Source organism: Balaenoptera acutorostrata, chromosome 2, assembly GCF_949987535.1.
Source record: "Balaenoptera acutorostrata chromosome 2, mBalAcu1.1, whole genome shotgun sequence".
NCBI lineage: Eukaryota > Metazoa > Chordata > Mammalia > Artiodactyla > Balaenopteridae > Balaenoptera > Balaenoptera acutorostrata.
In genome coordinates, this window is record NC_080065.1 from 78,275,281 (window position 1) to 78,419,459 (window position 144,179).

Sequence of the window (144,179 nt, forward strand, 5' to 3'; positions counted from 1 at the left end):
GATAAGAGCAATAAAGGTAAAGAAAATAGTTTGCTGAGTTTTTGAAGGTACTGAAAAGAAGTTTGGAAGCAACAATAGGAAACAAGAGGCATGCTAACTCGAAGGCCAGTTTTTCTGCTCTTGAACTCTCAAGTTGTTCTAGAAAGAACTCTATAACAAAATAACTGGTTCCATCATAAGCTCAGCAGAAATCAGCCACTCACTGTGAACTAATCAATGCTTTAATTTGTCTCTAAATTGACTGCCTTTGCATAAGGTTGTTTCATTCAAGAACATAGCCCCAGCTCACACTTATTGCTTTCTGCAAATAGTATCACCTTCTACTTAAGTGAGATCAAGACTAATGACAATGAGCTTCCTTAATGCCTTTCCTGTTTCACTTCAAAACCCTCAGCTTCTCCTTCCAACTTCTCTTCTCTCCCTCCCATCACAGAAGAAATAATTTCAGGGCTTATTCAATTGCGACCTCATTCCATTCTTTCCACATCCTCTGAGAGCTTGTCCCAGTAATCACATGCCTTTTCTCTTCTCTCACACATCTTTCTCTCTCTCACTCTCTCCCCTGGATCCTTCCCTTCAGACTGTAAGACTACAAACATACCAACATTTGTGCTCCCATCACACCCCTTTCTTGCCCGTGTGCTCTCTTTTACTGCTAGTTTTCTCAAAGATCATTCTCAGAAGAAGAACCTCCATCTCTTCACTTTTTCTTTTCCCATTTGCACAATTGATCTAGTGAATTGCTCTCTCAGAGGTGTAATGATAACCTGCCAGATCTAAGATTTTTTTCTTCCATCCTCATCTTTAACTGCTCTGTAGCATCTTCATCACAGCTCTGCCAGTGCCTTCCACAAAGCTGTTCTCTCCAACTGCTCCTTCTAGGACCTCTTTTCAGACCGTTATTTCTTGTTCTGCTTCCTACACAAAAGTTTCCAAAGTTTCTATCCTTCATCCTCCCTGACCTAACCTCTCTCTTTTTTTCGCTGAAAGACTACCTGTAGCAGCCTGGCTTTCACTATCATTTCTGAGTGAAATGATATATATTCAATATATATATTCAATATATATGTTGACCATAACCTACATCACAAACTTTGTCTCACTTCAAAACTCCTCTCTGATCAACTCCACCTCAGACTGAACCCAACACCCTTCTCAGATCTTCCAGTTTCACAACTCTGGGCCTCTCTGATTATAAGATCTCCTCTTTTCCTCAAATTCAAATAGATGCTAAATCATATGGATTCAACATCATTAATATCTCAGTCGCTTCTTCTCTGTTTCTGTCAGCACTCTCGTCATCATCTTTCACTGGTGGCAAACAACACCTTTCAAACAATACCTTTAAAAGTTGGAACGTAAATCTAAAAGTTTGGAATCTAATGAATAAATATGGCAAACAAATCTACAAAGCTGGGGTTTCCTCACTGCGGCGTCCACTTTGAACCCCTTTTCAGTCTCTCACTGTAGCCTGCCATAAACATCACACTTTCAGAAATATTTCGAAAGAGAGAACATTCTTGAGATTCCTGGGACCTTTTATTCTTCACCCTTTTGTCCACATTCAGAGACTCTTAGATTTTAGGTTATGAGTTGGCTTCCCAGAATCTCCCAGCCAGGCTGGCTCTCTCTTGACATCATCCCTTGCTGCTTCTCTAGTCCCTCATTAAAATTCATCCATTTTTTGCATCATGGTCTTATGAAAGGAGTTTGAGATTTGGAGTCAGAATAGAAAAATATCAAATCCCACCTCTGCAACCTACTGACTCTGAGACTTTGGAGAAATATTATGTGATATTTATTTGTTGGATGTCTGGCAATGTTTGATGGTATCCGTTCAAGAGTAACAATATGGTTTTATAGGCAATACCAGAGAGAAGATGCATTTCTGGTGAAGAGAGTGACAGGTAAGAAGATTCTTCCTATCGCCCTTTAAAATAATTCCTACTTTGCTTCATTCTATATCATTCTCATGACAATGAGGATAACTATTGTTAAGTTCTAATTTGTTTATTAAAATGCTTTAAAAAGTCATTTTTTTAGCCTGATGAAATCAGAAGTGGAAGAGGCTTTGAAAGAAAGGCCATGCTGGTGAGGTTGCCTGAAAGCTGGAGGGGGTGGGTATTGTGTGAGAGGTGGCAGTGTTGTCGGACAGATGGCAGGGGACAAACTGAGAGGCACAAAGGATGGGCTGGCAGCCTCAGGTACCCCTTTTGCTTAGCCAAGATTCAGAGAGATTTAGGGGTGTGAAGAGGAGGGAAAACCCAGGTGGACAGTCTTTCTTTACTAGCACTAATTAATTAATCTTTGCTGAAAAAAACCCCACTTCTACATAAAAGAACCCTGCAGTTCCTACAGTGTTGTTTGTTCATAGATTTTGGATTAAGTTTGGCCATTACAGACTGCAATGGGCATCCTAGGTGCCACTTTTTCATCTCAAGATTTTTGTTTAGGGTGTGAGCATATGATTCAAAATCTAGGAATTTATTGCCATCAACAAAATTCTCAGTCTAATGTTGATGTTATTGAAGTCAGGGTAGCTTACATTTCTGTGACTCTATCTTCACCACTCAATATTTTTTCCATCCGCAGGGTCATGTTCTAAATGTGATCTAAAATAGAGTCTTTGGTACAGTGGTCAGGATCATAGTCTGTGAAGCCAGAGGGCCTAGTTTCTAATACTCACTCTACCACATACCAGCTACATAACCTTGGACACTTCGTTTAACTTCTCTCTGCTTCAGTTTTCTCATATGTAAAATGGGAATAATAATATCAACCTCAGAGTAGTATCAAGAGGAATAAACAAATTAATACATGTAGATCCTTAAATCATGCCTGGCAAGTGCTTTTAAGTTAGCTACTAGCCTGGCACGTAGTAAATGCTATATAAGTGTTAGCTGTTGCTGCTGCTAGAAGCTGTTAGACTGAATTCCACATGCTCTATTATTACTTTAAAAACAGTACACTGATCTATCATCTCAGAATTTATTCAAGTGTGCCAGATAAATGTCTGAATACACTTACTCATCAAACCAAACATGAATTTACTCTGTAAGTTCAAGAGACGCACAGTGAAAACAACAATTTTATTTTTTTAACAGAACATTGTTTAAGTTTTAGTCACTCAATATAGAATTAAAATAGCTTATAAAAGCACTTGGCGGACGCTGGTGTTGAGTAGTTTCAGAAGTAATGTGAGAACAAAATAAAATGATCATTCAATGGATTATTGATTCATTCAATAAACAATTACCATATGCCTTGCCCTTACAGAGGTTTGAAGAAGACACAATGAAAAATAAGACCAATTTCCTACCTTTTTGGAGTTATAATCCAGTAAAGAAAACTCAGATAAGTAAATAATTTTAAGTAATCGTACTGAGCACAATGATAGTCAAGTGTGAAATGATATGGGAACGTATAGAAGGAAGTGATTTGTATAAGGGCTGAGGCGAAGGGGTTGGGGCATGTGATGATGGTTTGGGGATGGTTATTGGAAGGCAAGTATTCATCCCACCCTTAACTGGGATCTCTGTGTGTAGGCAGAAAAGAAATTCATGGTATCAATATTCTTTTGCCCTCATACTTAAACTTTTTTTCAGCTAAGCCTGTAAAAAAATATAACAAGCATGTTGACTTGACCCTAAAACACAAAGCATTCAAAGTCTTCAAGTTTAGTAGAAAAACAATAATTACACAGAGCAATGTCAGTGAATTATGTTAATGTAAAATTGCAGCTAATATTATATTTTGAATCCTAGGAGAAAAAAACATCCCAAAATTTTACCTGCAAACAAACCATAGGTAGAACTTATGGAGAATCACAGGAGAAAGTTTCTCCTTGACTCTTATGTTCTCCCTGGACTAATGTGATCTGTCAGGGCTCCCACTTGGTAATTAGTCCCATGGAAATACACAGGTTGACATTCAGCAAGATAGGAAGATAGATCATTCTTGAGAATTGTTCCCACCATAACAGTCACTCAGCCCCCTTCATACAGTCATTCACAACCTCCTTGGTCAAGTGTGGAGTCAGAAAGCAGAGAGAGCATCCCAGCCTCATTCAACATTATCCAGTCATAATAGTCAACTTTCTCTTCTTTAAATGACAATCTGTAAGAAAATAAGTTCAAAAACTGTAATACAACTTGAGAAATATTAAATGGGCTTTTAGAATGTACAAATACTTTTTAAAAGTTTCTTAAACTTGACTACATGCAATACACACAAATTAAGATGTTTGATAAATAGCAAATTTCATAGTATAACTTAAAGACATGAACTACCAATCGACATAGATACAGATACTTTTTAAAAGGCTAAGCTGTTTGGTCATCGTCAGGTTCTCTAACTCTGATACTTCTACACTGAGTGTGAGCTCAGGAAGTTAGGGGAAGAGAGTTCGAGGGGCTCAATCACAGGAAATTTTGAGTAGCATCTGCGGTAATTGGCTCACTCTGATGCTAACATTGGCACTGTAGCTCAAATTACAGACATGATAATTAAAACGGTTAGTCACCTGCTATAGCCAGTTAGGAAACATTATGGCTGGGATCTCTCTTTGCCTTATAACAACAAAAATGTAAAATACAATGGAAGAAATTTGACAAGAAGTGGACAAGACCTAAATAAGGAAAACTATAAAGTGATATATGCTTTTAAAATAAAGATTTGAGAAACTGGAGAACCTTATCAAGCTCTGAACACATTAGCTAAGGCATCACTCTTCTCTAATCATGCTCTGAACACATTACCTAAGGCATCACTCTTCTCTACTCCACTACCCCTATTGCTATCTAAAAGATCAGAGACAAAGAAATATCTTTGACTGAAACAAACAAATATCTTGTTTCCTTGTCTGCTTATTTATTTTCTGTCTTGGAGTGCTAAAATAAGCTTGTGAAAGTAAGTTCTTTGTTTTTCATCTTTAATCATGTCTGGCACACTCATTTTAAGAATTTTTAACATATAAAGAGTTATTATAACCCAATACATAAGATAAATTTTTGCTGTAGAAAAATAGTAAAGGACATTAAGATATAAATAATAAATACAAATTGATAATAAATTTTAAAAGTTAAACTTCAGTAAATAGTCAAAAACATAAATTGAAAATACGTGGGATAGCATTTTGACCTCCAGTTTTTATAAATTTCGTAATAAGTGTCAAAGGAATTTTAATTGTGTATGCCCTTTGACCCAGTAATTCTACTTCTTAAGAAGGAATAGGAGATTCACAAAAAAGAGTATATGTATATATGGATCCTCAGTACAGAGTTCTAATAGAAAAATGGACAGAAGCATCTAAATATCTACCAATGAACTAATGAGTAAATAAGGTATGCTACAGCCATGTGAAGTAATGATATGAAGAAGCCACTAAAAATGGTTTTCTCAAAGATTATGAAAAGATTTGGAGAAATACATGGACAATTGACAACAGAAAAACCCCAAAACAATGCAATACTGCCTACACAGTATTATCTTAATTTGGAAGTATGTATTTGTGTAAATATATATTTAAAAATATTAGGGCACAAACACACCCAAATTAGCAATGACTCTCCCTGGGTGTTGCAAACTGTTTCCCTTAACCTGCTTTTCTTTATACTTATAAGGTTTCCAGTGAAAATTACATTACTTTTATAATTTTCAAAGTCAGTTACAGTTATTTTTAATTGCCAACTGATTTATTCAAAAATTAACCCAGAACTTAGCTGTTAAGTCTACTGAGGACATATTACAAAAGGGAATATTGTCTGATATGTGTAGTCTAATTGTTTCATTGGAGAAAATTCACCCTCATACGTATTTCTACTTAGTTTTAGGTTAAGCCGTGTAATTTTATATTGTTTTCTTTCTTGTTTTTCTTTCTTTTCTGGGCACATTTGGTAGTTGACTTAATTTTTTCATAGATTAAAATGCAAGCATTTTATTCGTGTGCTTGAATACCATTGGCCCAATTCTCACTTTAGAAAGAAACAGTAAACTATGATCCATGAGTATGGATGGAAACTGAATGCTCAGTTAGTCACATTAGAGCTGTTACATTTCATTAGCATAGAACCCAGATATCATAATTGTTTTAGACCTTTCTGGATATCAAAATATATTTACTCTCAGGTTCTTGATAATAACAAAAGGTAATCCTTGAGCATTTAGAACACAAGAAAGGCTCAGAAGAATTTATTCTCAATGTCATATATCTTTTACTATTATTAATAGTAGATGAACATGGATATTGTTTTAAATATGGATTCAATTAAGCCACACTTACATCAATGGCAAAGTTTACATATCCTTTCCATTTTAACACCTCATAGGCACTTTTACCCACCAAATTATAGACTTCCTTCCAAATCTCATGGTCAATGTCTATTCTCATTTCTGAATTTGGTATAAAAAGCAAAGTTCTTGCCATATTCACTTCACTCTACGTAGCCAAACTTGAGTCACCATGGTCCTCTCAAATCCATCTATGACAGCTGCTGGGATGAATGCCAAGATTTTCAGACATAAAATAGCCCAATCTAGTAGAATCCAGATTATACTCACTTCTAATCACATGGGGCTTGGGTTGTTCACTGAGTTTCAGATAACATATGTAAGATCACCCACTGGGTTAGAAACAATGGTGATGCAATCTGGAATGTGCTACAAAATCTTAAATATTATGCATTGAACCCAGTAACTTTTCTCTGGACCAGAATGAGGTAACTCTCTCTCCTTGATAGAGTCTTGGGATTACCACCACAACCTTACACTTGGCTTTGACAGTCGTCTTTTCTATCACAATTTTAGGTGTCTGAATAAATAAGCTCCTACTCTGCAGATCCATATATTTTTCCTTTAGTTTATCAAAACAATAGCAAGGACAGATTCATTACCAAAATTTTCCCCAGAATGCTGATGGCCCAAGTCTACATATGCTGAAAGAAGTCATCCTAAATGGAAAGTGTCCTAACTGAGTCTTCTAGGAAGCAGAGGATGGGGCAAGGGTTAAGGTGTTAACACTTTTTAGGAGGTGTTAGTCCTGGTGGTGAAGGTGAGAGAAAAGGTGAAGCAAAGCAAAGCAATGTGAAACCAGTGTGCTATGATGTATTACCACACTGGTTTCTGCTTAACAAGGAGCCACAAAGACACATGGTTGGTTGCTTTTTCCTCGTGTTACCTGGCACTCAGAACTGCAAGTTTTGCGAAAAGGAAGCAAGCCTTGAGGAGTCCGTGGGGAAGAGAAAGAAAACAGAAGGAATTGATGTACCTGACTCCTTCCCTTTCCCACTGGTCAAGATTCACCTCACAGAGAGCCAGCTCCTCAAACTTCCAGGATTTTCATGTAAGTCAGAAAGTGGAGGGGAAAATAGCACAGGCAGCATGTTGATCAAGAAAGAAAATGAAAGAACATGTGCGAATCTGAAAAGCGATCTGAGATTTGTGTCTCCACAAAGACAGGGACACTGTCATCTATGTAGTTTTCTCATGTGCACAAACTGTAAGATTTCATGTTTAAGTATTTGCATTCCAAAACTCTGAATTATTCTTCATGTTAAGCATATTAGAAGGACAGGACTTTAATATTTGTGGGAAATGGAATATGAATCAACTATCAATACGTAAAATTCTCATAAAGAAAAACTATAGATTATATCAGTAAAAGTATTTTCTTTTTTCAATAAAATAGATACAAAAGTGTTCAAAAATACTTTTTAAGAAACTACAGCAAATCCATCATTTTGTCTATTAAATCCTTCATCTAAAATTGTATTGTTCGTATCAAAGTATAGTTTTAAAATAAGATTTGGAATGTGTGGAATAAAATACATTGAATTTGAAATTTGATCTTCTCTGTCTGTTATACCACCATTATTAATACCATGAGTCATCATCAGGAAAAATGAGGACTTGAGCAACAGGCTAAAGCTTGCAGAACTGATTTGGCATGTGCTGCGGAGATAGTACAGCAACTTGCTTCTGGATGTGAAGCATTTTGATGCATATCAAATTGAGACTTCTGCTTAAATTCCAAGACAACAGGAAGGGTAACGTTTAACATCCCGATGCATGCGTAGTATTTATTTATAGATACATGATACCCCTGTACCTCTACATTTACATATGAATGTATTCAGAGTTTGGTTTATCTATGTATCATAATATAGAGATACATTTGGAGAAAGAGAGGAAGAGCCCAGGACAGAGAAAAGTTATCTAAACTCAAACAATATTTAAAGCCTAGGATATGACTTGGGGGAGCATTAAACCATCAATAAGTGCTAACTTAATTTTAACTTTTACATATATTCATTGTAAGGTTTTGAAAGTTTATCCTAATGTCTCTACCTGTAACTATTGTCTTTTTGGACCTAACTGAATATGTCAAAGTCCCCATGAATCTGTTCCTCTGTCCTCAGTTCTGATGACATGCAAAATCACCCTCTAAGGATATTTCTTGAGATGTTGGTTAAAGCTTTGAAACTGGTATGAGATAGCTTGAGGAAGCATCATCTACTAAAATTCCCTCAAGCTCTCCGTAAATCCAGTTCAAATATTTAATGTTTACGAATCCATGTATCAAGAGAAATATCTCCATGAGGGTCTAGTGCCTATAAGAAAATTTCAGTGCAGGGACGTTCTGAAGGTTTGTATCTGACCTTTCTTCAGTTTTAATCACTGAAGTCCTCGACAGTTTAATAATTTGAAGATGCTGGGTCGCCATCTAACTTAATAAGGCCTGCCACAGAGACTTGGTCACCTCTGATTGCTCCCATAAGTCTTAGCACATCTGGTACACTGTCCCTGGGTGAGAAATGTTTTCCATAACACCCCTCTTGTTCACTACCCTGCATATAAATTGTTTTTATTAACCTGAGAATGATACAACACTGTATATGTGTGTGAGCTTTTGCCATTTTCAGCTTTATCCTAAAGAGAGTTGATTGTTTTCTCCAAAATGGAATTAAACACTGTTTATCACCAATGTCTTCTTTTCTATTTTTCTACCATTTTTTAATATGGGTCAAACTAGCCTTCAATTTGACATGAGGTTAAAGAACTAAACATTGTAACAAGACTCTTCGAGACAATTTACAATATGCCAGAGTTGTGGGAAGAGAAGAGCCAGATAAAAACAATAGATCACTTTGAAAGATTTTCCCATTGGACAACATATCTAGATGTAAATATTTTAGGAGTATTCAATTGTATATGGAAATATGTATAGTTGGATGATTGGCACATTTCTCTGCCCAGAACGATAAACAAAGTGATAGACAATCTATTCTGTTTTATATCAGTATATTTTACAAATCTAATGAAAGTCATATTTCTGCTTTCTTTGCAATTTCCCATATGGATAATAATAGCATGGAAGTTGATCCAGATGGATAAAACTACAGTTTTATAGTATGGCATTACATCTGTATCCTCCACCTTAACCTTAGTCAAGGAGGAATGTATCTCAGGGCCATTATAGTGAAGTAAAGAAAATTGAGCGTCTTGATAAAGAAAGTGGACCCAAGACAACATGACTGCATTTTTATTAAGAAAAGTCTGCAGGTGGAAGTAGTTTGTGCTGGAATCCATCTTATCTTGATAAAAGCCAAAATATTTGCATACTGAAGTCATCTGCCAACCCATCATTGACACTTATCTTTTGAACAAAAACAGGGTTTAAATTCTCCTCTGATTTAATCCTATCTAACCTGAACTCATACACAAACACCATGTTGTTCACAAAAATATAAAAAAGGAAGAGGAAGTAGCTAGATAATGTGAGAGGAGTAACTATTACTCTTTTGTATTCTTCCTCTCTTCAATAACATACTATAGTTCCCTCCATCTCCCAAGAGCTTGGAGGTTTTGTTGCTGTATTTACATTTTACTACTCAGCCACCTTTCCAGAATTTCCTTTAACTTCACATCATACAATTCATCTGCAAAGGAAGTTTCATGTGACTCCAATTTAAGATACTTAGATTAAAATCTTAGTTTTATCTACTAACACGAATCTAGCTACCAGATACATCTACATGCAGATATCACCGAAATCTGCTGTTCACTTTCCCTCTCCTTCCTGTCCAATGGAAGGTCTCACTGACATCCCTATCTAGACAATATTAAAATGTGACTTCTTATAGTTCTTCCCTATATCCTGTAAGATCATCTTCATCATAGTTTTGTTAGCTGATCATTTAGCTATACGATCATTTGCATGTCCAATCATTTTGTTTTATGTTTTATACAGCACTGCCCACACCTCCACACCTTGTGAAGCTATCTTTTTGTCAGGCTTTGAGGATTCCTCCCTTGGATAGTCATAGAATCTTAGGGTTCTAATTTGTGATCATAATTGTATAATGTTCAAGCCTGAAAGAGGCTCAAAGACCTATTCCGTCGCTCACATTGCAGCTAAGGGAAAATGCCGTAGGTGGCAAAGACAGGATTAAAACCAATCACTATATTTCAAGTTCACAGCTCATACTGCAACAGCTTGTGCTTACAACCCATAAGAACTGCTGCAAATTAGTCCTCTTCAAATTAGCAGTCTTAAAATTGTCAGTACTCTGCACTCTTGTATTAGTCAGGGTTCTCCAGAGAAACAGAATCAATAGGGTATACATAGATACATGTAAGAGGGTATTTATTATAGAAATTGGCTTACATGTTTAAGGAGGCTGAGAAGCCCCGCAATCTGCTGTCTGCGAGCTGGACAACTAGGAAAGCTGGTGGTGTAATACGGTCCAAGTTGGAAGCCCTGAGAACCAGGGGAGCTGATAATGTAACTCCTGGTGTAAAGGGGGTTCGTTCACTCTTCTAAGTTCCAGGGTCAAGAGGTCTGAGAACCAGGAGCTCCAATGTTCAAGGGCAGGAGAAAACAGACATTCCAGGTGAATTAAAGACAGAGAATTTGCCCTTCCTCTACCTTTTTGTTCTATTTGGTCCCTTAACCAATTGGATGACACCCACCCACATTGGGGAGGGGATCTTCCTTACTCAGGCTACTGATTCAAATGCTCATCTCTTCTGGAAACACTCTCACAGGCACACTCAGAAATAGTATTTTACTGGCTACCTGGGTATCCCTTAGCCTAGTCAATTTGACACATAAAATTACCCAGCCCAACTGCACACGTCTTCCAGAGGATCCCAGCCCAGGTAGATGTTTATACGGTGCTTTAAAACTTGTCAGTTCCCTGCCTCATCTTTTACTCCATTATCCCTCCTTATTCTCTCAGACATACTTGCTCACTCTTACTATATCTCTTAAGTCTGCTTTTGCCTAAAACCCATCTTTATAAGCATTCTCTTGTAATCTACTACAGCCATTTTAATTCTATCTCCTTCCATTTAAAAGGTTTCTAAGATTCACCTCCCTTAACTTCTCAGAATAGTCAGCTTTCTTCATCAGTGTTGATGGTTTCATGCTTCTGATGATAAATCCACAAATATTTTTAGTACATCCTATGAGTCAGTCACTGTGGAAATACTGAGGATATTTATCAGGCACCTCATATGCACCACTTCAGGTCCTCTCTGCCTCACCTCTGTCTTGCCCCAGTGCCCATTGGATTACTGGCTCTGAGAGGGCTCTGGCCAACTTTATAAGCCTGAGCACTTTATTTCATGCTTGTGCCATCGCTTCTCCCTCAACTAACTATGGCCCCTTGGAGGGGAAAGGGGGGGGTCCCTACAACCACATAATGAAGAAAGGAACTTGAGCCTTTTCACATATGTTGGTGGTAGCCAAAAATGGACTACCATTCCATTGTATTCCCACTTAGAACTTGTCTAAAGGACAGTGTTAGGGAAAATCTTACCAGCAGGCAGAGATAAGAGCAGTACACTGTATCATTCACTTAATATGGAGGGAGAAGTGATCTGAAGGATGGTTATACATGAACTCATGGACAGTGGGAAATGCCTTGGCTACTCAGTCATGGGCAGTAGAATGAAGCTGGAGGATTGTAGATAAGGAAGTCTTGAGTAGAGATCTACAGATGGACTTTTGGGGTAAGTGTAAAGCACATAACTCTTTGTGTCTCCAGTTAATCCTCACAAGAAAAAATGTTCCCCACAGAGTAAACCCTCAATAACAACATGGATAGGATGACTTGTCTCATAGATATCAACCAGCTTGTTTCCTCTGCTACCCCAGGGCCTAAATGAGCTTGTGCAATGGGACTATGGAAAGAGTGGGCATGGTGGAAGGAATGGAAACTATGTATGGGCTCCTTCTCCCAAAGCCCAGTCTAGTTACTGCCACTTCTTAATGTCTACCAGCAGCAAGACAGAGCCTGTGGGGAGCACCATTCTTTGAAGCAACCAGCAACTTGAGGGCTGATGAATTACATTGGAACTCATCTCCTTAAGGATAAACAATGTCTCCTTACCAGAATCTAAGAGACGAATTAGCCAAGAGAAGATGAGAGAGATATTCCAGATGGTAGTACCAATATGAGAGGATGCCTAAAGGTAAGAGAGACGGTGGTCTGTTCTAGGAACTGAAAATATTTTGGGTAAAAGTTCAGAGAGGTGGTAAAACATGCGGCTGAAGAGAGAAACAAGGCCAGATGAAGAAGCCTTAAACACTTCTTCAAACCACAAAGGAATATTTGAGTCTATTATCACACCGGTAACCTGAAAGAGGTAAATCCTAGTTTGCAATGTGCCTTTAACAAAAGCCACATAAAATTTTAAAATAGCAAATGAGATTCCTGCATTTGAAGGCAGATCTGTTTCCAGCCCTCAAGGTATAAACCTCTTCTTTTGCTTGTCTTCTGTATGCCTCTCTCCATAAAAGCATTAGAGATTTGAGGAATGTACTAAATACTTGAGACTTTCATTATGAGTGTCTTCATAGAATTTCACTGTTGGAAGTTTTTAAATGGGCATCTAGTTCAAGTTTCTTCTTGGATCTCCTATTTTTTAATCTCAAAAGTGCATTTTGTTTCTTATGAGAAATATAAAAATAAAATAAGGGAAAAAATATCAAATTGAAGCTTTCATATAAATTGAGAGTCTGTGAAGACTGAGTTACAAGAATCTATAATTCAGAGATTGGAAACCCAAATGTCTTCTGTTGCGAGACAGGTAGAGGAAATGAGTAAAATGAAATTAGTGTACAACGGTAGAGAGGGATACAGAAATTTTTGCTAACCAGATTGAGTGTGCCTCTTTTAAAGACATTCAAATTCTTTCTTTTAAATTGAATTCCATGTCTATAGATAGGTTCACCTTGTGGTTGCTAATACATGGTACCCACTTGTATACAGTTGGTGGTTCCCAAAATTAAATGATCACCAAAATCACTGGGCAATCTACTAAAACATTCAAATTTCTGGGTTCAATCTTAAGATTCTTGTTTTTCTGTGATTTGTTTTAGTTTGTTTTGGTTTTATAGTTTTTCTCTTTGGTCAGCAAAATCACTGATTTAGGTGCATTTATTCAGCAAATAGTTTACCTAATGTTTAAAATTTGTCAGCAACTGTTGTAGGTAATAGGAATATAGTAGTAAATAAGCCTGTTTTCCTAATCTCATGAAGCTTACATTCTAAGTAACGTAATAGAAATGGACGTCTCTATTCTCAGTGACACCTTAATGAACTAAATTATGTTTACTTTATTAGCCAAGGATTAATTAAGGTTTAAATTAGTCATTTAAAGAAAAAACTACTTATTCATCCATGAGTAAAACAAAACCATATAATCACACTATTCTTGCACCCTTTTATTACTTCTATTATTTAGAAATAGTAATTCTACTTGATAGTCTATTTATAAAGTCAGTTCTATAACTCCAGTTTTATAAAATTATTCAGATAGAATAGCTTACATAAGGTTTACTCAATTAACATTAAATTATTCATTGACTTTTTAGTATTATTCAAAACAGGATATAAAAAAAAAAATTAAAAATATCTAAGAGACTAGAGTCGTCTATTTTCTGTATTCTATGAACTTGACTTTAATATATATCTTCTTCCTACAGCGCCTCGGCACTGTCTTCTATTTTGTCTCAATTTTTAAGGGCTGCTCATAGGAGGTAGGTTTATAATCTAGGGTACAAAATAAGATTAGTTGTTTAAGACAAGTATTTCATGGCCTCCTACCAGAATAGAATCTTCCCCAAGAATCTTGCATTTTCTTCTTTTGAGTCACATCAAATAGTTTCTCCACTTCCACCCACCCTGGTCTCGTCCACTGGGTGGTCAGCATACAGTCCTTAACAACAGCTGGGGGAAAACAACCACCCTGAATAACTTCCATTTTAATATAAAAATTACAACTCCCAAGAGTCTTAAAGCATTGTGGTCCTGACTTGCTGACCTCGGCCAACTGTTGTGGCCACTCACAAATGAACTCACCAGTAAGAAAATTAGAAAAACTCTGGAATGTGTTTTTTTGGCCAGAATAAACTCAATCTAGAGAGAGGAAAAGAGACTCTCCATTTTATTTTTCAGGGTAATGTCTATCACAGGGAAGGCCTAATGAACTCTCAGACACACCAAGTTTTTTTTTTTTTTTTTTTTTTTGGCTACACATTCATTTCAGGTGGACCCTCCTTTACCCAGGGTTCTTTGTGGGCAAGCAGCTGCACTGTGAAATTACTTTGGTAGTTAAACAAAAATAAAATATTTTTCCTTTTGAAGTGGTTAAAACAAGATTCTTTAGCTATCACAGAAGGAACCATGTAGCATGAGCTAGAAATATTATCTTATTAGACTAGTTCTCTTTTCTCATCTATTTCGTTCATTTGGACATTTTATTCAGTACTTACTAGGTGAAAGATACTAAGTAAAGTGCTTCATTTGTTTGTCTGACGTAGGAAAACAAAATCCTTTGCTAGCTGAGTAATTTACAGCGATTGCATTATCATCAAGCTTCTTGTAGACGACTGAATTTTTATTTAGGGCAGAGAACTTGTTGGATACATTCAAATGCATAATATACTTAAAAACAGGGTACTGTATAATCACATATGGGAGGAAAACAGGTCTAGTGTTGCCAGAGTTAATAGCTCATACATTTCATGGAATAAGTTTGCTTTTGGATATAGCTAAAGCATAATAATTCCTAATGATTTTTCTTTCAAATCTTTCTTGTAAGCATACATCTGCTCCTTTTGAGATTTAATTGTAGATGCTGCCTATGTTGGCCAAAGGGAAAATATCTGTGTTCCCTTCACAACCCCTCTCAGTTTGCATTTAATCAAAGGCCTGACTTCATTTGATCTCAGTTCCACATCGCTATTTTTCACACTTCACCTTAGAGGCAATGGGCTTACCAAATAGAAGCATTGCGTTTGGAGTGATGGTGAGGGGCAAATTTCATTGCAAAGTTGAGCAAAGTGTTGGACTGGTGTGCTCATCGTCCTTACTGAATTCTTTGCCAAGGAAATCCAATCCATGATAAATAGACAAATGTCTGAAATCATTGTGGCTCAGTCTCTGATGAGGCAGCTGCCTCCATGCTGTGTTTGTTGTTACGGGATATTGTAAATACTAATATTTTATAAGCTCTGGAGCAGTTGAGAAATGAATCTCATAAACATAATTCAGTATTTCCAAGTTTTCAGAAACACACAGCCTGAAAGAATCTCACTCTTGGTCAGCCTGTGGGTTTGGACGTCAGCTCCGTGAGCTGTGATGGGCAGAGGAAATTTGGGGTATGCAAAGTCTCAACTGCTGCCTTTCAGAAAGATGGGAAGTTTGAGTGTAATGACCATATATAATTTCTAGTGGTTTAAAATGATAGATTAGAAAAGAATACCTGCATTATAAAATGTATAAAAAGTGTGGTAGCATAAATTAATAAAACCAGTTTGAAAAGACAGGTTTAAAAAACCCACAGTGTTGCTTACTAAAAAGGCACCATAATTATTTATTTTCTTTTCCAGCAGAAACAAAGGATGTTATATCATATCGCATGCAAAGCACCAACTGAGGGTATTCTGTTAAAACACTAAACTAATTAAGTCACACTCTTTTCGAATTCTCACTCTCCTCTGGCACATTTTTAGATCCAACCTATATCTGTGGCCCCCTTTTCCCTTATGTGCTTATTTCTGTACTCACAGAACCAAGCCTCCTTGCTCTTTCTCGATTCTTTTCTTCTCTCTCATAACTAACTGTGTCTTCTTTGAAGGTGGTGACTCTTCTGCCCACTAACCACTTACGTTTGCTTTGCAGAGAAGTACCTCTCCATGTAGTATATGTATCATTCTAGAAGTGCAACAAAAAATAAAGATGCCGACTCCTTATATATACTGGAGATAGACAGCTTAGCGGATATGCAGGCAAATGGAAAAGGACTGAAATAACACCTACATCTTAAACCACTACAACCAATAAAAACATATTGATTAATACATGGCTAAAACAGACACTGTGTAAGAGTAATAAAGTAGATGAAAATATTTTGTAAATTATATAGCACTATACACACATTACTGTGATTGTTTTCCCTTTAAGACACTGCACTGAGAGTGAATTAAATAAGATGCCAATTGCCTATCAAAAACGTAGCCTTAATTAGAGTTGGGAACCCCCCTCTTTGTATTAAAGGGCAATAATGATGGAAAGACCTGCTACATGTGGGATCTTTTCTTTATCCTAAGTCGGTGATGCTATTTGGGTAACAACTGATGAAAGGACTAGGGTGCCAACCAATTTGCAGTTAAGTGGCTAATTAAGACCCAAAGCAAAGCTGCCAGGAGGTTGGGTCTTCTAGCTTTAAAGTGACACATAAAACCAATTAGAATGGAGCTGGCTTTGCTAGGACATATTTAAATTTGGACACAAGTTTGGGCCAGTTATTACTTTATGTTAATATATTCTCTCGTAAGACAGCATCAGAGAGAAAAGGGAATCATTTAGGACATAAGAAATAAATTACTTGGATTCACTGAACTTCAGATGCGAAGAAAAAGCAAAACTATAAAACCCATTTCTATGTTTGCAGTCCTAACAGGGGTAGTAGAGTAATTAGATTTCCTAGTCTCAGAGGAAAAGAGAAGAGTGCATGAAGCATACTGTTATCCAAGAGGAGAAAAATCTCTTAATTCTTGCGTGTGTTGTCACCTGTCTGTCATATTGTCTGAGTGTGACACCTAGCCCAGAATTGCAAGATTTTTAGAATTGTTATATTTCAACTTGGGACAATCCAGTGTTCCATTTAAATATAGCTGCTCTAATAGCAGAGGGGGAAAGACAGATTCTTTCCGGGTGTAGAGAGAAGGTTTGAAGTTGAGGAAAAGTAAAGAGGATTGGAGACGATGGAAATTATAACACAAATTATCCACGTGTAGGGGAATACTGGTTGGGGGAGAGTAGACAACTTTTCAAATCATAGCGCCAGAGGCATCTGAGAGTTGTGGGAAAGCACAGTCCATTTATACCTTGCTCTTGTGATTTATGATGTCACCATTAAACCCCTTGATGGCATTATATCCTTGTAATTTGCAGTTGCCTAGCATTTTTTCTATATACAACTCAATAACTCATTGTGTAGCTATTTCACACACACATAAACACACACATTAGTGTGAATGTGTGTGTGCTGAATCTGTCATCAGTGGAAACCATGATTTTTGATGTAATAATAAGTTGGGTTAATAAAAGGCAAGAAATCACGGGCTGGATGTGTAGTCACTGTAATACCAGCTTTGTCATGAGGCATCGCAAGGAGACAGCACTGCATGTTACTATAAACAGATATCATTTAGATGGTGTATATATTCTTTTTAGGAATTAAAGAAGCAAAACTGTTTGCAGGGTCGTTATTAAAGGAAATATGTGAGATTGCACAAAGATAAAGAAGGAAATAAATTCAATTCACCTCAACATTGTAGTAATAGGATTAGAAAATAACAGGATTAGAAATATTAAACCTTCAGGGCTAAATTCTGCTGCCCCCAGAGATGTGTGGTTGGATCTCCTCCCTGCCCAGGGAATTTCTGTTTCCTTCCAGAGAGCCTGGTCCCGGCCAGTAATTGTGACACCGTAAATCTGGGGAAGAGAAGGTTTTGGAACCTTTGCTTTAAGACTATAATACAACTAGTCATTAGCATGTCTGCGGGGGTGAGAGGTTCAACATCTCTTAAGTTAGCTTTTAAACTGACTTCTGTAATTATTCTCCAATGGAAACATGAATGCCAGCGACTTTCTGGAGAGTTATTTTTATTTCTATTTGACTATTTTAGCTGCAATGCTGGATATACACTGCTGGATCTCTGAGAATGTTGTTCTAAAATGCTATATTTATAAAATGACCAAAGAGCACATGCTGCCTGGATTAAATTTATCCCAAGATGAGAGGTTTTATCTCTAATCATCTGCTTATTGACTAATCTGGGTGCTTCTTGTGCAGGTTTGATAGTTGAAATGTAACAGGCTAAAGTAATCCAGATCCTAAAGGGGTATCCCTTTGTCTCTGCCTTTGCCTTCCTGAAACCTGGAGATAATGAACCCTGCTGCTTTAAATTCATCATGCCATACAGTAACATCCTCATTGAATGAGACTGCTAGTTTGATACGAGAAAAAGTGGGGCACTCTCTTTAAAGGCGTGTAATATATAAGATCACAAAATTATTTCGCTCCTCAGGAAAATATTTTTAAAATACATAGGATGGCTTTTCCACAATGTGTTTAAAGCCCACATGAAATATAATTCTGGAGTACTTGTTTCTATGGAATTGTATTCTCAGCTATTCTGTGGTCCATGTCACATTATAATGTTATTATTTTCACGAGTCTCATATATTAGACTGTGAACTCCTTGACAAAAGGGACCTGTACTTGCCATGCTTATATCCTCACCAGAATTTCACACAATTCCAGGCACATTATAAGCATTCACTAAATATACCTTAAGAAAGATTGACTATTCTGTGTTTAAGACACTTAATGGTGAGCAATATACCCCCTGTTACCTGCAGTAACTTCTTCCAGGGGCTGCCTTTCTTTACTTGCCTTTCTTTGCTTTAGGGTTTAGTTATAAAAGTCTAAATTGGGATTAGATCCTATGTCTTACAGATCTGACTTCCATGAAGTGAGGAAATCAGTAAGAAGGATATTCATAACAAGTTCAATATCCCAGCCTCTCTCTTTGGAAGCTTTTAATGCCAGCAAAGAAAAATTAATGAATGAGAAACTCTTAAGAAAGAGAGTTTTGGAGTGAGCATAGAATCATTTGCCTTTCTGCTGTGCTATACTAGGGCCTATCAAAAATTTTAAGCAGCTTTACTGCTGGCTACATTTTCTCCCATGGGTTATTTCCTTTTCTATTAAGTAATTCCTTAATGCCCAGGGAGTTAAACATTCTGTTGAAAAGAGAGTTCTTAGCATCTTCTATGATTCAAAGCCTTACTGCAAAGTTTTTCTTGATCTTGTAATTTTAAAGTGCTACCGGTATAGTTAAATGTCTCTCTCATGATATATTTATTTTAGTGATATTTTTAAGGTTATGCACGTTTGAAGACAGATGTTATGTAATAAGAATCTTACTCTGAAGCATTTTCTACCTCATTTTGCTGTTATCTAAAACCTTTTAGAAGCCAGCTACACATTTGGCCTTTTCTAATTCTCATCCCAATACAAAAATCAGAGTAGTAGCTAAAGAAAAAGGGAAAATCAAAGATACTTTGAGTTCTATTTTGTTTTGTTTTCCCGTGGGGCTGACGAAAGCATCGCCTTTGCAATTTCCAGCCAACATTTTAGAGATGCATGAGAATGTCCACCAAAAAATGAAATTCTTTTAAACACATTTTGTGAATGTATTTAGCATTTCTTCACTAATGAAAAGCATGCATTGCAATTATTGTCAAAGGTGGAAAAATGTATTTTCTTGATTTTTAAATGGAGATGATTCAATTATAAATAGTCTTCTCTTGAAATTAGTACATCAGCAGAGAGAACTTATTTATTTGCCAATTTTCCCCTCTCCTGCTTCTGATAAAAATCATAGACTATGGTCTTTGAACTTTTGTTGTTTCCAATGGTCCAATGTCTTATTGGCCTTGGTCAGGGTAGGAGCAGCTTTGGAAATGATATGTTGCTCTTCAGTATCGTAGTGATGTATTATCTGAGAGCTGACATGGTTTTAGCAGTTTGGCATTTTAAAGGGACTTGCCAGAATGGATACAGCATACTGAGGTGTGAGAGTGTGTGTGTGTGTGTGTGTGTGTGTGTGTGTGTGCATGCACACATGTGAGTGTAATCCTCAAGTGAAGAGGCATCTATTCTGGTATTAGCTGTGTACTTGGGCCCATCTACAGTTTGATTGTACATCGGTTATGATGTGTCTCTTTCTAACGGGAAGGATACCGATCTTGATGAATAGCTAAAAGGTAAGATCGTTCTTAAAGGTGTGAGTGATTAATAATGGCTATGCATAGATTTTTTTCTAAGAGTGTAAATAAAATATGTCATTCACTTGAAGGGCAGGAGTTTGGCAGAGTGATTCACAGCGCATTTAAAAGCATAAAAAGTCAAACCCAGGGTCTCTTCTAAGCATGTCAAAGAGGAAGCTGGTTTAACCATTTGAAATATCTGAGTGAATGTTGAAATATTTGAGTGGAGAAATCATATGCCTTATGGAATACTGAAGATGGAGCTAATATTATTAATTGCCACCAATTAAACACAATCAAAATTTTCTCCTTTAGTAGCTAACAAGTAATAGTATGACAGAGATAAGTGGATAAAAAAGATGGTATTTGTTTACTATGGCATTTGGACTATACATTTCCATCCAACTAAGATTTACTATATAACCTCTAGATTAGAGGTTCCTGTGGGAAGTTGCTGTATTAGCATAAATCGTGGCTTTGACATGGTCAGTATTCATACCAAAGTACATAGGACCCTATTAAATTGTTAACTAGCGCAACAAGACTGACAAAACTTGAAGACAGAAGAATGATTCTAGTGGTGGTATCAAAAGACAGTAACAAGCAACCTATATAGTTGGTCTTTGTTAATTTCTTGCCAATGGTCTAGAGCTCATGACATGTTCACAATGCATATGACAACAAACTTCTTGGTGATACACTACCTGTCATGCTCTCCTATGGTCTAGCATCACAGGGATTGTGCATGTCACAGAAAGAAACAGTCTCAACCCTGGGGTCAGGGTGGGATTCACCATTTCTTCCACAAGTCCTAGGTAAATGGAGGAGCATGAGTTATGTCTTTCTAGTGAAGGTGGAAAAGCAAGTGACTGTCATCATAAACTATGTAAAAAGAAATGTTGGTGACTGTCTAGGATCAAATGCCTATATCCACTGGAGACAAAACCAAGATTCATCATTTATACATATATATAAAATCTTAAGATAGATATATAGATATATATATATATATATATATATATATAAAACTTAAGATTATAATCTTAAGAATAAAGATTTACAAGTCACTGAATTTTTAAAAGACTTTATTGACTTAATGTCCTATAAAAGATGCCATGAATATCAATTTCCTTATTTCATGCCTCTCCGTGTGAGGACAGAGGGCGTACATCCTGGGTATGAGAGAAGGCACAGCGGCATTCTCTCCCTGCCGTTATCATGGCCCTTTTCCCTGTGTTCTGTGGCTGCCCATGTTCCCTGCAAGTCAGGGCTCATGTAAACAAGCCAAGAAGGAGGCCTACTGATGGATGGAGATCTGACAAATACACTGACACCATCTGAAGCACCACTTTTGAACATGAAGGGCAAAAACGTAGGAAAGACCAAAGGATCATGTCACAGGTGAGACTTCACTCTACCAAGGTGTTCATAGGATTTTCAGAAACTAAACTCCCTTTGAGAAACTCTAAGATAATGATACACTTTTACTGACTTGAATACAGCATCGTATGCAGCCCTCCCCACTCCTCTATACTGTCTCTCTTCAAATACACATTTTGAGAATCTTCTGCCTCTGGGTGTGTGGGTGCCGATATGTGTGGACATTATAGGTGTGTAGATCTTCTGAATATCTTGGGCTTCCTTGGGTAGTAGGATTTAAAATTGGTTCAGTTCTACTAAATAATACATGCCAGGATCTGGGAATCTTTGAATAAACATGGAACATGTTTCTCATAACACATATTCAAACACAGAAATCAAAGGTGTGTCTCCAGAATAGAAATATTTAAATGATTGTCTGCATCTGGTAAACATTCTAGTGAAACACTATCATGTGTTGTACTAAGTTCTAACTCCAAGTTATATGTTTCAGGGTAAGTAAAAACGAAAGCATCAAGTGGCTCAGAGAAATCAGGACTGAGAGGGTGATGCTTGGGGGGTGGATAACTGTAGATGTACTAAAAGGTACAGTAATATATCACTCTCCTCCAAAGTTCCTTTTTAGGATGTATTTATTTGGGGATTTCATAAAGATACATTTATACTTTTGTTCACCAAATTTTAATGAGAACACCCTCATCTGAAAAACAAATACTATTTTAATATAATGTGAGTCATACGTAAATAATCACATTGTGGTTTATGGGTAAAAGAAATATACTAACCTACCATCAAGCAGACAATTAAACAACTATGTTTGTTTAATTGAACCTTTGAACCTTTCCCAACAAGTGTGGATTTTTTTCTCTTGACTTTGCCTCTAGAAGGTGAGGGCGAACACATCATTTCCACTGTCTCTCCTGTCTGCTACATGGCCATGGGAGTGAAGGAATCTATCTTACTGTTTTCCTCCTCCTCTCCTGTTGCCTATCAGGGTCCTTCCCAAGCTTCCCTTTTCCCTGTCCTTTAAAGAAATCTTCAGGGAGCAAGTGGATGTCGCTAACCACACAGTGAGTCCAGAGAAGGCCATGACTTTATTCTCACACTGGTTGTTGTCATGGCCAAATGGCAAAATGACACAGAGAATAAGAGTGAGATGACAACCAGATCACATATATATATCTGAAACATAAGAGAGATGAAATAACTGAAGTGGTAAGACACAAGGCCATACTTACTTTGGATTTCCCCAAAGGGTACAGTCTCTAAAATCTATCCCTGATTTCACCCCTTCTGTGATGACACAGAGATTCTGTCATGTATTTTTATTTTCCCTTTTTATCTTTTTCTGACCATCATCACCTCTGTCCTCTCCAACTCCTCAACTCCTCAGGATCTGGAAAGACCCCAGGTTTGCTTGGGCAAAAAACTTTCTATGCAGAGGTCCCTGACTGTGGAGTCACTAGTGATTTCAAGATTTAAAACATGATTATTATTTTCTTGTTTTATTTCCTTGTACTCCTCCATTCTTCCTTAGACATCATAGAACCATTTGCAGATTATCTCTCATTTAAGAGCCACCTAGCTCCATAACTTAGCAAATCAATGAGTTGCTCACCAAATGACCAGCAAAGAGACAATCTGGTAGAACAGTAATATAAGGAATTAGTGTCTTTCCACTAGAATCTGCCCAGTTCTAGTCATCAGTACATTACATTGTACAAGGGGGGAAGCTATTCTTTATTGGAGTTGCAATTAGCTCTTCTATCCAGAATGTAGTCACACTTTAATTTTAATTGTTTGTTTTAAATGTGTTCTCCTTGATTCCTTTGACTAAAAATATACACCATCAAACCAAACAAGTGTTTTAGTGAGAAAGGTATTTAAAGAACAATGCAGGTGAGGTATTCCCAGATTGATTGGATGCAGTTTTAATGACACAATCATCCACAAGTGTGTGCTAACCCCAACCACATTCCAATGACTTATGTATCAACATCACAGAGTATAGGAAGATTCTCCCCCATTTAAAATATTTTGCAGTGACTATTTGAAATCACTAAGAAGAAGGAAAAGGAGGAGGCGGAGAGAAAAAAGAGGGAGGAGAAGAAGAGAACTACTCCAATGAAAAATAATAAAATCACAGGAATACATTCTAATGATGTTAAACTCTGCATCAGTTATATTTAGTCCCTTCTACCTCCAACTCACAAGCCTCCTTTGGTGTTACCATGTTTAATAGACTTTTCAGTAAGTTCCAAAGAATCCATTAGGTATTAAAATTCCAGAAACATTATTTGCTGGAGACCAAGTGTACACAGATTATATGTTCAGCATCTGAATGTTACAGAAAACTTCTCCAAAATGGCCCATATGTTCTTGGAGAAAAAGCAGCAGTTCTGATAGTGAACCATGAAATATTCTGGAGGCAAATGGCAGAGTGCCAGTGTCTTAAGGGACGGCATTTTCCACTTTAAATAACAGACAAAATAATGCTTTAAAATGTTCTTGGTGATACATGAGTCAGTAAACCCTTCAAGGCGTTGTAAGAAAAACCTTTTCTTCCGAAGACTGATGTTGGAAAGAATCAGACAAAAATTAAGAATTGCTCTGCCAGGCAGCATAAAGAATCAATGGGGGTCTTTCTGAAATTCAGGAAATTCAATGAATCGATAGACTGTTAGGAACCAGGCCACACATGCTGAAAGTGATTCTTTATAAGGACTAGATACAGAGATAACACAAGGCTCTTCAGAAAACCCTGAGCACAAGCATGCATTAAAAGAAGCTAAATTGTGTACTAGCAGGAAATGAAAACAGGTTATTTTTTAACAGGCATCTGCAAATGGGGACATTTGGCAAGGGTAAACTAATGCTTAATTGAAAGATAAGCAATTTACAGGTAAACATCAAAATGTATTTTTTCATTTCTCATTTGATTTTTGTCATTTCTAGTTCACTTACCCTGTCTCTAAAAATGGCAAAATCTCTGTCATTAAATAATTTGGATTTAATTGACATTCCCCAAGGCAAGCAAGCTGGAAGTATAATAATTCCTTTGAAAGCAAACACTCTTTGATGACTACAAGCATCAAGTATGATCAGAGAATTCTTCTTGGTCATTTTACAAGGGTCTATCCATCTTTATGTGGCCTATGACACCAAAATTAAAATGTATAAAGTGGTTCCTTAAAAATTATAAATAGTCAGTGGGGCAGCTGGGTACCTAAAAAAGATTCTTTTCATTATTATGGAAGAAACACTAGACTAAACCACTTACTCTATCCATGGTTTTATTTTAAATAATTTAATTTACCATTAAGACATGAAATTTACCCAACTGGAATCATCACAATTTCTTATGTTTTCTTTCAAAAAATGAAAAGCTTTTTAAAAAGGGGAGTGAAAGAAAACAAGGAAACTTAAAAATTTCATAAGCAAATTGAAAAATTAATTATAATAAGAAACTGATCTTAAATTTAGAGTTATTACTACTAATTTTTCAGTTTATTGGCATTATCATAGTGTTCATTCATTGACAATTAAGCCAGGATCATAAAACATGCAGAAAACATATAGTTTTTGAATCCATTAGATAATAATACTGTAGACTATGATTTCTCCTTGTGGTGGGATTTTAACTGTGTCTAAATAATCTGGGGGAAAAGACTCTCATAAAGTACTTAGGACACATAAAATTTAAAATCTAACACTTGTGGTAAAATTAAGTATTAGTTAAGGTAATAATGTGACAATTACTCAAAAAAAGTTGCACTTTCTATAGTGGATGCTGGCACAGGACAAGATCAATGCATGTACTTCATTCATTTGAACAATTTTAAAATATGTCTAGAGAGCTGGAGAGGGGCCAGGCGGAGCGGCCATGGAGGGTCAGCGCTGGCTGCCGCTGGAGGCCAATCCCGAGGTCACCAACCAGTTGCTCAATTAGGTCTACATCCTAACTGGCAGTTTGTTGATGTATGTGGAATGGATCCTGAACTCCTTAGCATGGTACCAAGACCTGTGTGTGCAGTGTTGCTTCTCTTCCCTATTACAGAAAAGTATGAAGTATTCAGAACAGAAGAAGAGGAAAAAATAAAATCTCAGGGACAAAATATTACATCATCAGGATATTTCATGAGGCAAACAATCAGCAGTGCCTGTGGAACAATTGGACTAATCCATGCTATCGCCAACAATAAAGACAAAATGCACTTTGAATCTGGATCAACCTTGAAAAAATTCCTGGAGGAGTCTGCATCACTGAGCCCTGAAGAACGAGCCATATACCTGGAGAACTATGACTCCATTCGAGTTACTCATAAGACCAGTGACCATGAAGGTCAGACTGAGGCACAAAATATAGATGAAAAAGTAGATCTTCATTTTATTGCATTAGTTCATGTAGATGGGCATCTCTATGAATTAGATGGATGGAAACCATTTCCAATTAACCATGGGGAAACTAGTGATGCAACTTTATTAAGGGATGCCATAGAAGTTTTCAAGAAGTTTAGGGAACGTGACCCTGATGAACGGAGATTCAATGTCATTGCTCTTTCTGCAGCATAGCTTGTCCAGAATGGAAACACCAAATACTGTATTATTTGCAACAAAATTAAATTTCTTCTGTCATACACTAATTCAAAAATTTTGATCTTTTTCATTAACTTGACTGATTAAACTTCCTGTGAAATAAATAAATAAATAAATAAATAAATAAAATATGTAGCATGTAGCACCCAGTGGGTGATCAATTTAGAATGTCTGAATTATATCTCTATAAATAATTATATTTGAAATATATTACAAAATCCATGGGCCCATATGAGGCAGAAATGAAGACTTAGAACAATGGGTAGAGAAGAAGTAGTTACATATTTGTCTATTGTATAATCAGTGCATATGATGATTCTTCTTAGTATCCAAGCTCTCTCTCTTCCTGTTCAGGTTCAAGAACAATCTCTTGATGTTATTTATTGTCTAATGTGTCATTTCCTAAATAATGTCATACCTCACAATACATGAAAAAGACAGCAGTGTCATTATTATTCATAAAGCCATAGCTCTTCAGAATGCATTTGTATTGAAATAATATAGATTTTCTTGCTACTCCAGTTCCCTGCTACTGTTTATTTAGTTACATCATTACTCATGATGCTGCTCTACCCAATGGCTTCATTGTGCTATCAAAGGTAATAACTGCTTCACTGATGAGGACTATAAATAAATGCAAATCTTACCCAAAGTATGCAGGAAAGTGTGAGTTATTATTTTATTTTAATTTTATCAAACAGAATTTTATAGTTCAAACATAAAATAACATATCTTCTAAATATGTCTTCCCTTGAAATCTTTAGCTAAAGTCATTGCATTCCTAGAATTTAATACCTTTCAATGTTTACCACATATGGTCACCAGTGAGGAGGATTGCTGAGGGTCCCATGAGCTGAGCAAGAAGAACAGTCCTATTCACACAAGGAATGTCCATCCATTTCCAGGAAGGCTTAAAACTAACCCAGGAGAGTATGCCACCACATCAATCACAGGCAAGAGAAAACTTGATCAGAAGGGCTGATGGGCATCAAGGAGCAACGTCCTGGAAAGCCCTCCAAGGAGACAGGCACAGCCTTTGCCAGAGATCTGCCTGACATGTAGCACAAAGCCTGTGGAAGGAGTAGGGAAACTGTCCTAGGTTACAACTGGGGGCAGGAGTGGGGTGGGGATGGGCACAGAGTAAAGATCAGAGAAGCCATATGACCTGGACACAGAGAGCTGAGAACTGTCCCTGTGGCCCAAGGGTTAGAGGCGGACTATCAGTAGCCTAGGGCCCTAAACTCCACCTGTGTTCAAAGTGAGTGAGATTCACCTGAAATCAACATGTCAGCACTATTCTGGGAGCTCAATCTCATGTGATCCCGTGAAAGAAATGCTTTGGTCTGAACTCAGGTGCCTGACCTGGATGGTCCTCTTGGACCCTGTGGGTCCTGGCCCCCAGAAGGAATCCTTAAAAATTTAGTGGAAGGCGTTCCAAAGTGCAGAGCTCCATAAGATACAGTGCAGAGCTCCCTAAGATACAGTGCAGAGTTCCCTAAGATACAGGCCAGAAGCAGGGTCCCTGCTTGCTGGTATTGTGTTTTCCTCCAGTTTCTAAAAAGCCCTTAGATACAAACCCTGTCTCCCTATAGCAGCAACACATGTCCCTTTCCATATTACCAGTAACTGCATGTTCAAGTGTATTGCCAGAGAGTAGGCCACCCAATAATATCAGAATACCCTTGCAGGAAAGCATCTTGTCTTGCATTTTTGCTCTGCTCTCTAAAACCTGGCCCAGGGCTGGTCACATAAAAGTCAACAAATACTTCTCTGTTCATAATAGCTAGTTACCAAATACAGTTAACAGGTAAACAATAAAACTGCTAAACAAGAGAAGTCAAGAGTCATTAATACTGTAAAGGTAACTGTTACTGGAAAAAAATTCATAGTAAGTTGTTCTTCATCATTAAGATTTCAACCTAAAGAAAACAGTGCTGTACACCAATTCTTCGGCCAGAGTGAAAGGGCCGGGTGGATATTCCATTTCCTGAAATTATTCACCACATTAAGTCCTCAATATTGTTTCTCTTCCCTTTTTTCATTTTCATTATGAGAAAATACATGTCTTCTTTCTTTTTACTAAAATAAGTTTAGTACATCATCTTATGTCAAAGTTAATAATGACCTTTCTCTATGACTAACCTTCAACCCACAGTGATCTGTTACCTAGAATGAATGAAGTACCATTTTTTTATACATGGTCAATACCACATTATATGTATGTGTACATATATACGAATGTGCAAGAGCATTGTGTGTACATAGGTATACTGTATATTATTTAGATACATATATATACATGTCTCATCTCCACAGGAAAATTATATCCTTTATGCCAATGAGCATATTTCTCATAGAGCATGAAGCACCTTCCCCGACAGAGAAGGAAGCTGAGAATATTTCTTATATTTGATTAAAGTTTGATCCCACCGTTGGATGTCTACCCTTTGAAATTTTTTGAGAACCTTGATGCTCATTAAAATGTAAGTGAGATTTAAGAGTGATAGGCATCAGTAATTAAGAAATATCACATTTAAACAATTCTGTGGTAATAGAGGTAGCAGGTAAAAAAGTTAAATTAGTGTGGATTTCCCAGGGGATAGATGTACAAATCCAGGTGATATACCTGCTTCCCAACAGTTCTTTCCCAATACAAACCAAAATCATCACCAATCATCACCAGTATCTACCACTGCTACTACCAGTACAACCAAACACGCTAGGTTATTAAATTCTTGGGAACTGAAGCCATACATTATTCATAATTCTATCCTCAAGTAAATAGCACATAGTAGTACTCAATAAATATTTATTGAGGGGATAAATGAAAATCTACACTGATTTGCCTTCTTAAACTGATCCAGTCATATCTGGGTCAACATGTGAAAGCTAATAATATACTTTCCTTTCTTTCACAGATTTTACCAGAAGTTGCATAGCAATAATAATCACCTTGCCAAAGTTGTGAACATTATACAGGAAATATGTTCCACGGTTACTAGGCTACACAGCTCACTTTGCTCATTCTTCTCAAGGGAAACTAAGCAAGAAGATACAGGTGGCTTTTCTTTTCAATCATCACTGTGAGCAAAAAAAAAAAACAATACAGTCATGTCATCTTCATTTATGAAGCCAAAACAGGAACAGATGATCTTATTATTTAGAAGAAAAAAAAAAAGAGAGAGAGATGAACATGGCACACTGGAAAATGTGTGGGTGAGGAGAAAAAAAGTGAAGGTGCAAAATTTATAGTTTGTGGTAAAACATTAAGTGGCAATGAAAAGTTCTCAGCATTTTATCAGTAAGGGCTTAGAAAATGGCTACAAGATAGTCCAGATAATAAGAAATTGTCATATGCTTTTAAAATTTAGATTGTCTTTTGAAATCTGATCATGTATATCTTCCTCAAGATTAAGCCACATAAACTTGTGGAATATAGAATACTAGGGTTTACAAGCATGTTCTGATTATACTAAAATTAAGTTATTGAAATTAAAAGAGATTTTTAGTCCTATTTCCAGTTCAAAACAAGATAATCTTCCATAGCATCACCATCAGGTGGATTCTGGAAGATAATTATTTTGCACGCTCAGTTGAGGTTCTTGATTCTATCGCAGGAGGTTACTACAGGTTTTAGAGCAGAAGAGAGCCAAGATACATAAACTTTATTGTTATTGTTGCCCATTTGACAAGACAGTGTCCCAAATGAATGGACATTGTCCATTCATATGGAAAACAAAAGCCTGTTTATCAGCTGGTTAATTGTGCTCAAACATGAAATAAGATTCCCAGCAGTGAAGCTTCCTCACATTTGTATTTCTCACCTAAATTATAAACTATCTGTGAACAGAACCATTTTCAGCATCCAAGTGTTTATCATAATGAAGCACATCTGCCACAGATGACTGCTGACCTTTCAACTTCTGTCGGCACTTTGGCAGCTTGCATACTCATAGGAAAGAGGGATGGATGCGTGTTTCCTGGCACTGTCATCTTCCTTTATTTGTGTGGCTTAACTCTGAAATGAGGAAATAACTAAGTAAAGCCAGAACACTGAAAATATTCCTTACACAAGATGAGTCTGGTGAATGCATTTATTTCCCATCAAATTTTCTGGACTTGGGAAAGGCTGAGTTTTTTGTTTTTGTTAACTCATTTTACTATTTTTTTTTTCAAACTTAGCAGCTGGAAAGAATTATTCATTGTATATATAATTTTTTAAAAGTGGTTACTAACACTTAATTCAGCCTGTTTTATATCTGTTAGGTCACCCAGGAACCCCCATAGACTCTTACTTTACCGATGGGAAGAGATTTAAATATAGGGCTTCAACTTTCGTCTGTGGAGTTTTGGGACAAGCTAGATGATCAGTCAAGAGCAAATTGAAAAAAGGCAAAAGTAGATCCCCCCTGCACAAATAGCGTAGAGAATCTTAACTCTGATAATAAATCATTACTAAACATAATTATAATTTATGGAATACCTTTAATAGGTACTGCACTAAGATCAGTATTATATACAATCTCCATTGACATATCCAGATTGTACACAACCTCAGCACACACACAATGCAAGTCTCACAAGGTAGCCTTCTGGATGGGTGCTGCTTACATGGTTTTGACTCACGTGAGCAGCAGAGTAATGACTGCATTCATGAATATGTGTAGTCCTGTCATACAATTTCAATAAATACTAATATCATCTCTTTCTATCCCCCTTTTCCTTCCTATCAGCACATGTCTGGCCATATACTTGTCCAAGGCACTAGTGGGTCCTTTTTACAGATGAAATAGTGTAAAGGCTATTCCCTGTACTTCAGGAGCTAATCATCTAATTTAATTCAGTAAATGGATGGCTGCTTGCCATTCATGCTCTTCCTAGTGACCCCCCACCAAGTTCCTTTTTGGAAATCCCCTCTTTCTCCTGGTGTGTGAATTTCTAGCCTGGTCCTTCCCTTCTAGAAAGGTGAGGGGGGAGGCAAATTATTCTTTTTTCTAGACCATTAACAGAGTAGGAAGTTCTATCTATGGCCTAAATATGACAATTGGAGCTGTCACCATGATGTTATTCTGACCACTCTATTCCACCTGTTGGAAACTTACTGTGGCTATTACTTCCTAAAACCTGTCCTTCCTGAATCTTCTTTCTTCTTTTTTTTTTTTAACATCCTTATTGGAGTGTAATTGCTTTACAATGCTGTTTTAGTTTCTGCTGTATAACAAAGTGAATCAGCTATACATATACATATATCCCCATATCTCCTCCCTCTTGTGTCTCCCTCCCACCCTCTCTATCCCACACCTCTAGGTGGTCACAAACCACCAAGCTGATCTCCCTGTGTTATGCGGCTGCTTCCCACTAGCTATCTATTTTACATCTGGTAGTGTATATATGTCCATGCCACTCTCTCACTTTGACCCAGCTTACCCTTCCCCCTCCCTGTGTCCTCAAGTCCATTCTCTTCATCTGGGTCTTTATTGCTGTCCTTCCCCTAGGCTCTTCAGAACCATTTTTATTTTTTTTCTCAGATTCCATATATATGTGTTAGCATATGGTATTTGTTTTCCTCTTTCTGACTTACTTCACTCTGTATGACAGTCTCTAGGTCCATCCACCTCACTACAAATAACTCAATTTCGTTTGTTTTTATGGCTGAGTGATATTCCATTGTATATATGTGCCACATCTTTATCCATTCATCTGTCGATGGACAGTTAGGTTGCTTCCATGTCCTGGCTATTGTAAATAGTGCTGCAATGAACATTGTGGTACATGACACTTTTTGAATTATGGTTTTCTCAGGGTATATGCCCAGTAGTGGGATTGCTGGGTCTTATGGTAGTTCTATTTTTAGTTTTTTAAGGAACCTCCATACTGTTCTCCATAGTGGCTGTATCAATTTACATTCCCACTAACAGTACAAGAGGGTTTCCTTTTCTCCACACCCTCTCCAGCATTTATTGTTTGTAGAGTTTTGGATGATGGCCATTCTGAACAGTGTGAGGTGATACTTCATTGTAGTTTTGATTTGCATTTCTCTAATGATTAAGGATGTTGAGCATCCTTTCATGTGTTTGTTGGCAATCTGTATATCTTCTTTGGAGAAATGTCTATTTAGGTCTTCTGCCCATTTTGGATTGGGTTGTTTGTTTGTTTGTTTGTTTGATATTGACCTGCATGAGCTGCTTGTATATTTTGGAGATTAATCCTTTATCAGTTGCTTCATTTGCAAATATTTTCTCCCATTCTGAGGGTTGTCTTTTCATCTTGTTTATGGTCTCCTTTGCTGTGCAAAAGCTTTTAAGTTTCATCAGGTCCCATTTGTTTATTTTTCTTTTTATTTCCATTTCTCTAGGAGGTGGGTCAAAAAGGATCTTGCTGTGATTTATGTCATAGAGTGTTCTGCATCTGTTTTCCTCCAAGAGTTTTATAGTGTCTGGCCTTACATTTAGGTCTTTAAATCATGTTGAGTTTATTTTTGTGTATGGTGTTAGGAAGTGTTCTAATTTCATTCTTTTACATGTACCTGTCCAGTTTTCCCAGCACCAATTATTGAAGAGGCTGTCTTTTCTCCAGTGTATATTCTTGCCTCCCTTATCAAAGATTAAGTGACCATGTGTGCATGGGTTTATCTCTGGGCTTTCTATCCTGTTCCATTGATCTATATTTCTGTTTTTGTGCCAGTACCATACTGTCTTGATTACAGTAGCTTTGTAGTATAGTCTTAAGTCAGGGACCCTGATTCCTGCAGCTCCGTTTTTCTTTCTCAAGATTGCTTTGGCTATTCGCGGTGTTTTGTGTTTCCATGCAAATTGTGCAATTTTTTGTTCTAATTCTGCAAAAATGCCATTGGCAGTTTGACAGAGATTGCATTGAATCTGTAGATTGCTTTGGGTAGTACAGTCATTTTCATAATGTTGATTCTTCCAATCCAAGAACATGGTTTATCTCTCCATCTGTTGGTATCATCTTTGATTTCTTTCATCAGTGTCTTATAGTTTTCTGCATACAGGTCTTTTGTCTCCTTAGGCAGGTTTATTCCTAGGTATTTTATTATTTTTGTTGCAATGGTAAATGGGAGTGTTTCCTTAATTTCACTTTCAGATTTTTCATCACTAGTGTATAGGAATGCAAGAGATTTCTGTGCATTAATTTTGTATCCTGCTACTTTACCAAATTCATTGATTAGCTCTAGTAGTTTTCTGGTGGCATTTTTAGGATTCTCTATGTATATTATCACGTCATCTGCAAACAGTAACAGTTTTACTTCTTCTTTTCTGATTTGGATTCCTTTTATTTCTTTTTCTTCCCTGATTGCTGTGGCTAAAACTTCTAAAACTATGTTGAATAATAGTGGTGAGAGTGGACAAGCTTGTCTTGTTCCTGATCTTAGAGGAAATGGTTTCAGTTTTTCACCATTGAGAATGATGTTGGCTGTGGGTTTGTTACATATGGCCTTTATTATGTTGAGGCAGGTTCCCTCTATGTCTACTTTCTGGAGAGTTTTTTATCATAAATTGGTGTTGAATTTTGTTGAAAGCTTTTTCTGCATCTATTGAGATTATCATATGGTGTTTCTCCTTCAATTTGTTAATATGGTTTATCACATTGATTGATTTGCGTATATTGAAGAATCCTTGCATTCCTGGGATAAACCCCACTTGACCACAGTGCATGATCCTTTTAATGTGCTGTTGGATTCTGTTTGCTAGTATTTTGTTGAGAATTTTTGCATCTATGTTCGTTGGTGATATTGGCATGTAGTTTTCTTTTTTTGACATCTTTGTCTGGTTTTGGTCATCAGGGTGATCGTGGCCTCATAGAATCAGTTTGCGAGTGTTCCTCACTCTGCTATACTTCGGATGGATAGGTGTTAGCTTTTCTCTAAATACGTGATAGAATTCACCTGTGAATCCATCTGGTCCTGGGCTTTTGTCTGTTAGAAGACTTGTAATCACAGTTTCAATTTCAGTGCTTGGGATTTGTCTGTTTCTATTTTCTATTTCTTCCTGGTTCCGTCTTGGAAGGTTGTGCTTTTCTAAGAATTTGTCCATTTATTCCTGGTTGTCCATTTTATTGGCATATAATTGACTGTAGTAATCTCTCATGATCCTTTGTATTTCTGCAGTGTAAGTTGTTACTTCTCCTTTGTCATTTCTAATTCTCTTGACTTGAGTCTTCTCCTTTCTTTTCTTGATGAGTCTGGCTAATGGTTTATCAATTTTGTTTATCTTCTCAAAGAACCAGCTTTTAGTTTTATTGCTCTTTGCTATTGTTTCCTTCATTTCCTTTTCATTTATTTCTGATCTGATCTTTATGATTTCTTTCCTTCTGCTAACTTTGAGGGGTTTTTTGTTCTTCTTTCTCTAATTGCTTTAGGTGTAAGGTTAGGTTGTTTATTTGAGATGTTTCTTGTTTCTTGAGGTAGGATTGTATTGCTATAAACTTCCCTCTTAGAAACGCTTTTGCTCCATCCCATAGGTTTTGGGTTGCTGTGTTTTCACTGTCATTTGTTTCTAGGTATTTTTTTATTTCCTCTTTGATCTCTTGGTTATTTAGTAATGTATTGTTTACCCTCCATGTGTTTGTATTTTCTACAGATCTTTTCCTGTAATTGATATCTAGTCTCATAGCGTTGTGGTCAGAAAAGATACTTGATACGATTTCAATTTTCTTAAATTTACTGTGGCTTGATTTGTGACCCAAGATATGATCTATCCTGGAGAATGTTCCATGAGCACTTGAGAAGAAAGTGTATTCTGTTGTTTTTGGAGGGAATGTCCTCTAAATATCAATTAAGTCCATGTTGTTTAATGTATCATTTAAAGCTTGTGTTTCCTTATTTATTTTCATTTTGGATGATCTGTCCATTGGTGAAAGTGGGGTGTTAAAGTCCCCTACTATGATTGTGTTACTGTCGATTTCCCCTTTTATGGCTGTTAGCATTTGCCTTATGTATTGAGGTGCTGCTATGTTGGGTGCATAAATATTTACAATTGTTATATCTTCTTTTTGGATTGATCCCTTGATCATTACATAGTGTCCTTTGTCTCTTGTAATAGTCTTTGTTTTAAAGTCTATTTTGTCTGATATGAGAATTGCTACTCCAGCTTTCTTTTGATTTCCTTTTGCATGGAATATCTTTTTCCATCCCCTCACTTTCAGTCTGCATGTGTCCCTAGGTCTGAAGTGGGTCGCTTGTAGACAGCATATAGATGGGTCTTGTTTCTGTATCCATTCAGCCAGTCTATGTCTTTTGGTTGCAGAATTTAATCCATTTACATTTAATTATTGATATGTATGTTCCTATTACCATTTTCTGAATTGTTTTGGGTTTGTTTTTGTAGGTCTTTTCCTTCTCTTGTGTTTCCTGCCTAGAGAAGTTTCTTTAGCATTTGTTGTAAAGCTCATTTGGTAGTGCCGAATTCTCTTAACTTTTGCTTGTCTGTAAAGGTTTTAATTTCTCCATCAAATCTGAATGAGATCCTTGCTGGTTAGAGTAATCTTGGTTGTAGGTTTTTCCCTTTCATCACTTTAAATATGTCCTGCCACTCCCTTCTGGCTTGCAGAGTTTCTGCTGAAAGATCAGCTGTTAACCTTATCGGAGTTCCCTTGTATGTTATTTGTTGCTTTTCCCTTGCTGCTTTTAATATTTTTTCTTTGTATTTAATTTTTGATTGCTTGATTAATATGCGTCTTGGTGTGTTTCTCCTTGTATTTATCCTGTATGGGACTCTCTGTGCTTCCTGGACTTGATTGACTATTTCCTTTCCCATATTAGGGAAGTGTTCAACTATAATCTCTTCAAATATTTTCTCAGTCCCTTTCTTTTTCTCTTCTTCTTCTGGGACCCCTATAATTCGAATGTTGGTCTGTTTAATATTGTCCCAGAGGTCTCTGAGACTGTCCTCAATTCTTTTCATTCTTTTTTCTTTATTCTGCTCTGCAGTAGTTATTTCCACTATTTTATCTTCCAGGTCACTTATCTATTCTTCTGCCTCAGATATTCTGCTATTGATTCCTTCTAGAGTATTTTTAATTTCATTTATTTTGTTGTTCATCATTGTTTTGTTCTTTAGTTCTTCTAGGTCCTTGTTAAATGTTTCTTGTATTTTCTCCATTCTATTTGCAAGATTTTGGATCATTTTTACTATCATTACTCTGAATTCTTTTTCAGGCAGACTGCCTATTTCCTCTTCATTTGTTTGGTCTGATGGGTTTTTACCTTGCTCCTTCATCTGCGGCATATTTCTCTGTCTTCTCATTTTGTTATCTTGCTGTGTTTGGGGTCTCCTTTTTACAGTCCACAGGTTCATAGTTCTTGTTGTTTTTGGTGTCTGCCCCCAGTCAGTGAGGTTGGTTCAGTGGCTTGTGTAGGCTTCCTGGTGGAGGGGACTGGTGCCTGTGTTCTGGTGGGTGAGGCTGGACCGTCTTTCTTGTGGGCAGGGCCAGGTCTGGTGGTGTGTTTTGGGGTGCCTGTGAACTTAGTATGATTTTAGGCAGCCTCTCTGCTAATGGGTAGAGTTGTGTTCCCGTCTTACTAGTTGTTTGGCATGGAGTGTCCAGCACTGGAGATTCCTGGCCATTGGGTAGAACTGGGTATTATAGTTGATAAGGAGATCTCTGGGAGAGTTCTCATCAATTGATATTACATGGGGCCAGAAGGTCTCTGGTGGACCAATGTCCTGAACTCGGCTCTCCCACCTCAGAGGCTCAGGCCTGACCCCTGGCCAGAGCACCAAGACCCTGTCAGCTGCACGGCTCAGAATAAATGGGAGAAAAAAAGAAAGAAAATAAATAAAAATTTTAAAAAATCATAAATAAATAATTTTTTTCATTATTAACATAAAAAAATAATAATTGAAACAAAAATGAGAGGGAGCAACCAAACCAATAAACAAATCCACCAATGATAACAAGTGCTAAAAACTAAACTAAGATAAACATAAATATCAGAAACAAATCAGTCATAGACAGTGAACCCCTTGTCTACAGTTGCTGCTAAAGTCCACCACCTCAATTTTGGGATGATTCGTTGTCTATTCACGTATTCCACAGATGCAGGGTACATCAAGTTGATTGTGGAGATTTAATCCACTGCTCCTAAGGCTGCTGGGAGAGATTTCCCTTTCTCTTCTTTGTTTGCACAGCTCCTGGGGTTTAGCTTTGAATTTGGCCCTGCCTCGGCCTGTAGGTCACCCTCAGGCATCTGTTCCCCACCCAGAAAGGATGGAGTTAAAACAGCAGCTGATTAGAGGGCTCTGGCTCACTCAGGCTGTGGGGAGGGAGGGGTATGGTAGCTGTAATTGGAATGCGGGGCAAACTTGCAGCAGCAGAGGACGGCGTGACATTGCAACATCCTGAGGTGCGCCGTGTGTTATCCTGGGAAAGCTGTCCCTGGATCACAGGACTTTGGCAGTGGCAGGCTGCACAGGCTCCTGGGGGGGGTGGGGAGGTGTGGATAGTAACCTGTGCTTGCACACAGGATTCTTGGTGGCAGTGGCAGCAGCCTTAACATTTCATGCCTGTCTCTGGGGTCCGAGCTGATAGCCACGGCTCGTGCTCATCTTTGGAGTTTGTTTAGGCGGTGCTCTGCCTTCTGTGGGCAGACAGGGAAGGAATCCCCTCTTCTCATGCACCCCAAAACAATGGTCTCTTGCCTCTTCAGCAGGTCCAGACTTTTTCCTGGTCTCCCTCCCGGCTAGCTGTGGCGCACTAGCCCCCTTCAGGCTGTGTTCACGCAGCCAACCCCAGTCCTCTCCCTGGGATCCGACCGAAGCCCAAGCCTCAGCTCCCAGCCCCAGCCCGCCCCAGCGGGTGAGCAGACAAGCCTCTCAGGCTGGTGAGTACTGGTCGGCACCGATCCTCTGTGCAGGAATCTCTCCGCTTTGCCCTCCGCACCCCTGTTGCTGCGCTCTCCTCCGTGGCTCCGAAGCTTCCCCCTTCCGCCACCCGCAGTCTCCGCCCGCGAAGGGGCTTCCTAGTGTGTGGAAACCTTTCCTCCTTCACAGCTCCCTCCCAGAGGTGCAGGTACCGTCCCTATTCTTTTGTCTCTGTTTTTTCTTTTTTCTTTTGCCCTACCCAGGTACGTGGGGAGTTTCTTGCCTTTTGGGAAGTCTGAGGTCTTCTGCCAGCATTCAGTAGGTGTTCTGTAGGAGTTGTTCCACTTGTAGATGTATTTTTGATGTATTTGTGGGGAGGAAGTGATCTCCACATCTTACTCCTCTGCCATCTTGCCCTGAATTTTCTTGAATCATGGTCTCAAGCCTGGTCTGCCAGCTCCCTGTTAATTGCATAAGCCCCCACCTGGATATTCTTCCAGTGAGTTCCCTTTCACTTTTGTTAACCAGAGTTGGTGTCTGTTGCTTACAAGGAAGAACCATTACTAATATATAATGCATGTAATTATGAAAGATCATTTATAATGCAAGATAACACATGCGATATTGGGAGAACAGATAAAAATCTAAATATTTAAAGAAAGGGGAAATGGTAGTAGCCTCAGTTAATCAGGAGAGGATAATAGAGAGAGTGACACTTAGGGAAGAGCAGAGTTTCAGTAGGTACCGTAGGATTATTGACCAGCTTGTAGGCAGGAAGAAGGAGCAAAATGTACTCAGGGGACAATGTATAGTTAAATTCGTTGGAGTGAGGATTGTCTCTAAGTGTTCTTCCTGCCACAAACATTTGTTTAGCATCTTCTACTGTCAGGCACTGCTGGAACACAGAGAGTGTTCATGTCGGGTACCTGACCCTGGGGAGCACAAGGCCAGTCATCTCCAGTAGAGAGGGAAACTCTTACTTTGGGTTAGCAAAAATTTTTGACTACTGCCCCAAACCTATTCTATGAGAAAAATAGTATCTTCACCAAAGTAAATTTTTGATGTTACCAATGCATTATTTACAGGTAGGAAAAGGAAAGTAAATGCTAGATTTAAATAAATGCATTTAAAATGGTAATGAGCAGACGTTTGAAGCCTTCAAGGGTAGCGCTCCATGAAAATTGTGAGAATTTCTAGCTTCAATTGATACTCTCTTTAGCACTTGGAGTAAGTGTGAAAGCATTCATAAAAATATATATATATAACCTATATGTGAAGAAAAATTTAATTTCACAATTGTGATTGCTTTATATAATTCTCTGAAAAATCATTACTCATACATTTGCTTCTTTCTGACAGATGTTAGCTAGTTTTTGATCTTTTTTTTTTTTAAATCTTTAGGGCATAGGTAAAGCAAAGATGATTTCTACAGGCCATCTTATTGTGAACACAGTTGATATCTTCTTTCTATGTCTTGATATACTATTGGTATTTAAAATTCCATTAAGTGTAAAGAGAAACTGCTTACTTGGTAACCAATGAACCTTCCCACTGGAGGAACATGGGTGGCAAACAGCCGTATGTAACATAGTGGAAGCATCTGCATATGTTTAAGCATCTCATCAAGTATGAAGTACAGACTGCCCACACAGATACCTGTGCACAGTCCCAAGGGTTGCTGATCCAGAATAACTGCTCCATTTCACCTGAACTTAGAACAATTGTCAATAGTGATGATTTCTCATGTTTGGAATTAAGCAATGATGGACATCTGGATATAACATAGTTTATTTAATCAATCTTTTACAGTTCACATTTAGGTGGATTCCATTTTAATTACCTGGATTATCTGAGTATTTATCTTGGATAAATTCCAAGCAACTTATACTCAAACAGCACTGTGTAAGTCACTGCTACATAGGCTCTTGAACTTCAGTCCTGGTGCCAAGGGGGAGGAAGAACACGGGGTGGTGGGGGGAGGGCAGGGTGTCAATCCAGTTGTTACATGAATGTCTAATCTGAATTTCCATTCTCAGCCAGAAAAGGGATAAAATAGTTTAAGTTGCCAGGTTTTCATATCCCTCTTTCTCTGTTTCTCAGTATTTGTTATATTATTAAGATAAAACTTCTCCTTTATAAATTTTAAATTACATTAATAGAAAGGAATAAACTTTCCTAAACTATTATCACAGAATTTCACTTCCCAACATGAGGTTCTGCATTCAGCAACTATATATCCTTCTATCTTATCTATCTATGCAATGGGAAAGTCAGGATATGGACATTTTCCACCTATCTTCATCATCACATCTGTGTCTTTGCTCATTTCATTCTTTGTCCAGCAAGGCTCTTTCTTCTCTTGCAGACCTCTCCTCAATCTCTCTTCCTTCCGTTTAGAGTACAAGCCCCACCTCTGCCACATTGCCTCCCTGGCTACTGGCTCACAGTGGTCATTCGCTCCACTCCTCAGCCCTGGCCCTGCAAATGTGCAACTTAGAGGATCGCCATATTGGGTAAATTACAGTTACTAATGTATTTTGGCTGAGCAGATTCCAAAAGGAGAGCATTTATCACCTACTCTTTAAAAATTACTGTCAGCTGGGTATTTCATGCCTTCTCTGACCACCTCGTTCTTTGTCATTAGGGGAAAAAAATTAAGTCTTCATAGAAATAAATAGCTCAAAAAATAATCATCTTATTTATAAAATATATGAAACTTTGTTATTTCATGATGATGGTGACCACATAGATTTCTATACTTTTAAGACTTTGAGTTTTTTCTTGAATTCTCACTGGGAATTGTCAAGATATGATTGATCCAAAGGTCATTATTTTTTTAAATAATTGAAATTCTTCAACTGTATATTAGGAATCTTGTTAAATATAATGAAATGAAGAATTAAACATCTTCATTTTGAAAGGCTCTAGTATGAAGTAGTTGTTATTCCCAACATAATTCTTTCTACTTTCTCATCATACAGACACACAGGCACACTGACACATCATCCACAAATAAACCTTTGGTTTTAAAATAATAATTATTCTATTTTCATTAAGAAAAAATGTTCATGCAACTACTGAGTAGTCATCTTTAATTCTGGTTCATTTGAGCCCTCCTCCCCCCCGCCCCCCGCTAAAAAGAGAAATCAGTTCATCAAACATGCATACATTTAATTTCACTCGTTAAAAGTTGAAATTTGGTCCATTTCCTCTCAAATCTTTGTCTCATATCACTGTCCTATATAACTCCCATGCCCAGGTTTTCCTAATAACCAAAAGCAATATTAGACTAATCCTGAATTTTAAAACAATTTTATCTGTGACTTTTAAGTTTAATAGCTCTAAACTTGTCAATCTCAATCAGGACAAGAAGATTTTTTAAAAATATTCCTTTAATTTATTTATTTATGTATTTATTTATTTATTTGGCTGCACCGGTCTTAGTTGCAGCACACAGGATCTTTACTTGCGGCACGTGGGATCTAGTTCCCTGACCAGGGATCAAACCCGGGCCCCCTGCATTAGGAGCCAGGAGTCTTAGCCACTGGGCCACCAGGGAAGTCCCAGGACAAGAAGATTTTTAATCTTATTGTTTTCTTTAGGAGTTTTTTCATGAGGACCATCATAAAAATGTAGTAGAAATATTACTACAAATAAGGACTATATGAAAACATTTTCAAGTGTTGGATATAATCATTTCTATTTGGGCTTCTGAAATAAATACTCAAAAGTGGCAGCTTAAGTTACAGCCACTGTAAGTGAAAAACAAAAACAGAATCCAGCTATCTTGTTCACTTATCTGTGCAAAGACATATTTCATATGCAATTGAAGAAAATTCTCATCTGATCAGTTTGTTAAATATTCTACAAATAAACTTCTTGAAGACTGAGTTCAAGCCTGTATAAGGTGACTGTTTTCTCTCAAGGACTTTCAATTTCCACACTTTAAAAGCAAAGCAAATTACTGTCCATATTTAATAGTGAAACAAATACACAGCATTCAGTCATGCTCATCCTTTTAAGATTTTTCTCTTCCTCTATAGCAAGCAAAAGAAAAAAGTTGTAACCAGGAAAGTAACTTCCTCCTATTTTTCTCCTTTTATTTCATTCGAGCTCTTTCCTTCCTCGTAACAACTGCTGGGGTGGTAGGTGCAGTGGAGCTTTGCCTTCATGGTGCCCTGTGAGTACTTAGAGTGACACAGATCACTGTCTCTACACTCCTTCTGCCTGTCGCCTGGTTACGCTTGGCATCAGAAACTTGGCCACAGTGAACCGTCTTCATGCCCACGTCTTCTAGGCAGGACCTAGAAGCTTGGGGCTCTGGGTAGTTTTGTCTCTTCCCCAGCCCAGTGGAACTGAGGCTAGAATCCCTGTCCTTCCACTACAGATGGTCAGCAGACTGGAGTGCGCCAGTAATCTGAGAACAGGCCAGGCTTCTTTTAATTACCAATTACTCTGTCACTTCACGTTGGTTATCTCTCCGTACCTGGAGTTCATGCAACAGACAACTTAATACACATTATTTAAATGATCATCAAAACCTCTCTTGCTTCAGCACTTTCCACCTTTCTCTGGAAAGGACTGCACAGTTATCGGCATTTGTAACTGCAAGTGCCCGAAGTCAAGTTTCAGTTCCAGCAAATGGGGAGGGGGAGGTGACTTTAAAACAAACTGATCAGACGTTGGAACAAAAAAGACAGGAAGATTAAGGCAGTCTGTGAAGATGAAAGTGTACAGAGATCTTGGGGGAAAATAGCTGGAGAGGAGCCTTTTAAAAATCAAACAGAAAAACTCATCAGTTGACTCTTATTCCTTTTTTTTTTTTTTTTTAACATTTTAGCAACGTGTGCAAGGAGTTTTATTTATCAAGCCAGATCTCCCATTCTGTAAATATGTTTTGCAAAAGAAGTAAGAGGAAAGTAGGTTCATAACCCTTCAGTAGTTTCCCCAAAGTTATTTAGCATTTTTGTCACTAGAAAAACACTTAATAATTTGAGAACATTTTCCAGCAACAATACATTGAACTGAAAGGAAACCGGTGGGCCCGTGTGGAAATGCTTAGCTGCTTCTCCTATACTGAACTTGTCTGTGCATACATAGAGAACTTATGACATATTCCCTTGTTATGTATACACTTTTTTTGTTCAACAATGCCAAAAAGTGATTACTTGGAGACTGAGAATTATGCTGACAGTCACCTGTCATTCATTGTCCTTTATTCCGACAACCTCAGGCATTCAGGCATGGATTTATGGGTTTTCCCCCCTTTTGCTTTATTTTTAAAGGGGTTGGGGGATGGGGGAGAATATCAGAGGATTCAGTCTTGAATAGACTTTTGTTTTGCTCTTTCTTTTACCTCTTGACTGTGTCAAATGCAGTGTGTCTCTCATGCAGTTTCTCTCTTTAGAGAGCCTCGGCTGGGCCAGCTAGTTAGTATTCAGAGACAAGGCAAAGAGGATAAAATTCTTCTCTCTGCTTGCTGAGACTGCAAATAAGCAATTAGACTAAAAGCAACGTATCGGAGAAAGAAGGCCACTGCAGACATCATTGTTGACTGGAATCTGCCAATATAACTTTAAAATTGTAAAAACTTCATAGCAGAGAGAAATAGTCACTTAGAGACACATAAGTTGGTTAAGACACTAAGTCAGTATTCGTTACAGACATTTCTGCTTTGTAATGTCCTCTGAACTGTAAGATTTTGCATTTAATCTTGTTTACTTATTGTAACGAGAAACAAATGGGTGAAATTAGCAACGGTGATAGCAAATTCAACCTTTTATTGTATTGCACGTTATGAGAAGGTTTTCTAGATGGGTATGTTACTCCCATTTTCATTTGAGCTCACTTTAAAGGACTGTAATGGAAAGTTGAAGGTTACAAACTGTTTTATGTCTGACCAAGCAATAACGTATAGCTCTGCTGAATAGTTATATGAGAGGTTTACACAATATATGCCAGACATTTGCTGGGTATCAATGATGGTATGTGAAGTAATTCTTAAGACGCTTCTTCCTCCCTTTAACACAGAGATTTTATGCTGGATGCTAGCAGTTGATGCACTTCCTATGCAATTACTGTGCAATCACACGCAGTTACTCTGTTACTAAACTGGGATTACCTAATTCCATTTTGTGCTAGACCAATCTCCAGTGAGCCTTCAAGATTGTCCAATTGCTGGCAAGTAGCAAGTAGACTTTCTCTTGATTTGATATATTTAATCCATCCCTTTTCCTCCTTCCACCCCCCATCCTTCCAAACCACGTTTCCCAAAAGTTTAGAAATGCTAGCCTGATGAATTTATTTTTACATATTCTAAGGCAGGAAAAAGAAAGGAATCTGGATTATTGACATTCTTTACCGGAACTACAGTAGACTAGAGTTAGCAGAAAAAACTGCTAATCATCACAGTTTTCGTGTTGGAAGCAATTTGTCTATAATTAGTAAGTTGATAAATACCAACAAAATGGGTGCTAAAACGAACAACTCTTGTGCTGAGAGACATTTGACTCTACATTACACTTTGCATTTTTATATATGCAGCATTACATTTTGTTACAAAGAACGACAACTTTAGTGGCAGCTGAAGCACTCTAATCTGTCTTCTGAAGGAAAGCAGACATACATCTTAATATAACAACTTCTTTTATAAAACATATCTGTTTTTTCAAGGAGTAAGCAATGCAAGGATAAGAAAAGAAGTTGGTCTTTCATTTATTTTATATAAAATGGTAACAAAAGATGGAAGATTTATTTTGCCAGATAATGAAATGCCATAGCATGTAACATTAAATGGTACCAGTTTCTTAGGGTATGTTCTTCTTCATTGATAATATCAAATTCACATTTGTTTGTAGGTATGTTTTCTACATTTCATATGAAATGATTATTGTGTTAAATGTTTCAGTTCCATATAGAATCAAACTCATGGCCATTTTTGTTCAATTTAAACAATGAAATTAGTATGGTGTACTAAAACGTAAGACAAACGTTTAATTCAAATAAACAAGATATGGTATATTGTATCTTTGAAATCAAATATGGTTATACGTCTGAAATGTTTTAATAAAAGCTTTTAGCTTTGCAAGGGTCTAAATCACAATAGGTGCTTTATACATAATAAATAGAGATATGATAGCTTTATCAGTGGTATGCTGAAATTCTGACTTTCATAGTTATCAGAAAACATAATATCACAGTAAATTTAATCTATATGATCTGATAGAACAAAAGAGATTATCCTAAGAAAGAAATTGTAAGGGTATAAATAAATTTCTTTATGTGAATGTGGCTGGGAAAAAATACATCTTTCTAGTGCTTTTTAAAATGGTAACTGGTGTTTATAGACATAATTTTAGGAGCTCCCTTATCTACAGCCACTTTATAGGTAGCTTGATTAGCACATGGTTATCAGAGATCTTACAGTGCCTTCATACTAGAGACCGTGTGGTAAGTGGATTGATTGGTAATTATCAAATATCTTCTAAGATAGCCTTTAAAATATATTCTTGTATTTTAATACATTTGATTAGGTTTTCTTCTCCTTTCCCTTTCATCAGTATAACTTTGGTATTCCTAGATACTGAATGAGATGGTAAAAAATGACTACCAGCAAAATAAATGCATGTTTTTCTTCCCCTCTTCCGAATATTCTATAGTGGGTGGTAAAATATGTAAGCCATTTCAAAGTCATGTAAACCATCCCAAATATGTCAGGGAAAGAAGAAGAGACTGCAATTCATTAGTTGTCTGCAATGAATCAACATGAAAGAGAACATTTTCAAGGCCCAAGTAACTTTGTTTTCATTTACGGTTCATATCAATAATTTTATACCAGAAGCATCTTGCTTATTTGAGATATAGTATATCTTTGATCAGTAACAGATTATTATGAAATAAAAAGGCAAAGATTTTGAGAAAGTATAAGTTGCAGTTATTTCTGAAGTAAATATTCCATCCCATTTATCTTTTTTTTTTTTTTTTCTTCACATCAATCCTGGTTGAAACTTGGACTTCGATTCATTTGACATATGCTTTTAATGATGATTCATTTGTAAGATGGGATGAAAATTCATTTTGTATACGTAAATTTTTCATGGTGTACTATTTGATGAAAAACAAAGTAATATTGTGACATTTAAATTTAATCTTGTAACTCCTTTTGAAAAGCCTTTCTCTTACTTGTTTTCCAAAATCAAGAACAATACATTCAAAGAGTCTGAGATTAAAGGGTGAAGCTATGCAACTTGGATCTGGTCAAATTTGCTACCATTTCTTCACTAACATTATTTAATTTATTGTAAGCCTTTTTCTTTCAACATGTAACTCCCTTTAAGAGATAGCAATATTTTGCAAGTGGCATATAACCTATCTTCATGGAATATTTATTCCTTTCTAAAGCAAAATTACATATAGTGAGCTGTGAGTGTCTTTCTTTATGCTTGGTTTATTCCCAACCTTTTTTGCCATTCAAAAACAATGCTGACACATGCATGAAATGACAAATAGCATTAGTCTAATAAAGGAGTTAAACCTAACCCAAAGCACAGTCATATATTAAATTGTTTTTAAAAATACTGACCTAAGCACCTCTATGAGATGCTATTAGTAAAATATGAAGAAGAAGAAAAAAGACATTTGGAAGTGAGATGTGCTCTCCTTTGTAGCCTGTATAATTACTGATTCACCATCATGTTTGCTAGTGATGCCTTTGTCAGATATTATTTCTTGTCCCTTTGGCAAAGGAGAGGTTTTGAAGCCTTTTTTTCCTGCATCTGGTGACTGCCGTCAAGGCTCAGACCAAGCCTCCCAACATGTCCAAAAAGCTTTTGGTTAAAAAAAAAAAAAAAAAGCTTTTAAGCAGCCCCTCATATCCACTCACCAGGTCAACACATACGTTTTACCAAAAGAAAAATTCTGACATTTCAACATCAGCTTCAAACACCAGAACTGTAACTTAGTGACAATTTTTCATTAGGACCTGGTGTTGAATAACTCTTGCCCACTCCCCTACAGAATGAAATCTAATACAACTGTTATGTCATCTTCCCTAGTAAGTGATGATGATTTTCCAGAATTTGATGATTTACAAGGCTTTTCTAAAAATGGTTGGCATTTCCAAGTAGAGCTTCCCAACACAGTAAGTCCATCCAGAGAAAGATGGAGGAAAAAGTTTATTTTTCATCCATTTACTTCTTCCTGAGAAGTTAAGTGAAAAGGCCATGGTAAAGCTTTTCATATCAGCAACAAAAAAACGGGAAAAGAAATCATTGTAAAACATACAGTGATAGGACTATTTTCTATGTAGATCCAACTATGTGGAGAACTAGTCAATTAGGCCTCACAGTTACTTTTAATGAGGGTTGTTGAGGAATAAGTGGAAACATCTGTTAGCCATGAACCACCACAGTGGCTACACAAGGAAAAACAGTTCTCTCTTCTATTGACTGGGACTGGTCTTCACGGAACATTCTTATCAGTATGCTTAGAACAACCACACAAATCTCTAAGCCAAATTAATTATTCTTGGCATTCCCAAGGACAATCCCACAGTCATTGTTAACCAAAGGCAGGGAGCAGGGGGACCCTTTCTCTGTACATGTTTTATTATGGTTAGCAATGCCTAATTGTCCTACTGTATGTTGCCCTATTTTACCAGCTACAGTCTGAATTCATTCTCATCCTCTCCTTAAAAGTTTGAAACCCCCTAGTGACAGGAATATTAATGTGCCAACACTGTCATATCTATTTCAGCTCATACATATGCAATGTCTTTGTTTTCAAAGATTTATGTCAGACTTTGCTGAAGTGAGGTATTCTACCCTTTTAGATAATAGCATGCCAAAGTGATGCTATCAGCCACATTCAGCACTCACTCAAGCAAACGGGAGGAGCATCCATTGCTTCGTGGCTTAAACTCATAGAAACTGTTATTTATCCTTATTTGATGAGAAAATCTTTCAGGGTAAATGGTGTATTTTTTGAAGAAGATTATGGCCATCCTGTGGATTATCTTTTAATTAAGAATGGATGATTTGTGCCCACTCTGCTGTAGCAAACATCTTGCTGCTAATGAAGTTTAAAAAGACTTACTTTATTTAATTACAGCTAATCACCAGGGTAAAATGTGGAATTTTCTTTGATCCTACATGTATTGTGGTAATCCCTTTGGCAGATAGCATCTCCTCAAAATATTTTGAGGTTTTCAGTCGGTCACATCTTAGCAAAGGTAGAACTGTCTTACACTAAAAAATTTCTTTCATTCCTTCTGTAGTTGCCTATCCTGACATAAAAATTACGTGAAATTTTCTTATAAGTTTTAGGTGGTCCTTTAGACAAAGAGTGTTGAAGTCTTCAAATATCTGAATCTTTCACTTCATCCAATATTCAGAATAGGGTTCTTTGTTCCTGTTCGATGATTTGATTAAATCAACATTATTGGACAATGTCAAAGTACCAGGCACTGTGCTGGGTACTAGGAAAGCAAACATGAAGAGAACACAGGCCCACAATAAACCAACCTTTAGAGATGAATTGTGTTCACTTTCCATTACATTCAGTCCGTGTGGACATAAATAGGTAAATGTGCTTTAAACCCAGGGATTGCTTTGTCTTTGGTTTAAAACCAGGAATTGCTTTGTCTTTGATTTGGTTTGTTTCTAATGATCAGATTAGAATTTCTTTGCTTACTTGAGCCTTCTAGGATAAAGCAGGGCTCTCCTTTTGCTTTTGTTCCTCTCTTGTCTCTTCCCTTTGGAATCAAGTGCAGTATGTTATCCCCATTTTCTGGCTTTCTCCTTTCATGAATCTCAAAGAAAATTAATTTAAGAACTCATATATGTTAAGCCAGCCCTTATTCCAGGTGATATCTGCCTCTGATTTTTCATCTTTTTAAATACCAGATGTAATCATTTCTGCCAAATGTAATTACTAGAATGTAATTCTATGGTATGCTTCCTAATATTTACTCTTTTGAATGTAAATTACATTTTTTTTTCCTGAAATACAAGCCCATCCCCCAAATTAGCGTGGTTTATGTCTTTATTCTCTAAGAGGTCATCTTGGTTTTTTTTAATTACCTTTTTTTCCCTTTTCTATGATTTGTTCTATAACCTTCAGTCCATGTGATCCAGAAGATGTAGACTCGTTAGATCTAAAGACACTGAAGGGAAGGTCCTACAGGCTCCTTGAGGGAGAGAAGAGCCACTGGGGGTGGAGAGCAGAGGGGACAGGAGAGTAGAGATCTGCAGTGGGCAGAAGAGGGCACCAGCGTCTGAACAGAGCATAGACAGGCTGCTTTTATTCAAAAAACAAAACCTTCTTGGAAAATGACGACATCTAAACCAGTCAAAATGAATATAGGTTCATGAGTTTACAACTGGCTGATTTCAAGAACGTAAAAATCAAAACCCAGATGTTCCCCAAAATTGAATTCTCACCAAGGCAAATAATTTCTTTTGAAGCTATATAAATAATCTATTAAATCACTACTCTACCATTGTTCACTTAAAAAGAAGAAAAGAATCATCTGGGCAGAACTGTTTGCTTCACATCTCCAAATATTTTGTACTGTAACAAATTCGAGCTTCTGTGAATTCTTCTGGTTTGTCAGGACTTGAGCAGATTTAAAGTAGATTTGTTGTCAAATCAGTACACAGGTCCAGTACACAGGAACCTAGGGTTCCTATCACACAACAATGAGAACTCTCTTCCCATCACCTGCGTTTGAATGCTCAAACACATCCCACCCCTGCATACGCCACACTGTCCCACACCCAAGTAGTAATTGATCTGCCACTTCACCCAGAGCTCCCAGCATCCTAGTTGTAAGCAATTAGACTTACAAAGTGATTCAGGTTGCAGGAAGCTCTTCAAAAGTGCAATTCATGTCTTTAAAAAAAATTAAACATTATAAAGTAGGAGAAGCAAAACAGAATTGGCGGTTAGTTCCTGTAATACACTAAACATCTGCAGTTTTGTCTCTCCACTGGGATGTGGGGTTGTGCTGAAGTCACATCCTGATAACATCTGCACATTACTGATAGCTTTTGCTTTATTCTTTATGGTCCGCTGATGAGAGATTCTTCAACATCCCTTCAGTCATCAAGACCCCAGTTGGATTTCTTTGCTTGTAACAGCCTTAAAGGTGGTCTCATTTACATCTGAGAAAATGTCACAATATAGGAAGATATTTTCAGTTTGATGTTTCATCCCTTCCTTTTTTTATCCGGATGCTAGTTTTAGCTTTTCAAATGAATGTCGATCTCAAAATAGATTTTCCATGAAATATATTTTGTCTGATTTTTGAAACACCATGTCTACAGCAGAAGATTTTTTTTCCCAAAAAGTTTTCAACAAGGAATGGCACCTCTGCTTCTACTTGCACTGCAACAACAGCTAAGATGCCACATTGGGGGCTAGCTGGTTTGACATCCAGGAACACAGAATGTACAACTATTTTAAAGGTCAAGTATCGACAGGATCTGAGCTGCTTTTACTTTGCTAATGACCCCAGTTACATTGGAGCTGAGTAAATAGTCAATAAACAATGGCATTAACATATATAGAAAAAGTGTTTATTTTACATTTCCAAGACAATTGGCAAGTCTCTTTCCTGCTCCAGAAAGGCTTTGAGATCCTAGAAGTTTTAAAAGATGGGACCATTAAAAGTAATATAATGTATTTTTGTAAATAATCTTAGGATACTTGAAAGGATTATTTATATTGCTGAATACATCTTTATAAATGCAGCAAGCCAGTGATTAATGGCAATATATAAGATAACTTTAAAGAGCCCCATTACCCATAAATTTCAAAAGGATTATTTGATTCTGAGTTTTAATTTTCTTGACCAAAATTTTTCTTTGCCGACCAGGAATTCACAGAGTTGACTAAGTTGTTTAACTGACATCCTTTTTAAGAGCTGAGATCATTAAGCAGCTCTTTTTTTTTTTATTTCAAAATATTTGGAGTGTTTTTTAATAAATCACTGATTTCTAATGTAATTCTGTTGCGACTAGAGAATATATACTTTGTAAGATAACCTTTTGTTTTTTATTCATTGAGACTTATTTTTTGGTCTATCCTATTGTCTACCTTGGAGAACTTCCTGAATAAACTTGAAAAGAATGTGTATTCTGTAGTGTTGGGTGGAGTGTTCTATAAATACTACTTAGCTCAAGAGTGTTGATAGTACTGTTCAAATTCTTTGTATTCTTATTGATATTTCTGTCTATATGTTCTATCAATTATTGAGAGTGTAGTATTAAAAAATGTCCAATTATGATTGTGGATTTGACTACATCTTCTTTGCTTCACGGATTTTAAGCCTCTTTTTATTAGGTGAATACACATTTAAGATATGTCTTCCTGATGAATTGACCCTTTTAGCATTGTGAAATGCCCTCTTTATTTCTGGCAATACTCCTCCTCTTGAGGTCTACTTTGTCTGATATTAATATAACCACACAGCTAGGAAACACAGATTTTATTTGTAAGTGTCTGGCTACATTTGTGGGTCAAATATTTAGAAAGAGTGCATTCAGTTTACCTGTCATCTTGTATTCCCATAAAGATCAACCACAGGGGCTAGCTTACCCTTTCTCATGGGTAAGCTGCAGACTTCTGAAACTAGAGCAACGAGGCAAGGAGACATTAAACCATGTGAAAAATGAGTGAGGATATAATATGAAATAAACCAGGACATAATTTTATCACTTAGAAAACCCATATCTGTAATTTTTAAATTATTTTAGTATTTCCTGAAATTTTGAACTCAGTTATGAGCTGTTATGGGTTGAATAGTATCCTCCCAAAATTCATGTCCATCCAGAACCTCCGAATGTGACCTTATTTGGAAATATGTGTTTATATATATTCTTTGTTGTTAGAATTGATCAAAAATACAATACTTTCTGATTTTTCCTCACTCCCTTAGTTAACACTCTTCTTGCCTCTGAACTCACACAGAGAAATATATTTATGGATTCTTAAAAAATACTACTATGCTATGTGTACATATGCTTATAGTAATTCCACTTCAAGTTTGTCCAAAGAAATATATTACTTTATATATTAAGGGACCTTGATAAATGTAGGGGAGAAAGCATAAAGTTATAATCTTAGCAAAAATATTAATAAATGCAAGTCAATTCTAATTTTGTAGGGGAAAGTCATGATTGTAGCATTTGCCAATTGCTGTAGTGTAAATACTCCCATCGTGACTGATGTCACACTACTGCATCATAACGTCATAAACACAGTTGGGAAGAGATGTGGAGTAATACATAATTTTATCTTATTTGAACCATACAGATACGTGTGACCTCAAATGCATAGATAATAGTAAAATAAGTATGAAGTGAATAGTTTTGAATATTTATTACCTTTATTTGCATATAAATTATTTAATTCTAAGTTTACATAATTCCATTTTTAATTATGATTGTATATAAAAACTGACTTACAAAAATCCTGAAACCTTAGCAATTGGCTCTCACAAGCCAATACAATCTGGCTACAGGACAGCACTGCTTATTCACCTAGTTTGTACAGTGATTTTCTCCTTTTGGTTTCCTCCTATGAAGCCATCTCACATACAGTTTTCAGACTACATGAAGATGCTTGACTCCAAACACTCAGAATATTTCTCACTATTAATAGGATAAATTCTGAACTTTAGACAGTCTGCCATTCAGGAATTTCGATCTAGACCTTCTAAATATTTCTCACCACTCAACTTCATGTTATAATTTACCCTACCCACACTTAAATTATCAGTTTCCAGGACACTTTCTATATTCTTATGCTGTACTTTTTGCCTAGGATTTCTTTCTCCCCAAATCCAATACATACCACAAGATCAATTAAAAAATTAAATGCTGTGTGAATTTCTCCCTTTCTCTCTAGCTAGAAATCACTTATCTCTTTGCTTCCTCTCATATAACACTTTACCTGTGCCTCGTGCCTCATTACAGCACTTATTTTCTACCTTGTATGCAATATGATTTTATTGCATGTATATTACGTGTAAGGGAATATTTTTATTACTGGGAATATTGAAGGAAATACAGACTCTCTGTTCCAATGACACAGTTTAGAGAGGAAGATAGCAAATCCACAATTGTAGTAGACTATGTTAAGTGTTATAGTAAAAGAATGCACCTTATGCTAAGAAAGCCAAGCAGAGAAACGGGGGAAAATTATGAGGCTGAGAAAATATTTTCTGCTTCATGTCCTGGGGGAAGATAGTATATGTGATGCATAGATGTGGCAGAACTGAAGAGTACATGGAGGGAAGAGGCAAGAACTGAGGTGCAGAGGCTAGGCAGAAACGTTCTATGACAAGAAGCTTGAACTTCATTCTGTAGGAAATTTTAAAAGTATTCCCCAAAATAAAACAATTGAATAGTTATAGATTTGCACCATGTAATAAATATCAAATTATTGTAGCAAGAGTATTTAAATTACTCTCTATGTCTTCCAGGGCAAGACTGCTCAGCCTTTATTACCTGCTTATGTTTCATGTACACCCAAGTTACCATTTCCCATTTTTCTCATTGACTCCACTGACTGATGACTTCATGCATCTCACAGAGCACTGTATGGACCCTGGCACAACTAATTAGTTTAACAATACCATTAGGGGCATCAGAGTGTGATACCCCTCCCATGACCATACCGATACCACATGGAGTTAGCTGCCTTTGGACGAAATGGGAGTTTAGCTACATTGTGTCTGGAAAAAGCTAGGAAAAGATAAATGGATTATCACTACTGTCACTAGTAATAGAGTGTGAATTCTGTTCACTGTACACACCTCTCACACATTACTACATGAGCTCATGGCAGAAACTAGAATTAAAAAAGTGGAATTCTTTCTACTAAGCCCATCCAAGACTATTTTAATTCAACTATTAATAATACTTCATCAAAAATTAAACATTGGAAACAGATACAAAACTAGATAGGATGTTGGGCCAACAGGAATAAATTGGAACTGTTTCAGGGAAACTGGGATGTATCCTCACCCAACTACTAAGTCTTACTCCAGTGGCCAAATGAATTGATTTGAATTCCCAAATTACATATTGTTTTCAGACTATGTGTGGGCACACATTTTATTAATGTGTGATATTGCTGGCAGTTTTTAGATTTTAATTTTCTGTTCCAAATTCCAAGATGTCCTTTTTGTATCTTTATATTTTTACCTCTAACGAGAGCGACTTGCCAACATTCACCACAGTCTTTACTATAGATTCAAAAACGGTATTCATTTTTACACGCTAAAGAATCCTAGAGAAGGTACAGATTTTGGAGGGAAGATGATCTCAGTTTTGAGCATATCAAAAGTGAGGTGTCTAATAGACATGCATGGGAAATTAAGTAAGAAACTGGATAGGTGCATCTGGAGCTCAGGAGAGAGCTCTATGCTGAAAATAGATTTGGAAATCATCAACTTATAAGAGGTTATCTGAAAACAGGGGTGTAAGTAGCGTGTTTGTAGGAAGAGTAAATAGAGTCAGAGGGCTCAAGTGCAGTACCCTGAGAAACAATGTATATGTATATATATATATCTAAAGGCCCTGGGACTGCAGGATCCATTTTTGCTTGGTGTAAACACTTCTTGAGTTATGTGCCAAGGCTGCAATAAACATCACCCTCAGAACTGCTCTCTCTAGGTGTGCCCCCAGCAGCCATATTTTTCCACATAATCTCACTCCTGGCCATGAGGGCCAAGCCAAGTCTTATGGCTGGGCATTCACTTTGAGCCAGTTGGAATCACACATAGTGAGGAAGTATAACTGGACTATAATATCTAAACTCCAGGATGGTAGAGCAGCCATAGTCTCTCTCTAGTGAGTATGGGGAAACACGAACGCAAAGGCAAAGAGATAAGACATGGAAATTGACCACTTTCTGGGTTTCCTGGTACAAACATTTCTGCTCTTGATTCAGCCCTTAATTTACGCTGCAATTGTTAATCAAGTACTTCCATGTGCCAAGCACTGGGTTAGTAGTCATGGCCACAGTGATAAGGGAATAAGTTCCATGACCGCTTGGAACATCCCTTGGTATATTCCCTTCCTTAGAATTCCGTATCTCCTTAAACTAAGTCTCCTCTTGATTCAATGTTAGCCTCAGCTGGTTTTTATTGATACAAACCAAAAAGCCTGAGCCTTTATATGGCTAGTATTTGTGTCCTCCACAGAGCAAACCATGGTATCTTAATACATTATCTGTCTCTGATGTGCAATAAATATTTGCACAATTAATAACAAAATTAATCAATAAATTAATTGCTATCTAGTTTCAATAATCCTATTAATTCCCACCATAACTCTAGTGTTAGCTTCTAGGAGCAAAGCATTTTGTGGTAAAAATGTTGCTTCCCTCAAACATTCTGCCATGAGTCTAACCTACTTTAATCAGAGTCTTCTAGCTTGTTTACTTGAAAAAGAACAAAATCCTTTAAGCAGAGAAGTTCTGAAAAGCAGATTGACATCAAACTTATTTGCATGTTTAAAGTAGGTATTTCATGCATGTGGCTCTGCTTAGATTCCTATGAGAAAGCCATTTCTTGCCATGTTAATTTATTGTTAGCCATCTTTAAGGACAGCTTTATGCCACTTATTTTTATCTCACTTATTGAACAGTTACATAGCTGAAAACATGTTATCCTGGGAACAGTTAAATCATAGGTGATTATGATGTTTAGTCATCCATTTACTGTTGCAAAACATCCCCTCTAACACAAAGCCCTGAGGCAAAGAGTGACATGAACACAAAATATACAGAAGAAACCATAAAGTGTAGCTCTTACTGTTACACTTAGCACTGGACAACAAAATTTTCCATGAGTATCCATGGAATGAGATTAGAATCCTGGTACTATCAATCTCTGTCTCCGTAACTTTTGCAAGTTAGTAAAATTCCTAACCCTCCATCCTCAAACTTGTCTCCTAGGGTTGCTGTGAGGATTCAATAATGCAATCCAAGTAGCTTGTTTAGCCAAACACTTTGTTCAAGAAAAGTTATCTAGTATTATTTTTATTGCTATGAAATTTGTTTGCCCTAAGATGCAAAGTCAAGATAAGAGCAGAAAATGATGTATAAAGGTAGCTATTCAAAGATCCTCGGTCATGGTAACCACAGGCCAGATCCCACGCTTCAATGTGCGACACCCTCAGACTCCACACAACACGAAAGGCTGCTTCACATCAGTGCATTCAGGTTTCAAAATGTAAGTTGAACATACCTATTGTCTCTCCTCCACAGAATATGTAGTGTGATATTATTCTTCAAAAATAATCACATTGCTGGTTAATTTTCTACAGATTATGTTCTTTGAACCCTAGGTCCTAAGAGTGGAACTGAATTGGACTGAATTCTACCTGCAGTCTGGCAATGAGAAGATGAGGGAATCTGTGAAGTTTTTGGTGTTGTCTTCGAGGTTCCCAGCCTTCCATTTATGTTCTTCTTTCCTCGTCTCAATGGTAATTCCACCCACGTATGCAGAAGCATTGCTTTTTCAAAGTTTCTTTCTACTATCTTTCCCCCTACACATGCTCATCAAAAAAGGAAGAGATCTAATGTCTGCCATTTATAGTTGCTAACTGATTGATTGACTGATGACACTTTAGTGTGAATGAGTTTCTGCAAATGCCTAACCATAGTCAGGCCTGTGTATTTTAAGCCTTTTCTCTCAAATTATGGAATGAAAGACTGTATCCCCATTAAAGTAATTAAGGCATCTGTAAGAAGAAAGGCAAGAATGCTTCTGCGAGGTAAGGCCTACACTAAAGGTAGATCTGCTTGATTCCTTTTAGGATCATTGTACATATGTTCAGAAGGGACATGAGGCCTCTCCTTGAAATGGCCTCTTAATCACTTAAGGGTAATGGATTCAAAACGGTCTTTTAGAGGCCTGTTCCTGGGTGCCTTGTTGCTACTGTTTCCTCACTTCTCTGTAGGCCTGGAGCCGTCCTTTCCAGGACAAGTGTATTTGTCGGAATCTCTTCTACAGAGGCTTCACTTGATTCCAGATCAGACCAGACAATGAGAGCAGAGGGCAAGCCCACTAGAGCACAGTAGGTGGTCAGAAGAAGGAGCCAGAGGGGGGCTATGGTGTGAGTTAAGGCTAGCAGTCAGCATGAGGATCATGCTCAAAAGATGCTGAGTGGAGATTCTAGCTCTCTGGATTAATTAATAAGATGCTCAAGGAGCCTGGAGCAGACAGACAGAAATCCAAGTCATCAGCAGGAGAAGATGGAGACAAAATCTTTAAAATCAAGGTCTCAGGAAAAGCTGCAGTCTTTGGGAAGAACATGGCAGAATGAAAGTGCTGGTTTGGGAACCAAGACTAGATGAGTAACCAAGATTCCAGTCCCTGGAAATCATTACCACGTTGGACTGAGGCGAAAGGGTCCCAAGCTCTGTGCCTTAGAGAACTCTTCTGGGCTCTTCCTCCAGCCTGCTACTCTCCATGCAGTGAGGAAGACATGATGCTAAGAGGACACGCCTGGATCCTGAGCCCATCCCTCTACACTCTGCTCTAATGGCCCTGAGCTTGCTTCTGGGGCCTGAAGAGGCCCTTTCCTTGTCCATTCTTTCAGTAACTGACAGCACCACCTGCGCGGGTACTGTCATGGAGGTGGTGCTGTCAGTTCCGAGCTGTGGCCATGAGGTGGCTGTTGGGGAAGATGGACAGAGCTTGAATGTGGACATGTGGCTATAACATCCACCCACGTGCACACAAGATCCTTCAAAGGGCAGAATAAAGCTGGAACTGGGAAGAGAAGAGGGGATGGCCAGGGGGCTTCCATTGGTGCTCCTTAAACTTCCCTGAGCAAAAAACTTGACCCCCAATAGCCTGTGAGATCTTCTTGAACTTCCAGGGAAGAATTAAGAGGTTACAGGTCACAAGGTTAGTAGACTCCAAAAGGTAAAGAATTAATCATTTCATTACTCTTCCTTTCATAATTGAAGGATAAATCCCCTCCTCACCTTCTTTCCCAATTATATCCTTTCTCAAAAAGAATAACCAGAATTCTCAAATGTATGGGGCTTTACTTGTTTAATTATTGCTTAATGTTTTTAAAAAATTCCAATTTTAGAATTACAAAATCAAATACCTTAGGGCCCAGGAGTGGGAAGAACCTGTGGTAGCTTCAGGGTACAGGAATCACCCACGGGCATTTACAGTGAAGAAAAAAAAGGTGAATAGGAAGAAATTAGATGCACTACTTTACCATCTCTAAATAAAACTTCTTCCCCTTCTTGACTTCATAGAATATATCCCTATGCTCTGTTTGGTATTTCTGGAAATAAAGTTTCTGTCCATAGAGTGTGTTATTGGAACATACACTTTTATTAATTAGCATAACATATTATTTGTGTTCTTAGCTTGTTGTGCTTCTCATTACTAAATCTACTACAAGAAGAATCTATGTTTAATAAGAATATTGTTCATAATCCTATCTCTGTGAGACACTTTGCCACATATGTCCTAGAATTAATTAGTCTGGTTAAAACACACGCGTGCATGCGCGCGCACACACTTCCTTGCTTTGATATAAATGGTTTTTCCCACAAGTACATGAACATTTTGAAACCGCACAAGAGATGTTTAATACATAACGTTGGTCACTTAGAAAGCTGATCCTTAGAGAAAATACGGAGAGTACAATTGTTAAATAATGAAAACCAAAATTCAAACAACCAAATCAGAATGGATACAACAAAATTAGTGTTGCCAATTTCAAATTAGTTACTTTAGGAAGACAGACATTTATTCCACTACTCAGAATATTTTTGGAAGTCCTCTTTGGTGAATTTTTGGGTACCACTGGTCCAAATCCTTTGAAATATTCTTAGTGATGGTGAATCTTCATCAATTGAGGTCAAATTGTATTTTTAGAGAGAGCATAAAGCCAATCAAAGCCAAGTCTACTGAATGAGGTAAGTGATCACGCTGAGTCGTTCCACTTCTGATCAGAATCAAAGCCACATATAAACCCCTGAGTGGTGTGTTTATGTGGCTTTATGAAGTTGCTACTGACATTGAAGACAATTTTAGATAAAAGTTACAAATATGTTCTGAGTATCATTAGAATGTGTGAATATGATTCCTAAGATAATGATTTTTGAACAAAAATTAAATTTGGGTATATAGCTTTTAATGTACTTTTTTTTAAGTAGAAGGATATTAGTTTTTGTTCTCATTCTATACATCAAAATTATTTCTAGGTGAATTAAAATATCCTTTTAAAATTAAACAATAAAAATCTAGAAGAAATTACAGGCGATTAGCTAACATCATAACAACAAAGTGAGAACCTTTAAGGAACATATTGATATTGATACAATTGATGGTTTAAAAAATACATCAGAAAAAAATGCATTTAGAAGATTAAAAAACAATATGTGGAATAAAGAGACTTAGTAAATTTGCACATTTTTGAAATGAAAAAACTTAAATTGTTATACTCAGTAAAAGGAAAGAACTACTCTCCTAGTCTATGGAAATATAAATTGGCATGATTTTCCTCTAGGGCAAGCAAATTGGTGCTATGCAAGAAATGCCTGAAAAACATGTGCACTCTTTGACATAGCAAGTTAATTTTTAAGAATGTATTAGAAGGAAGTTATGAATGTGCACAAAGACTTATATTCAAGTAAGTTCTTGATACTAGTGAAGGAAAAGAAAACCTGATGCCCAACTACAGAGGATTAAATTAGTACATTTTGGTATTTCCATATAATAAAATAATTAAAGACAGGAAAATGTTTATAATATACAGGCTGTCAAACAATAACACAACTGCAGCCATTTTACTTCTTTGGACAGACATTTAATCTATTTTCAAATACTCTTAATAATTTAATGAGAAACAGACCTTTGGCACTGTGTGTGTGTGTGTGTGTGTTTGTGTGTGTGTGTGTGTGTGTGTGTGTACGTGTCTCACATTGTTAACTTTTGAAGCACTCCTTTGCTGGCTATGTTGTAAGATCTCTTCTTTCTGGATGAAGCGTTGTTTCCGTTCATGGACATTTTCTCACGGCAACGCCATACGCTCTGGTCCACCTAAGAGATGAAACTGCATGGGAACCTCCTTTGCTGCCCGCACAGAGTTGCCTTCTTTGGTGGGCACATTGTACTGATTTACTTTTTCCTCCTGAGAGATGAGGTTTCTACTTTCTGAGACATTCAGAGTAGGTGATTTAAAGCTTGTGATTATCACTTCAGGATTGAGTCTGTTTTTAATGACAATTTAAATCAGAGAGAACAACACTGTTCAATCTCCTGATACCCTTTCTATACCAGATGACCACTTAAACCCTATCTTCCTGCATTTCTTTGCACCTTTTCACATGTGTTTTCTTTTAGTTAAAGCTAAGAATATGATTTGGATTATTCATTTATTTCAGCGTGTTAAAACTTGAGCTCCTTCATCATATTTCAGGTTTGTTTAATAGCTTATAGGGGTTAAAATACCATCAACGAAGTGACCAATCCTGCATTCAGCTACATAGCAGAGGGCATTTTCTCAGTACTTGCAAAGAAAATACCCAAAAGAAGATCTTTTAGAAATGTTGGTATGTCCCAATTAGAACAAAGGATTTTTTAATCTGAAAAGAGGCTATTGATAAAAGGGTGATACTGAAAAATAGGGGATTTTTTTAAAGTTCTATTAAATAGTCACATTTTAATGGCTTCTCACAAATATTGATAAAATAATTTTAATCACCAGATGTATATTGTGAACTCAAGAGGAGATAAAACATATGCCATGTTTGATTTACTTACTAACACCCTAGAAAATTAAAGAAATTATTTAGAATTTTATTCATATGAATAACGTCCTATCTAAGCTATAAGTATAATACGGTTATGTTTCTCATTTGGTGAAAGGTGATTTCAGAAGAGCAGTATAGAAACGAGGGTTAAAATCATGGACTTCAGAGTCAGACATATCCCACTGGAGCCGTGGTCCCACCGCAGGCTACCTGTCACCTTGGGCGAATGGTTCTATTTCCTCCCACGTACCAAAGGCATAATAATGCATATCTTGAAAGTTACAAGATATGCATTATAAATGAAATAAAATCATATATGAAGGACTTTGTGGAGTTCTTGGCTCATAGTAAGCACTAAAAAACACAGTAGTTGCCATTATCATTGCTAACACCAGTTTTGACGCTCATTAAATTTCATGTTGTTCTCCTCTCCCTAATTGCCTCCTCACTAAGTTAGGTTGCCTCTTCCAGATCCATTTCAATTTTAACTTTTTCCTAAGACTTCCTTGATTTTTCTGGCTTTTATTGATCTCTCTAATTGCTTCATGACTGATTCTTACCCCTTAACACAGATGCCTCCTATTTTCTGAATTCCTTAAAATTTTATTATATCCATGTTCTATGTATTTATTGCTATATAACAAACCCTCAAACTCAGTAGTTTAAAACAACAACCATCTTATTATGTCTCCTGATTTTTGTGCGTCAGGAATTTGGACAGGTGTTGCGCCAGGTGATTCTTCTGTTTTGCAGGGCATTGACAAAGTAATTGGTGGTATTCAGCTGGTAGCTGGACTGGTATGGAGGGTCAAAGATGTCTTTCCTCACGTTCTAGTGCCTTGGTGGGGTTGGTGGGAAAATTGGGCTCAGCAGATGTGCTAATAATGCCTACATGAGGTGTATGCGTGTTCTTTATCCAGCATGGTGGGCTCATGGTAATTGTTGGACTTCTTACATGTCAGCTTAGGCCACCAAGTTCATGGCTTTAAATGACTAAGAAGTCATGTAGCATCATCATTATTGGTTGAAGCAGTCACAAGCCTACCCAGATTCATGGGCAGGGGACATAGATCGCACCTTTAACGGCAGGAATGTCAAACAGTTTGCAGCCATGGTTTAAAACTGCCGAAAACTCCTCTGACACAAAGAGTCCTTTGAGAGTAGAGATTATGTCCTGGTCATATTTACATCACCAGCAATGTCTTATAGGTCAGGAGATATTCAATAAATAAAAATAACTATAAGCTATAAACTTCTTTTAAAATTTGATTAAGAGCATGCCTTTGTCATATTCTGTATAAAGAAAAATCAAACTAATTATTTTGATGTTTTTCATATCAGAATCTAGCTTTGCTGAATTTTACTACCGTGAAACCATGACCACAGTGAACATTTCCTTATTACTGTCACCTAATCCTTATTAATTTCTGCCTCAATCTCCCTTCTTTCTCTCTCTCTCTCCTGTGTGTGTGTGTGTGTGTGTGTGTGTGTGTAAGATTTGAAATCAGATATATGGTGTTTTCTACCAATAATACTGTGTGAGTCACTTCTTTTCTTCAGAGCTAAATTTCATCTTTTTAATAATAATAATATTAACATTAATATTAGATTAGATAATATTTAAAGTTTCATACAACTGTAACACTCTGCATCTGTGGGTTTACTCTTGTCATAATAACCACAGGAGAGCAGCATGGAGTGGGAGAGAGAGCACTGCTATGGCAGATAATAGGACATGGAGTTTTGTTCCAGAACTGCTGCCTGCTAGTGCAGTAATTCTGGAGGATAATAATTTCTCTACTAAGTTCCCAAGATTGGGGTGAGTCCAGTGAGATCATATATACAAAACATCTTGATCAACTATAAAGGACTGCATGTCATGATTGCGAAACATTTCTCTGCCTTCCTAAAGGGATGGAGTGGAAGGCCCTACAGGATTTTAGATAGGATCTGTCCTTATACTAAACACAACTTTGGAGCACTTCTGTGAACAGGCATCTATGCTGGAATATCTACAGCTCCAGATCCTGCTACTTAGCCCCGCCCATGTAAATATCACCCTCTTTCCTTACTTGGAGGCTGCATTTCTAATCATTGAAAACATGCATATTGTCCGAGAAAGGCGTTGATAATTCAACCGCTGAGCCAGTATAGAGAAGTTATTCATTACCGGGTTCAACCCAAGGTCAAAAACATGAAACCTCAACCATTAAGCAAAATGGTGACAGGCATGGTAGTGATGACCCAGAGTGAATATATTGCTCTTGGGAAACAAGGCCAGGAATACAGCAGGCCTGAAAAAGTTTGCCAAGTCAAAGTCAGAAACAACCAGGCCATAGTCCCGAGGTGTATATGAAACAGCACGTTCCAGATGGAGTAGAGGAGGACAGCAAAGGGGAGGCCAGCCCCCCACAGGACAGGCTATGGAAATCCTCGGTGTCTGACTGTGTCTTCAGGGTTCGTTTCTTTCCTCCAAAACTCCCTCTTCCCCATAGTCAAGACACCCTCACCTCGACAAATCCCATGAAGACATAGAAAGGGCTATATTCTCCTTCCTGCTGCAGAAGGCAGTTTGTCTTGGCCTCCCAGGCTCAGAGTCGACTGGGCTTACTTCTTGAAATCCATCTCCTCAGCCAGCTTCAGCCTCACTACTTTTGTAGACATATTACACTCTAACTTTTCCATTGGAAGGATACTGAATTCAGTAGGACTGTAGAATTTGTTAGAAGTTAGTACTTGTGTTCCCTGCAATGATAATTGTTTCCTAACTTATTTCTTTTATTTGTCTAAGCTAAACAGAAGACATCACTATATCAAGGCAATATTTAAAATGCATAGATCTATACCTAGTGCCTGGGTATAAATGGAACTGTAATGGTTCTGGTTGTGGAGCTATAATGCATGGTAATGTATGACAAGAGAGAAAGGAATGGCCGATTTCTGCTTTCCATTGTCCTTAGAGGTGGCTACAGAAACACGCAACCAGATATGAAAGTCAAGAAAGGGTCATGCTCCACTTTGCCTTTGTTTACGACACATTTTTGCAGCCCCGTTCTTGGCCTGCCGCTGCCAAGGACTCTCACACAGCTCAGGGTGTCTGGGAAATGCCTGTTTCATTAAGGCTCCTGAACCCTATCATGTTACACTTCAGAAGTAGTGACCAGCTTACTTAAAACAAAGAAGCTTTGACCTTTCTCCCCTTCTGAAACCAAAAACAGATGAAGTCAAAGTGACTCATTTCCGGCTTTAAATATGCTCTAAGAAACATTTTCTCAAGTAGTTTTGGGCCTCAGATTTTTTGTTTTTTTGGTTGTGTTTTTGCTTTAGTTTTATTTCATATCTTTACATAAATATCTCCTTCCCTTTTTGTCAAGGTCAACGTATTTATTACTTATATTCATGGTGCAGCTCACTATCCTTTTTTTTTCCTTCTAGATTTCTTACTTTCTTCCCCCCCCCCTTTTTTTTTTTTTTTAATCTGTGTTGTTTATAACCATGACCCTTGATCCTCCAAGTCTTAAAACAGCTTGGCTTTCACCAGCTAAATCTGACAAGGTCAGCATTTTTCTGTGTACTCTGAGAATACTATTTACCCTCTGGGGTTTTTAAAAGCAATTCTGTAAAACATCACTTGAAAAAGTTTGTAGCATTCATAGAGACTTCCATAAAGTCAGATCACAATAAACGACAACTTCTTGCTCTGATTTTTGAACCCTGGGACAATCATCACTATCTGAGTACTTGGTGCCTAAGTAGCTGCTAACCAAAAATTTTTAAATAAAATTATAGGTTTAAAATAATCTAAATGATCTAAATATTTATTTCACTTCAGTAGGATGAGCTTGCCAACTTGAATCAAAAAACCAATCAGACAATTCTTCTGTCTTGTTCTTCAGAAAATATTTCCATTCGAAATTGCATAATACAGTATATTAGTTATTTTGTTATGAATTAGAATAAGGAGAGAAGGCGGACCTTTTCAGTAGTCAAGCCATAGAACAAATCTACTTTTGATCAGTATGTAAGTTGTGAGTCAGCTGGGGATCATAACTTGTGTTTAAGGAGACAAAAGCTGTTTCTGAACTGGTGAAATTGAGAATGTTATTTGAAAAGAGACTTACGTATTTGTCAAAGATTCAAAGATAATCCGCCAGGCCTGGATACAGTTCTCCGTTCACTGGAGTGACTGCCAACGCCTCTGCTTCAGCATGAACACCTCAGAGCCCAACAGCCCTTGGGATCAAGCTGAAAACATTACTTCCTAGCCGTACAGTTTCATCACAGAACGTGTCTCCGCTACACACGGAATTCCCCTCCGAGAGGCTTGACAGTGAAGCCGAAGTATGTAATGCGTTCCAATCTCATTAAGAAGTTCATTCACTAGACTATGAGGAGAAAACATTTAACTCTAGCAAATGCGCTGCTAGTTCAGCATGCACTACTTTAGCAAATAGACATCTTTTTGGTGGTGGATGAGGGTTGGAGAGGGGGTGAGGGGACACTTAATGCCATTGGGAACACTTCGTGGTTTCTTCTGGAAGAGTAAGGATGCTCAATTCTCTGGACCAGGAGAATCAAGGAGCAGGTGCCTGGGAGGATATCCTGGGAGGATAAACACTGCTAAGTTTGCATTTATTCTTTTAGCTCTAACTGTACATTAATCTAATAAGATGGTCTAATAAAATAATGCATTTTTCAAAATGCTTAGCTAGCCTTTCAGGAGGGGGTGGGCATTTTTATTATTTACCAAGGAGTGCATCATGAAAAAATTGGTGAATAAAGGAAGCTGGCGCTGTAGGCTGCTCTGTCCTCCAGGGGTCGCCCTTCCCTTTAATGACTGTACAACAATAGTCTGAGACCCCACCCCGAGGGACTTGGGTCTCTTAGCAGTTTCTTGTGCCCTAGTAACTCCGAGAATCCCAGACCTTGCTTATATGTTACAGAATGTGTGCTCGTTTTCCCTTTCCCCCTCAGCCAGCCATCTGTCTCTGTCTGCTGCCACACTCCTCTGCCGGCGACCTCTTCCTGCCGGAGTCTGACTTCTCAAACGCTCTTTCTGCCCCCCTCGTGCCATTTTGTGCTAAGTATGGATGTGGGCCTGTCTCATTACTCCCCACAGCCTGCAGCGGGCTGAGGTATTTTACAGAACTTTGCCGGAGGCTTAGGGATAGCAGAAAGAAACAGAAAAGAAATACAAGACAGGACACTAGATTTGTAGGACTCCTCTCAGAATGCGTACACCTTCCCAAGGGGTTTCCTGCTAAATGTCACACACACACACACACACACACACCCATCTTACACTATGTTGCACTGACCAGCTTCCTTCTCCCTTATCTGGAATCAAGCCCCTGACCTCCTCTGTGACTGCCACATAGGGGAACATTCATTTTCCTAAGAGGAAATCTGATGTGATATGCAAAGAATATAACACTTTATATTAGCATATATGCCAGCTTCTATCTCCAATGTCTCAAGCTTTCTCATCAGAATAAAATCTTTGCTTTACCTTATTTTAATCAAGATATGGAGGGGTAGGCGGGGGGAAGCTGTGTGATTTAAAAGGCAAGATGAGAGTAGCATTGACATATATACACTACCAAATGTAAAATAGCTAGCTAGTGGGAAGCAGCGGCATCGCACAGGGAGATCACCTCTGTGCTTTGTGACCACCTAGATGGGTGGGATAGGGAGGGTGGGAGGGAGACGCAAGAGGGAGGGGATATGGGGATATATGTATACGCATAGCTGATTCACTTTGTTACACATCAGAAACTAACACAACAGCGTAAAGCAATTATACTCCAATAAAAATGTTTAAAAAATAAATAAATAAAATAAAGGCAAGATGTTTCTGGATTCTAGGCATTTATTTTCATACAGATATTGACATCCACCTAAGTACCCTGTTCCACTGGGGAGTTCATGACTAAAATGAAGTACCCAGTGTGATTTAAGGAGAGGTCCTAATGTCTTGGCATCACTCAGAATAAGGGAAATAAGTGAATTACAGAGTCACAAGTATAAAAGGACAAGGTAAGAACTGGATTCTAGAAGCTGGCAGGTTAATCAGCTCAGACCTTAGGCTGTATAGACTGAGGAACTGTTAGGAGTTAGAAAAGATGATGACACTTCCAAGGCAAAAGCAAAGACTAGAGGGATTGTGTATGGAGAGGCAAGAGATGGAAAAGAAAACTGCAAAACTGATCTCAAACTTCATATACTGCATCTCCTCAATGAAATGGATTTGCCTGTTAAAGACTAGAGATTGATTAGAAAAAACCAGAATGACTCACTCTGGGTTAGCCAAGGGCAAAGACCAGAGATGTGAAATAAAACTTTCACTAAGGACTGCCATTGTGCTTTCACTTGCCCTACTCTCCAGAGACTTATACCAGGCATTTGGGCAGGGCAATAATTTTGTGTCCCTGCAAACCAGTATACTTTAAATATTTGTTCACATTTATTCAAAGCAGGACCTCATGAGGTAAAGAAGGAAGATGCCTGTTGGTGGCAGCTTTTACCTCTGACCCAAACTTGAATACTTCACTCAGTAAATCAAAGACATTTCTGAGAAGATATTTTAGTGACCAGCTATTGTTATTTGACCAGCTCATTCCCACTCCAAGTTAGCCTTTCAAAGTATTTCTCCCAACAAGGTGTATAACTTTCCTTGGAAATTTTCTAATAAATTCCATTCTTCCATCTTATTAATTTCCCAATGATGTCCTAGTGTCCCTTGCAGATGGGGGTCCTGGGCACCATCTAGCTGGTCTACCTCTCAATATGTCTTTGCCAGTCTTATGCCACTGTCACTTGGAGCTACTGGTGTCAGCACTACTGAACACACATTCCCCATTCCCTACTTACCCACATGATAGAAAATAAACTGCATTTCAGAGCACAAGATCTCTCCTCGTGAGGACTCCCACTAAATGCTGTTAAATTGAAATGAATAGAAGTGGTGGGTCTAAGGGCACAAAAAACAGTAGAGATGGAGGCCAAGGTGCAGAAGATGTACATCTAAAATGTTCCTGAGCTTCAGTCATCTGGGTGTGATAAGTCAAATGAAGTTTGGGGCCACTTCTTTGTGCTGCTGTCTAAAGAAAAGATGTAAGAATTTTTCCTGAGAAATAAGGCTACATTCTAACTTATTTAGTAAATAAAACTTTGGACTTCCCAACACTGCTATTTCATTAACATGTTTTGCATGTAAACTTCTAATTGGTTGCTTTATACTCACTTTAAAAATGAATATATTCCTCTGCATTAACATTTTATATAACATCATGGTCTAGGCATGTACATGTACTGCTAAAATTAAATCATCAATAATCACTATCTAAAATGAACTACATTCCAAAAGCTCTGGCTAATGATTTATCTCTTCCTCATGGAACCGATCTCTATCAGATTGATTTATGTAGCAGCCAATCATGTTTCAGTAAACTGCAGCATGCACATGCATCTTTAAGTGATGATAAGGTGTGACTGTCCATTTATTTGTACAACACTGGCAACAAAAAAAAAAAAAGAAAGAGAAGATGGAAAAAGAAAGTCCCAACCTCTCTCAAAAGCTTCACACAATGACCAATTCCTCGAAGAAAAGATAATGGCCAATTCTATATCAAATTGCAGAATAACTGATACACTAGGATCAAGGATATGCAAAAACATACATGAAAATGGTGAACATTAAAATGGTGACATTTGCTACAGAGAATTCTTTGCCTTTGCATGGTTACATTATTTGCTTTGATAGCAAGGTACCTTTTTGCACATTTACATTATTTGCTTTGATAGTAGATGCTTTTGTTAGTTGTTGAAGTGATTGACAACCTCATGCTGTTCTATTTAATTGCCTTTTCTGCAATGCAAGGTTCTATGTTTAGAAGATGCTGTTTCATAAATAAATCCAAAGTGCGTGTGTTTGTGTGTGTGTGTGTGTGTGTGTGTGTGTGTGTGTGTGTGTACTACAGAGGTTTCACTTCTCAAGTCAATTCTGTAACTATTCAGCTACAGCTGTTGCCATATTTATCTGTATTTACATTAGGGTTCATTCTCATCCTTCATGTTTTTTGCCTTTTCTGTGTTTAAGGAGATTAATGGATCTTCTTAAGAGAATGAGAGCCTTTTCTTACAGCTCTTCAATTTTGAAGGAAGGGTGGAGGTATTGGATATATAATGTTTTAGCAAAACATGTAAAACGTTCAAACTTTCAAGGCCTAAACAATTATTCCCCACAAGATTATCTCTAAGATTTAAAACCTGTAAGGATTGCATTCTCCCTGAATTTACATTCTAGCTTTTGGATTTGTTCTCTCAATAAAGTCCAAATAGTAATTTTTTCCCAGTTAACAAAATATAATATAGAAATACTACTGATAAAGAGTATTATCACATGATGATTTCAAAAATATTCTCTCATTGAGAGCTTGGTCAATCTTGTTATGATATAAAAAATATGCAGCTCAATACAAAGATCTTTAGTAATCTTATTTAACTTGACCTAAAAATTAAGTTCAAATAATTCTTAAAATTAAGTTATTATTATTATGATGTCTTATACTTATCTTCAGGATATATTTCAAGATGGTTATTACTGTTTGTTTTTTTTTAATTTTGTCACTCTTTGTTATTTTTCACAGGTCTAGATGATTTTGGGCACATTTGATAACACATTCCATAGGAATTCTACAGGTCAACACACATGGTATCAATACTGTGGTGACTTTTCCTCCAACCCTCTATTGTGAGCTTAAGTCAAAGAGACAGTGATTTTAGAGGCAAAGAGGTAGAGAAATAAAGCTCAGACTAGTGTTTACAACTGGTCTGAGAAATAAAATTTGGATCAACTGTGATTGTTTCAATTGTCAAATGAGGCAGGGTGATTTAGAGAAAGTGCTTAAATTTAAATCTTGACACTACCAACTTGTAGCTGTGTAATTGTGTATATCTCTTAACCATTCTGAGTTGTTTCTTCATCTATAAAATGGAAATACACAATATCTACTTTCTAAGAAACAGCCAACATTGGATGACCTGGAAGGGAGGGAGCCAGAAGAATAAGTGTTATAGCACTCAGTCCTCGCTTTTTAAATCTCCTCTCTCATTGGCTAAACCCAACTTGAAGCCAGAGGGCAGGAGTTCACTGATGCAATTCATAGGGCAAGACTCCAGGGCAGAGGCAAGGTGGAGAATGGTGAAGAGTAGATTATGAAGATAAGGAAAATATTACTGTACATATGAAAGAAAGCAATAAGGTCCTAAAGTAGAGAATCCAGAGAGAATCAGATTTTGATAATAATGTCAGAGCAAGACTATGGAGGAGGTAACACATAGATGGAGCTCTAAAGAATGAGAAGGAGCCAACCACATAAAGAGATAGGCAGAGAGAATTCTAGGCAACAATAGTATTGGCAATAGCCCTAAGGTAGGAAAGAGCCCTTTGTGCTATGTGATTTGAAAGAATACTCATGTGGCTTTCATAAGTCAAGGTAGGAATACAGACCTAATTGGTTGTACAATGGGTTTTAAATAGGAGAGTGACATTTGGAAGAATACGGTGGATGCTGTGTGAAGAATGAATTGAACATGAAAAATGAGGGAGAAAAAGGAAAAAGAACAATTTTTTAAAAAGCTAAACATGCAATAGAGTAGATGTCACAAGGCAAAACCAAATGATTAAATGGCAAATGAGTCATACAGACCACAAAGTTCATAAGTGTTCAGAGAAAGGACAATGCCTTTCTACTTGAGTTAATAATGAAGGATTTATCAGAAGACAGTTTAATCTGGACCTTAGAGGCCGATACAGAATTAAAACAAGTGGAGAGAAAGGGGGAGCCAGTTCCAGAATAAGAAGAAATTAAAGTCAGGTAATTACAGGAATATTTGGCAAAGAATGAAGAAGGCTTTTTTTGAGAGAGGAGCAAAGGAAAATGGAGTTGGGTTCTGGAAGAGAAGAACATACATGTTTCTGGGCATTAGTTAATTAATTTTCTGGTCTTCCCAGGTAAGGTTTTAATTCTTAACCAGGTCTTTCAATAAGTTTGGTGAGATTTTCAGGTACTTTGGACACTAGAGAGATACTTTAGGATTTGCCCCCTCAAATCATATCACATAACCAAGCTATCAGCTACTGATCCAACTTATGCAAAGCTGGTTCTCAAAGATCAGAAATACCCAAATTAAAACGTACTCAAGGGGCTTCCCTAGTGGCGCAGTGGTTGAGAATCTGCCTGCTAATGCAGGGGACACGGGTTCGAGCCCTGGTCTGGGAGGATCCCACATGCCGCGGAGCAACTGGGCCCGTGAGCCACAATTACTGAGCCTGCGCGTCTGGAGCTTGTGCTCCGCAACAAGAGACGCCGCGATAGTGAGGCCTGCACACCGCGATGAAGAGTGGCCCCCGCCTGCCACAACTAGAGAAAGCCCTCGCACAGAAACGAAGACCCAACACAGCCATAAATTAATTAATTAAGTAATTAAAAAAAAAAAAAAACAAACGTACTCAAAACAATGTTTGTCAAGCCAGTAACATAAGCATTGATTACATTACCTGCTATTTTAGAGTATCTACATCATTACTTCTTTGGTACAGAAAATTGAGAAAGAACTATATTTGTTCTATTTTTTTAAACTAGGAAATCTGATTTTATTGATGATGGAAAATGAGTTGTCTTTTTATTGGCCTACAAAACACTGGGGAAAGTAGAGATAGCATTTATACATATTTCTAAGAATATAATTTTAATTTTAAAAGATGACTATTTAAAGCTATTTTTTGAGACATTAAAGTTTCAACCTCATTCTTGTACTGTGCATGTATATCTCATATTGAACTGTTTGGTTACATTTTCCCTAGAAAATGGCATCAAATATTCAAATTGTTAGGTTTTTTTAATTCCAGGATGCATTCAGTTCTCTTAATGTAAGAGATGTAATTGGCAATATACTTAATTTTATAAACAATTTTTAATCTATTACATTCAATAAGTATATCAAACAATCGATATAAATATTATATATTCATGTGTGGAATTGGAGTCAGAGCATTTAAGACATTTGCTCAAGGTTACATAACACGTAAAGGGCACAGCTAACACTTGAACTGAAAAATGATTGGGGAAAATAATTTTCTCACATCCCTTATTTGCAATATTTTGAACCTCCCTCTGAGGGCATCAGAGTCAACAATAAAACTCACAGTAGTGTCAGTTCCCCTGTGAAGAAGATGAAAAGTTGTACATGTGTTAGTATTTCACAGTAAGGCTACCAATGACCAAGTGAAATTCAGGTAAAAATAAACCAGAAACCTTTACCAAGACTCATGTTACAAAGTGGCTTTACTTATGGGACCCAAACACACCTCCTAGTTTGTAATGCTATTGTCTCTGTGATTGATTGTTTAATTCATCAGTACCACTGTCATGAGATTATAAGAAAATGAACAACTGAATATTAGTAATTCAAATCGATCCATTCTTGGAATGATTTTGATTCCCTTTCTATGCCCATCTGGAACTCACACTTTGTTCAAGGCTATGCTAAATTTCCACCCACTCCATGTAGGCTTCCTGACTACAGAGACCATTATCTCTCCCCCTTTGCTTTCCATACTCCACGTTACTTTGGGGCATTACTTTTCCCCTAACGAGTGCAGTCTTAGGGGGTTAAATCCATGTGCCTGTCCTACCTATAGAAGATAGAAGGAGTTTTGGCTCCTTCTTTCAAACTTTCCTCTTACCACCTCATTACAGCTCTTCACTTAAGTTTAGCCAACTGGATCCTCTTTACTGGGAATTTGAATCTTGAGCAAAGTAATACAGAAACAGAATACAAGAACAAAAGAGAAAAAGTCATTTTAAAGGACCACCTTAGAAGCATATATAGGAATTCAATTCATACTGCTGAATTTTCAATGAGAAGAGTACATAAGAAAATAAGTAATCACCAAGTAAGAAAACTATTCATTGAGTTACATTTTCCTAGTAAGATCTGAAAACATCATAATGCAAACTATTCACTAACCACAATATCTTCTATAAAATAAAGCTGCACTCATGTTGAAATTCTACAATTTTTTTGCTAAACACTAGACAAAGATTTTTATCTCATCATTAAAATCCATTAATAAGAACAACAGAAGAGAGAGGAATGTAGAATTAATAGTCAAAGTCAAGTGGAGTAATAAAATGGAGTTCGTCATGACCCATGGCCTTTTCTGCAGTATTTTAGTGCATTCCTTTGATAAGCAAATACCAAGATCACATTGCATTCATAACACCCTAGGAACTTGCACAAATAGAGAATGATTTCATTTTTTATTATTCAAAAATTCTAAATGATTCTCTCAGAGTGTTTGTGAACAGCATCATTTGTGGTATTTGGAAAGTTCATTGTGTTGACAATGATTTTCACAAATAAAAGAATACATAAAATGTAGAATGCAGTGCAGAGGGTATAAATAAACCATAGAAGTAATAATAATACTGACTACTGGTATAGAACTTTACTGTTCAAAAGCACTTTAATGATTGTTGTTTGAATGATTTATAGTGTACGAAAGGAATTTCTATGGAGAAATTTAAAAAATGATCTTTAAATACCACTCAGACATACATTTAGAGACACAATATTTTCAGAAAAATTCTTATCCACTACATATAGTATATAATACACATATATGTTATCTCATATATAATTTTTTCAATAACTGGCACAAGAACGTATTTTATTTTTACCCAGAATAAGTAAATGTTGGCTTTTTATACACAAATGATAAGGATGTTATTTTTCACAGTAATGCTTAAAGCACTTGGCTTTCCTAAATAATTCATGTAATTTTTCCTCTGTTAATACCCATTTGTATAACTATGTATGATGAAAGTTAAAAAGTGCCCCATCAGGAAGGGATGAAAGGTTGGCAACACTTGAAAAATTATAAACCAAACAGAAGTGATGGTTATGGTTCCCCTTTCACATAAAAAAATCATAAGTTATTTCCTGTTTGCTCCCATTTCTCAGTTGGAACATACTCTCATAGAGAGAACATGAATAGATTAAAATCTAACTTTTTTCTTCTTTAAGAAAACATAAGCATAATCACTTTTTATTTCTTTTAAGTAGTTCAATAAACAATGAGAACTATTTTAAAACTACAGGCATTCCATGGGAATCTCTCTGGAAAGAAATAACTTACACTGAATGTCATTTTATGAGTTAAGTTTATGGAGAGCTATAATATTTTTGCAATGTAGAGTGCAGTAAAAATTAATTCATACATGTCCCTTTTCATCCAATGCATACAGGAGACCCAAATTTTATCTGCCTGAAATGACCTAAGGTGATTTTTTTTTTCCTTTGAGAAGCAGAGGAATATTAAAATTGCAGGTACTTGTCAAGAGTTTCCTTAATTTATAAATGATCTGCTTGATGCTGAGTGCCCTGGGATGTCTTAGTGTTGTCCTCATAGGTTTTTCAGATCATCGTCCATAAAGAGAAGGTTCTACCCAATAGATGGAAAGGGTGTGGGGACAGGGAGAGGACGACAGCAGGAGGTTACTTAAACCAAGTTCTGCTGTACAAGAATTGGAGAACGCTTATCAAGATCTTAGGCAGCGGAGACCTTCAAAATGGCACAGGAGTAAGATGTGGAGATCACCTTCCTCCCCACAAATACATCAGAAATACATCTACATGTGGAACAACTCCTACAGAACACCTACTGAACGCTGGCAGAAGACCTCAGACCTCCCAAAAGGCAAGAAACTCCCCACGTACCTGGGTAGGGCAACAGAAAAAAGAAAAAAACAGAGACAAAAGAATAGGGACGGGACCTGAACCTCTGGAGGGAGCTGTGAAGGAGGAAAAGTTTCCACACACTAGGAAACCCCTTCACTGGTGGAGACGGAGGTGGCAGGGGGGAAGCTTTGGAGCCACGGAGGAGAGCGCAGCAACAGGGGTGTGGAGGGCAAAGCAGAGAGATTCCCGCACAGAGGATCAGTGCCAACCAGCACTCACCAGCCTGAGAAGATTATCTGCTCACCTGCTGGGGCGGGTGGGGGCTGGGAGCTGAGGCTCCGGCTGCAGAGGTCAGATCCCAGGGAGAGGACTGGGGTTGGCTGCATGAACACAGCCTGAAGGCGGCTAGTGCACCACAGCTAGCTGGGAGGTAGTCTGGGAAAAAGTCTGGACCTGGCTAAGAGGCAAGAGACCATTGTTTCAGGGTGCGCGAGGAGAGGGGATTCAGGACACCGCCTAAATGAGCTCCAGAGACGGGCGTGAGCTGCGGCTATCAGCGCATACACCAGAGATGGGCAAGAAACACTAAGGCTGCTGCCACTGCCACCAAGAAGCCTGTGTGTGAGCACAGGTCACTATCCCCACCTCCCCTCCCGGGAGCCTGTGCAGCCCGCCACTGCCAGGGCCCCGCAATCCAGGGACAACTTCCCCAGGAGAACACATGGCGTACCTCAGGCTGCTGCAATGTCACACTGGCCTCTGCCGCTGCAGACTCACCCCACATTCCATACCCCTCCCTTCCCCCAGGCCTGAGTGAGCCAGAGGTCCTTAATCAGCTGCTCCTTTAACCCTGTCCTGTCAGGGCGGGAACAGTCACCCTCAGGCGACCTACAAACAGAGGTGGGGCCAAATCCAAAGCTGAACCCCAGGAGCTGTGGGAACAAAAAAGAGAAAGGGAATCTCTCTGTGCAGCCTCAGCAGCAGTGGATTAAATCTCCACAATCAACTTGACACACCCTGCATCTCTGGAATACCTGAATAGACAACGAATCATCCCAAAATTGAGGCGGTGCACTTTGGGAACAACTGTAGACTTGGGGTTTGCTTTCTGCATCTAATTTGTTTCTGGTTTTATATTTATCTTAGTTTAGTATTTAGAGTTTATTATCATTGGTAGATTTGTTTATTGATTTGGTTGCTCTCTTCATTTTTTTAATATATATATATTTTTTTCTTTCCTTCTCTTTTTGTGAGTGTGTATGTGTATGCTTCTTTGTGTGATTTTGTCTGTATAGCTTTGCTTTTACAATTAGTCCTAGGGTTCTGTCTGTCCATTTTTTTGTTTCTTTTTTAGCATAGATTTTAGCGCTTGTTATCATTGGTGGATTTGTTATTTGGTTTGGTTGCTCTCTTCCTTCTTTTTTTCCTTTTTTTCTTTTTCTTTTTTTAATTACTTTCTAATTTTTTTATTTTTAATAATTCTTAAAAATATTTTAATTTTAATAACTTTATTTTATTCTTTTTCTTTCTTTCTTTCTTTTTTTCTCCCTTTTCTCTGAGCCATGTGGTTGACAGGGTCTTGGTGCTCCAGCCGGCTGTCAGACCTGTGCCTCTGAGATGGGAGAGCCGAGTTCAAGACATTGGTTCACTAGAGACCTCCCGGCTCCATGTAATATCAAACAGCAAAGGTTTTTCCATCTCAACGCTAAGACTCAGCTCCACTCAATGACCAGCAAGCTATAGTGCTGGACACCCTATGCCAAAAAACTAGCAAGACAGGAACACAACCCCACCCATTAGCTGAGAGGCTGCCTAAAATCATAATAAGGTCACAGACACCCCAAAACACACCACTGGACATGGTCCTGCCCACCACAAAGACAAGATCCAGCCTCATCCACCAGAACACAGGCACCAGTCCCCTCCACCAGGAAGCCTACAAAACTCACTGAATCAACCTCACCGACTGGGGGCAGACACCAAAAACAACGGGAACTATGAACCTGCAGCCTGAAAAAAGGAGACCCCAAACACAGTAAGTTAAACAAAATGAGAAGACAGAGAAACACACAGCAGATGAAGGAGCAAGGTAAAAAACCACCAAACCAAACAAATGAAGAAGAAATAGGCAGTCTACCTGAAACAGAATTCACAGTAATGATAGTAAAGATGATCCAAAATCTTGGAAATAAAATGGAGAAAATACAAGAAACATTTAACAAGGACCTAGAAGAACTAAAGAGCAAACAAATAATGATGAACAACACAATAAATGAAATTAAAAATTCTCTAGAAGGAATCAATAGCAGAATACCTGAGGCACAAGAACGGATAAGTGACCTGGAAGATAAAATAGTAGAAATAACTACTGCAGAACAGAATAAAGAAACAAGAATGAAAAGAATTGAGAACAGTCTTAGAGACATCTGGGACAACATTAAATACACCAACATTCAAATTATAGGAGTCCCAGAAGAAGAAGAGAAAAAGAAAGGGACTGAGAAAATATTTGAAGAGATTATAGTTGAAAACTTCCCTAATATGGGAAAGGAAATAGTCAATCAACTCCAGGAAGCGCAGAGAGTCCCATACAGGATAAATCTAACACGAAACACGCCAAGACACATATTAATGAAACTATCAAAAATTAAATACAAAGAAAAAATATTAAAAGCAGCAAGGGAAAAACAACAAATAACATACAAGGGACTCCCCATAAGGTTAACAGCTGATCTTTCAGCAGGCACTCTGCAAGCCAGAAGGGAGTGGGAGGACATATTTAAACTGATGAAAGGGAAAAACCTACAACAAAGATTGCTCTACCCAGAAAGGATCTCATTCAGATTTGACAGACAAATTAAAATCTTTACAGACGAGCAAAAGTTAAGAGAATTCAGCACCACCAAACCAGCTTAACAGAAATGCTAAAGGAACTTCTCTAGGCAGGAAACACAAGAGAAGGAAAAGACCTACAATAACAAACCCAAAACAATTAAGAAAATGGTAATAAGAATATACATATTGATAACTACCTTAAATGTCAATGGATTAAATGCTCCAACCAAAAGACATAGACTGGCTGAATGGACACAAAAACATGACCCATACAGATGTTGTCTAAAGAGACAACTTCAGACCTAGGGACACATACAGACTGAAAGTGAGAGGATGGAAAAAGATATTCCATGCAAATGGAAATCAAAAGAGAGCTGGAGTAGCAATTCTCATATCAGACAAAATAGCCTTTAAAATAAAGACTATTGGGCTTCCCTGGTGGCGCAGTGGTTGAGAATCTGCCTGCCAATGCAGGGGACACGGGTTCGAGCCCTGGTCTGGGAAGATCCCACATGCCGCGGAGCAACTAAGCCCGTGTGCCACAACTACTGAGCCTGCGCGTCAGGAGCCTGTGCTCCACAACAAGAGAGACCGCGATAGTGAGAGGCCCGTGCACCGCGATGCAGAGTGGCCCCCACTTGCCGCAACTAGAGGAAGCCCTCGCACAGAAACGAAGACCCAACACAGCCAATAAAAAATAAATAAATAAAATTTAAAAAAAATAAATAAAAATAAAATAAAATAAAATAAAGACTATTATAAGAGACAAAGAAGGATACTACATAATGATCAACGGATCAATCCAAAAAGAAGATGTAACAATTGTAAGTATTTATGCATCCAACATAGCAGCACCTCAATACATAAGGCAAATGCTAACACCATAAAAGGGGAAATCGACAGTAACACAATAATAGTAGGAGACTTTAACACCCCACTTTCACCAATGGACAGATCATCCAAAATGAAAATAAATAAGGAAACACAAGCTTTAAATGATACATTAAACAAGATGGACTTCATTGATATTTATAGGACATTCCAACCAAAAACAACAGATACATTATCTTCTCAAGTGCTCATGGAACATTCTCCAGGATAGATCATATCTTGGGTCACAAATCAAGCCACAGTAAATTTAAGAAAATTGAAATCATATCAAGTATCTTTTCCCATGACAACGCTATGAGACTAGATATCAATTACAGGAAAAAATCTGTAAAAAATACAAACACATGGAGGCTAAACAATACACTACTAAATAACCAAGAGATCATTGAAGAAATCAAAGAGGAAATCAAAAAATACCTAGAAACAAGTGACAATGAAAATGCGAAGACCCAAAACCTATAGGACGTAGCAAAAGCAGTTCTAAGAGGGAAGTTTATAGCAATACAAGCCTACCTCAAGAAACAAGAAACATCTCAAATAAACAACCTAACCTTACACCTAAAGCAATTAGAGAAAGAACAATAAAAAACCCCAAAGTTAGCAGAAGAAAAGAAATCATAAATATCAGACCAGAAATAACTGAGAAAGAAATGAAGAAAACAATAGCAAAAATCAATAAAATTAAAAGCTGGTTCTTTGAGAAGATAAACAAAATTGATAAACCATTAGCCAGACTCATCAAGGAAAAAAGAGAGAAGACTCAAATCAATAGAATCATAAATGAAAAAGGAGAAATAACAACTGACACTGCAGAAATACAAAGGATTATGAGAGCTTACTACAAGCAACTATATGCCAATAAAACGGACAACCTGGAAGAAATGGACAACTTCTTAGAAAAGCACAACCTTCCAAGACTGAACTAGGAAGAAGTAGAAAATATAAACCAGCCAATCACAAGCACTGAAATGGAAACTGTGATTAAAAAGCTTCCAACAAATGCCCAGGACCAGACGGCTTCACAGGCGAATTCTATCAAACATTTAGAGAAGAACTAAAACCTATCCTTCTCAAACTCTTCCAATATATAGCAAAGGGAGAAACACTCCCAAACACATTCTACGAGGCCACCATCACCCTGATACCAAAACCAGACAAAGACGTCACAAGGAAAGAAATCTACACGACAATATCACTGATGAACATAGATGCAAAAATCCTCAACAAAATACTAGCAAACAGAATCCAACAGCACATTAAAAGGATCATACACCATGATCAAGTGGGGTTTATCCCAGGAATGCAAGGATTCTTCAGTATATGCAAATCAGTCAATGTGATACACCATATTAACAAATTGAAGGAGAAACACCATATGATAATCTCAATAGATGCAGAAAAAGCTTTCAACAAAATTCAACACCAATTTATGATAAAAAACTCTCCAGAAAGTAGACATAGAGGGAACCTGCCTCAACATAATAAAGGCCATATGTAACAAACCCACAGCCAACATCATTCTCAATGGTGAAAAACTGAAACCATTTCCTCTAAGATCAGGAACAAGACAAGGTTGTCCACTCTCACGACTATTATTCAACATAGTTTTGGAAGTTTTAGCCACAGCAATCAGAGAAGAAAAAGAAATAAAAAGAATCCAAATTGGAGAAGAAGAAGTAAAGCTGTCACTGTTTTCATTTGACATGATACTATACACAGAAAAACCTAAAGATGCTACCAGAAAACTACTAGAGCTAATCAATGAATTTGGGAAAGTAGCAGCATACAAAATTAATGCACAGAAATCTCTTGCATTCCTATACACTAATGATGAAAAATCTGAAAGAGGAATTAAGGAAACACTCCCATTTACCACTGCAACAAAAAGAATAAAATACCTCAGAATAAACCTACCTGTGGAGACAAAAGACCTGTATGCAGAAAACTATAAGACACTGATGAAAGAAATTAAAGATGATACAAATAGATGGAGAGATATACCATGTTCTTGGATTGGAAGAGTTAAAATTGTGAAAATGACTATACTACCCAAAGCAATCTACAGATTCAATGCAATCCCTATCAAACTACCAATGACATTTTTCACAGAACTAGAGCAAATAATTTCACAATTTGTATGGAAACACAAAAGACCCCGAATAGCCAAAGCAATCTTGAGAAAGAAAAATGGAGCTGGAGGAATCAGGCTCCCTGACTTCAGACTATACTACAAAGCTACAGTAATCAAGACAGTATGGTACTGGCACAAAAACAGAAATATAGATCAATGGAACAGGATAGAAACCCAGAGATAAACCCACGCACATACGGTCACCTTATTTTTGATAAAGGAGGCAAGAATATACAATGGAGAAAAGACAGCCTCTTCAATAAGTGGTGCTGGGAAAACTGGACAGCTACATGTAACAGAATGAAATTAGAACACTCCCTAACACCATACACAAAAATAAACTCAAAATGGATTAAAGACCTAAATGTAAGGCCAGACACTATAAAACTCTTAGAGGAAAACAGACGCAGAACACTCTATGACATAAATCACGGCAAGATCCTTTTTGACCCACCTCCTAGAGAAATGGAAATAAAAACAAAAATAAACAAACGGGACCTAATGAAACTTAAAAGCTTTTGCACAGCAAAAGAAACCATAAACTAGATGAAAAGACAACCCTCAGAATGGGAGAAAATACTTGCAAATGAATCAACTGAAAAAGGATTAATCTTCAAAATTTATAAGCAGCTCATGCAGCTCAATATTAGAAAAACAAACAATCCAATCCAAAATGGGCAGAAGACCTAAATAGACATTTCTCCAAAGAAGATATACAGATAGCCAACAAACACACGAAAGGATGCTCAACATCACTAATCATTAGAGAAATGTAAATCAAAACTACAAGGAGGTACCACCTCACACGGGTCAGAATGGCCCTCATCAAAAAATCTACAAACAATAAATGCTGGAGAGGGTGTGGAGAAAAGGGAACCCTCTTGCACTGTTGGTGGGAATGTAAATTGATACAGCCACTATGGAGAACAGTATGGAGGTCCCTTAAAAAACTAAAAATAGAACTACCATACGACCCAGCAGTCCCACTTCTGGGCATATACCCCGAGAAAACCATAATTCAAAAAGAGTTATGTACCACAATGTTCACTGCAGCACTATTTACAACAGTTAGGACATGGAAGCAACCTAAGTGTCCATCAACAGATGAATGGATAAAGATGTGGCACATATATACAATGGAATATTACTCAGCCATAAAAAGAAACAAAACTGAGTTATTTGTAGTGAGGTGGAGGGACCTAGAGTCTGTCATACAGACTGAAGTAAGTCAGAAAGAGAAAAACAAATACCGTATGCTAACACATATGTATGGAATCTAAAAAAAAAAAAAAAAAAAAAATGGTCTGAAGAACCTAGGGGCAGGACAGGAATAAAGACGCAGATGTACAGAGTGGACCTGAGGAGACAGGGAGGGGGAAGGGTAAGCAGAGATGAAGTGAGAGAGTGGCATGGACGTATATACACTACCAAATGTAAAATAGCTAGCTAGTGGGAAGCAACCTCATAGCACAGGGAGATCAGCTGGGTGCTTTGTGACTACCTAGAGGGGTGGGATAGGGAGAGTGGGAGGGAGACACAAGAGGGAGGGGATATGGGGATATATGTATATGTATAGCTGATTCTCTGTTATAAAGCAGAAACTAACACACCATTGTAAAAGCAATTATACTCCAATAAAGATGCAAAAAATAAATAAAATAAAATAAATTAAAAAAAAAATCTTAGGGAGTACTACCCAAGATAAAGAAATAAAACATACCATACCCTAGACCTTAAAATTTGGGAGGGGATAATGGACAATTGTGAAGGGCCAGTCACACATACACGTCCTTTATGGTCCCGGGTCGAATATGCGGAAAATATATTGATGTATCTGGAGAACTGGTAACTTCTCTAATGTGTGTAATTTTTGATTTGGTGTTTATGTCCAGGCAGCCCTTCTTAGGAAATCCTTGAAAACCAAAGGGCCTTTGCATTGGTTTCAGGGTCGTGGAGGAAGAGAACTGGGAATCTGTGTCATAGTCTGGAGGTGTTGGGGGGAAGAACTCCAGAAAATCTGAATGTGCTGGGGAAGCCAGAGGGAAAAAAAAAGAAGAGTGATATTTGTGATCTTCCAGAAGAAATAATAAAGTGGAGGAGAGAAAAGGCAAAGGCTCCTTATTGGTATTTGCTTTATTCTATCTCTACCTTTCTAGGATTCTAGGTTTCATAATGAATAAGAGTATATGAGCAATTAGCCATTAATAATTTCAAGCTGGAATAATACTTGGCTTTTGTATTGCACACATTTGTACATGTCGCTTACTTGGTATTCATATCCATCAACCACATTTTATGAGTCAGAAAAATGATTAGAAATACTAGTTTATAGGCCTATTAATTGGGGAAACCAAGACTAGAACCTGAGTTTCTAATTTTCTATTTTGCTATAAATGGAATGAATGTGTTTAGATATAACTCTTTTCCTCTGAGGAGAGAAGAACAGGAATGAGTTCCAAAAGCAAAACTGAGCCTAAAATACTGTAGCCAATGTGTACTTCATTGTGGATATTTTAGTGTGAATAATTATTGGCTGCCTTGTTGAGACCTGCTTTTGCTCGTCCATTCCAACAACAAAATCTTTAAAAAATAATGTCGACCTTTATTTTGGTTTTCTTGAAGTGGAGGGTGCAGGTATTTATGTGGTGCTTCACCCTGCAAATGTTCTGTAAGATGCTTTAGATCTTTTCTCTCCCCAATATCCCATGGAGGAGACAGATGTCAAGATCTCTCTCTCTCCTTCCCTCCCTCCCTCCCTCTCTCTCCCCCTCTCCTATACCCCTCCCCTTCTCACTAACCACTCAGCATCATATTGCTCTCCCTTTGGTTTCCTCCTTTAAGACCCTTGTTGCTCATGCCCTACCCCTCAGAAAGTCCCACTGTTCCTACATGTGGCCCTCTCTGCCTGCCATGTCTTCAGGAATTATACCCTGATCCACAGCTCCAAGCTCTCTGAGCTCTGGGATCAGCTCCCCAGAATTCTGGTGGATAAAATTCCTCATCCTCATTATATATTTATCACTAAACTTCTTTCCATTTTTTTCTAATTCTCAAACAATCGATTTTAAGGGCAAAGTACATCCTTCTTGGGGGCAGGTGCATGATTCACAATGGTTCTCTTTCCAAAAATGGTTTTTTGATTCATGACCGTAAAACCAGTCTCTTTCTCTGGAATACAGATGATTGATTCATGATAGGTGATTACTTCAAGGGTAGCTGATCCAAGCTGGTAGAATCAGCTTCTCTTTCCCAGAAACTTGAAATTTAAAATCTAGAGACACAGACTGAGATGTGTCAGGGCTGACGTGAGCAGAAGTAAGTGGGAGATGAAGCCACAAACCAAACTCCTGCCTCTGAGCTCCCAGAGCGTCCCTGCTGCCTCCCCACCCAGGGTCCTGGGGCAGCTCATTCTGGGAGTCAATAAGACCCCTAGTATTATCCCAGTTAGTCACCTAGCTAGAGCCAGTTTTTGCTGCTGGAGGAAGAAACCATTTTCCAAAAGGATCTAGACCAGGAGATGGTTGGTAAGTTGAAAAAGTTCTGCAAGTGGGAAATCATAAAGGTGATGGATACTTCAAACCCTTTATTTTAACTTAAGATATAAACTGTATACATATTTTCCAATTATTTTTAGATCTGCTGATTGGAGTTTTCACTGTTATCCTTGTACAAACCACAGCCAAAATCGATAACTGTGATTTCTAATTTAAACTTCTTCAAAGTAACATGGGGGTTTTAAGCCAATGGTAAAGCAATCTGGGTACGTAATCATTCCAAATTTTACAGATTTTTTCCTGATTCACAATTGTCTTACAATATGTGATTCCTGAGCAATATTGTTTTAATGATTTGCCCTTATCAAGTTTTCCCAAGTATTTGATTTAGTTTCAGCACCCACAACTCTCTTTCTCACTAATTCATCAGGAAACAGATATTAAATTATAGATTATAATACTATAACAGGCATAAACATGTTTGAAAACAAAACAAACATCCCTTACTCTTATTAAGCATTCAGCTCACCAGCAGGAGAAAAAGTGCTCAAGTAGGATAGAGAATAACCATCTAACACTTGCATTTAGCATTAGTGCATTTTATAGGGGAATAGAGGGCTTCTGTTAATCTAGAGAAGTGGTTAAGTGGAGGTATATTAAATGAGGATCCACTGGACTTAAAACCAAAAGAGGCCTGGCTAATATAAGACATGCAATACCAGGTCAGAGGAAGAACTTTAAGTAGATGAAAATACTGCATATTTAGCCTTTTTCACAATTTTACATATGTTAATAGTTTGATACTAAAGAGAAAGCGTGGCTTAGTGAAATAAATCAAAAGCTGGCATTTGGGCTTAACACCGACTCTTACCCAAGCTGAACATATCTTAACATACAAAACAACTACAATTGTCAGTCACCAAACAACTAAATACTTCACCCACGTTATTGAATTCAGGTAGAAAAAAAAGAGAAAATTGAGAGAATTTTAAAATTCTCTGGAAAAATGTGTAGTCCTGATCTTTATAATCAAAAACTTCACTTTCCAACAATAATTATTAACTGCTCATTATGACTGAAAGGGGATTTAATCCATAAGTGGTCATTAGGAATTATAAAATGAGAATTTTAAAGAAAATTTTAAATATAATATAAAATACATATGTGTATCTGTATATAACTTCAGCCAATATTATTAGACACTCTGGCTTTTAGTGGTACTATGTTTCTGATTTTCATATCATTAGGTTGTGAACATCTAAAGTTCAAAGGCCATCAATATATATTGATTAATCTTCAAAAGGAAGAATTAATCTGTAATCATGGATAGTGAAACCTACATGGTACTGATGATCCCTAAATCAGAAGTCTACAGGCGTTAGAGGATTAGCATATATTCAGCATATCTATAGGCAATTCAGACCTGATGAGATCCTTTCAAAGGATGCACTGATACACAGGATACCAAACTACTAACTTAGCTAATGGAATTGTCCCCAAATTTCTTGATTGGCCCAGCCCTGCAAAGAGAGTGGCACACTTCCAGAGTCACACCCCAGCTCAGGATCTCTTGTGTTTATTTTCTCAGATAAATTGTGTGTAAACTCACATGACAAGATGGAGTCATCAATGCTGAGTTCCTACTCTGCAAGCCAGCTGACATCAAGGCCAGGCCTGTTGCCACCAAAGGCTGCCAGACTAAGAGTGTGAGGAGGACCAACAGAGACAGATGCTAAAGGAACAGCGGAAAGGGGAGCTAAAGCTGTTGATCACAAGTGGTGGGGATGCTGTGAGCCACCACTGGAGGCAAAGTGGAAAAGCTGTCATTTTCCGGGCAGCGACGGGAGTGCCTGTGGGCAAGATGGGGGTGGCTCGCACGAGAGAAATAATGTCACACGGCGCAAGAGTGAACGTGCAAGCGGGACTGCTGACAGCAAAAGCATTCTCCACCAGCAGCTCCTAGGCCAGGAAGGACTAAGTCATTCACACAGTGCCTGTGGAACTCTCTGCAGGCCTCCGTTGATCTTGTGGTCTGCACTCATGCACGTGGCTTGAAATACCTTCAGCTCTGTCATCCGTAAACACAAGCAAAGATCGCTCCCTCTCCCCGTGGTTAGGAAGGACAGTGACAATGCCTGAGCAGGCTCTGCAGGCAGGTTCAAGTTGAGGTAACAATAAAGCATTGTCTTTTATATATCCCTCCCCCACCCTCTGAGACATTTTAGGGACTGGAATGTAAAACCTTCATTTTAGAATCGGGATGAAGGTGGGTGCAGCATCTCAATCTGATCAAGTTCCTGCACATGTAACACAAATATTTAATGGATATCTCAAATGACACATACACTAATTCTCATCTCATCTCACCAAAGATGTCTCTCTTTGAATCCCAGTGCTTTGTGGGTACTTCTCTCATAATACTTCTATCACTCTATTTTGAAATATAGTAATTTGCTCATCTAATTCATCTATTCAGCAAACATTTCTTGAACACCTATCATGCGCCATCACTGTGCTAGACATTGTCTTGTTAAAGAACAAGACAGAAAAGTTTCCTGCCTTCATGGAGTCACAGCTCAGATGATAGACATTGTAAAAGTTACACGATTGTGAAAATTACAACTCATCTAAGTGTCATGAAGAAATGTCAGTTGCCTAGGTTGTAGCCTCTGCTCCCGCCCACCCACCCCACCCCAGTCTAAACTGAAGTGTCTAGTCTGTGTATGTCCAGCAGCAGTCGGGACTATGGCTGGCACAGAGCAGATGCTTACTAAACAATTTATTAAATTTGTCTAATGAGTATCAGAACAATTTTTTATAAGACTGTGAGAATAATTGTGAGAACAATTTGATCGTGATGTTTTAAAAGTAATGTCTTTTCCTCCCCATCAGTACATTTGCTTTTCATTCCTTAAATTTAAAATATTTGGAAGTTTTGGAAAAAAACTAATATTTCTAAGAGACACAGACTATTTTTAATGTGCTAGATTTTTCAGATTTGAGCCGTATTTTTGGAAATCTAGGGCAAACATTTAGTGTAGTTCACTCTAACATTTGAACCTGATTCAGAGGCCCCACTCTTTTTGATGCTTAGGCTAAAATCCTATCCTGCTTTCCTCATTTTAAGTGAAGTGCTTATGAAACCTGTGTGAGTTAAGACTCTCAAGTACACTTTTGAACAGGGTACAGAAAGCCAGAGAGAAAAATTATGCTGCGTGTTGAAAAGCCTGACGCATATAAGATTCCACTGACCTGAAAGGGTGCACGACGCATCTATAAGACTCAGTTACTCTTAGCGAAATAGTTTGACTACCCAAGTAAGCAGAGTGTTGTATCCTCGCGCTTTCTGGAGGCTCACCTCTGCTCACTGGTGCTTCCAAGGCTGATAATGAGTTTCCTACAGAGTTGACACCTAGCACAGTAGTAGACCCCTGAACTCTGCTCCAGCGTTAAAGACAATATTGGTCCGTCCCTATGCAAATATGATTGCAAAACATTTGGAGAATCATCCATGGACAAATCTGAAAGTATCCATAAGCCCAATCCCAGAAATCTTGAAAAATAATATATGTCTTTATTATAGGTTTCCTTGATTTGAGACACAGGTTTGAGTACGTATCATTATCTAAAAATCCTCTTCTGACTGTGTGCTTTGAATTTCCTCATTGCTCATGACCAGAGATAGATGATCTCTAGCAAAACTAATGGTCATACAGAGGTGATGGATGGCTTGCTAAAAACATTTAAATCTACATTTAAATCTGTGATTGCCCCCATTTGCTCTTCATAAAGGGGTGTGATTCAATCTACTGAGGCTTACTTTCTTCTAAGATACTAGGACACAAAAATATAGTGTCAACCCTCAAGGAGCTTCTGTTTTAGTGAGTAGAAACAAGTATTGCCCAACTAATGCTAATGCAAGGCAGAAGCTAAATACAACAGCAGAAGTATGAATGGAAGACCATGAGGTCACAGGATAAAAAAAGGGGACCCTTTGGAGGCAAAGAGACAAATCCAGCATCAGCAGGCAGTAATGTCCAGTATCTAAACTCTGTAGGCTATGATACCAGAATGAAGAGAAGGGGCTAAAAGCAGAATCAAGAAGATGATGTGCTTTACTGAATACTGCTGGAAGCAGTGAGGAGATGGAGCTAAGGAGGGCAGGGAGCTCTGCTGCCGACACAAGTTCATCCACTGGATGTATCTAACCTTTGTAAGGCAGTATCTGCAGGGATTATTTATTTAGTTTAAGTTTGGGACCTTATCCTTGTGAGAATCCAGATGCTTTGGTACATTTTTTCAGAATTTAACAGAAAATTCTATCCTTGCCTAGGGTGGCATTTGCTGCTATAAATCATGACATGCTGGGGTTTAGCTGCAGCTGCAAGCTGAAATATGTCTCCTTTAAACTTCTACTCAGTGCTCCCAGTTCTGCCCTCAGGAACTAACAGAGATTAAGCTGAATTCCTCTTCTGTGTGGCAGCCCTTGAACTGTCATTATGAGGGGTCCCTTTCATTCACTTCTCCGGGTCCTCAGCTCCATGAACTATTCATGTTGATATGGACTCTGCTCCCTATGCTGTCCTGGTCATCTTCCTCTGCACATAGTCGAACCTGTGACATCTCTCCTAAAATAGGGAACCCACTCGGGGCACAAGGTTCCAGAGTGCTGTGACTGGGAAGAGTAGAGAGGAAGGGCTGCCTTCCTCATCCTGTGCACTATGCTTGTAAAGATGCCCTTGAACGGCTAGCAGTCATTCTAAGCAGCCCCTCATACTATTGGTGCTCCTGTGTTTACAATGCACCCACACTTGGAGACATTTATCACATGAACTTTGAAAATCCATCTGTTCCCATGCCAACTCCTTATTTAACCTCAAACTTTACATTACTTATTAGAGCAGAAGCAAAATTTCTATCACATCTCATGGGGAAAAGGAGCATTTATTACTGGCAGCCAACATCTATTGAGCTCTCACATATGCCACATAATATTAATCATTTTAATGAATTACATCCTTTTAAAAAATTAAACTATGCATTTAATCATAAAATATGAACAAATAGCAAGACATCAGACAGTATAAAAGGACATAATATGAAAATTAAATCTTACTCTTCCCTTACCTTATCACACATTTCCACGTTTTGGATATCCCACCAAAATCTTTCAGTGCATATATGTTATATATATTTTAACATAAAATCTAAAATACTTTAATGTTAGATGGTTTTAATCTAACTAGCTCTTGGCAATTTTTTAAAATAAATTTATTTATTTTATTTATTTTTCGCTGCATTGGGTCTTTGTTGCTGTGTGGGCTTTCTCTAATAGCAGCGAGCGGGGGCTACTCTTCATTGCGGTGAGCAGGCTTCTCACTGCGGTGGCTTCTCTTGCTGCAGAGCACGGGCTCTAGGCACGCGGGCTTCAGTAGTTGTGGCTCACAGGCTCTAGAGCGCAGGCTCAGTAGTTGTGGCACACGGGCTTTGTTGCTACGAGACATGTGGGATCCTCCTGGACCAGGGCTCGAACCCGTACCCCCTGCATTGGCAGGCGGATTCTTAATGACTGCGCCACCAGGGAAGTCCCCTTGGCAATTATTTTGTAACATCCCATACAGGGCCATCTAAATCTTTCCAACAACTACATGTATTTCATTGTGTGGATGTACCACAATTTGTGTCTCATTTAATTCTAAGAACAATCCTATGCATGGGTCTTATCTTCATCATTAAACATACAGAAAACTGAGGTTTAAAGAAATTCTTACCTTGCTCAATGCCTCACATTTGAAAAGTAACTCAGTAAGGGTTCAAGTGCATATGTGCCTGACTCCAGTGTTTATCCGTGTATAACCCCTCTAGAAAAACAATTTTCAAGGGTAGATTTCCCAATATTTCACATATTTTTTAAGTGCATAATGTGTCTTCCTTTACATTCTGCAATTGATACAATAAGATTTAAAAAGTGGCTCAAGCATTTTACTATGGCCAGAATCGTTAAAATAGCTCAGACTGTCCTGACATAGTTCAGCCTCTGGATTCCATGGACATCAGTGATTTGCCAGATCCTAATTGCAGAATGAAAGAATGAAAGAATATAGTCCATACGCATGAGCACTGTTCATTTCTATACAATTTAGAATTTTTGTTCTATAGGTGCCTTTTGTTTTTATTTATTTATTTTTAATTTATTTCCTTTATTTTTTTGGCTGCGTCGGGTCTTAGATGTGTTTTTATTTTTAACAGAAATTGTTATAGCATCCAGAATTATCTCAAGTCATGTGTTGAAAATCTGTTTTATTTACTAAGTTTTAATATTTTTATTTACCTTATTTCAGAAAGCCATATTTGGTCCTATCTCCTGGACTCATATGCCATCATTGTTTCCTGAATAAAGTTGCTAATTGCATGCAGAAAATATTAAAACATGAATATGATTCTGCTAAACATGTCAAGTGTCAACAAAATATTGTAGGTCTGCTGTGCTTCAAACTGAGTCAAAATAGATTGCTTAAGTTTGTTCTTTTCAGAGCCTGTTTGAGAAGGTGAAAAACATACACCTGTTATATTAACACATTCACTGTGCACCAAGGCTGTTCATCTTTACAATAAATAAATTAAGATTTTGGGTCCTCTTGCAATTCTCAGTTCAACCTGACTGACTCTGGCACCTCTCTAATCAAATACATCCACATGATATTGTAAGCTGCATTATAGTACATTAATAGCTTGTAAAGGGAAATTGATGCAGCATGATGGACTGTTTTCCTGAAGCAGTGACAAACTTATCAATGATAGATGCACTAATGGATATGTTGAATTGCAATAAATATAAATGCAGAATAGCAATTGCAGAGCATTAAAAATGTCATCTTGTGAGTTTAGGTATTTATGAGGCTGAGCCAGCTGGAAACATGAGTGGTGCGTTCCTATGAGTCGCTGCAACTCTGAGGTTCCAAGGAAAGCAGAGGCCCTTTCATCAAACAGCTCAGGCTGCCGGCAAATTGTTGTCACAGCTGTGCCATTGTCAATTAGGCCTCCAATGACTCAGCCCTTTGTTTTTTTCCTGCTTGCACATCTCACCCCATCTTTTCTCTGGGCTTGGGTGCTTCACTCCTGCAAGCTTTCCAACACATTTCCCCTCGGTGACTCTTCTCACATGCTCTGATTCATCTTCCAGGCATTGATCTAAAACTCAGAGAAGTGACATCGGGGAAGCATCTCAGCTACTTCAAAAGGCACTACTATTCCTTCCGGGCTATTTTGGCATGTCAAACCCAACAAGCCAAGCAGAAATGCTCCGTGCTGTTACATATTTGCCTCTGATGTGTCTGGTGCACCTGCCCAGCCTTTCTGAACCCTAAGGTCTCTGTTTGATGTCAGCAAAATCCAGCAGGACAGCAGGGTCCAGGATGCAGTGGAGGACAGAGGCATCTCACATGGTTTTCGTCACGCTCAAGCAAAAACCACAGCATCAGGACCACGTCACAGACACACTGAATGTTTTAGGCAGTGAGGGAATGGACCTGGAAGTATGTTTTGGGAGACCCAGTTATTGGTTATAGAAGTTTTTGAAACATGCTGGAGTGGCAGATTAAGAGATAGCAACATTTTTTAGTATGTGCCAATATCAGTCTCAGGTTTGATAATGGGGTGTGTTATAGTTACCGAAATATGCCCTTTTCATTTCTTGGGCTTTCATCTGCGTCCAGTGTTCTCATAAATTGGTGCAGATTTGTTGTCAGCATATTAAAGTAAATTACTCAATACTTTTTGGAATCAGTTGTCACAACGTGCTCTTGATGTGCTCTTAATAGAATATTATCAAACTGAGGTTATTTTAGAAGATTACTAGACTTGCCCAAAAATAAATAAATAAAGATTTGGCAATTATAATTCAGTTTTGTATGAAAATGAGTTAGTTGGCTTGTCACTGATTCTGCTTACCATCACAAAACCATCATTACTAAACTCTGTATTAAACTTAGTGGTGTTCCTCGGTCATTGTTTTTTCAATAGAAGTAAATAACATAAGTAACAGAACTAAAGAGAACAGCAATGTGCCACGCATTGTAATAAAAATAATGGCATGATATTTTTAGTCTAAACATATTCCTCATCTAAAAGCCTACACATAACAAATACAAAGTAAAGGAATCTCATAAACCTGACCCTTCAATGTATTCTGGTTGACTGTTTAATCAATTGTGAAATATGTAGAAACCATCTCTGCCTTAAAATCAAACTTCAGCGTAATGCTAAATCTCACCAAAACTTGTATCAAGTATTTTGATTTCTTTCATTATCTAAGGCAAACTATCAAGGACATTCCACCCCAAATTAGTAAATGGAAGGAAAAAGTCAAAGAAAATTGTGAGAGAGATACCTTTATTGGAATTCCCTCCACTATTATTAGTCCTCAAATTCAGTTAAATAACTTTTTATTAAACGCCAGTTATAACTCAACTTTTTAATCTCTGGTGTTGAAAAAGCTACCCACCGAGTAAATATTTATTGGGTATCTGTTATGTGTCAACCAAGGAATATAAAGGAACAAGCAAGATTCTGCCCTCATGGGGTCTGATATTATGCCAAGGTAAGGGGGAAGATAGAATACACATTTTAATGCAAACAATAAAAAATATTAGATATTGATGAGCATAATGCAATGCAAAGAATTAAAATAGGGTGATGTCAGGCAGTAATATGCTGCCTTTCTTAGAATGGTCAGGAAAAGTCTCTCTGAGGTTGATATTTAAGTTGAAAATTACAAATGATGACAAGAAGTCAGTCGCATGAACATAAAGGGGGAGCATTTCAAGCAGCAGAATAGTTGATGCAAAGGTCTTGAGACAAAGACAAATTTGGCAAGTTCAAGGATCAGAAAGGCCAATTTGACAGGACCATAGATTCTTTGAGTCAAGACAGTTTTATTCTAATTATGCCATTTTTCTTTAAAGAACTTAGTTCTTTATTCAAGATAAAGAAGTCACTGCCATGGTATGTCTCTCTCTCTCTGTAAACTGCTTGTGTGTGTGTGTGTGTGTGTGTGTGTGTGTACGTGTAGAGTGTGTACCGAAGCTTTACTCACTATTTTCCTGTACTTGTTTCTGCCTTTTCTCTTGAATAGCCTTGGGTCTTGAGCCGCTGTGGGAGATGACTCTCCTCTAAAGGCCAGTTCTCAGCCTTAAGGACACCTAGAAGGATAAACAGCCTTAAGGATATCTAGGTAGGTTAACTTGGGAATATGGAAGCTTGATTCAGAACAGACATGCCAGGATGCTCTGAGCATATTGGCCCTCTAAAGAGTTTCTGTACCTTGAGCCAGCTGAGACAGAGAGCAGCCTCTTGCAGCCACATTAGAGTATGTTGTCAGAATTTTCAAGGGCATGACAGAAGATATGGGCCTCATGTTCCTTGAATATAGGACAGTTCTGTTCTCTGGAAAGAATTTTAGCTTGATGAATTCCTTGTTTGAAATCCTGATAAGTAAATCTCTGTTAATGGAGTGATAGTATTGCTGCCTTTTATACATCCCTAGATTTTAATGAAGTCATTAAATTCATTTTTAAAAGAAGATAAAGCCAGATATCAACCTTGACCTTGAGCGTCTCATTGACAATCACTTTTCATATAATAGAAAACATAACTTTGAATGACAATTTTTGGTTAATTTTTCCATGGGGGAAAAAAATAAGTTAATCACTTTATGACTCAGTTCCCTCATCTATCAAATGAGCAAATTTGTTTAGACCTGCTAAGGTCCCTCACATTGCTAACATTTATAACTAATAAAATATAAACTATTATATAAATGTAGACTTCTATGGTGTTCACTGTTAGTAATAAGAAAGGAATTCCATGCATACATGTACCAGAAATTATATTGTATGTAACTTTGCAGAACTCAGACAATAGTAAGGTGTTTATTGCAGCAATGTTGTGAAGAATGGCAGCAGAGAAACTGCTATTGAAATAAGAATGGAAACAGGGACTGAATTATATACATAGATGAAATCTGTCAATTAATTCAGTTTCCATTTGATTAATTGTTATTCTTTTAATCTGGACTTCTCAACTACATAAAACAGTTTCAAAATTAGTATTTTATTAGATATTTTCCCGAGGCATTGTTGACTTGTAGTCCATGGGATTCCATGGTCCCCCCCCACCAGTTGTGTTTCTGTATAACCTTAGAAGTAGGCTTTAAAAAGGGATGATTTGTGAGGTCTCATAATGGGCCTTAAGGGCTCCGTCCTGTGACTGTCCTTTTGTGAAAATATCTCAGAGAAATCCAATGGTCTCTCAGCTATTTTCTGATGCCAGTTCATCTGTCTTCCTAAAAGTGAAGTAGAATCTACACCGTTTCTCCAAGTTGCCTATATGTACTAGGCACTCCAACTCTAGTTAGTATCGCATTCAAGTATTCACAAGGATTAAATATCTACTCTGTGCCAAGGATTATGCCAGGTCCTGGAAACACAAAGAAGCAATTAGAGAATTCACATGTAGACTCATTTACCCAAGGAGTAAAATTTTAATTTAAAATATTAGCCGGCATAATAGACGTTCAGTCCATATTGTTGAAAGAAAAAAAAAAAAATAGCCTTTGGCACCTTTCTGAGTAGACCATAAGGAGTAAAGGATAGAAGGAAAACTAAATGCTTACATCAGAAGGTAGTATAGTTCGATTATCACTCATTATTACTCTGGTATAACTCATTCTCAGAGCAGTTAAGTGTGGGGTTGCGATATTCTCATTCCAAACCAGCTTGGCAGCAACTTGTTTTCATATTAAGGGTCAACAAAGAAAACCCTGGAGATAGCCCAGCTACCTGACAAGTTTCACATTAGGACAAGACCTATGCAACTAGCTGGTGCTGAGTCTTGGTTCACTGCACAGTGCTACAGATATGGAACCTTGAAAGCGAGACTCCAAGCAGGGTCACTTCCATATGGGTGCCAAGAAAGAGAAGGGGCCGAAGAGTGGAAGCTGGCAGCAGAATGAGAAATGCAGCAGTGAGCACATGCCAGTGATGAGATATTTGCCCTCTTCTGCTCTTCTAATAGTTACAACAGCGGTGGCAGAGACCCCTAATGGGTGCTAGAGAAAAGGGCAGGAAACTGGGCATAGAGGCTCTTGCTCCAGATTGAAAACAGTTTATTTCAAAGGGCAGGAAATGCAAAATTGCAGCATCTAGAAGCAGCTCACCATTTGAAGAAGGGAGAGGGATTGTACCTGTCTTCTCTATTTGCTTATTCAAAAATATACAAATCGCATTAAAATCCCAATTCATTGTCAGAATGTCAGCAAAACATAGAATTTGAGTGAGTCTCATAAAATAGCTCAATTGTTTCCATAAACATTTTGAATTTATTCCTAATAACACTAATAGACTAATACAGTATTTTTAGGATATGAATCTTATTTCCTAAGACCACATCTTTACATCTATACTGATATAATCATTCTAAGAACTATTGCAATCTTGACTTCCAAGCACAAGATTAAATAAACTCTACAGAGAGGGGTGAACAACAAAGATCCAAAAGTTTCTGACCAACACTTTGGTGATACATTGGCCCAACTAGTTTGATCAAAAATTTCAACAAAAATAATTCATTCTTTACTGTCAATGTACAGTTTAAAAATTATGTTTCCGATTAAAAGCACTATATCTGGTTCTCTTATTCCAGTTCAGCAGCAAAAAAGCATAAAATAAGATTGTTTTTAGAGACGCAAAAGCATGTTCACAGAGTGTACTTTGGCCATTCTTGCCTTGCCTTTCGTGGAGGCATGTGTTTAGGTCAGTACCCCTGCATGACATCAGTACCCAGAAGATAAACACAGTCGTAAAAGGAGAAGTATCACTGCTCCTTGCCTGCTCACCAGAACATTCATTCAACCTATTAACATTTATTATACGTCTTCTATGTGACAGAAATTGTACTGAATTCTGGGTTAATGAAAAAAAGATATAGCCCCTGTTTTCAAATAGTTCACAGTCTTTTGAAGGAAATGACAAGCTGACAGACTAGAAACATGTACAGTCCTGAGGATAAAGAGGGGTGGGTGAAGGTGGGGTCAGAAAAGTCTTCCTGACAGCTTTAGCTGAGTGTTGAAGGTTAAGTTCAAATTAGCCAGGTAAGGAACAGGAGTTAAGTGTTCCAGGCAGAGGGACCAGTATGTGCCAAGACTCAGAGGTGTGAGAAACTGCAGAGAGGGTGAGAGAGACGTCTTGTAGTCCATACTAGGAAGTATGAGTCTTTAGCCAAAGGTAATGGAGAGCCACTTTAGGAAAGTAATAGTATCAGATTTGCGCTTTTGAGAAAGCTGTCTGGCAACTTGCGTGGGATGCAATAAAGATACCACAGACTGGACACAATTAGAGGCTAGTGCAAGAATTCAAGCAAGGCACTGGGAAGGTCTGAATTTCTTCAAACTCTTATCACCATCATCATCGCTAATATTTGTGAGAGTTTACAACATGGTAAGCACTGTATGTACATTATCTCACTTGATCCACACAATAATAATAGTGCCATTTTTATGCCCATTTTACAGCTGGCAAAAGTAGGTAAGAGACTTGCCCTCACAAAGTAGTAATTAGAAAAGTCAAGACTGAAACCCGACAAGTTTGATATTAGCACCTCACGCTTAAAGATAATGCCGCACTACTTCACGTGATTTACTGAATCTGAAGAGAAGTTGATCTACCACTTTCTGGATATAAAGCAATCAGGTGCTAGTGAGGCGGGGAGGAGACTAGGACCCCCTTAATAATCAGGCAGCCTCCAAAATGATGAGTCCTCCACCACTATGTGCTCAGCAGAGACAAAAAGGGACAAATATTTTAAAATATATAGTATAAGAACATGTTTTGTGACCAATAAATGAGGGTTAAAAACATCAAACTCTTAACTAGAAACCTACTATACGTTTTATCTGAAAGAAAAAAAAGTCAAAAGCAATCAGTTGCTCTCTTTACTCATAGGCCTTTGAACTATGATTTTATTTTAATGCCCCAGATTTTGTTCCTAACAGTTGTATGGTTACGTGATTCCAACTTGCTCCCTTTTGACTAATCCATTCTCTATGAAAAGAATGTTATATTCATATTATTGCACATATGTTACATTATCAAAATACTGACTATTAAACTTAGTATTTCATTATTTTGAAAAAATATGGCAATAGCACTCTATCATAAAATGCATTTTATTTGAGGTGACAGTTTCCAGACCCACTCATCCAAACGAGAACTTCATTATTTCTGGCAAGGATCCCAGAGAGGATCTCCATAACTCAAAAACTTAAATATCACTTTTGTTCAGGACCAACTATTATAATATTGCCAAAAATGCTTGAAATGCACATACCCCCAAATCAATCTTAGGAACAAAAGTGGATATGGCAGGTAAGAATCTAATCTCTAATTTCAAATACACTTAATATACAGAGATGTATCCCTAGATGCAGAGATAAGACTTTGACCACAAACGAGATGCAGTATTTGTCAATATCCCAGTATACTTTGTCTACTTTTTATTGAGCAGGAATTCCCTTTTTTCTGCGTGTAAAATTAACCTGTTCCACATTTTCTAAAGTAAAGAACCTCAAACTATATTTAATGAAAATCCAAGAGCAGAGTAAATAATGCTTATTTCAGTTCTTACTAATTAAAAAAAAATTTTTAATACTGAAGTACAAATAAAATCAATGCACTGAAAGTCTTGAATTATATTACTAACACAGATACTTCCTATTGCCGTCACTTAACTTCTGTTAGCCTTAACTTCAGTTGGTCTTAACCTCATGTTGTTGAAGTAATATTTAAGTTTTGGTTTTCAAATTATTTTGAAGCTGAATGGAGAAGTTATATGCCATGTGTTGGACTGTAAGCCTTTTGAGAGTAGGGACCACGTCCATTCACTACTTTTATGCCTAGCCCAATAATGCCCTCCACCTGAACATCACTCACTAAATACTGGTTAAATGAAAAAGTGAACGGAAGATTGAATGAAATAATGAAATAAAAAAGAATGTAAACAATATGCTGATGATTCAGGCAAAACTGTTCTTTTGTAAGAGAGAAAGGAAGATTCAAAAACGTGGGTTATTAAAATTAATTTTCCACTACAATTGAACTCATAGGATAATTTGACTTAAATTCACAAGATAATTTCTCTCCAGTTAGACACAATAATCTGATATAGGCACAGTGCCAGCATTAACACTGGATCACTGTGATCCCTCAGAATTAGCACTGTTTTCTTGGACTTTGTGTTCTTTCCCATAAGATAAGATTATTTCTTACCACTGTTTAGCATTTATATTTATGTCTGTTCATATCCATTTCTCTAAGTAACCAATGTGATAAATGAAATGTCTCTATTTTGATCAAGATAATATAAAATTGAATTAAACTACATTTAGTCCCAATTTCTGATTAACAATTTCTTATCAGTACTATAGGTTTAAAAATACTTGCTAAATTAGCATGAGACCTATCTTCTTACATGTTTATTTTCTTGTCATTTGAAAAGATAACTTTTTCTGACTTAAAAAACGTGAAATAAAAAATGCATGTTTATCTTGTAATCTAGACCATAAATCTGTGGTATTTTTATTTCAACTTTATAATCAACATATTTTCTTATCTTAAAAAAGAAAGAAAAATAAAATTAATCACAAGGAAAATGGGGAATAAATATTGTTAAAAACACAAAATAGTACTATATGGGAACATAGGTCAGGGAATGAACTAAGATCTACTTAGAATTAAAAATTAAACTATCTTTTCCTGACATGATTCCAGGAACTTTATGAAATATTTGTCCCTATTATTAACTCTTGTAACTTTCATGGTTGTATGGTTTTTAATTATTTCACAGCATGGCATGAACTGGATTCTCTAGAGGCAAATACTCATGAGTCCATCACCCAGCATTTACTTGGAAGAAATAAGTGAAAAGAGCATTTTAGTACAACATTTCATGTAAGTAAATGTCTTGGGTATTTTCATAAACTCCAAAGATTCAAGTTAAAAAAAAAAAAATGACATTCTCATTTTTGCTCAAGTATTTTTTGATGACCTCCTGCAATTTGACTCAAACTTCACATTCATTTTTGTATTAGAATCCTTAGTATGCAAAGTTCAACATATTACTTCATTGTCCTTGAATCATAGGAACATTTTAGGATTCAATACAACAAAGTTTAACTTACCTTAAAAGAGACTGGTTTTCATGACCTCTTGTTAAGACAACCTAGGTTCTCTGGCCAAAAGCAATACAGAGACTGCCCTGTCTTCTCTTCTCTCAGACCCAGTGGGTTGATGGTTCCCTCTCTGTCTGTGATAAGCACTGCGGAAGACTCTCAGAGTTTGTCCTCACTCCTGATGCCACACACCTTTTCTTGGCACTTCATCTGGTCCCAAGGGAAAATTCCTGCGGAAATTTTCTTCTCCATAATCTCTTGACAGATGGCTCTGCTGGCAAGAGCCTCAACTCTTAGGAGCGCTCTAATAGGCTTTTATTCTCCTGCATTGCCTCCTCACAGGTTTTATTTTTTTAATTGCACATTGGTTAATGCCTCAATGTCCTGACAGGCCACAGCATCATTGCCCCCTTGGAGTACTCCCAGCTAATCTGCTTTTCTGTTTTTCATTTCAGTAAATTTGCAAAGCTAGCTTCCTTTTAATGTTCCATTATTTTTCTGCTCCTATACACAAAGGCAGTTGGGGAAAAAAGGCTCAAGTATTTACTTTAAAGCACAAACTGAATAAATATTGAACTGTTCAGATACAAATAAAGTAATTTTGTACGGGCATTGATAAAGTTGTAAACCAGAAGAAACAAAATCTTACAAATACCAGTTTCCTTCACATTTCATGCTTTCCTCTGACAAATGCCTTTCTTATGCACTTTGTTTTCTCTCCCTCTCTCTCTCTGCCACCCTCATCTTTTTGGGGAAATAAAAAGGAACCATACCCTGAAATTAGAGGTTCAATTGTCATCTGGATGATTTACTTAAGATAGTAAAAAGAACACTCAATTCTTTCAACCTTATCCTTAAATGTGGTGAAAATAGGGATGATTCAAATATGGATAGCAAACTGAGATGCCTATAAATTTAGGCAAGATATTTCAGCCAAGTGTGAAGTGTGGAGTGGTGGGACATGGCAAGCTGGGTCACGTGTGCCATTTTCAGAGGATAGCGGCTGCTCGTCTCCAGCCCATCACCGTCTGGTAGGAACTCAGACTCTGCATTGTGAGAGCTACCTGTTTTTCAACAAAACTCCCATATCTGACTTTTTATATGTGAAAAATCTCATGCTTTTTAAATCTTAGCGGAAACTATGGCAACTAGCCCAACACCTGTGGCCCAGCCTCAGCCTGATTTTGACCTAGAGCATACTGAAATGAAACTAATGCCATCACAAAAGGACTGCCCCTTATTAGTTATGAGCTCTTTTCTCATATGTGAAATGACGATAAAAAAATGTAGACTAGTTAAAACAAGTAAAAAAAAAAACACATAATAATCCTTATTAAAGAAGTTAGGAATCCTTATCAAAGAAGTTAGGAAGGGCATTAGCCCAAGAACAGGTAAATGGTGTGGGCAAAGTGGAGCTCAAATATGGAGAAGGGCCAGGTTTATTAAAAATAATAATTAAAAAGCAATTTAATGTCATAAATTTTATTTTATTTTATTTGGATTTCTCTCTACCTAACAATAATCTAGGTAATAATTATTAGCTTTTTCCTAATTTCACAACTCATGCTAAATGCAGAAAAGAAGAAACTTTTTAAAATTCTAATTCCATTACTAGTAAAATATTATAGTCTTCTTGAATGTGTCTATATATGTACACATATTTATATATAATTTTACACTTATATTTTATATTATATACATATATACTGACCTTTCTTTATAAAAGTATACTGTATAATATTGTAACATATTATTTAACATTATTTAACATACTAATAATATACTAATATATTAGTAGTCTGCTTTTTTTGCTCAAGACTAAATAGTATTGTTTTCCCTATTTCAATAAATAATCTTCCCACAATGTGATATTTAAATGGTATCCCATTGTTTAGATGTAACATAGTATCCCATTGTTTAGATGTAACATCATTTATCTGGCCAATCCCCTATCACCAGGTAAATCTTTTCAATTTTTTTTTTTTTTTTACAATAAAGTGTCTATAATTAACAACTGTTCGCTTATCTCTGTGCACATCTATTATATCTTATCGTGTCAAAATATATGCATATTTTCCTTCCAAAAGATTGTGCCAATTTACAGTCCTATAACTGTGATAAGTGAATTCATTTCCCTGCATTCTCAACAAAATTGGATATAATCCCCCTAATTACTTTAGGTGGAAAATAGATTGTGCAGTATTTTAAACCTTATAAAAAATCTTTTTCACATATACCAGCTGAATTACTATTTTCCTTAATGTTTTTTCTCTTGAGTGACTGGCAGGACAGGTTTATCTAGCACTTCTTGGATCCAGCAAACTCTAACATGGGGCAATGGGAACCCTCCAGAGATGGATCTGTGGTCTGTCAGCTAAAGTGTCTGCACCCCTGCCAGCAGCAATGGGCCTTTCTCTCTCTTTGGGTCCCTGATAACCCAGCACTAATCAGACACTTCACACATTGGTACTTGGGATGGTGAATTTTATGTCAACTTGACTGGGCCACAGGGTGCCCAGATATTTGATTTAACATGATTTCTGGGTTTGCCTTTGATGGTGTGTTCAGAAGAGACTAGAATTTGAATCAATTGTCTGGGTTAAGCAGATTGCCCTCCCCGATGTGGGTAGGTGTCAGCCAATCCATTAAGCTCCTGAATAGAACAAAAAGGCAGAGGAAGGGAGAAGTTGTTCTCTGCCTGACTGTTGAGATGGGACATTGGTCTTCTCCTGCTTTGGGACTGGCACTTACACCATCAGTGCTCCAGTTCTCAGGCCTTCACGCTTGGGCTGGAACTATACCATTGGCTTTCCTGGGTCTCCAGCTTGCAGGTGGCAGACTGTGGGACTTCTCAGCCTCCTTTAACATGAGCTAATTCTTCATGATAAATAAATCTCTCTCTCAATAGATAGATAGATACATATCATGTTAGTTATATAGATATAGATATATAGATATAGATAAAACCTGACTAATACCCAGACTGACACAGTATTGATTAAGATAATCAAAAAGTGGGGAAATTTGTCAGCTGGTAAGCTCTTTTCAATAAGTAGACTTTAAAAATCAATGACTCATTGTAGCATACACATAACTGGGAAGAGAAATGTGATATCAAGAGTAGTGGCCATTGCAGCCTTGTTCAGCAGTATAAGTAATACATATTCTGTACAAAATATTCTACATACTCTGGACAGAACCATCCTTCTATAGGGTATGGTTTTGGAAGGAGCTACTTGGCTCAGTAGTTGCCATATGCAGGGTCCTTTGTAACTGTTCTCAGAAGCTAATCAATCTCTTCTTTGAGAAGACTCAACCTCCCCTCTGAGAAGTGATTCCTCTCAATGGACCCAGAATCACTGAGTGACTTTGGACAAATAACCTCCTGTACTTCAGTTTCCAATCTGTAAGATGAGAATGATAATTGTAGTACCTATCTCATACATGGTATCATAAAGATTAAATATAAATTGCTTAGATGACTGCCTGATATAAGATATAATTTTTTTTTTTACTGTTATCAACTGTACTTTCTATAAGTTTCTCTAGTTTCACAAACCTGAGTATATTATAATTTATCTTTGATGTAACCCCAAAAGTGAATTTTTTGAGATCAAGATCTGTTTTCCTTTACTATCACAAAAATGAACACATTGTCTAGAAAATACAAGGCCCTGAATAAATATTTCTTTAATGGTGGATGGGTAAGTAGATGGCCAAATCTTTATGCTGAATCTTTCCTGTTGTAATTCCCCTTTCTGGTTTCTAGTTCCAGTTCTTAGTTTCACTCTTTAGTTGTATAGTCTTTAATAAACACATACACTCCAGTTAAACTGGAACCAAAAAGGATTACACCTAAAGTCAATCAAAATATACTGAACCCTAACCTTAAACAAGGCTCTCATTGTCTTATGGCTGTTTCCCTCATTAATGGCATGTCTGTCATAGAGGACCTATAGCATGACAACTGATACTATAATTAGAACAGGCAAAATATTAGTCTTCACCTTAAGGGGAATATATTTAGTTTTGTATGAAAGATCATGATTTAGCTTCTAAATAAGAGCATTATCAAAATGTGATCATTAGGGATGAAAGCTGCTGTCTGTAGAACAGGTCATCAGTGTGGATGTTGAACCACGTGACCTAAACAATTTAGCTTTTGTGCTTCAGAGAACTGTGGACACATGAAAAGCTAACAGAATTCTGGTGTGTGATCCAGATTATTTGCTTAGTGGTTTTTAAGGTTTAAGAAGAAATTATCTTTTCATGTTTCTTTCTTTGAGGTAAAGCCTGTTTATACCACATATTAATCGTTCTGACTTACTACATAGGTGTCATTCATGTAAAAAAAAAAAAAAATAGCTCATTTTGCATGGTTCCAGAAATGACAAACTCTATCTCAAAAATAAATTTCCACAAAATTCAACCCATTTTCAATTGAAATAAACATTAAAAATTATGTCTTCCACATCAGGCAGAGAGAAGATTTCTGAACCCTCAACACAAGAAAGCTATGGTGATGTTTCAGAATATAATTTAATGCTACATATAGGGGAAAAAGCATAGTTATAATATGCTTTTGTATTCAAATCAAGGGAGAAAAAAAGATTTCAGTCAGATAGTCTTTAAAGAGTGTTGGAAACCTGTGGAAAGATGTGAATAAATGATTATTTGGGGTGGTTTTTATGCCCTTGAAGTTGGTCATACTGTGTCTTTTCCTATACATCCTAAAAGATGAGTTAATTTTTATTCAATCCTCTATTAAATGCCAGGCAAAAGAACTTTTCTTGTTGGTATTTAAATAGAATTAAAGAATGTTAGATCTTAAAAGAAACTTAGAGCTCATCTTATGCAATTCCCTTCTTTTTACCCGTAAAAAGAGGAGGGTGAAAATCAAAGTTATTAAGTGATTTTCCCAAAAATACATTTAATAACTGGTACAACCAAAACAATCCCAAGTTTAATGCATTTTGAAATATAAGAAGACTTCCTTCTGTAGACAAAGATAGGCTTTGATTCCCATAGAGTTGCGAACCTCAATTTTAAAAGATCTAAACTTGACCAGGACACATTTCACTAGGAACCGCCATGAAAAATCACACGCCATCCCAATTCTATGGGTGCACCTGTCACATTGTATAAATTGGAAAGGGATGACTGTAACTGAAACTGTGAGCACACTCTTACCCAAGATTGACATGTATCTGCTTAGTAAAGTATTAACATACTTCCTTACTAGCTCAAGTACCCCACATGCACCCCCGGGTGCCATTTGTTGGGACTCTCGTCTCCCAATAATTCAGCAACCAAGGTGTAAGTACCACCATGTCAGGAGTCTCCAAGACCCAACTCCTTCTTGAGACTGGCTTCCATTCTGATCACTGATGTTCATGGTTGTTAAATATATTAATATTATTCCTGGATCCACTTTCTCCCCTTTCCTTCTGTAAATGTTAAAGGGCAGCATTTGATTCAACTACCCTGATACATCCTTATTTATCTGAAGATAAACTAGCCATAATGAATAAGGGTTATTCAATGAATTAATAAGAACCAGATTTTTAAATATCTAATGGTTCCATTGAAAACTCAGCTAGAGGGTTTCCCTGGTGGCGCAGTGGTTAAGAACATGCCTGCCAATGCAGGGGATGTGGGTTTGAGCCCCAGACCGAGAAGATCCCACGTGCCGCAGAGCAACTAAGCCCATGCAGCACAACTACTGAGCCCGTGTGCTGCAACTACTGAAGCCCACATGCCTAGAGCCTGTGCTCCGCAACAAGAGAAGCCACCACAATGAGAAGCCCTGCTCACTCTAACCAGAGAAAGCCCACGCAGCAACGAAGACCCAACGCAGCCAAAAATTAATAAATTTTTTTAAGAAAGAAAATTCAACTAGAGTGCTGCTCTGAAAAAGTCTAAGATAACTGTCTAAAGATTAGAAGATACTTCTGTTTAGAATCACCATTCAAACCATATAGTCTCAGATTTTACCCCAAATCACTGTCTTGTGGGCATAACTTTGTGTCCTTAACTAGTTATATCAATATAAATGATCCCTGCTTCAAGCCAGGAGCATGGTGGACAAGTTAGACTCTTGCTAAGCCTTGGAGGATTTTAACTCCTGCCTCCAAAATTACCCCTAAACCTTGTGAAAACCGGCCCATCAAGTTGACGAAACATGTAGTCTAAAAAGCAGTGAAAAGTAGTCAACGAACCCCCTCCCCCTGAAAAAAAAAGAAAGCTAACAGTGGAACCAAGTCAGTGGTTGAGATTAGATAGAAAGAGGAAATTAGAACTATAATAAAATATGACATAAAAGGCAAAGCAGTACAGCATAAATAAAATAGTACATTACAGGAAGGGATCCAAACCAATACAAACAACTGCAAAGGGCCTTACTGGCAGACTTTCAGACAGAGAATTTGAGGAGGACAGAAACATTTAATTGTTGAGTAATACTTCTTAAATGATGTTTTACCTCAAGGAAATCATATCAGTGAAGAATGTGAAAACGGTTGGGCAGCTGCGTCCACCCCTTCTAACCAGAGCCCAGCTGCAGGAAGAAAAGCCAGAAACAGAGAGGAGACAAAGAATAATGAATGAGAGGATGAAATCCAGAAAGAAAGAGAAATTAAAATGAGACAGTGAAAAATTAAGCTGCAACTCAGAAAGGCTAGAAAAAAAAAAAAGCTTTAAACAAACTGTAGGAAATGTAATTTAAAATGTTTTTAAACTCAACTATAGAAAACAAATCTTTCCGAGACTAATTTGTAAGGCTGGCAGACCCTTGAAATTCTTGTCCCAGTGGTGGAATGACTGGAAGATTGTACTACGCACTCACAGTATAGGCCCCCCGGGTTGCCAAAAGCTATTTATAAAGTGGGCATAATTGAGAAAATGGGTGTATATTTGGCTATTTTTCTCTAATATCTGACAAAACAAAGTACAAAGCCTCTATAGTTCTCTGATACAGAAAATATATGATTTGTATCTTAGCAAAGTATATTGGAAGCTTTGTATTGAAATTATTATAGTAGTCCAGGGCCTTACAAATTTTACAGTAAACAGACATACGAGAGGCAATTCAGCTCAGTGGTGGGCTCAGCTCTCAAACCAGCTGTATTTGAAACCCATTTTTAGCTTTGTGTCCTTAATCCCTTAAATTCCTTAAACCCTTTGAATTTCAGGTTACTCATAACTAAAATGAGAACAATAATGATATCTAACTCATAGGGTTTTGTGAGGACTTCGTAAAACCCTTAGTAGAATGCTTGCCAAGCGCTCAATAAATGGTAACTCTCATTATTCTGTGTATCATGGGTGCCTTCTCTGGTACCCTCCAAAAAGGTCTGCTTTGATTTCTTTAATATTTAGTGCCTGTTGTTAATACATATGTTCAATAAGGCAGTAACTATTAGATACTAAGATCATGTCTATAATGAGTCAATAGATAAATGTATGTTGAGCATTCTCCCTGGGCTCAGCACTGCAGTGGATAATGCAAAAGATACAGACCCTGCCCAAAAGGTGCTTATAGGTGAAACAACCTGCTACCAATTCCAGAGAGCACGTCTTTGTGTTAAAGTGGGTAATATAAAAATCTAAATTCAACAGGTGTTAGAATTCAAGGTAAATCAGTGAGAACTGGGAGAGTCAGAGAAAGCTTTAGGGAGGAAGTAAAAAATAAAGTAAGCCTTGGAGGATGTGCATGATCAAGACAAGCACAGAGAAAAAAAAAAAAGAAAAGAAAATGTGCTCCCTACTAAAGGAAATGATGCCAGCAGGATTATGGGTGAATATGGAGGACAGCTGAGCCTGGCTTCCTGGCTTGACTAAAGTGAATGGAGCTTTTTAGAGAAAAAAAATGGGCAATGGGCTTTTTTTGGAGCGCTGGAGTAGACCGTGGAGGGCTTTAAGAGCCAGAGGAGTTTTTAGTTGAAATGATAGGAGATAAGGATTGTGTGTTATGAAGCGAGGTGATAAAAACAGTGTTTCATAAAGACTGGCCTTATTAAGGGATGCAGGGAGATCAACATCAGGACAGAGTACTATGGCAACTGGGAGGATATTGCAGTTACCTAGGTGTGGAAAGAGGGATGGGGAAAGAGAAATGGAGGTTTTATTGTGAGTGAAATGGCAGTCACTGGAGGGTTTTGAGCAAGGGAGTGACATTATCCTATTTATCTTTTATTATCTCTCTGACTGTTCAGTTGAGAATACTTTGAGAGGGTCAAGAGGGGGAACTGGGAGACCTGGTAGGACCTCATTTAAATAGTTTAGGAAAAAGTGATGGTGGCTTGGATCTCATGTGAGTGGAAGGGGTGAGAAGTAGTTAGAATAAATATATTGTGAACTGGCTTCACAGGCAGGCATCTTAGGCAGTCTCATGGAACTCCACCCTTGGTTTAATGCTCTGCTGTCATAGTCTTGAAATTCTTAATTGAATAAATGGTCTCACATTTTTTATTTTACACTAGAGCCTCACAAATTATGTAGGCAGCCCTGATTGTGAATGTAAATATCAATACATCAGGATTTATTAATGCATTGGAGTTGGGGCTATGAGAGAAAAGAAAAGTCAATGATTACTCTGGGGTGTTTGGCTTGAATAGTTAGAAAAATGGATTTAGTGAGATGCAAAAGACTGTGGAAGACAGAATTACGGGGGAAGGGTCAGAGGCTCAGTTCTGAACATATAAAGTTTGAGATGTTTACTAAGCATCCAAGTAGAGATGTCTGGAGTTCAAAGAAGGGTTTCAGGCTGGATATATAGGTCTAGAGTAACCAACATTTGCATAATATTTGAAGCCATAAAACTGAAAGCGAACACCTTCGTTCATATGGGGTATAAACATAAAGAGAAGTCTAAGCACTGAGCCACAAGGCAGGCCCACCTGTTGACGGAGGTGATGGGGCGCCAGCAAAGGTGACAGTGCAGGATCAGCCAGAAAAATACCAGACCTTCAGAAGAGTGTGTTGCACCGGAAACCGAAGAAAGAAAATGTGTCAAGAAAACGCTGATGATAATTCAAGTAAAATGAGAGTTGGGATTTGAGTACTGAGTTTAATATGGAGGTTATCAGTGATAAGAGCTGTTTCCGTGGAAAGGTGGAGGCAAAGGTCTGGTTAGATTTGATTCAGGAGAGCAAGAGAGGAGAGAACTAGGAAACTACGGGTATAAACTACTCTTTGAAGAATTTTGCTGTAAGGGGTGGAAGAGAAAGGGATAGTAGCTGGAAGGAAAGCATTGGTACCATTGAGAGGGCAGGCAGGCTGGATGTTTTAGGGTCGAACATGAAATGTGATTTTAGATTAACAGCTTGATTTTAGGTACACAGAGTTAGAGATTGTGATGGGTCAAATGGAAATGGCTAGCAGGCAGCTAGAACGATAAGAATAGATGTGTGAGAAGACAATTGAAATTATCCACAGTTTAGACTTTATTCACACAGAGGTGCAATATGGGGCTGTAAAAATGAATTGGCCTGGAATAAAAGTGTACAGAGAACAATAGAGGATTGAAGAAACTAATATTCTGAGTAAAGTAATAAAACAAAATCAAGAGCACTGGGCCACATTCCCAACTTTTAACTCCGTTTAGGTGTAGCTGTATTTCCATTGGCAAATTAAGGTAATTATCTGCATAATTAAATATCCACACAAAAGCATTAGTCCAAATTAGCTGGATATTCTACACGAAAAGAGGATCTATTATTTGAGAAAGTTTATTATTGGATTCATTTTTTTTTCTGCTTTTCTCAGTCTACACAGACTGAAACGTTATTTAGAAATAAACTAGAAATTACTACCTGCTAGCTGACAAAGAGGACCTTAGCTTCTACTAGGATTTTCACGACCCTAAAATTGAGACTTTTAAAGAATAAGATAAAGGCATAAACAAGACCACATAATTTAGGCTAAAGCATACTATTTGTCAAAATGTATGTTACTATCAATGAAGGAAACTGAACAGCAATGATTGCTCTTCACCGAGGGTTCAGCAAAATCCTCACAGACCTGGCCTACTGTGACCTGTAACCTTTAAGGCAAAATCAAAGGAGAAATAGCTTTCTGAGCAAAAACTTGACACACACACACACACGGAAATCAAGGCCAAACAGCCCTGGAAGTGGAAGGGATATTTGGGCCTTTTTCATAGCAGGAGGCAAGTCAACACCGTCACTCACTAAAACGACACTGGTCGCAGCCAGCTCAGACCTCAGCAGGCACACACTTCTCAGAGCAAATAGAACGGTTCAGACTGGGGGGCTTCAGATGCTCCTGTTTTCCTTTGTTTTCCAAGATGATCCCGCTGACAATGATTATTGTCAAAGGACTGTAACCTAAGAAGCATTATATAGAAACATAAGAAATGTCACATTGGAACTGACAAACGAGCCTTATTATGGCTCTGACAGTGGCACCAAGGGACATTTCGTGGCAGAGCGTGAATGTTACTCTAGCAACCAAAAGAATATTACTAGTTTCTCACTTCAAAAAGTTCTCCCCCCACTTTTTGAGGCACTTCAATAAAGAGCTCAAGAAGAGGACCTGGGAATGCAGCCAGAAGAATACACTTGGCCTAACCCTGCTTCCTCTGGGCCCCAGAAGGTGGCAATGATTAACAGCTTCACTTCAGAGCCTGGGGCAGTGCCTTGGGAGACAGAGAACCTTCACCAGGGAGACCAGCATATCCATGTGCTTCCAGGCACACAGACAGTGTTCTCTGGAATGTCATCATCTAAGCATAGGCAGCAGGTATAGTTTCTTGGGTAGCCAAGACGATTCCCCAAACTTGTATTTCTGGTTCTCTCTCTGACCGTGGCCTGGGCATTCACAACACCTGCATCCAGACTTTCTCAACCAAGTTCCTCATCTGAGCCAGACAACTCTGAAAATAACTCAAGCAACAAAATGAGCACCTTTCCGGAAGCAAAAAAGACAAATTCATTCATTACATACAATGGATGCCTTAGGGTTTAGGGCTCCTCCTGAGAAAACTGGCTGGATTGGGATTAGGAGCGAGGGATAAATCCCAGAAATTTTAATAACGGATGTTGGGAGACAGAAGCTCTTTCCACTGTGTTAGGTTGGAAAGAGGAAGCCTGGAACCAGTGGTGAGCTTGTTCCTTAGCCACACGGAGGGTTTCTGTCTGCACAGGAGAGAATGCGACCGCTTTATAAGGAGCAGAACCGGACAGAGTGAGAGCTGAAGCCAGAGAGCGAGAGACACCCTGATAACACTGTGTGAGTCTCTGAGTCCACGGAATCCAAATCCACCCATGAGTTAACTGGTCACATGAGCCTGTGGATTGTATTTTTCTTAAAATCACTTTGCAATGATTTCTATCACATACGTATGAAGAGTTCTGAATAATATCAGAGGAATGTATAATTATAGTAAATAAACATACAGAAACAAATTTAACCTTTAAATATTAAAATCATCAGGTAAAAACAAAAATGCACTTTTTCTTAGTCTAATTTCACTTTCATTAATAACAGCTATAATATTTTGTGTACCTAACATGTACAGACATTGTGGCAATCCTAGGAAGTAGGAATTATATCCATTTAGGTTCAGAGAGATTATTTATATAAAATTACAATTCTATCAGATACTAAACAGAGGTGAGATTTGGCTCTAATTTTATCTGAAATCTAGACATTTAATCACTAACTCATATTACCAGGCCAATAAGTACTAAAACTAAGTATGTGCATCATGGTAGCTATTGGCCTTCTGTTTGGCAAGTTTTCTCATCTCCCTTCTAATAACAGAAGGGAAAATAACACACAATTTAGTAAATATGAAGATTAGATTTAGAAATAAGTATAACATCTTAAATTGTTGTAAATGCTATAAATTAGTACAAACATTTTAGATCATATCAGGAGCTATAAAAATTTGGCTAAAACCCTGTAATTCTACTTTTTATTTCCTCAAAGGAAATCAAAATATAAAGTAACCCAAGGCATAGGGATGTTTATTACAAAACTGTTCTATAATTAAAAGTAATAATAAATGTCTATGGTAATGGATTAAGCAATTTATATAAATTATAGACATACTTATGTGTTTATCATATAATGTGTCATGTAGTGGTGTGAAAGTACCTATGTTATAATGAGTGAAAATAAGATACAAAATTTTTATACAAAATGTAAAAATTTTAAATATTCATAAAAATAAAGACCAAATGAATGCCAAAATCTAAGGGTGCTATTTCTAGGATGTTATGATTATAGGGGTTTTATGGTAGAGCAGAGTTATGATAACTTATAAGAGCATAATTGTTATTTTAGAAGACTACAGTTTATGTTAATTTTAGGTTTATTTTTCTTATTTGCATTAAAAGCATTCTCCCTTTTCTCAAAATGTTTCTAAAAATAACTCATAACCATTTATATTTGTAAATTACAATATTGGCTCTAAAATGCCATGAATACCACCACCAGATTGGGAGCTCCTTAAAGGAACAAAAACATTACGACAACTCAGTAAATACTTTGGAAATGAATTACCCTTCAATCCAAAAATATATCTATTATGAAATTCAATGGAAATAAAACTAAGACAGCTAAAGGAAGTAGAATGGGGTTGGGGGGAGAACATATTAAGCTATTTTCTTTGAAACTTCACTCAGTTAAGTGCATAATTAGATGGGGGGGATGGTTTAAAAGTAGGATATACCTCAAACAGCTCTACTTTTCCAGAGTAGTCTTTTAATATTTCATTCATCAGAAATTTATTAATCAGAGGGCCATACTGTCCTGAGACCCTTGTGAAAATTAAAGGAGGTGTCAATAATTAATGCTGAGACCATGGGTGTAAACCAGGACCCTACTTATCAAGCATTTTTTGGTGCAGAAACTGAGGTAGGCACTGTGAAAGTAATTAAGACATGGATCCATCCTCAAAAGGTGGTTGTTATTATTTTCATAAATATATTCTGTATTATAAAACTACTTTCACAAATCATGTAATATTCTTCCTCTACTTAAGGCATATTTATTATGTAACTGAAGCAGAGCAGAACTCTGCGGTCCTTCCCTCCCCACCCCATGTCCTCTGCCTGCCTTTTGTCTGTGGAAAAACTTTAGCCAAAGCTTAGTCAGAGAAGTGAGAAAATTCAGGAACAAAGGAAAACAGTCCAATAAGACTAAATAATAGTTTAGTCATTAAGCATAGTCAAGGACCTTTAGTTTCTCTTCAAGGGCTATAGATAATATTCTGAGCCATGTCCTGTGAGCTGTTTATAGATACTGAAACCCCCAACAGGTGGGAGACGTTAACTACATGATGACCAGGCTACAGCCATGACATAAGCTGCCACAATTCTGAGAACTTGCCTCTAAGAAATGGACACAAACCAACCCTGGAACTCAAGACTACCTATACTTAAATCAAGATGACACTGATCAGACCACTGCATGACCAATTTCAAGATGACTGTCAGAGCTGACTGGGCTGTTTCTGCATGTAGCGCCCTCCTTCCATCTATAAAAGCTCTTGCCCACTGATTGTCAGGCGGGGAGTCGGCCTTTGGACAGGAGTCTGCTCTCTCCCCCCAACCCGGCTGCTGGCATCCGAAATAAAGCAAACTTTCCTCTCCACCAACCTTGCCTCAAAAGGTTGTAGTAGTAGTACCAAAACTACTCTATGCCTATGAGCCTTCTAGAAACTGGGATACAGCAATAAAAGAAAACCCCTGTTCATTCCTAAATTCTAGGGGGAAATGGTAACAAAGGAACAAACAAAAATCAAGTAAAATCTATTGTACATTACAAAACAAAAAGTGGTAAGGAAAAGCAAAACGCCTGAAGAGTATAGCAGATGGATGGTGGGGACGGGAGGAACAGATTTTGGTAACGTAAACAAGAGAAAACTCCCTAAGAAAAGGATATTTGATAAGGGACCTGAAGAAAGTGAGGAATAAGCTGTGAGTATACGGGGTGGGGGGGAGGAGGGGCGGGGGGGGTGAGGAAGGGCGGGGGGGGGGGCGGGAAGCATTCCAAGCAAAGGGAAGATCAAATGCAGAAACCTTGAGGCAGCAGGCTACGAGGAACACTGAAAAAGCCAATGTGAGTGAAGTGATCAATGGGGGCAGTGAAATCAGAGGGATAACCAAGTATCAGATCATGGAGACCTTGATGTAGTACTAAAATTTATAGAATTCAAATTTATCTATAGATATGATTTTTATATATGTCCATTATACCCCAATTTGGCATTCATCTTCCCAGACTTGTGTTCTAATACTGTTGGATTGTCCTAATAATACCCTTGATTATTTTAATTTCCAATTTCAGAAATTTTATTCTATTTTGGATTTCCACAACCAAAACTGAATGTAATATTGTAGTCTTCCTGGTGCATGTGCACCATGATTTTATAAAGTAGATAGTAACCACAGCAATTGCTTAGGGCTCAGACAAAAGATGTTTTCAAGGAGGAGCATTTTTTCATTGGCATTATTCTGAAGCATCAGTGCAGATTGACTTTTAATTAGTTTTGTTTTTATTTTTAGTTCTACAAACAAGGTCCCTTTTATTGCCTCACCCAGGGTGAACTGCTTCTGCAGGCCATTTTTAGTATGCCACTCCACACAAATTTTAAATACTTTTCTTTAAATGTATAAAGCTCCAGCTTTATATATTTAACTGATAACTTAAGTAATTTCAACTGGGTCCTCCCACATGCATGTCAAATTCTGCAGCTCCAAAGCCAAATTCATTTGATCTTACTCTTCTTTCACCAAATCTGCCCCAAAACTCCTTTCTTACTCAGAATCTTAAGGGGAAAATAAGGCATTTACTCAGTTCCTGAGCCAGAAACTCAGACATCAGCCTTATTCCTTATTCTCGACTAACCTCTGCATTTCATCAACCCCCATATCTATCAATTCCACTCCCCAAAATGTTCAACATCTGCTCTGCCTTTGACAGACATCAGCGTACAACTGGCTACTCAGTATCCTCCTTCCTTTTCTCCCTAATTCTCCCCACCGAACCCCAACCTTCACTTCATCTTTTCCTCTAATATTAGGGTGATTTTTCCAGTGTGAAAATCTAATCTGGGACTTCCCTGGTGGCGCAGTGGTTGAGAATCTGCCTGCCAATGCAGGGGACACGGGTTCGAGCCCTGGTCTGGGAGGATCCCACATGCCGCGGAGCAACTGGGCCCGTGAGCCACAACTACGGAGCCTGCGCGTCTGGAGCCTGTGCTCCGCAACGGGAGAGGCCGCGATAGTGAGAGGCCCGCGTACCGCGATGAAGAGTGGCCCCCGCTTGCCGCAACTAGAGAGAGCCCTCGCACAGAAACGAAGACCCAACATAGCCAAAAATTAATTAATTAATTAATTAATTAAAAAAAAACGCAGAAGTACTTAATTTAAAAAAAAAAATCTAATCTGCTCCAAATGCTTTATTGGCTCCTGATAATAGGCTCCACGACATACTAACAATGCCATGAAGGGGCCCTGCCCAACTATCCAAACTCATTTCCAATTATTTCTCCCTCACCCTTTAGGCTCCAGCCCTACTAGACTCACTTCCTCCACACCCCATGCTCTTTTATCTTCTGAACTTTTTGAAGATGTTTTCCCCTCTACCTAGAATGCAAAATTAGGAAAACTCCTTTAAGTCTTACTTCAGATGATACTCTTGGAAACAGAAGCCCTGGGGTAGGGAGCAGTGGCAGGGGAAGCTTTCCAACCCATCTTGTCTGTTCAGTAAACTGTCAGCTCTTTGAAGGCAGGGGATGTGCTTCTTCATCTTGGTTTCCCAGAACCTATGCCAACACCTGACACTTACAATATCCTGGGAATAAGACTTTGAAAATATGAAATCAGTGCACTTTCTGCTACTAACACTAAGCTTTGAGAATTTTTTACCCCAGAGAGAGAGGGTGATTTCAAAGAAACGAATGCGAGAAGAAAGAGACAAGATCCTATCTGAAGGGAAGACAAAAGAAATAGTTACTTTGGTTCTAGAGAGAGAAGAAAAAAACATGAGATCAGGCTCCCTACTTAGGGGCTCCCCACTTAGGGGCTTATAGAAATATCTACATAAAATGAGGGGGGTTAACCGTGATAGGACACTATGGAAACCCCAGACAGTCTGAAGGATGGGGCTCCTCCTCTTTTTAGTAACTCACCAGGACCAGGAAGCAGAAGCAGGTTCGTTCATCTGAAGCTCAGCAAGCCAAAATGCTGAGACGCCAAGGTTTGCAGCAAACAGCGGGTTGATTAATGAAGCAGCCAGGCAAGGAGATGGGAAAAACTCACAACCCCAAACCCCTCAAGGCAAGAGGCTGGAGTATTTATGGGCTATCGAATAAAGGGGCAGGGTCGTCTGAGGCTGGAGGGCGTGGGGAAAGAAGACTGGAAAAACGCGTGGTAATCATCGTTCTGCACATGCGTAATAGGCTACAGGCCTCTGCTCGTTCAAACTTGGAGGCTCTTTGCACGATCTGAGGGTGGAATTTCAGCCCTCTTATGTCAAAAGGTCACAGAGAGGACATTCGCACATGCCCAGTTGGAGGGTTGGTGGTCCTATCCAGTCTTAACCAGCTCAGCTGGAACTCTACACAGCTGACTCCAATTCCTGGAAAACAACTCCCGCAAACATCTTCTTGTTTAGGCTTCCTGCCGCTTGGAGGACATGCAAGACTTTGTAGCAACAATTAAAATGACCTTGATTAGTCAAGGCAGGCTACAGGTGAAATTATTTAACCAATGATTACCCACGATATCAAGGACAGAACATCACTGGTGGAAGGAAAAGGTCTCAGTAGATGATTCTAAAATGGCTCGTTAAATATTTATATTAAAATATATCATCTTTATAGAGTGACAGTGACAGACTACGATTCCTGTAGCAGTAGAAATATAAGAGAAGTGGGAGACAAACCTTAGAAGAGAAGTCTTTTCTTATAAAATACATAAAGCATGAGAACAGGGATATGAAATCATAGAAGACTGTCCTGACATGTGGGAAAATTTCCAGTTGAAAAACTCCCGTCACCTTTTTTAGCCATGATACATGTTTGAATTCCAAGGTCCTGACGTTTTGAAAAGGTTTGTACTGTAATGGCTACAGAAATCTCATATACGCTTGAGTCATTTATGCTTACAATTCATCACTTTCCCACCAAATTACGTAAAAAGAATTGGGAAAAGCCAGTTACATTATGTTATAAAATATTTTTTGACTTATTTTTGGATTTCCTTATCTATTTTAAATGTCAGCTGAGCTAAGCAAATGCTCTCAATCCCCATTCAATGAAGGTATATCTGATGCCAGTTTAAACTAAACCAGAACATTTGCCTTAAATTTTCCAAAATAAATTCTATAGAATTACAATGTTTTGTACTAATAAAAAAAGAGCCTTTTTATGTGATATTCATGTTTTATTTTGCTGCTTGTTTGAAAAATGTGTTTTCAATTAGAAGTTTAATTAGGGAGACAGAAGAACAAGCAGAAAATTTTTTTCCCATCTCAACCTAAAATTATTATTAAAGAAGTTTTTTATTTAACTAAAGTAAGATCCAAGTAACCACTTTCCTATGCCTGAAAGCTATACTGACATCAGCAGTTTTATGGAAACGTTTTGCACTTCCAAAACCAACAGGTAACCTAGAGACCACTAGAATGCTAATGGCCATTTTCTGTAGTTTACATTAAAAAACAAAACAAAACTGCTGTGCTATCCATAAAGCAAAATAATAAAGTCTATATGTAACACTCTTATTTCCAGTATTCATTCTTTAAGTATGGCCTGAGGTGAACATTTGCAATGCCATTTAAAATATTTTATTATTTATAATATTTTCCCCTCAGATATTTGAATGGATGATAAGAAGGCTTTATTTTATAGAACATTTACTGGTCTAAATAGTATTTGAGCTCACACGATTTGCTGTCCACTTAAATAAACAATGTTTATGTAGTGTTGGTGAGCTGGTTGTTCCTTAAGATCTCAATCCCACGTCTCAATAATATCAGTCAGGAGTCCATGAGTAGCCAACAAAGATGGTTGAAGTGGGTGTTGTTACAAATACCTTTGTTTAGTTGTTTTGAACAGACTTGAAATTGTATTAGTAAAACTACAATGTGCAGGTGATTAGGGACTGGAAATCTGCACCCTCAGATTTGGTGCTAAATTGAACACTTCACTTGTTTGGGGAATTTATGTAAATAATAGAGTACAAGACATTAAGATTTTATTTAAATAATTTATTTTTTACCTAGAAGTGTTTAACTTTTTTATTTAGCCCATTATTTGTTTATATCATGTACATCTTTATTTTACAGTGTTGGATGATGTGAATGACGTGCTTACACAGGGTGTTTAGGAATATTATTCCAATAGAGAAGATGAAGAAGAAAGCTCTCGGTTTAATTGAGATATAGTATCCTTGTTTAATTCTTCTAACACTCCCTGCAGTAGTTAATATTCTAATATCTCTGAAGGATAAAAAAGGGAAAATTTAGAGCAGTTAAATGCTTTACCCATGGCCATACCCATGGCCATACAAATAGTAAGTGGCAGAGGGAAAATTGGAAGCTGGCTGTGCCTAGAGACCTTGTTTTTAACCTCCACACCGTGTGCTCCAACACAGAACTGGCTTTTCTATTGCACTTTGGCCTTCCCCTTTCCTAGTGGTTCTTTTCAATTTGGTCTTTTCCATCTCAATTCTGGTTTGCCTTTGTATCTTTTGGTTCCTATCAAGAAAGACTATGCCATTCTGAATTAGCATGCAAAAGTCAACATAAACTGTAGGTATGAGAAGAAACCCATGCAAATAGCCATATTACCCATTATCAATGTGCCCTTGCCATAAGCAAAGCAACTTTTGACAGTCCACTTATTTGAAAGATTTCATTGGTGGTAAAAAAAGAAAAAAGTTGGACCATCAAGAATTACCACTCATATACCGATTATTAAGGGCATACTTGATGCCTGGCACTGAATTTAGCCATTTATATACAGTATCTAATGTAATCCCTACCACAACCTTATGACATAAACATTATTACTAGTAATTTACTGAGGAGAAATTTGAGGCCTGGAGACATTATGCAATTTACCCAAGGTCATACAATTTAACAGGTTAAGCAGAAATTTGGACTTATATTTGATTAATTGCAAAGATTGTGATACAATAACCATATGGTAAAACTGCACTTTAGACCACTTGGCTGTGCTCCTTCTTGAAAGAATATTTTGAGTAAAGAGAGAGATCAACACTTAAGTGACTCAAGGTCACATTCTCAGCACAGGTATAGCAAATGTTCACTCATCACTTCCTAAAAAGTATCAAAGAACAATTTTTCTGAAAGAAAAGAGAGAGAGAAGGGGGGGAGGAAGGAAGGGAGGATAAAAGGAAGGAAGGAGGGAAGGAAGCAGAAAAGAAAATCCCTCCTCACTTACTTGGTTGATGGTTAAACTCAAAGTCCTGAGCCAAATGAGCAGATAAATCGTGAAATCAAAGCAGAATTTTCCTTTTCACTGCAGTGGAAGGAGTTGTCTTATCAAATATTTTCACATTTTCCTTTGTCATTATTTCTATCTGTTTAGTCACCGCACCACTGCTTGAAGCAGAAACTGAAGTCAGGGGAAACGCCAAAGGCAAGGACCACTTTACAGTGATAAAGAGATTGAAGCAGTGGCTCCTCTTCCCCTGCAGTTCCTGGTGGAGCCCCATGCCAGGAAAGGACTCCTAGAGTCTCTAGATGGCAACTGAGCCTGAATGGGATGTTGAAAGCTTTCACTTATCATTCTGGATTGCATGTTTCCACTCTGAGTACGGACAAGAGGGAATAAGTACAGCCAACTGCCAGAAACTTTTTATTGCCTCAGCGCATACCTATTTTTTAGCTGGATGACTTTTACTTTTCCATTTTTTAATTGCTTTGTTTGTATTGTCCCTTTTCTCAGGGCAGTTTCTAAATATGACTTTGGAGGGTCTTTTATGTTCAGAACAGTGACAGAACCACAGAGATCTCAAGCTAAGCATGAAAGCCCGGATCTAATATCTTCTCACTACTTTCCTCCCATCTAATAGGTCTGCTTGCTTATCTTGCTGCTATGATACCAGGACCGATACAGATGCTCATTGAGGAAAAACTAGGAGTGGCAGAAAAGTAGACAGAAACAATTTCTTGTCAGAACTCTGATTTGATAACTCATCAAATTGCACACACAGTATGCAACCAGACGGCCTACGATGGTGAAGTGTGCAGTCAAGAAAGTGAGAGATTGAGAAAACTGCCTCCTGAACTTGCTTGGCCAGCTGTGTAACGTTCTGCAGCAGGAAAAAGTAGGTAATCACAAACACTCACTTTTTATTCACGGAGATGCAGGAATGGATTTGATCATGTCTGTGGAGTGCTTTGTGGCCTTTGGAATAAAGGCATTCTACAAATACATATTTCTATGTAGGGTTGTGTGTGTGTGTGTGTGTGTGTGTGTGTGTGTGTGTGTGTGTGCTCTTTCTCTTGAGTAATAGGGCAGAAAGGGAGAATTTCCTACAGGATCTGCAAGTATATTTCATCGTCTCTGTATGTTGTGTGCTCATATATCTAAACATTTTTACAGGTAAGCTGCTTTCTGTCTTATGAAAAATGTCTCTTGACTGTACTAGGGTCTTAAATATCCATGGTACAAACTGGCAGCTTAGTGCTTTTCATTCAGTATCCAGCAGATGAGCAAATCCCAGGGCTGAGCTATTGATCCAGCTGAACTCACAAGCAGTATGTCCTTATTCTTCTGGTTCAGTAGCCTTGGATGTAGTATACAAAATAATTTGCTGCATTCTTCAGAGCGATCTTCCCCTGGGGTTGGAAAAACACAGTTGGAAAAATGCGAAGATATTTCACTGCACTCAACAATAAAAGGAACATTTTAAATAAGTTTACTGATATAAAGAAGCCTACTTGTTTTGTTTATGTTTAATGTTGTTTTTGTTTTATCTTATTTTGTGGTTATTTCCACGAAAAAGTCCAACAGGGTAAAACTTTAATCAGAATTCTTTTAAAACAATTTTAACCGGCCCACTGTAAGCTAAGCTCTTCCTCACTTATCACTCAGGGTTTGGGGAAAACACTTAATTTTCAAATCAGCTTTTATTAATGTTCACGATCATACTATTATTTGTATCTGTACTTTTTATTCATTTTTCTAATTTATATACCATATCAGTCTCAAGATATGAAATAATATTTTTCTGTTTCAAATGAAAGACAAAGAACAAGAGAGAAGATAGAGGAACAGCTTGGTGGTCGCCATGAAAAGAAGGAACACATCAAGGTCCTTATTTATTGGTCTCCGCTCTTGTTAGAGGCACAGGGGTCACTGCTCAGGAAGATGACCTGGATGTTCAGTCCAGGGAAGCCAGTTAGCCTTTGAATTCAAATCAGAGCTGGACCAAGATTTACAGGCTAAGTGATCAGTGCTGGTCTCTGTAGGGCTCAGTTTCTTCACCTGTAAAATGATCCTCCATCATAAAGTCAGTGTGACATTCAGGTTAAGAAAGAAATGTATTGAAAGCATTTGGCACAACCCTGGAAGAGAGTAAGCACTCAAAAATAAGTACTTAATATGATGAACCGTAACATATCAGTAGCAGTAATGGTAGAGTCATGGGGACACAAAACTATAGATCAAACTTAAATAAGTCAGACTCTTAAGAAAACTGTTTACTGCCTAGCACATGTTCAGCACTGTCTTAGATGTACTAGGCACTGGGGATACCAATTAGGAAGAATAAGGTATGGCGTCTGCCCTAAAGAACTATCTAGTTAAAATGATACATGGGGAATACGTTTAACACAGGACAATTAAGTAACAAATGAATACTAAAGGAGATAGAGTTCATAGACTAGAATAGTAATAGCATTCATTATCTGATAAAAATGCAGAACTAGGAGACATATATGCATATATATGTATATATATACATATATAGATACACACACATATATTTAGAGAGAGATGATTTCTTCAATAGTTTTATCTACAACCTCCCACACCCATGCAACAAAGATAAACAGTAAACTGTCAGAAAACACAGCCACTTCACCGTTATCTAAATATTAAGGAATTCTAGGAAATCAATTTCTATTTGATGAGCTTAAAAAGCCAATCATGAAAAGAGTAAAGCAAGACTTTGAGTAGCCTCAGAAGCCCAATGTCAAGTATTACATTTCAGTTTGCTTCTGGGAAATTAATCAGGTCAACAAAGCTTATATCAATAAGAAATGAGGGAAGTGGGGAGCTCTTTTTAAACAAAAGCAACAATTGGGCTATAATTATATAATCAATAGCCTCTTTTAATGCCTGGAGCATCAAACTGAGGAAGATTTTATGTATAGGAAGAATGAAAGCATCATTGGCTAATAATCATCTTGGTGATTACATCAAGTAAATGTTAACAAATTATTAAGACAATATTAACTATTATTAGCTTTTTAAATTATTATACATAATTTGGTTGAGTTTCAGGGCACAAAGATATTCAAAATGTTCACACCTATTGTCCAGGCCCCTATTTTGCTGGTGTTATCTCACATTGGTGAGATTTGAAAATAAGAAGCATTTAAAAAGAGATCTATATAGAATTTAATTTTATTACTTTAGATTTACTTGTATATTTATTAGTTTAACAAGTATTTTAGGATCTGGGGACACCACTATGCATAAAACACATGTATATAAATAGATAAAGCAAACATATAATAAGTTATAAATTGTATATTATATAAGAATTTTTAGGTAATGAAAAATAGCTTTAAGAAAAATGAAGCAGAATACTGCATGAATAGAGATTCTTTTTAAAACTCTCTAAGGAGGTCAACTTTGAGCAGAGGCTTCAGTGAAATGATAGGGTGAACAATGCATGCAAAGTCTAGGTTAAGGTCATTTCTAAGAGGGAGGGATAAGAAGTTCAAGGCCTTGATGCTGAAGTGGATTCAGGTTATTTTAAGAACAGCAAAGAGGCTAGTATGTCTAGATGCACAGAGAGGTCTAGAAACTTGCCTGAAATTTTGCTCTAAGTTTTGAAACTGAGAATTTTAATTTTTATGTCTACACATGATTAACTTAGTTTTATGTATCCAAAAACTGCCACTGTCAGAACACAGAAGAAAGAAGGTCAAATTAATTTAAAGTAGTCCCAGGATGGTAACCCTAGGAACCCAGCACTGTTAAAAGCAGAAGCAAACAATGGTCAACAGACACAGCAAACTAGAGAAGTAAACCTGCAATGTCTAAGCTGCTTGGAATTAGTGGATACAGAATATTTATATCCCATAAGACTCCAGGGCCAGAATGATTTTCCAAAGAGTTGTTTAAACTTAAATGCAGAAATAATTCCCAAACTAACAACACTGTTTTAAAGCACATTTTTTAAAATGCTGCTTAATTACAAATCTAATAAAAAAAACACACAAAAATTAAAACTATATAACAGGAACAGTAAATACGTGATTTCAGTTTGTGTAAAAAGTTTGTCTCTTCATAGTTGCAGCCTGATTGATGTGCTGAAAATGATTCCAAAACTCCATCTTGGTTTATTTAGCAATGTCTGCTATGCCATTTTAAAATCTAAGAGTAAAAAAAATTTTAACAAATATAGTAGAGGGTTAATATTCTTAATACATTGAGACCTCTTTCAAACCAATAGTCAAAATTCTACTACCCTCATGGGAAAGAAAAAAATGGGCAAATTATATACAATAAAATATAAAGAAGCAGAAATATAAGTGACCAATTAGCATAAGAAATAGTCAATGTTTCCAGTAGTAAAAGAAAAAAATTAAATCAACCATGAAACTCTGTATTAGCTTAGCAGATGAACAAAAAAATAAGGGGAAAAAATCACTCATCATCAGTGCTAATGAGTGATTAGTGAAACAGCCATGACCTGGTGACATATAAAATATTTTCTTAGAGAGTTTCAGATCTCTCATAAATGTATGTCTCTTACCAAATCAGGGTTCCCTGCATAATAAAGAGAATTGCTCCACAACTTTATCATTAAGCAGAACAAAATTAATTTAATGTGACTTCTATCAGTGTTTTGTCTGTATTGGGTAAAGATTTAATTATTATCTGGGTCATTTTCCAGTATTTCAGATAAGTGATGCTACTTTTTACTAATTCATTTGAAAAGAAAAACCTAAAAGAAATCTCTATTTCTTTATGACAATTGATATAGTAGTGATTTCTAAAAATAAGGCCCAGAGATGACCTGGACTCCCATCCAGACATATCTGAGCCTAGAAATCTGAATTTGTAACCAACTCCCAGGAGCTGCTGATGCACATAATTTTGAGACTCATTGACCCAGAGGAAGCAAACCGAAAAATTAACCCATACCGGCACACATCAGGAGTCATAGATGTGCCTCAGAAACACACATCTGCAAAGCAGCAAGCAGGTGAAGTGACGCATTGCCACTTATCAAGGCCCTTGGAAAATCAGCCTAGGAATGGCCTCCAAGAATGGACCTCATGTTCGACCTTGGCAGCTGACTTCCCAGGCAGTCCTATGCGCTGAGGCTGAAATGGATGCAATAGCACAACTCAACGGGTGGAACTAGTCACCAAGCAAACCTACCGGGGCAGCAGGAGACCAGCTGTGTCATTCCCCTATGGGCATTTCCATCACAGCCACCCTTCAGGTCAGCACACATATTCTCTGGCCTCAAAATATGCCTTTTGCCTTATTCTATTGAAAGTTACAATGGATCCAATTTTCTGAACCTCTGCTTACTGCCATATCTTCCTGTCATCCTCAGTGATCATGAATTGCATGATTTGAATACATACTCACAAAGATGAGTATGTATTCAAACTCTACAGTACAGAATAAAGAACAAATTCAGACTTTAAAAAAGCTACATATGAGAATCCTTTTTCTAGCCGTCATAGACAGGTGAGTGGTGAATATGATATCTGACATGATGGTGGGACTCTGATGGCAATAAAGTATAACTGAGTGTCTATCAGTCTGGTTCTGGCCTGTTTGTTCACGCTCGAGGCCAGTTTCATGAAAGGGAAAAAGAGAACTGTATTTTTCCATTTGTAGAGCTGTAAAAAAGAAATGACATTTTTATTTATTATATGAATAGTTTTCAATTGTTTCTTAGTTTATTTGAAACCAGTTCTTAAAATTATTTCTGAGAACGTTAATAAATTTTCTTAAGTAACAAATTGTGCTTTTATCTACGTTTTCAGCTTTTCAGTATACAAAGAGGGCTTGCAAAATCACTTCAGTGTTTTCTGTAAAAGCCTAAATGTAAACAAAAAGTAAATACAAATGCCAGGAGTCTGTTAAAATTCGACAGATGTGTCCTCTACCCGTTTTTCTTTGCTTGAATCGGGTTCTTTGTGTCCCCATTTCCCCCAGCCTTGGCCAAGTGCATTTTGTCTCTCACTAGTGCCCTGAAGATGATGATACAATGGTGTGCATTCAGTGCGGTGGCATGTGCAGAACTATGGCTCAAGGTCCCTTCATTGTTTCCTCAGGGCAACCATTTCAGGGAGTGAATTATACTTGTCCTTAAGGATGGGCACTACAGCCATTTCTCAATGGCTAAAAATCACTTTCTTCCAAGATGGTTTTTAATGTAACCACTTTTCTTATTTATAGCATAGACATAGTAGTCCATGGTCATACAACACATTTTAAATAGTACATTAAAAAAAATGATATTATCTTTGCCCCCCAAGCCCCGCCTCCAGGATGTTCACAGCTTTGGAGAGTTTGGCTGGTATTTACTTTTATTATAATTTTGTGTAGGGAAAATTTAATTTAGAGTCTGTATAAATGATAAAGTAATTCCAAATAGTAGTTGTATCCATACTCATCACTGATCACTAAGTGGGACTGATTATAAGTATACTGGGAGACTATCAGAAAGGCACTGTTGACTTACTTTACATAGATAAACAAGCCACATAAAAAATGAAAGCACAATGCTTACTGAATTGTAAGTGATTAAACATTAATGACTAAAGCTTAGTCAAACACTGAAAGTCTTAAAGTCTTCCACAGTACATCATGTTGAGTGTCAACAGATAAAACAGAATGCCAATATTAGTTGTAATGTTCTTGAAAAGAGTTAAGCTTTGTCGATAGCTATAAATGTATGTGTGCCAATATCTAAAAATCCATCAATCTCTACACACTGTTTGTGTGAGGCTCTATTAGTCTGACCGTACCAAAAATATTCCAGTACTGGTTAGCACTGAAAATAAACATGTCTGAAAGTACTTTTATACTCACTTATTTGTTTCTTTTGTGCCATGTGTATGGATTTTGGTATTGATTTGGTCAAATATTTATTATCCACACTAAAAGAAGGTTGAGATAGAATGACTAAATCAAATCTTTGTTTTATTTTTGTTTCTTCATAGCCTCTCTACCAAGTGGAATGCTGTAGTGAAAGCAAGTTTAAACCAGCATCTGTCATATATCAAATAATTATTAAAGGAGGCACAAAAACAGTAATACAACCTGGTTTTTGTAATCTCAGGGAAGTCCCCAAACTCTATATTCAGTCACTTTGGACAGTCATCTTGCAGGAACAAAATATAAGAATTCAGGATAGGTGGCCTTGTAATCCCAAAGCTCTGTTTTGTTCAGTGACCCACTCCTAGCACAGATGAATTTGTTGCCTTATCTGACAAAAAAGGTTGATTGATCCTGCTATTGAAAGATCATTTCATTAGCTTCAAAATAGCCTTTTCACGCAAGGACCCAGGGGAGCAGAATTTTCCCCACCAATATGGGAAAGCTCTACTAGTAGAAGGCCATTCAGCAAGTCAGAGTATTACCAAAAAGCTACTGAGAGACAGTTTAGATGTTGTAAAGCACATTTCCTGTATATTTGGGAATTGCAAATGGATCAGGCATGAGATGATATTCAGGAATAATTTTTAGTTTTATTAGGTATGATAATGTTAGTTTGACAATGTAAGAAGACACTTTTATCTCTTAGAGTAGGATATTATATTGTCTGTATAATATTTGGTATTATCTTTCCCCCCACCACCATTCCACCCCATTGTATAGAAGACTCAACAAATCTTTGCTTTCAATACCACATCCATTTAACTGTAGATGTATTGTGGTGACTGCATTTAAATATTCATTTATCTAGCTAACATTAATTTTGGCTTCATATAAGAAAAAACACTACACTTGACATCCAAAGATCTGGGTTCAAATCTTCACTCTGTTTTTGATTAAGCCATATGATCTTGTTAAAAAAAAAAAATCACTTAACCTGTTTAGATTAGGTATTGTTGCTTTAAAGTAGTAGCTCTTTCTTGTCAATTACTTACTTATTTTGAAGAGTCAAACTAGCAGTAAATTTAAAAATTCTTGATGAACTCTTAAGTGTTATATCCATGTGAGGTATTATTGAGAAGCTCCTATAACCCTAAGAAGATTGCAGATAAGAAATGCAAATAAGGGGTAAAGTTTACATTCAGGGGTCACAGAGTATAATAACATTAACAACTGACACCACAGATCTTTCAAGGGACAAGGCCGTATTTTTCTGGGAAAATGCACTGAATGTTCTGTGTTTGAAGGTTAGCCTGGATAAAGGCTTTGGAGGAAGAGGAAGCTGTTCTGTGTAGTACATAAAATAATCCAAAACTGTGGGTGAAGAAAATCCTTGATGGAGGGAAGGAGGAGCAGAGATTCAAGGTAAAGTTTCAGATAAAGGAATTATAAAATCAAATAGGGCCACCTTTCAGTGATTGTTGATTTTTCTGCAAAATCTTTTCAACTCACCAAAAGCTTCATTTTTGTGGATTTTTGTGGGAACCAGGGAAAGGACTAAATTTCAGGTTCAGTGCGTGAGAAAAGCTATGTACAGATATCAGAAGAGGCAGTATTTATTATCTTATGGCAGAGGAAATGCAGAAGAAAGCCCTCAGAAATCCACAAGAGTTGGGTTGATTTGACCAGTCATAGGCTCTGGAATTTAGGGTCCTAGTCAGATTTACCAGGGTGGTTGAGAGACCAAGAGGCTTCCGTTGGCACAGCGACATCACAGTTAAATATAACACATGGTAAGCCACAAAATATGCTGTCAGAGAGATGTATAATATCATATGGTGTTAAAAGAGAGGATATCACTTTCAGGTGAAGAGAGCAGAAAGTTTTTATCCAAGAGAGGGATTTGAAACTTTTTATTTTGTTCTGATTCATCTCATTCTGCTGGTTTTATATGAAAGTATGAGTAGAGTTTAAAGAAAATAAAGACATCCTAGAGAATGTATTCCCCTTCAAATGAATACCCAAATTTCACTGTAGGAACTTAAAATTCACCCAAACTCTCCATTCCTACCTTTATTTTTTGTTCCAAAGATCTTCATTTATTTCATTCAGTAAGTCAAAAAAAGCTTTACTTTGTTACTCTTGTGTGTCAAATACAGTGCTAGATACTGAGCTTACAAAAATGAGTAGAATACTGTCCCTCCCCTACAGAGCTTAGCCTTCAGTGAAAGGACTTGTCTTGATTTCCAATGCATATTGGGCTCATAAGCATCACTTCCCAAAAAGCATTAATGTCTCAAACTATGCTCTGACTTATGTTAAAAGTTGACGATGTACTTTGAAGGTTTTTATTTAATTCCATTCTTATCATACTGACAGATATTTCCTGGGTGTTAAAAAAGGATCGCCTTTCAAAGCAATTTAAACTTTATACTATTTTTTCACTTCCGTAGTAAAATACAACTTGAGATGATCCTACAAAACATCAGAAGTCTCATCTAAGTAAGTCACTAAGAAAACTTTGAAATGACGTTGCTGAGGACACAAAAGTTTATAGGGAGGATGATTATAATTAGACTTTCGTAGCTGATATGCATACAGTACAAGAATGAAGTAAGCTAGGAACTCAAGAATCTGCTATTCTCTGTATTATACTTCTCATGATAAATAAGTAAATTGGCATTCCAATTTTTGTAGAGGAGTCCCTGCTTTGAGAAATGTAGACTCTAATTCATTGTTTTTTAATGTCTTTTGGATTATGGAATTCTGAGACAGAAAAAACTACAGGTCTTTCTACAGAATAATGAACATGTGGCCCTACACACAACATTTTTGTTATAGATCAGGGGATTTTTCAACTCCTGTTCTAGTTAGGGGAGGACAAATTCAAGTTCACTAATGATTACAATAAGTGCTATTACTTGCAAGTCCATGATATTTACAGGACCTGAAGTAAATTACTAATATTTTAAGGTCTTGGACCACTTTGTGATGACTGTAGAGATATGATCTGAAAATGTGTTGTTGTTTTTTTTAAAAAAGGCCAATCAAGAATGAAAAGAGGATTCTGAGATACTTAAGGTCCAAGCCAGTCTTTTTCATGTTATGTCCCTGGAGCCAAAAGCAATCCCTGACATATGTATGGTAGATGCAAAATAACCTGTGTTGTAAAAAGCAAAGGTCATGGATATGCCACCAAGTAAATACTCATCCTTACAGTTCTTTGCCTGATGCTAAATGGTTCTTACAACACTTCTAAGGTAAAGACTCCCCATTAAATGCATCCCCTTGCATTCCCAACCCCTCTGGCAGGGTCTGAGTAGCCTTTGCATTTCTACTGTTGGTTGGGATCGATCCTGGGGCCATTAGACCATGATCTCTTTTGTTTTAAGACAAAATGTTAGACCTTAAGTATTGCTTAATAAATAAATAAAATAAAATAATATCTTTGGCCTGCACTTAAAATACCAACCTGCCTAAAGGCAAAATTCTCTTCCCCTCATCACACAGTGATGAATCTGTATTTTCTGGGCGAGCAACCCTGTCCCCAGGCACTGTGAACAAGAATGCAGAGAAGATAATTAGTGCAGAACCTGGGAGAGATGGGCAGTGCAGGAACAATCCACTGCTGTGAGTGCAAAGAAAATTTGGCCCAAAGCACGGTCATTAAATATATACTGTGTTGATGATGAAGCTGGGGAAGGAGGACTGAATAATGCATTCTGATATTTTAAAGATAATCCTCTCCTCATCCAAATATTTTGACTTAAAGAAAGCCATTCTTACAAAGAAGAGGGTTTTGCCTTTTTTAGACATACCATTTTGGGTATGTCAGAGGAAATCTACATCATATTAGTCTAAAGATTAGACAAACTATATTTTACTGATATATTTGAATTAATTACTGAAAGAATACCCTGAATTCTTTGAAATCTTGTGTTATTTAGAATTAAGAGACTTTGCCTTTAAGTGTGTATTAAAGAAAAATTCCAGGAGTACAATACCTCTTGTAACATTTTACCTAATTGGAGAAATGGTTACATAGGATCATTCACTTTGCAGCAACGTGGAAAAGTGAATACTTTGTGGAAAGTTGTCCAGGCCCCCACTGTCACCACAACAACAAATTCAACTTGCCAATAAAAGAATATCATGTAGATTAGGATATAAGATAGCAGTTCTTGGGCCGTTGTGAATAAGTACCATAAATTAAGTTTTTTAACACCAGTTAGAATATATATATATATAAAGCCTTAAGGTCAGACATTCATGAATCATAGCACAATACAAAATAAATAAGGAAGAAATCCTGAGTTTAAAATGATCATCTGTATAACAATGTGACTGAGGATAAGCAGATGTTTTGCTACATTAAACAAGGTCCTAAAAGCTTACATTAGGGGTTGATAAACTGGGGTCAGTGATCCAAATCCGGCCCACGGCCTGTTTTCGTATGGCCCTCAAGCTAAGGATGGTTTTTAAAATTTTAAAGGGTTGTAAAACAAAACAAAACAAAGAGGAATATATGAAAGGGACCATATGCAGCTCCCAAAGCCTAAAATATTTATTATCTGGCCATTTACAGAAATACTTTGCCAATCCCAGGTTTAGATTCTAGTGTATTAATGGCTAGCCTTAATGTGCAACTTTGGATTCAGTTGGAAATGCCACATTATTACGCTAAAGATAGCTCTCTTCTTCTGCAGCGGTCAATTTGTGCCATTTTAGAGACTGAAAAGATGGAAAATTTCCCTAGCAACAAATCAAATGCTCAAATTTCTAGTTAATTTAAATCACACTAACTAGATTTGGCTTCCTTATCAAAAGAAATGCCTTAGGAATGAAGTTATCTGATGATAATTTTAATATTGAGCAATTTTTTGACATATTTTGAAGGAACACGGATGTGAGGTGAAAGCAATGAAACATTCTTATACCCAACTGTAATATTCTTTCCTATGAATTATTCTTCAGGAAAAGCTATATCTCTCCCTATGGTTTTGAATATGTGGCGCCACATAAGGATATGTGGGTATTTTAATCTAAGAAATTTTCAAATGCATTTATTCAATAACATAAAATTCTTTTAATAAGCTTACTTGTCTTGTGCACTAATTATATTGTTCAAAATTCAAGCTCAATTAATAAACTTTATCATTAACATTATTGCTATATTGGTATTCCTTTCAAATTATACTCATGGAAATCAATTACAGTATGGTACTAAATTATAAGATTGATCTGGTGATGAGTAAAGATTTCCATATTATAAGCCAATAACATATTCCAGAATGGTCTTTTACATTAAATAGGAATTAACAAAATAATTTTAACAGAGTTATTTTTCTCTTTTAAACAATAAGTCATTATTTCTTGTAATGTGTGATTATTAATGAGGCTATATTTCTGAAAAATAAGTGATGTAGAGAGATATAAGTACCATGAAAGAGAATTTAATTTGAATGTTTTCACAAACCTAAGAAGTAAGAAATTTTTTTCCATAAAGTTCATTTGAAAACTATTACAACAATTAAGAGAAACAAAGTTACATTTTGATGAGTGCATTTCAAGTGAAGGAGAATTTTGCCTCTATTTAAGGCTTTATTAATAAGTAGACTACTACTCGCTGTAATTTTAATTTAAGGTGTTCATTCCAATATCTGGGGTGCCCTGAGAAACGGTAACAATACCTAGATCACATACCTAGATATTTCTAAGTTTTTGAGTAATGAAATACTGCTATTTTACTTAGGAGAAAATGTGTTTGTTGGTAGTCTATTTTTAAATCTTTGACAAATTCTCTACGTCAAACAAGGTCAAGCCACAAATAATGCCCCAAATCAAGTTAAAATCAAGTAAAGATCAATGACTTGTAATACAGATTTGAAAGGATGTGGGTCAATGTAAAAGCTGCAAGATTTTGTTCTTCATTATTTTAAAACGAATGCACATCTTCTGTGGGTAAAACAGCCCAAAGCAGTCTCTTTTAAATCATCTATTCTGAAAGACACAATACCTCAAAACAAGCCTTTGACATCTGTGACACAGGAGACATGCAGAAGTCATTAAGGGTATCCCAAGGGGCTTCCAACAGTTGCTTCACTTTAGGGTGGGTGTGAGAAGGTTTAAAATTAAATTACTTTAAAATAAAGTTAGAGCACTAAGCAATTTCCTGCTTTTGACTCAGTAGGGTTTCCCGTGAGAAAAGAAAGTAGGCAAAAAGCTCAGACAGACAGACAAACATATTTACCCCTAGGTGGAAGGTACAAATTAAATTAGCCTGCTACAAAGGGGAGATGTTTTCTCCTTCTGTTCAGATGTCATGGTAGTGAGGAAACATAGTCTGGGGCCAAGAAAAATGGCACAAATGCATTCATCTGAGCTACCATTCATCCTGATCCAAGGTCTAAACAGAACACATAAAAGAACAGCACTGTTGAAGGACTTCCTCTCCCTAGTTACCAAGTTGAGATTTGCAAAGGAATATGGGAGCAGGGGGTGGGGTTCTTTCCAGAATGTTTCAATGTTGTTGGAAGTGTCAGAGGATGTTATGGAATTAATGACTGAATCTGAAATCACATCAGTATAATTTGATTCCATATTTCATAGAAAGAGCTGTATTTTATGGTACACAGTATGGTGTGTTTAAAGGTACATTGTGAACTTTCTTTCCCTCTGTAGCTGGAAACCAATATAGGCACTTCCAAAGAGTCAAGTATCTATTATAGTGCCTCATTAATATGCATGTTTTTGGCACTCAGTTTGGTTCAGCTGGTATGCTTTCCAGTATCTCATTCTTTATTTATATGAGACTAGGAGGTGTGACCTATGGAGCCAGTTGGCTGTCATGAATTGGAATATTCATTAAGCCTCATGAATTATGCATTAGACTACTTATAATACTGAGATCCACATTTGATCTAGCCAGAACTCTCAACCGCTTCCCATTTGATGGAATGATCCGCATTGTGGACCAAACTATATATGTGTTCCATACAATGCAGAAGGAGGAATTATGTATTTGCTACCCAAACATGTTGGGAGATTTTGCAACTTGTGTCTGACTAAGTCGATTTCATACTTTTTGCATGTTTGAAGGGCACAGCAGACATGGTTCTCTTCTGGCAAACTAGGTTTGAGTAGCATTCTTCTCTAGGCTGATTACTGTTTCCATCCATTACGGCCCTTGCTTATAAAAGTCACCAATGACTAGTGAGCAGCCTGGATTATAAAAGATATGTAGCTATCTCCTGGTGATCCACACATCAAAGCGAAGCCAAATATAAAGGACAAGGAGAGTGCTTTTAAGAATTTAGCTTCTCTTATCTAAAATAAGGAAATCTTTTTACTGATAATCTTATAATTTTTGTTGCTTTTTTTAGGAATAGGTATATCCAGGCCACATAAAACCTAATTTGTAGATTTTGCTGATGTTATAAGATTTTATCAGAAGTCAAAAACAACATATACTTGTTAGGCATTATTTTAATTGTTAAAACATATGCAACAATATTAAATTTATGCCTTGTTTAAATCCACGCTGAAATAGAAAGACAAAAAACAGCTGAAAAGATCAACTGACAAAGATTAATATGATCTCTTGAACATATATTAGCAAGCTCAAGTGCTAAAGGCATTTCACTTTTTAGATTCTTAGTACAAGTTACTCAAGTTAAAATCCCACCCCCCCAAAAAATCTGTTTTTAAGTAAAAATAAGGTCTTATGTAGCATCGATCTCAAACCTTTGATTACCATCCACTTAAAAAACATTCTACTCTTTCTTTCTTAATGTAGACCTGCCTTGGAAGGAGCCTCTATCAAGGGAAGTAATTATTATCAGTTAAAGTCTAAAACATAATTTGAATTTAGTCCATTCTGTTTGCTATATTCTGGAAGACTAGACGAAAGAATCTATAGCCGGCTCTACAAAAGGTCATGGGTGAGTCCTGGGTAAAATAGCATTGTTTACAGATTTTTTAGTGAAGAGATTAGCTGTCATTTATTTTCACATACCTAACTGAGGAGCTTTAGTGGTTCCCAGCAAGACTGTGTTCTCTTCTCTTTCTTAGCCTGTCACATCCTTGTCAGTTTCAATAAAATTACTTACCTGAATTATGCAAATGAGGTTTTGTTATGTCCAGCTCCCATCATTGTTCATCTCCACTACAGCTGAAAATTCTAGCAGACCCCTTGCTTACACTGTCTGATTCCAGGACTCCTTAGGTCAAGACCTTTCAACCTCAGAGCTTGACTTATGCCACAACCATTTGACAAATCGCCCAGACCCTCACAAAAGCCGGTTGAGCTCCAGAGTGGCTGTTCTCTCTATACACCACTGTTTCTCTGTTTTGACATTTCCTTCTCACTTTTCCTCTCAGTAATTAGACAAAGGGAGAAAAAGACATTTGTGTTTAAAGAATGCTTTCATTTAGGACTGTGATAAATGGCTCCCCTTTCCAAGAAGCTGCAATCCCACTGCAGGACAGAAGGTTCCTTCACAAGGGGACTGGACAGTGGAGGCCGTCCACCAAAGCCTTCCCGGACGTCAGCTTTGCCTCTAAAAAGCCTGCAGAGAATGCCCACTGATATTATCTGTATTTTCAGTAAAACTGGAAAAGGGAAAATGTAGCATGAACTGCCCTTATTAAAATGATCACGGTTGTAAATACAAGGACTCCGAGTTTATAATTTGTGTTTCTGGGAATGTTTGGTGTTGGAAAACAAATTCGGAACAAAAACACACTGTGATTGTCTTAAGTCTTCATAGTACCATTAAAAAGTCTCTCTTCAAAAAAAAAAAAAAAGTCTCTCTTCAAGTGCTAAATTCCAGATTATAATATATCCCACTCCCCAGTATGTTTCATCTATCATCTTGAAAAAGAATGAATTAACAAAACTATCAGAGATCTGACATTTTAGTGACCCGTGACAAATCTGAAATATTTGTGGGGAAGTTTGGTCGTGTTCTTTTGAAAATAAAACACAACTCTTATCATGTTGCAAAACGGAAAACTGGCCTTGTAATAAAAAAAAGTTTTTTAACAGGGTGTAACTTATATTCACTATGTTTTTATAAGCTTTTTTCAGAGTAACGAGTTGATGTTTACTGTTCCATTGGGGAGGAAAGATTGCCAAACATGCAAAATAACTGAAACTGCATGTGACTCAACATTTGAGAGTTTCAGTGAAGAATGAGCATGTTCCTGTTCTTGCTCTGGTTAACCTGTCACCTTTGCTCACGGTAGTGCATTAATTAGAAAATCTCAGGGCTTCCCTGGTGGCGCAGTGGTTGAGAATCTGCCTGCTAATGCAGGGGACACGGGTTCGAGCCCTGGTCTGGGAGGATCCCACATGCCGCGGAGCGACTGGGCCCGTGAGCCACAACTACTGAGCCTGCGCGTCTGGGGCCTGTGCTCCGCAACAAGAGAGGCCGCGATAGTGAGAGGCTCGCGCACCGCAATGAAGAGTGGCCCCCACTTGCCACAACTAGAGAAAGCCCTCGCACAGAAACGAAGACCCAACGCGGCCATAAATAAATAAGTAAATTAAAAAAAAAAAATTAACTCATAAAAGTCATTCCAGAACACCTCTCCCAACCCCTCTTTCCCCTCTACCACTAAAAAAAAAAAAAAAAAGAAAAGAAAATCTCCAAATGACATTCCCAAAGGAGGCAAATCACTTCTATGGTCTGATATCACACTTGGATTAATAAACCAACAAACCTACCTTTGAAGTTTAAGGTATGATATATAACTTTATTCACAAGTTAATGGAAAATAAAAGGAAATTTTGGGATTTTTTACAAAGTACTCATTAGAAGTTGGCATATGACATTTATCTGATTTATGGAGCACTACCTTTAGAATCACTTAAATTAATCCTGTGAAATTACGACACTTTAAATATTTGCAAGAAAGCATTACTTTCATTTTACATTAATTTTAGGAATTAATAGATCTTACAAATAGCTCCTACTAATGGATTTGCAATAACATTTCTTTTAATAAAATGAAATGTGGCACATGATTTTAAAAAGCCAATGTCGATCTGTGTAAGCAAGCTATTTGTGGTTGCTTTCTCTTCCTTGTGTTTAGCTGTGGGAGCTAAAACAATGTAAGTGAATAAACATACCAGAGTGTCTATCTCCAAAATCAAAACAAAGCCAAAGGAGGAATCAATTTCATTTGGATTTTTATTGAAATCTTTGTGAGGGAACAGGGTATTTAGATGTTTCCCATGTAAAAGGCACTAGACCAGGCAGCCTGATATGCTTGAAATAATGTACCCTCAGGCCTAAAGACCGGGATGCATTCCGCTTCAGAGATCTTTTCCAGCATGCGGGAATGCATTTAGTGAGAAAAGGAAACCATGGGAACTCTTTTGGTAAACCTTTAACTAATACAGTATATGCTTAGTTTACAGTTTCCATTTATTCTGTGAATAGAACAGAGCAGAGGTGAACCTGCCGATGCATAATTGAGAATGAATATCAGTAAACCTTACAGATCCAATGTTTCAGGAGGAGTATAGCTTAATGTGAAAGGAGGTTCATTATCTTCGACAAATATGAAGTAATATTAGTCATATAGGTTCTCCTTATGGTACCAAAAAATCTAGAACTTTAAGTGTAAGTATATCCCTAACTGAAACTGTGTTGTGTTACTACATGAAGATTTCTAAAGATTTCTGGGACTTCTCTTTTGACTAAATTTTGTGTGCTCCAATATCAATACGCTCAAGTTTTTAGTTTGGTCTTCTTACTTGTAGCGATCCATTATATGCTTCCATCTGACTTTTGTCAACAAAGTATATCTTTATTTTTAAAGCAAAAATGTCTGCTTTTTCTGATGAATCATACTCAACCAGATGATGATTTTCTCTCTTAATTTCAAGGAATAAAAATCTGGTTTAATTCTTTACTTAATATAAACTCCTTCAAAAAGAAGCCTGATTATTCAGAAAAGTTGCAGTCTAAATTTATTTACTCACTAACACACCATTTCCTTAAAGGCAGTGATAAAATCCTATTTCTTAGGTATATCATAAACACTCAGTAAATGTTTGTTGAAAGATTAATTTTTATTGAGCAACTACTGTGTTACTTTTGCTCCTAGGAAGCTCACAATCTAAAATTAAAAATAATGTGTAAAATAACCATAAAACAAAAGAAGAAAGCTCAAATGCTGTATGGGCAATATCATAGGACTTCAAAGGACCTGAAAGACTACTTACAATGTTGGTTATCAGAGTAGCTGTTGGGTAGGAAATCTATGTGTCATTGACTATGAAGAAATGTACTTACTAAATCTGATTCATCAGTCAGAAGAAATTCTAGTCTTTATAGATTAGATGCTCTTCTGGAGTTTTAGTTGAACTTTTTATGATTCAGAACAACTATTGTGTAAGTTACATCTGTGATGGAATTTTTACAGAAGTCAAAGATTTCCTTAACTAATTTCAAAAAGATTATTCCTCATCAATCAGTCAGGAAGTGATTAAAGAAAATGTTTAATCTGTAGCTACATTTCCATCATCGTTTTTCTTATCCTTTCAACCAGGTCTTTCTACCCAGTAATTAGTTGTATAGTAGAACCCAAAAAAAGTTCTTGCTGGAGTTATCATAGCTGAGTAGGCATGACCTCTTTACGAAAGTATATGGCCTGAAACAAGACTGCATTTGATTTTGAAACTGAACTATGATAATGATTTCTAATTTCCGCTCAGCAGTAGAAAATTATGCAATCTGATTTATCAAAATAAGGGCAGCAACTTCTTTTTATATCTATTCTTCTCCTTAGAGTAGGTTTTAGAATACTTTAAAAAGAAATACTTAGTGTACTTTTGAAATATATAGAAAAAACTTATTGTCGTTTTTCCTCTCATTCTCTAAATACAACCTGCCCCTCCTCCTCCTCCTCCATTTCAGTGCATGGCACTATTGTATCCCCATTATTGAAATCACAGACACTTAGACCTCCCTCAACCCCTAAATCCTCTCACGTATACAATATACATATACAATATATGCACCCTAACATCTTACATATTTGTTTATTTCACCCCCTTGTCACTGCCTTAATCCAGATCCTCCTAAATTCTCACCTCCACAAATGCTTTAGACCCTTAACCTGTCTCTGTGCTATCTGTCTCAGATGCTGTACCTTATCTTCCCCTCTACGGACAGAGTCCTATGTATAACATGCAATCCAAATATACCACGGCTTAGTATCCTTCAATAGCTCCCACATAGATTTCAGAATAAAATCAAATGCCTTAGCAAAGCCCAGCACTCCTCCACAGATGGTACTCTTCTTCACACCTTACTTAGTGATTTGCATGCTGCTTCATCAATCCTTCATGCTTTCACATGGTGTTCCCATGGCTGGAATGTTTCTTTTTCCCTCCTCCTCAATCTCCACTCCACCTACCTAAGTACTGTTCTTGATTCCATCAGTTTCTCCCAGAACCCTTCCTGCACCTGGTGTCTGCTTTATATGCCTTTCTGTACTCTCAGCATCCTGCCTATTTAGTTGTCCTAGTATTTGTCTGTTTACACTACTACACCTTGAGCTCTTCCAGTGTAGAAATTTTACTCCAGTTCGTTTCTTTCAATTGCCTAGAATTTATTTAGCTTTTGGTTAATATTACCAAATGAAGAGACTTCCAAAATAGAGGAATTGAGCCTTATGAAGTGTTTGATGATTGAATATTCTGTTTCCAGTAAGAGCAAGGAAAAAAAGTTGAGAAAAATTACACCAGTAGATATAATAATGATGATATAAATCCAGAATATCACTGAGGCTATGTACAGAAAAAAATTAAAATTAATAGATACAGACTTTTGGTTTCAGCTCCAATATATAAAGAGCTAAGAAGTCATCACCCCATCATACAGCAAGAAAAATCTGGCTAATCTGAAAATCAATGACTTTTCTTGGACTTTGAAGAGAACCAAGGTTGCAGGGCAAACCACCACCCTGAAATCTGGAGAACAGGAGCATCCTTAGATACAGCATAAGATGTGCTTATGTGGAGGAGAAGCTGGTAGAGCCATAAACTGGTAGGAACACTTCAAGGTTAATTTTTACAACTTGAATTTGGATTGCATGAGAATAAGAAACTCCTGGGAACCACAATTTCAGGGAAAGCCTCACACTTTCTTGGGCTTTACTTCCAGGAACACTACTAGGTTCTCACAGGGAAGAGCTATGAAAGGTATTCCCCTGGCTCTGAAAGGGGAAGAGGAATCATTGTGAAATATTCCCAGAACCTTCTCCATAAAAAAGGCTTAGGCTCCAAGGAGAAGGATTTAGCCAAACCTTATCGCAATCGGGTGCAAGACAATTGTTCTACTCTCAGTTACCTATAGACTCTGTTTGTTTTATCTAAGGAGAAGAAAACCATAATCAACAAGAGTTAGAGCCTCAAGTAAATAGGTTGGGAATTCTACACTCAGGGAAAATAATAGAGGAGAGGCAGGGGAATCAGACTATTGAAGGTCACAGCCACAAGACACAGACCCACTAAAACATGAAGATTTAATTGGAAGACAATAAAATACTCCACTTCCCCCATATCTTACTACCACAACAAAAGGGCTTCAGTATAAATAAAACTGCATTCCAGCTGGAAGAGCTGGACACAGAATTCCTCTGTGGAGGAGTATTAGAGAAGCCCAATATCAAGGAGGGGGAAAAAATAAGGGCAATAGAGGAATTTAAAGCCTCTGCAACCTGTAGCTACAGCACACATTACACACAGTCAGTTCTTACTCGGATGGCCATAAATCTTCATAATGAAGGCCTATTTACCTCAGTTGCTATTACCCAATGCAGTATGTATGGCTTTCAAAAAAAATTACAAGGCATGACAAAAGGCAAGAAAAAATACAATCTGAAGAGAGAAAGCAATAATCAGAAATGATACAGATGTTGGAATTATCAAATAATTTAAAATAATTATGATTACTATGTTAAGAGCCTTAATGGAAAAGTAAACAGCATTCAGGAACAGATGGCTTATGTAAGGAGAGAGGTGGAAACTCTAAGGAAGAATTTATACGATACGCTAGTATTAAAAATATTGTAACAGAAATTAAGCATGCCTTCAATGGACTCATTAGTAGACAGGATATGCCAAATAATCAGTGATCTTGAGGGTAGGTCAATAGAAACTTCCCAAGGTTTCTATTCTGAAATGCAAAGAGAAAAATGAATGAAAACAAAATATCCAAGATCTGTGGAAAATTTTCAAAAGTATAACAAATACCTAATTGGAATATCTCTAAAGAAGAAAGAACAAAGCAGGAGAATTATTTAAAGTTGCCAAGATTAATGATAGACCTTAAACCACAGATTAAAACAAAACAAACAAACAAAAAAGACCCCTACCTACACATGTCATACTCAAATTGCAATAAATGTAAGACAAAGAGAAAAACTTTTAAGAAGCCAGAGGAAAAGACACCTTATCTAGAGAGGAATGAGGATAAGAATTATAGTAGACTTCCCACCAGAATTCATGGAAACAAGAAGAGAGTGGAGTGAAATATTTAAAGATCAATGGAATAGAATAGAGAGCCCAGAAACAGACCTACATCAATATGGTCAGCTGATCTTGGACAAGGGTGCAATTCAATGGAGAAAAGAGATTCTTTTCAGCAAATGGTGCTGAAACAAGGGGCACTCACATAAACAACTGAACCTAGATGCAGACCTTACAACTTTCACAAAAATTGCCTCATGGTGGATAATAAACCTAAATGCAAAATTCAAGGTTGTGTAACTTCTGGAAGACAACATGGGAGAAAATCTAGGTGATTGGATTTAGATGAGTTTTTGGATACAGCATGGAAAGCACATCCATGAAAGGGAAGATTGATGGGTTGTATTTTATTAAAATTAAAAACTGCCCTTTGAAGGATAGTATTGGGAGTATGAGAGAACAGGCCATATCTTGGAGAAATATTTATGTAACACATATCTGATAGGGGAATTGTACCAGAATAGAACACTTAGGGCTCAACAACAGGAGAAAAAGTGAATCGAAGAATGGGCAAAAGATCCAAACAGACACCACACTGGACCCGATATATGATGACAGATAAGGATATGAAAGGTCAATCCACACAGTTTGTTATTAGGAGAATGCAAATTACTTCCTGGATGGATTCCTGGAAAGGAAGAAAAGAATGATATGTAAAAAACTAAGGGAATCTGAAGAAAGTATGTACTTTAGTTAATGTGTCAATATTGGTTCATTTTTGTGACAAATATACCATACCAATGTAAGATTTAATAATAGGGGAAATTATGTCTGGAGTATATGGGAAAAAATTCTCTGTACTGGCTTTGCAGATTTTCCATAAATCTGAAGCTATTCCAAAATAAAAATTTTATTTAAAATATGTATAAAAATTGAAACATGTCTTTCTAAGGTCACATGTGTACATGGATAAGGGGAATTTCAAAGTCACTTTCAACTCTGTACATGCCTTATTTTTAAACATAATCATTTTTAACATAGACTATAATTCATGATTCACTTAGCAAATGCTTCAAAGCTTTTCAACAATTCTTAGCATACAGACTGACCTTTAAGATTTTCATACATTTTTCCATAAGAAAAAAATGTTTCCTTGTAATGAGCTTGATCTACTGCTGTACTTCCTTGACCGTGACTAACAAGGGCTGACAAGGAAGCATTCTCTGCCCCACCTCCCTCCTCCTCAGCACCAGCCTACCCTGCTCAGGTTCCCTCCTCACCCCCAAGGTGAGGCTCCAAGCTGAAGTGGTACATGTAAGCCTCTCACTGAGCATGGTTGAGGCAGCCTGGGATGAGAAGAGCAAATAACCATTGTCACTGAGCATTTGTATCTCCCATGTTCTTGAGAAAACAAGTCTCCAGTTGCCAGCATGGACAATTATTCACTTTGGGTTTCAGCAAGGGAACTCCAGAAAAAACCTGAAGTGGAATAAGCTATCACTTAACGTATCTATTCCTCAGCTTACCCATCTGCTAAATGATAAGACTTGAAATGGTCCCTCACTTTATCTCCTAATGAGAACAAACCCTAAGGTAAGGATCAAGTAAGAAGGTCACCACAGATTCCACTCTGCAAGGTCAGTGTGATACGGGTGCTAAACTACCCACCTGAGATGCAGGTGCTGAACTGCTCCCAGAGTCACAGGCTCCTGGAGTGAAATGTTCTTGGTCATATTCATACCCTCTGTTCTCCCTCTCAACAGGGACAGAGGGTATGAATATGAGGGTTCTCCCTCTCAAAGGGAGGTCAAAATAAGCCCCTGGAGGGTAAGAGTGAGAAAGAGATGTATGCAGTCTTTCCTTGGCAGGCAAATATTCACTTTTACGAGTTGGAAGCCTCTAGCTCCCTCCCTTGAATCAGGGCCTGCTGCAGCTCAGGCTGCTGCAGGATGGATGTATTTGTCTTTCCCCACACATTATTATTTTATTGTTATTACTCTCATTCCTTCCTAACTGTGAGCCAATGAGCAGAATTATTTTTATTTACTCTGATTTTTGGATGCTTGAATATATTACTTCAATATAGTTTATAATCCCTATAATAGCACATAATGGGTATACTTTAAACATTTAAAAGTAATTGGGCACATTCAATATGTCTGTGACGTATAACTTTATAATGACCTATCTCTTTCTGTATTAAATGTTTCATGTTAATAAATTCTAACCTATTTTGTATGTTTCATATTTGAGTGTACAAACTCATAAAAATAATAACTGCCATGAATTTTTCTGGTAAACTTGTAGTGTGAAGCTGTAATGGAACTACTGATATCAGGGGTAAAACTCTGTAATTGAGGAAATCAAATTGAACATAAAAATATTATAAAATTCAAATTTAATAGGATTCTGACCAGATCTAAAAATAACATATTGGAGATGCATTTGAATAAAACTTTTCCTAGTGTCAAGAAAGCACTATACTCTACATTATGGCAGAGGGTGATCTGTGTACAGATGAGTCATCTCTGGGTCATTTGTCAGTGACCCAGACTCCGGACAAAGTACAATTTTCATTGTAAACTAATTTTTATTATGTCATAGTTTCAATGTCATCTGTGTCACTAACACAGCATTCTTCCAAAAATGGTGGGCTCTGCCATACAGAAGCTCTGCAGCCTCTCTCTTTGATAAGTCTAAAGGATTAATAACTAAACATGATAGAGCATGATGACATGACATCATCCTCAGAGGTGACCCAAGAAGACACAGGGCCAGACCAGGCTCACATCCCTGGTGCACATTATTGTTGACTGTTGCAGCTGTTCCTATTGTCCCTTCAGACATGTGCAGGGTGATGGAAAGGATGTGTGCTGGTGGCTAGAGGAAGGGGCTCGTCTTCCTTGGAAGTCATTTTGAGTAGCCTAGACTTCTTATTTTTCCAGAAGAAACACATGCCTCGTACACACATAAGAAAAGCAGAGTGTGAAACTAAGGGAGAAGGTAGTTAAATAAACTGGCCCACAGGGTTTCAGGAATTTAGTAAGCATAATTTCAGTAGCTCTAGGTTTAATCCCTCATGCCTGCACAAGCTAATCCTTTATTTTTGTGCTCAAAGATATTTAGCAGCTTTTCTCTCTGGTCCCTCATTATTTATATTCATCCCATAACAATATTTCTTTTCTTTAAAGCTAGGCTGACTCATCAACAAAAAACTATTTTCTATCAGGTCCCTCTGTGGATAATGTCCAGCTTTGGTCTAACATGATAACTGTATTTCTGACCCAGATTTTTTTTTTTCTGAAATAACTCCACTCATTCTTTTTTGTCTTCACTTCCATGTAAGTTGTGCAGCACCATGTTTAAGGAAAATACTTATTGGATATTATATCAACTACCTGTTATAAAACACTGGTTTAAACAGTGGTCAGCTTTCAGTAGGTTCAAAAATGGTTGTTCTGTTAGGTAAAAGAAATTACAGCTTTAGTGGTCTGATGTGATTTAACTGGACTTTTTAAAATGACTGTAGCTAAAACCTCCTTGAGTAGCGTCTTAACCAGAGTTTTACCATTATTGAAACTTAATAGCAATTCTCCAGTGTATTATCAAGTGATTTTCATGGAATCTTGAAGATTCATTTTTTAGTATTTTTTTTCTATTGAAAAAAAAGGCTAAATTACATTGCTACTGGAGTATTTGGGGTCAAAGAATAAATGTAAGATAAAGAAAAGCTTCTAAAGTAAGAGAATCATTTCTAGATTGCATATTGCTTTTTTTTAGCTTTCAACTTGCTGCTTTGGATACTACAAATCAATTAATCAAGAAGATCGTATTTTACCCATTGAAATCACGTTGCAAAGAAATATTTAATTTGACAACGTATCTTTCCCTCAGGAAAATAGAAGTGATAAAAGTAAAGTACTTTTATAAATACATAGAACAAATTCTTCCTTTTTTGAACAATGGCCATTTTCTCATGACTTTAATAGAGGCAGCAATACTTTCCTATTTAATAAAGTTTGACAAAGTATACACACATTTTTTAAAATTTAAATTGTAGGTTATCTTTTTAAAGCACATTATCATTTAGAGATGCACATGTTAATAATCCTCCATAAAGCAT

The 144,179-nt window shown here is 37.3% G+C and overlaps 1 long non-coding RNA gene and 2 pseudogenes across 1 annotated transcript; 2 read left to right on the forward strand and 1 right to left on the reverse strand.

Moving 5' to 3' along the window:
* Window positions 1-6,436: 6,436 nt before the first annotated feature.
* On the reverse strand, window positions 6,437-8,056 carry LOC130707120 (L-lactate dehydrogenase B chain-like; annotated as a pseudogene).
* Window positions 8,057-12,193: 4,137 nt separating this feature from the next.
* On the forward strand, window positions 12,194-81,800 carry LOC130706509 (uncharacterized). The gene is made up of 3 exons (XR_009006739.1): window positions 12,194-12,474; window positions 56,506-56,643; window positions 76,253-81,800. It is a non-coding gene; the product is annotated as an uncharacterized LOC130706509 (long non-coding RNA).
* LOC103002102 (ubiquitin carboxyl-terminal hydrolase isozyme L3-like) lies at window positions 25,615-26,342 on the forward strand (annotated as a pseudogene).
* Window positions 81,801-144,179: the final 62,379 nt, after the last annotated feature.